The sequence below is a fragment of the Enhydra lutris genome, unplaced genomic scaffold (genome assembly GCF_002288905.1).
Source record: "Enhydra lutris kenyoni isolate GAN:26980312 unplaced genomic scaffold, ASM228890v2 scaffoldscaffold11, whole genome shotgun sequence".
Taxonomy (NCBI): domain Eukaryota; kingdom Metazoa; phylum Chordata; class Mammalia; order Carnivora; family Mustelidae; genus Enhydra; species Enhydra lutris.
Genome location: NW_019154095.1, coordinates 2,108,722 through 2,252,900, shown reverse-complemented (window position 1 = coordinate 2,252,900; position 144,179 = coordinate 2,108,722). Strand labels below are relative to the sequence as shown.

At 41.0% G+C, this 144,179-nt stretch overlaps 1 pseudogene; it reads left to right on the top strand.

The window, feature by feature from the left end:
* The first annotated feature begins 76,179 nt into the window (after positions 1 to 76,179).
* LOC111144396 lies at positions 76,180 to 118,317 on the top strand (annotated as a pseudogene).
* The last annotated feature ends 25,862 nt before the right edge of the window (positions 118,318 to 144,179 follow it).

The window sequence follows — 144,179 nt, the reverse complement described above, 5'->3', positions numbered from 1 at the left end:
CATTAATTGGTAAATACATTAAGCAGATAATAATAGAAAAGCATAAGTTAGGCTATAGAATACCCATAAGAAAAAAACACTGCTATCAAAATAAATCTAAAGCTGTTAGAACAAAATTGACTCTGTTTCTGTTACTATTATTGAGCTCAACCCGAGTTTTCTTTGCTATCAGATGAATTTAAAAATTTTTATGGGGGCGCCTGGGTGTCTCAGTGGGTTAAGCCTCTGCCTTCGGCTCAGGTCATGATCTCAGGGTCCCGGGATCAAGCCCGGCGTTGGGCCCTCTGCTCAGCAGGGAGCCTACTCCCCCCACCCCCACCTGTCTCTCCACCTATTTGTGATCTGTCAAATAAATAAATAAAATCTTAGAAAAAAAATAAATGAAATAAAATTGTTTATGATCAAATTGATGTGTTTGTTATCTACATTAGAGAGCATTAGTCAAATGTTTTCTGGTTTTGTTGGCCAATCTGATCATGATTTTAAATGCTTGAGCATTTACATATTAATAAAAATTGATGCTATGGAAAGCTACCGGTTGGCAACTGGTGGAACACACTGGTTTATTTATTTTTAATTGATACAACTACAGTGGTGAATGTAACATTGCTCTATGTGTCAAATTGTAGCCAAAGCCCTGTGTTCTCAAGGGATTTGGCTCTGTTGATTATATCTATTCACTAGTGGTTTTTAGCCTGCGATCTAATTGCCTCATGTTACTTAGGAACTGAGATAAGAGTAAAAATTAAAGACCTACTTATCAGGCTTGTGACAATAAAAAGAAAACCAATTCCCCAAACCATACTCAAGGTAATTAGATTTCAGGACTACTCCCTTTCATATTCTAAAGTTACTTCTCCTGTTTTTTACCTTTGTCTTTCTGACCACATAGTTGCTATTGTCACACCTCTCTTATAGAAGCCAAAAGCTCTTTTCTAAACTTGTGCTGAGAAGTGCTATTTTGGTTGAAAAGTCATGAGCAAAGGTTCGGTTAACCTAAGTTGCCTCCTGATGCTGCCACAAAAATCATGCTGACTTATTTGTACTAGTCGCTTAATCTCCATGGACCTTAGTCATCTTTACAGTGAAGAAATTGGGTCAGGTGAACTTGAAATATTGTTTGTTTGTTTGTTTGTTTGTTTGTTTTCTCTCTAAAGCTCTTGACTCCAAGGTGGGCTGAGCTCCTAATGCCTACATGACTCACTGTTCTTAGTTTCAACCTGCTCCTCAACTTACACAGTAAGACACATAAAATGATTCTTGAACTTCCAGCCCCAAGCTCAGCACGGAAGGAGCTTTGAGGTCGTCTTTCCCATCTTCACACTAAGAAAGCTGAACAAAGTGAAAAATCAACAACCTCTCTTAGATCCCTCAGGTCACTGAGGTCAGAGGGCGAACTGGAAAGACAGATAGACTGAAAGAGATCACCACACCTCATGGAAATGGAAGCCCAGGGGCTAGAACATGACACGGGAGGAGTACAGCTGACATAATTCCATACCTTGGATCTTATTTAAAAGAAGTTTCTGAGGAAATCCAAAGACAACTGGAGAGACAAAACAAGGACAACACAGGAAGCGTTAGCATTGGACAACAGCAGCTATAGCAAACAGTAAGCACAGGGCACCTTCTGCCACAAAACAAAACATAAATCTCATGCTAGTGGTATGTTTACTCAATTCCTTTACCCAGTACATCATGTCTGGCTTTCCATAAAAATTACGAGGCACACGAAAGGAAAACACAGTTTAAGAGACAAAGTAAACATCAGAAGCAGACTCTCATATGACAAGATTTGTTGGAATTGTCAGCCTAGAATATAGAACAATTGTGGTTACTATGGCAAGGGCTGTGAGGAAAGAGCAGACACCATGCAAACACAGACGGGTGATGCAAGCACAAACACAGGAACTCCAAGAATGTATGTAAAGGAAGTGCGAGACATTAAAAAAAATAAATAAATTTTAAAAACGATGATAGAAATGAAGAATGCCTCTGATGGCCTGTGGGAAGAATCAGTCCGCTTAGACTCATATCAGTAGAAATTTCTAAACTGATATGCAAGAAGAAAATAAAAATGGTGGAGCAGAATGTGTAAGATGGGACAGTTGCAAAATTTACACATACGTGTAAAGGGAACACCAAAAGGAGAAGAAAGAGAAAAGAGCACAAACAATAATGGCAGATAATTCCCCCAAATTAATGCTGGGCATGAGAGTACAAGAAAAGGGCCTGGGGAGGCATATCACACTCAGCAAATTTGGGAAATCTGAGCCTGTGTTCTCAAAACTTCCATGTAATGATGTCACAATGGAGTAGAGATGAAGATGGAGATCTTATAACAATTTTATCTTTTTGAATATCTTACTTGGCTTTTCATTATTAACATGATGTGAGAAGGCACATCCCCTTGAGAAGAAAACTAAGTATCATTATGTATAAAATGGAAGGAAGGTTGGTTAATAAATGTGACTGAGTTGAACAAAAACAGCAAATGAGGGCGCCTGGGTGGCTCAGTAGGTTAAAGCCTCTGCCTTCAGGTCAGGTCATGGTCCCAGAGTCCTGGGATCGAGACCCGCATCGGGCTCTCTGCTCAGCGGGGAGCCTGCTTCCTCCTCTCTCTCTGACTGCCTCTCTGCCTACTTGTGATCTATCTCTCTGTCAAATAAATAAATAAAATCTTAAAAAAAAAAACAGCAAAAGAGAAGGATAAACAATGCTGACACAAATCAAAAGAAAGCTGAGACATTTATACTAATTTCATTAAAATGTCCCTAACAGTGAAGAAGAAATTTAATTTTATGTCATTACCATACCAATAAAAGTAAACTTTGAGCAGGGAATCTGGTACCAATCATGTAAAAAATGGTTATTAGTAACCTCATTGGTAACCTCATTTAGGTGAGTATTTTCTGTCTCATCATTTAGATAAGAAGAAGGATGCTGGAGGGCTGCTTTGAATTCAGTCAAGGTTTTCTTCAACCTAACGCAGAGCTACTGGAATCAAGGATAGTGAGCTCATTTACTATTATCATTACTATCATTAGTCCACAACATTATTAGATAAGTATAAAAGGCACACCATTATTATTACTCTATCCTCCCTACTTAAGATGCCCTTGATTTTTCTTTCTATCCCCAGTAAAAGCATGTGCTTTGATTTTAAGGCTTAATATGACCTCGACCAAATCTGCCAGGTACAAAACACCAACTGATCCAATCTGATTGATTTCCTTACAGCTTTTTACATATGTTAACTTCTTCCTCTTTCAGTTCATTTCTTTAATTATTAACACAAAACAACTTAGTAATTCTCTCTCTCTTTTCTTTTTAGATTTTATTCATTTATTTGACAGAGAGAGGGAGAGCACAAACAAGGGGAGTGGCAGGCAGAGGGAGAGGGAAAAACATGAGCTCAGGGTAGATGCTTAACCTACTGAGCCACCCAGGTACCCCACAACTTAATAATTCTTAACAAAGGTCTTACATTTTTATATTCCCTATGATGAAATTCTACTGCTGTGAATTTAACATCAGGGAAAATTGAAGTTTCAACTGAAAAATTATTTTATCACCATATGCAATAATTATATTAAGAATTTATGTATGTATGTGTGTATGTATGTATGTATGTATGTATGTTGTATGTATTTAAAATATATGTCAGGTGCTGTTCTATTCCTATCTGGAAAAGTAGTGAAAAAAAAGACAAAGATATTGTTCTTGTTAACTTTATATTCTAGCAAGAGATCCAGGTTTTTTTAGAAATGTGTTATCAATTAAATATTTTAAGTACTCATAAAGTTAAATACTACCCAGTCAGTTAAATGATGATTGAGAGGAAGAATCTAAGAGAGTGGCAAGAGGTTGACTATTTTCTAATCTTGACTCTCCACAGAAAATCAGAAGTAAAAGCTAGGTAGCAAGCATAAAAACCCATGGACAATATTTCAGACTACCTGGATGACAACCTATCTCTATGAGAACCACAAAACACAAGTAGAAACAAACCAACAATTGCCACAAAACATGCACAAGCCAGCCTATATCTCTTAAAGGAATTGAATGAATTGTTAATGACCTTCTAAAACAGGAAACACCAGACACAGATGTATTCCCGGATTTGCTTGAAATTCTATCAAACATTTTGGGAACAAATTATACCAATTCTTTACAGTCTCTTTCAGAGGACAGAAACAGAGGGAATACATCTTAAATCATTTTATGAGGCCTTATTCTATGTGGCTCTACTACAAAGTCTAGACAAAGACATGACAAGAATAAAAAAGGAAAGAAAAATAGGCTAATATCTCTCATGAACCTAGATTCAAAACTCTTCAACAAAATACTAGCCAATTGAATAAAAAATAAAAAAAGAACAAAAAGAAATAAACACTATGACTATGTGAGATTTATCCCAGTTATGCAAGGCTGGTTCAATGTTTGAAAATTAATTAATGTAATTCATCACTTTGCAGACTAAAAAGAAAAATCTCATGATTATAATCAATAGATGGAAAAAAGCATTTGAAAAAATTCAATATTCTTTCATAATAAAAACTCTCAGTGAACAAGTAAAAGAACAGAACAATCTCAAATGGATTAAAGCTATCTGCAAAAACAAAAGCAAAAAACTACAACTCACATCATACTTATTGGCAAAAATTTCAAAGCTTCCACACTAAGATCAGGACCAAGGCAAAGATGTACCCTATCTCCCTTCCTTTTAACTCCATAATGGAAGCCCTTGATGATGAAGAAGTCAAGAAAATTGGATTAAAACATAAAGATTGGGGAAGAAGACCAAACTGTCTCTTTGGCAGATGCCATGATCATCTGTGTAGAAAATCTGAAAGGAACTGACCAGAAAACTTAAGCTGGAGTTAACAAGGCCTTGTAACAAGGTTTCAGGATACGTGATTAATACAAAAAATAGTTTTCATATATATTGACAAAAAACAACTGAAATTTGATTTTTAAAATATCATACCATTTGTATTAGCACCCGCAAAATGAAATACTTAGATATGAATCTAACAAACATGTGTAAAACAAATTATGTACAAGATCTATATGAGCAAAACTCTGATGAACAAATTCAAGGAACTAACTCAATGGAGGGATATTCTGTATGTGTGGTAGGAAGAGTCAGTGTTGCCAAGATGTCGGTTCTTCCAAACTTGATCTACAGGCTAAATGCGATTTCAGCCAAAATCCCCAGAAATTTCTTTGTGGATATTAACAAACTGATTTTACAATTTATATGAAAGGCAAAAGGCTGAGAATAATCCTCATGATGTGAAAGAAGAAAAACGTCAACATTATATTCAAGAGTAAAAACAAAGTTGAAGTATGCACTACGTACCTTCAATACCAACTATAAAGCCATAGTAATTGGGGTGCCTGGGTGGCTCAATCAGTTAAGGGTGGGACTCTTGTCCAGGTCAGGATCTCAGGGTCATGAGATCAGGCCCTTTCATAGGGCTGCATGTTGGGTGTGAAGCCTGCTTGGAATTCTCTCTCTCCCTCTCCCTCTGCTCCTCCCCGCCACTCATGTGCCCTCTTTCTGTCAAAAAATTAAATAAATAGGTAAAAATAAAGTTACAGTCATAAAGACTATGTGATATTTGTGCAACAATAGACAAATCAATGAAGAAAAATAGAAAGCCTGAAAATAGACCTCTGTACACAGAATCACTGATCTTTGACAAAGGAGCAAGGCAACACAATTGAGCAAAGATAGTCTCTTCAACACATGGTGCTGGAAAAATTAGACATCCCCATGAAGAAAAAATAATAATAATAATTTAGGCACAGACCTTAGAGCCTTCATAAGAATTAACTGAAAATGGATCACGGACCTAAATGTAAAAAAAAAAAAAAAAAAAAGATGTAAAACCTATAGGTAAAATATTGAACAAAATTTTTCGTTGCATGGAGAAATTCCTGCTTGTAAAGCGAAAGACATACGGAGAGAAGCAGATAGTTCCTCAAAAGTGGAAACTAGGTTGAGCAAATTTAGGAGGACTCAAGAATGCTTGTGTGGCTCCCAAGTTCTACTCTAATATGTGAGTTGTCATTTTTACTTACATATATTATACACATATTATATATGTGTTATGGATTGAAGTGTTTCTCCCCAGAAAATATATGTATGACACCTTAACCCTCAATATCTTGAAGAGACATATGCCTCTATCTACCTTAATTAACAAAGAGAGTTTTCTATCTCTACCTTCCGTTTTTGTTAGTAAGGAAATAGAACTTTACAGACACAATGAAGACATCACCATCTAGTACTGAATTCCCTTCCATACTACTTCTGTCAAGATGAATCACTGTCTTGATGTTGATGTGTACTTCTTGTCCATGCATATTTAATTCTTTTACCATGTCCATGGTACCTACAATGATACATGGAATTTCTCTTTGAAAAATTGCCAGGAATCATAACAAAATGAATCCAAGCTTGCATATCACATTCTTAATTGTTGATATGTGATACCTATCCTAATCATTTCATTTCTCTATATCTCAATTTAATTATCTAAGCCCTACCTGGAAAATTCTGAACATACAACATTTTTCAAAATTTTAACAAATATTCCTTTATATGTTCTTGTGTTTCTGTGTAATGGTGTCTTTGATCATGATATTCAAATCTAGAAGTGAAAGTTCTAGTCCATGTGACCTGTTGGATATTACCAAATATTACCAAAATTCCTCCCATAATTGTCTATGTTTATATTACCATCAGCAGAGGATGAAACTGGTTTTCTTTATGGTGTCAGAAACATTTAGTTTTATCAGTCTTGTTAGTTTAGTCAATCTGATAAGCACTATTCTACTATACACATGCTGAATTACTGATCTGATGGTGCATATGTTCATGTAATTATTGACTAGAAATATTGGCCTCTTCTGTGAGTTAGTCCTGTATTTGATTTGCAGGGTTTAAAAAATGTATTCTTCACATTAGTTCTTCATGTTTTCTTTGTATTTTAAGCTTATTTTTTCTGTGTTTTTGATTTAACTTCTTTTTTTTTTCATTTTTTCTGTTATATGTATTACATTTTAATGTGTCAAGACAAGCAATATTTCCACTTTTAATTGAGGATTTTCTGTCTCATATTTAGAAGTCATAAGGATATCATCTTACATTTCTTAAAATAGTTTTTTTTAATATTTCACTTTTTTACAATAAGATTTTGATCCTTCTCAATTTTTATAACATTTCAGATTGATGAAAAGTATGTAAGTGCAATGAAAGAAATATCACTTACATACCACATCAAATATATATTAGAAATCATTTTGTTTTGTTTTATACTGTGTATATCCTAATACTTTGCATTTTAGATTCATTTGTATTTGAAATATCTTCTCATCTATTTTCTTCATTCATTCTTTATAAGCAATAACACTTTTTATTCAGTTTTCTTTCTGTCTTTAACATTTTAAAAAATTCTAATATTAGTTTTATAAGTTCTTTTTCAATGTTTACACATTTAAGTTCCCCATTTATTTATAGACATGTTATTTGACTTTCTGCATCCACATCTGAAAATTCTGATGGGGGAGTTTAAGTCTCCTCAGCATTATTTCTGGTGATCCTGGTTTACGGTGACATTTGTCCTTATTTTCTAACTGTGTGTCTATGTGTGTGTATGTGTGTGTGAGTCAGGGAGGGAAAGAGAGAAAAAGAGTCAGGGAGAGACAGAGGCAGACAGACAGACACAGAATATCTTGAATTTCCTAACTATTGAGGGCATTTTCTTGCAGGGAGAATTTGTTTTCTTAGGATAAGAATAAATCTTACAGGTTATGTTATGCACCATATCCAATGGCCTTATAACATTCTTATATAAAATTTTTTTTTGTTATTCCCAGCACACGGTTTTACCTATTATTTATCCTTAAAGATTTCCCAAGACTACTGAGAATCTCCATTCTCCTTCCCCACCCTACTTACCAAGTTCAGGATGGTGACCCTTCTGCACCTGGCAGTTAGCCACGTTTCCAGGTGGCAAGCATTCCCACGATGCCCTTCAGACCACCAGCTCCTCATTGCTAGCTTCTGCTCAGGGCCATCTCCTCTTTGCTTTTTTTCTCCAAGACGTTCTTCAATTCTTTGTGACATTGTTTCTAAATCATAACAGAATTTTGGTGCAATTTCATCAAGTTTGGGGAATTTTTTACAATCAAAATTCTGAGGCTTGAATTAATAAAACTATTCAGCCTCATCTCTAGCTACCAAAAAGTAAAACTCATGCAAAAGGATGCATTTAGTAAAAATAGTTTCCTACAAAAAATGCATTTTAGAAAATGTTACGATATTCCCATTTGAAAAAAGTAAGACTTTAGGGATAGATCAAAATTGGGTATCCTCCAATGTATGATTTACAATCTCAGTGTAACCATTTCTGGTCACTCTAAGAGAACTTTTTTAGGGATGTAAAAACTCATGGAGTGATTATGTAACTATGTGCATAAATAGCCCCTCCCTCATAAACGCAGTTTATGTTAATTTCTAGGTCCTTAAGAAGCTACCAGCAAAGCTCACACTTAGCCTGTGGAGGAAGTTTCTGACTATGATTCCCAAAGGCAGAAATAGAGTTTGGCTTTTTTAGATCATTCTAGATAAATGTATTTCCCTTAATTATGTTTGAGATAATTTGCTAGAATAGAGCACTGGGACTCTGGCAGAAATACTCACAGGCTTTCCATGTGTTCATTGCATTTGCTGTCACAGGATCCTTTCATAGTCTCTTTTGAGCCTTTTGAACACCTGTCAGTGTTGACCACTTAAGTGCGGCTTATGAGCACCCTCTATCTCCAGCCACACAATGGCTCTCAACCTCCTAACGCCTGCACCAAGCCCACACCTGGGCCAGAAGTCTCATATTTAGTCCAAACCATTGACAGCTAGACTTCTTAACCCAGGTACCTGTGCTAGAGAATAAGCACGAGGACCTCTCTAAAGACTCGGTTGGTGGGAAAATGGTATTTCCAATAAATAACAAACACGAATGAATTATAGCAGAGACATCAAAGAAATTGGCTCTTGATTTGCATCTGTAGGTCCTTAAAGAATCAGAGTAACCAGTCTTACACTGTAGAGAGATTTTTTTTTTAAAGATTTTATCTATTTATTTGACAGACAGAGATCACAAGTAGGCAGAGAGGCAGGCAGAGAGAGAGGAAGAATCAGGCTCCCCGCTGAGCAGAGAGCCCGATGCGGGGCTCAATCCCAGGACCTTGAGTTCATGACCTGAGCTGAAGGCAGAGGCTTAACCCGCTGAGCCATCCAGGTGCCCTACTGTAGAGAGATTTTAAGGCAAAATTTTCAGAGGTATTTAACCTATGTTATCAAGTCGATTGTATTATTCTAGACTAAGAACTCCTGGAAATATTTTTATAATATAATGTTTATTAGATAAACCTCTATTATTCACTAATCTTAGAAGTTTGGATCCAATTTATAGTGTTAAACTCAGTGGCTTGAAAAGCAGCAAATAATTGTTGCTTTTCTAATTTTAATGCATCCGAAGATGATATGTACTATAAGAGATGCTGATTCATTCTCATTTAACATAGCTTTGCTTCATAAAAAATAAATGTTTACTTCTGATAAGTAGGATGGTTTTGAAATGTCAACATCAAAACTAAGTTTTGAAAACAACTTTGACTTATTAAGGTTAGGAACACATTAATTCTCAGCTCTTATTACAGACCACAGTGTTTCTCTTTATTAAAAGTTTAAGCTCAGAGTCTCAATTTTCCTATTGTTTGCTTCTTATCTGAGATAAAAAGGCATGTTTGATCTTTTTTTGTACATTCAGTTTCTCACTAGAATAAAAAGCTCTGGAAATCCAATACTTTTAAATACAGAAACTTTAGTTCAAAGTTGTCATCCTTTGAAATGTTTCTATTTCAAACCGCTGAGCCTAAATATATTTTTTAGGCCATGGATTTCACAGAAAAGAAGCCATATATATATATATATATATATATATATATATATATATATATATTTTTTTTTTTTTTTTACAAATTTCTTATACTTTGACTTTACTAGTCTTTTAGCCTTTCACTAAACAGGTGCATTTTTATATGCAGGATATTTCTTAATATATACAGGACACTTCTAGGCAAGCACACTAATAAGCAGAATACTGAGATACACAGCATATGCTGCGTGAATGATGCAAAGAGATCATTATTGACTGAGATCAATGGAGAAACCTCTAGAAGAGGTTTAGTCCCAGTCTCTTTCTGGAAAAACAAGCCATGTTTGTTAAGATGAAGATGGGAAATGCATGCAAACTAGAGAACATGCATAATAAAATAGATGAGAAGGTAAAAAGTGGAAAAATTGTGAGAATATGGAATTTTGCTTTTTCCTACAACCAGTACTAGTAGATAAAAGGGATAAGAAATTGGCTTGAAAGATGGAGATTATGGTGGTCTGTGATGCCCTAGGTAAAACTTTGCATATTTTCAGTTAAGAAATTGAAAACTGCACTTATTTGTGGAGCATAACAAATAACATGGAGGACAAGAGGAGATGGAGAGGAGAAGGGAGTTGAGGGAAATTGGAAGGGGAGGTGAACCGTGAGAGACTATGGACTCTGAAAAACAATCTAAGGGTTTTGAAGGGGCAGGGGGTGGGAGGTTGGGGGATCCAGGTGGTGGGTATTGGAGAGGGCACGGATTGCATGGAGCACTGGTGTGGTGCAAAAATAATGAATACTGTTACACTGAAAAAATAAAAAATTTTAAAAAAAATAAATAAATAAAAATTTAAAAAAATTAAAAAAAAGAAATTGAAAACTGTTATATTGTTATATAACTGTATGAAAAGACAAAACAGTAGCAGTATGAATTGAATGATAGTTTTTTCTCTATGTTTCAAAAACTGAATGATACATGAAGATATATCTCACCTTGGCAAAGAAAAAGAAATGTCAAATGGAATTTCTAAATTTACCTTTATCAAACAGACCATTTTGTGTTATTTCACTTAAAAATATGTAACAAGATATGCTACTATTAAAATATTGGTGTTGGGGTGGCTCCGTGGGTTAAGCGTGTGCCTTCTGCTCAGGTCAGTATCTCAGGATCCTGGGATTGAGTCCAGCTCAGCAGGGAGTCTGATTCTCCTTCACCCTCTGCCCCTCCCTCTGCTCATTCTCTCTCTCTCTCCCTCTCAAATAAATAAATAATTTTTAAAAGTAAAATATTGGCTTAAAACTTACTGTGTGTTATTTTATCACAAACATTTCTTTTGCTGTTTCTTTAAGGCTCACCTACCTCCTTTTACCGCCTCCACCCTATCCTTTACCTCTGACAACCACCAACGTGTTCTCCATTTCTATAATTTCGTCCCTTCAATAACTTCATGTAAATAGACTCATGGGCTATCTAAATTCTAGGGACTTTTTATCACACAGCGTGATCCTTAGAGATCCATCCAAGGTGTTGTGTATATCAGGGAAAACCTGTGCTTCTACAAAAACCTGTGCACAAACATTCATAGAAGCTTTATTTATAATAGTCCCAAACTGGAGACAATCCAGATGTCTTTCAGTGAGTGAATGGTTGAGCACACTGTGAGTACATTATATCATGGAATACTACTCAGCAATAAAAAGGAATTGTTTATTGATAAATTCTTTTGCTTTTAACTTATTTTTGTCTTTATACTGAAATGGGTTTGTTTTAGGCAGCAAGTAGTTGGGTCTTAGTTTTTGCAAACCGTGTGTTTGAATTGGAAAATGTATACTATTTAAATTTAGTGTAATTACTGGTATAGTTAGTTATGTTTACCTTGTTTTATTTATTATATTCTACCTATCTTTTATACAGCCCATTTGTTCTATGGTCCTCTGTTAAACTGTATTGAATTTCTTATATATATGTTTTTACAAGTACATTTTATGTCTTTTTGACCTATTAGATATAATGTACTACTTAATGTTTTAGTGGCTTCTTTAAAATCAATTGTATACATCATTGACTCATAACTGTCTAAGCCCAAGTGATATTATATCACTTTGCATATAAGTACAGGATGTTATAAGACTATCCTTCTTCTGATCTTTGAGCTGTTTTTTTTTCATATGTTTTATTTTTAATATGTTATCAACCTCACACCAATTATTTTATTTGAGCAATTATCTTTAAAACAAATTTAAATGATAAGAAATGACCTTACATGTTTACTCATGTAGTTTTCATTTCCTGAGCTTTTCATTTCTTTATGTATACCCACATTTCCTCTAATGTAATTTTCCTTCTACATGGAGGAATTCTTTTAATATTTCCAGCAGCGTGGGTCTGCTGATGATAAAATCATTCCACTCAATATGTCTGAAAAAGTCTTTATGTCACTCTGGCTTTACAATGATGATTGCTAAGTAGAGTTTGAAGTTGACAGAGTCTTCCATTCAGCATGTTAAAGACGTCCCTGCAATGTCTTCTGACTGCACTATGTTACTGTTTCAGTGGAGAAATCAGCTGCAATCCTTGTTTTCTGTTGCTCTGTATGAAATGTGTCTTTATCTCCTCTGACTGCTTCTAAGAATTTCCCTGTATTATCAATTTTGAGCAATTTTATTAAGATATGCCCTGATATTTTTTGTAACGTTTTGCTGCTTAATGTTTGCAGAGCTTCTTGAATTTGTAGACTTATAGTTTTCATCCAGTTTGGAAATTTTTTAGCAATCACTTCTTCAAATAATTTTCTGCCCTGAGTCCTCCTAAGGGATTCAAATTATGTGTAAATTTGCCTGGGTGATGTTATCCTACACTTCACTGGTTTCTCAATCTTTTATTTAAATAGTATTATTATTCTTACTTTTATTTTTATTATTGTGTTCAGTTAACCACTGTATAGTACATCATTAGTTTTTGATGTAATGTTCAATGATTCATTAGTTATGTATAACACTCAGTGCACATCACACACATGCTCTCTTTAATACCCCTCACCCTGTCATTATTATTATTTTTTAATCCGTGCTTCATATTTTGGATAATTTCTATTGATATGCCTTCAAGTTCACAGGTATTTTCTTCTCTTTTGTCTAAATGTCATTAATCTCATCCAGTGTGCTTTCTTTTTTAATCTTGTGCTCTGTATTTTTTTGTGTGTAGAAATTCAGGTTTTTAAAATATATTCATTGGGCTCCTGGGTGGCTCAGTTGGTTAAGCAACTGCCTTCAGCTAAGGTGATGATCCTGGAGTCCCGAGATCAAGTCCCGCATCAGGCTCCCTGCTCAGCGGGGAGTCTGCTTCTCCCTCTGACCCTCCCCTCTCATGCTGTCTCTCTCTTTCAAGTAAATAAATAAAATCTTTTAAAAAAAATAAAAAAAATATTCATTGTTTCTATTTTACTTTATAAAATGTATGTGGTAAAGTTATAACTGGTTTAGTGTATTTTTCTGCTATTTATAAAATCTGTGTCATTTCTGGATCCATTTTGATGGATTGATTTTGCTCCTTATCATGAATAATATTTTCTTGTTCTTATACATTCCTCAACATCTTCGACTGGATAGTAAACCTTATAAATTTTTACCTTTTTGGATTCTACATACTTTTGTATGACGATGATGATTATATTGCCATTTACTTCATCTAACATGTACTTTACACCTGCCATGAGATGTTTTTTTAAACTAAATGGTTATGCATGGACCTTTATTTTTGTTTTCTTATTTTTGTTTCATAATTTATTATGTTCTATTATACCTATTAGCATGTTTATTAAAGGTATGTTAAAATCTATGTTGCTTATTCTAATACTTTTGTTGCTCATAGGAATTTAATCATATATGTTGTTGCTTTGAAATGCCTGTGCTCTGCAACTTAACATTTATTTTGATCTCTGAGATCTGTTATCCTTCAGCTGTTCTGGGAGGTGATATATGTGAGGAAAACCAGTAAACTTCTGTGCTTAGAAAGATATGGTACAGAGTTCCGGGCACCAGAAAATACTCTGGTCAGGGATTCAAACTCCCTGCATAAGGAGAAGTGATAATAGAATGAGGCACAACTTAGAATTTAATGAATCAGCTAGGGAGACTGGAAGGAAAGTTTTGAGGAAGAAACTCCCTGCAAACAACCTGACTTTTCCTCCTCTCAGCTCATCATTTATGCAAGGCTTCTAAGCTACTCAGATACTGCTCCTGAGTCTTCTGCACTAGAGGTCCAAATCTCAGGCTTGCCCATACCAACATTGGCTGAAAGGAAGAAGTAGATCTCTCACATTTCTTTTCTTTCTTTTTTTAAAAATATTTTATTTATTTATTACAGAAAGAGAGAGAGAGAGTGAGAGAGAGCATAAGTGGGAAGGAGACAGAGAAGCAGGCTCCCTGTGAGCAGAGATCCCAACACAGGGCTCCATCCCAGGACCCTGGGATTATGATGTGAGCTGAAGACAGATGCTTAACTGACTGAGACACACAGATGTCCCTCTCATACTTATTTTTTTTTTATGAGTTTTCTCCAACAGTTGTGCCTGGCCAATTCCTTCCCAATGGCAAAGTCACCTTCCAGCCTAGACACATTGATGCAAAAATGGGTTCCTTTCACTGAAGGGACTTTCCACTGTTTTCTTGGCATTTTGTTGGCATTTACTCTGAGATTGTGAGGGAAAAAGCCAGCTGTCATGGTAGTTGAACCTCTTAAGCCATTCATTCACCTATTAATCAACCCTATCTGTTAACTATGCCAATAATATTGCTCCTAAACTCAGTGGCTTGAAGCAATGGTCATTTATTTTCGTGGCTCTCTGGGTTGGCTGACTGTCAGCTACTAGTGCACGTGTTTCTTCTCATCTCAGCTTGGTTAACTCATGAATCTGTGGCCAGTCAAGTGTTGGATGATATAGACTGGGTTCAGTGAGGGGTGGATTTGTTCTGTGATGCTTTCATCATCCCTTGGGATTATCCAACTAGTCCAAGCATGTTGTCCTGAGAATAACAGAGATGAAACAGAGAGTAACTCCAAGTCATCAAGTACCCTTTCAGACTCTGACTGTGTCACATCTGCTAACATTCCATAGCCTAAAATAAGCCACATGGTTAATCCTAAAAGTATTTGTATATCCCCTGGCCCACAGTGAGAGAACATTGATACGTTACATGGCAAATCATGTATATTCTGGCATGAGTGGACCAATAACTCAATACCTTACATCCACTAACTATTTCCTTAGAGTTTAGAGAGTGGAATCTGGGATTCTCAATATATTTCAGTTTTGTTGGATTATTGTTTCTCCACACATTGCAAGAGACTTCATCTTTATATAGTTTTTTCTCAGAGTCAGCTGGTTTTCTTCTTTCCTATCATCCTCAATAATTAAGTTTACAACGTTGGTCATTTTTTGAAAGGTCCAATTATGATTCCAGAGTGAAGAACTCAGATATTAGAGTGCTCTTTAAGATGCTACACTCTTCTATACTGATCACCTAAACTGATCTTTTTTTTTTCAGTTTTACTAGGATACTGACCTTGGAAAATGCTAGCATATTTCTAGAAAACTAGTTGCTTTAAGAACAAAAGAGAAGCAACATGAGGACAAATATCTAAGCTTCACCATAGAGGTTTTGGACAAGACACAGAAGTTTCATGGCCATTATGTAATTTATGTGCACAAGCTTGTTACCCACAGATTTACTTTCCTTTGATAGTAGGTAAAGAGTTTTTGTTTGTTTGTTTTTATTGTATTAACAACCTATATTTCTGGGCCTTCCTGGAAAAAGGAAATAGTTTAAAAATAAAACTAACAAACAAAAATCAGAATAGGACAGTCTATGCTCTGCATATAAAACTGACCAAAAATCCAAATTCTACATTAAATGCATCTATTCAATCAGAAGAAAATTAAAGTCTACCATATTCCTAGGAATAACCATCAATTAAGGTAAAGCCTATCCATCTCATAGATCTCTTACAGTAATCATAATCTTCTCTAAATAAGAATTCTTGCTTTTCACCATAAGGTGTGGTCCCAGAGTTTTAAGGCTCCTCTTATAAATTTTGATACACGTGGGAACCCAACCAAATCATAGTATATGGTGGAGATAAACATGTATATGCTGGAAAATATATTTACTTATTGGTTGTATTTTTCCAACCTTCACAAATATATGAAGAATGGGTAAAATGTTGCCAAAGTCAGAAGAATTTTTATGAAGAGCTTCTACTGAAATCCATCCTGTCTAACCTATTTGGGTGAGCTGAACTGGATAATCTCTAAGAAATGCTGCAGTTCCATTTTCCATCCCCTGAGTAGAGATGTCTGCTAGCTATTTTCTTTAGTGGCCCCTAGAGAGCCAAAGTCATGTGTTTCCTCAAGCAACAAATCAACAAACCAATCATCCAATTACAAAAATAAATATTTGGGTGAAATCCATACAACCCAGTCATCCATAGATCACCTTTTATTCCTGTAACTAAAGCAAGCAAAACTCACTTGTACCAGTTGTCTGCAGCTATGTAACAACCCACCTAAAACTTAGTGGCATAAAACAAAGCCACTCATGCATTTCTATGTTCTTGCATCACTGTGCAGTCTGACAGGTTGGCGAGGTCATTCTCACTTAGTTTCTCATGAGGTTGTGTTGAGGAAATGGCAGAGTTGAAGTCATCATGAAGTCTTTCCCCCTGGCTGGTAGCCGGGCCCTCAGCTGGAACCGTTGTCTGGAATACAATATCTCCATGGCCTCATCATGTGGTCTGGCCTTCCTGACACTGTGGTAACTGGTTCTAACAGCAAGTCCCAAGAGAGAGTGCAGAAGCTACATGGCCTCATCTAGCTTTGGGCATCACACAGATGCATATCTATTATATTACACTCTCCAAGGCAGTTAGAAAGTCCCTCCACATTCAAAGAGAAGGCATGAAAACTCCTCTTTATGGGAGAAATGTCAAAAGTTGTTTAAAACCCACGCATAATTATTTTCTGTTCTTAAATAGTAGGACTGGGGCACATAAGATTAAAAGACACTTGATTCCATTGCTCTTCTGTCCCAGCATACATAATTTTCTCTTGAAGTTTGCTTACATGTATTCCAGCATTTGTTCAGTGATTGGATACAAAAATGAATGAACGATACTGCCAGTTTTTATGTAACTGACATTATCCCATCTCCCATTAAGTGTCCTGGGTGATTAGCAGTGCCTACTTGTGGAGAATAATCGAACGGTGAAGGATGTGAGGCCCACATGCAGTAAAGGTATTTTGAGTTCCATATTAAACACAGCATCAGTAATCCTCATGTTATCACTCCATTGCTCCTGTGGTGAAATTATTAAGCAATTATTTCCCCCAAACAGCATTTTAATGATAAAGATGAAAATTATACAATTTGCTTTAGTCATTATTTTTTCCTCAAGGTTAATGCATTTGTCACATCATATTAAACACCCATATTAACCATTAGCACACTTCATAATATAAGCATAGATGTCTCTGCACAACTAATAAAAAGAACAAATTAGAACCATTGCCACTATTATTCTCATATTTGTGAATAATAATAGGATGTGGTGTTTGGTTTTTTTATTATTATTATTCATAGGAAAAATGAAGCTCTATTTCTATGATTCTCTGTATTTAGTCTTTTAGGGTTTAGTAGAAATTATGAGTGTGGCACTACCAGCAATGCTGTGCTCAAACCCTGGATTTTATACTGGAGCATTTAAACCAAAGATCATCCTGGTGAAACACAATAATTTCCTAGGAGAAAATAATTAATTCATTTTTAAATTGTGAGTTAGGGGGCACCTGGGTGGCTCAGTCAGTTAAGTGTCTGCCTTCGGCTCAGGTCATGATCTCAGGGTCCTAGATCGAGCCCCACATATAGGGCTCCCTGCTTGGCAGGAAGTCTGCTTGTCCTTTCTCTCCCTCTGGCCCTCCCCTTTCTCATGTTCTCTTTCTCTCACACACACAAATAAATAAATAAAACCTTAAAAAAATAAATTGTGAATTAGTTCCCAGGTCTGGAAACTGAGGTATTATTTGATAGCACCGTGCTTCAATAGGACATACTGTGTGAAACTTCCTTCAGTATTTGAGCCAGCAAGACTCTGTCAGTGACTTTTGGTCTACTAATTCCAGATCCCTGCTTTGGATAACCTCTTGGGTCCTTTCTTAGAGGAAAATTGATCTAGAACTTCAAGTTCAATACCTTATCCTAAGTCTCTATGATCAACAGTTTAAGTGGATATTTTAGGTGGTGGTAAACCCAAAAGAATTTCCACAACATACAAATTCCCTAGTTTGAGGATGTGGAGAAAGAGGAACCCTCTTACACTGTTGGTGGGAATGCAAGTTGGTGTAGCCACTTTGGAAACAGTGTGGAGATTGCTCAAGAAATTAAAAATAGAGCTTCCCTATGACCCTGCAATTGCACGACGGGGTATTTACCCCAAAGATACAGATGTGGTGAAAAGAAGGGCCATCTGTACCCCAATGTTTATAGCAGCAATGGCCATGGTCGCCAAACTGTGGAAAGAACCAAGATGCCCTTCAATGGATGAATGGATAAGGAAGATGAGGTCCATATACACTATGGAGTATTATGCCTCCATCAGAAAGGATGAATACCCAACTTTTGTAGCAGCATGGATGGGACTGGAAGAGATTATGCTGAATGAAATAAGTCAGCAGAGAGAGTCAATTATCATATGGTTTCACTTATTTGTGGAGCATAACAAATAACATGGAGGACATAGGGAGATGGAGAGGAGAAGGGAGTTGAGGGAAATTGGAAGGGGATTTGAACCATGAGAGACTATGGACTCTGAAAAACAACCTGAGGGTTTTGAAGGGACAGGGGGTGGGAGGTTGGAGGAGCCAGGTGGTGGTGGGTATTAAGGAGGGCACGGATTGCGTGGAGCACTGGCTGTGGTGCAAAAACAATGAATTCTGTTATGCTGAAAAGAAAAAATAATTCCCTAGTTTGACTATTCCTGCCCCCATAAAAAAATTTGTTTTTAAATTCTAGAAGCTTCTTTAATGATATTCATATTGCAATTCTTAATGCATAACTCAAAAATATTAAAATAATAAAACTGGTATAGATGCCAAATCTCTTAGACGTGTTCAGGTCTCATTAATTTTGGTAGAATACCATAATCATTTTAAGACTCTGTTTGATGTTTTAGCTATGAATTATTCTTTTTTTTTATATTATTTCTTTTTTTTAAATTTTATTTTTTATAAACATATAATATATTTTTATCCCCAGGGGTACAGGTCTGTGAATCGCCAGGTTTACACACTTCACAGCACTCACCATAGCACATACCCTCCCCAATGTCCATAATCCCACCCCCCCCCTCCCAAGCCCCCCCCCCCATTAACCCTCAGTTTGTTTTGTGAGATTAAGAGTCACTTATGGTTTGTCTCCCTCCCAATCCCATCTTGTTCAATATTTAAATTTGCATGGAGATTCCACCAGGACACTAACTGTAAAATATAGAAGCACAGGGGCACCTGGGTGGCTCAGTGGGTTAAAGCCTCTGCCTTCCGCTCAGGTCATGATCCCAGGGTCCTGGGATCGAGCCCCACATCGGGCTCTCTGCTCAGCGGGAGCCTGCTTCCTCCTCTTTCTCTCTCTGCCTGCCTCTCTGCCTACTTGTGATCTCTGTCTGTCAAATAAATAAAATCTTTAAAAAAAAAAAGAAGCACAAAAACTAAAAATCACTGAAATGGAGAAAAAAAACATTAACCCGTGCTGTCCACTCAGGGGAGCACCAATCTTCTCAGTTTGCTGGTTGAGGTTGCAGTAAAGTTGTGAGAGTTTTGTCACATATTTTCAAGGAATAACTCTTAGAGTTCAGAACTATATTTGAAATTGCTTCATAGCGAGATAGACACACACTGCTGTAATAGTGATCTCAAGATTATAGACAAAATCACAGACATTGGGCCTGCTTCAGACTGGTTCACATCCAATATGCCTCCTCTTCCCATTGGATCAAAGCCTTGCCCTTAAAACAAAATATATGTTTTGGAAGAGGTAACCTGGATATGAAACTCATTCCATGATTATCCTTAGATTCACTCAACTCTACCTGTCTGCTAAGCCCTTGGCTGCTGGTGCCATAGACGACTCTCAAATAGAGACAGCATAATTTCATCTCTGAAAACTGCTGGGTTTTTTGGATTCTATCGGGGTAAAGAGCCTGCAGAGCTTTCATTGGTCTGGTAGTGAAGAGCCTTTACTTTTGGTGACCAGTGCAGTCAGGAAGACCCATAAATGCTTCTACAAAAACCCCTAAATCCACACCCAACGGCATTAGAGATGTGGTATCTGCCTCCTCAGTGTGACCTGGGATCCAGGCAATGCACTCTGAAGAGTGATGGGGTTTAATGTCCCTTGGATTGAATTTTGACTTACTAGATATAGAAAACCAAAGAATCAGGCAAGACAATTTCTCTTCCTTTTTTCTCAAGATGGACACTTACGGGAATGATGTTCTTGCTGTGCCCTGAAAGAAGACATCCCAAATGCTAGCTTTCATTCTCTCCTGACTCCTCTTTTTCCCTAAGAATGAGTCCCTGGGAATTCCCTTAAAGTGTCCAAAGGCTTGATTTTCTAGAGATGCAGACCTAAATTAATTTGTCACAACAAAAGAATATAAAACTATGAGTTTATTTATATTCATCATTTATGAAGCATCCATTAATTTTCCCCCAAGATATCTATAGTCTATTTAGTCCAATGGTCTGCAAGATCTCTCATGGCTGGGTAGACCTTCCTGACTTGTTACCTCTGTAGTCGGACACCAACTGGGTCATGGCAAGTCTGATTTCTGGGCACCAGGCTCACTACGAATGAGGCTCTGGTCAGCCCACATACAGTGCTGTACTTTTGTAGGGTTTTTAAGTTTTCATTTTTTGCTGACTTTTCTAGAAAGGAAGATTCAACTAATATGTTGTGATGAGAAAGCTGTTTATGCTGTAGATACTGAAGCAAAGACCAGGGGAACTACTAATGACAAAGTAGTAGGGGAAACTCAAGGACAGTTGCTGAAAGGATTCCAAAATTAAGCACTCAGAAACTTGCATTATCATAACATGATGTGACACTATCCTACTCTAAGGACAGATTCTTGGCTTCCTTTCATTTCATTAGAAGCATTAACATTTGTTTATGGAGTCATGACACGAAGCATTTGAAAGATGATTGTTCAACTGATGGAAACCAACTCATAGCTAAAAGTTGACTTATTATACTATTAAATTCTGTTACTACTTGAAAAATTGAGTTTATTTTATAAAGCGTACCAAATTAAAATGTAACAGCTTACACAAACTTCAGTCCTGTACATGTTGATTTTTTGGGGGTGGCTGGGTTAGATAAATAAAAGTCCAGAGAGAATGATTCAGATTCAACGAGCTGACAATATGTGACACACTATGCTGAGAATGTCCACATTTTCCTTCTAACTGAATACTAAACATCACAGACAGTAGGCTTTCGGGAAATGACTTACGAGGAAGGAGTTCATCTAACTTACCCAGGGCCACCCAGCCATGGAGTAGCAGTGAACAGAGTAAGATCTTGATCCTCAGAATCCTATTCACAATCCCAGAGCGACTGCCTGCTTTACTAATTTTTGGTGTTTTTGTTTTGTTTTGTTTTTTGTTTTTTGTTTTGCTTTTTGTTTTTTTTCCAAGATGCGGAGATGAGTGCTTCAAGAAAGTGCATGGAAAGTACTATACAGACAGACTGATTTTGTAAATCTGCTTTCCGTAGGGGAGCCCTCCTGAATTATTTACCAGCACGAGGTTCTCTTCTATTCCAGCTTATGGGAAGATTGCACTTTTCTAACTTTACAAGGTAGGAAAGACCAAACTGTTCCAGCCAAGGAAATGCAAACACAAGCTGTATCTGTTGTTTCTTTATAGAAGGAAGCATTTCATTACCGTCACCTGACCTTCACCAACTCTGTTTGGGTTGACCTGGAAAGCACAGGTACTGAGCATCTCATTGAAGCAATCAGGAACCCTGAGCCAATGCACACTGGGGAGTTACCCTGCGCTCTGCAAGTCTGGTGTGAGTAAAAAACACATTTGTTATTCACTCTCCCACTATGATTGAGATGTGTTATGGAAATGTCACCTATGTGGTCCATTCTGAGTTGGGCATCATAAATTACAGATGCTTGTTGTGTTAGTCTTATTTGTAGTTTCCCTTCTTTATTTTATAAGGAAAGAACAAGCATGAAAGTTTATACTGACAACCTTTGAAAGCTACTAAAACTGTTTGGTGAGTGACAAAATAATCGTTTTTATCTCAGCAGTCAATTATTTAATTGATGCAGTTGTTTCACATTTTAAAGCATAATTTTACTGCTTTTATTTTTGGTTTAAGTATAGAAAAGATAGCCTTACCAATTTTTAAATTATACCTCTGACCTTATCATAGAAAAGTGTTTTAGGAAAATATAATTATATAAAATAGAGATATGAATTGGATGGCTGACAATGAAGATAATAAATCTATTGATTTCGGACATTGGAAAGTTCAAGTCTCTCTACATGATTTTCTGATATCCCTTTATGTTTCATGTATTTATTTTTTTTTTTAAAGAGTGTGCATATGCACATGGGTGGTGGGGAGGGGCAGAGGGAGAGAGAATCCCAAGCAGACTCCCCACTGAGTGCAGAGCCCCTAGGCTGGATCCCAGACCCTGAGATCATGACCTGAGCCAAAATCAAGAGTCTTAACCAACTGAGCCATCCAGGTGCCCCTCCCTCTATGTTTTTAATCAGCATTATTAATGTATAATTTTTGTACCACAAAATCCACTCATTGTAAGTTTACAGGTCAAAGATTTTTAGAAAATGTGGAACTTGTGCAGCCATAATAACACAGTTGGGGGACATTTCCATCACCCCACAAAACTCCTTCATGCCCTTTTGCAGTCCCAGTTCCATCCTAAGTTCCAGACATATACTGCTCTGCTTTCTATCTCTGTCATTGTGTTTTTCTAGATACATCCTGTAGAGTCATGCAATGTACAGTCTTTCTCTCTTATTTATCATTGTGTTTCTGTAGATATTCATCTACATTGTAACAGATGGTGGTGTTCATCTGTCTTATTGCCAAATAATGTTCCGTTGTATGGCTGTGTCACACTTTACCAATTTATCACTTGAGGAACTACTTGATGAACTATTTGATGATCACTTGATGCCTACTTGGAGTATTTCCAGTTATTGATTTCTATAATTAAAGCTTCTCAAAGCACTCTGGTGATGGTCTTTTAGTGAAAAAAAATATTTTTTGGACACAGATATAGGAATAAAATGCTAGGTCATATTGAAAACATATGGTTTACTATTTCGAATTCTCCAAAATGGCTTTGTTAATTTGCATTCTCATGACCTAAGAGGATTCCAGTTTTCTTACAGTCTTACGGACACTTGATATTATCGATCATTTGCATTAAAGCCATTCTAGTCAATGTCTAGTTGTAACTCATGATTTAAATTTGCATCTCATGAATGACTAATGATGTTGAGCTTCTTCTCATATGATTAGGGTAACCATTAGAATACCTTCTTTGGTGTAATACCTGTAAGAGACATACTTTAGATTTAAGACACATAAGTTAAAATAAAGTGATGGAGAAGGATACTTCATGCAAATGAGAGACAAAAGAGAGAAGAGCTAGCCATACTTCCACCAGACAAAAAGACATTAAATCAAAAACTGTCAAAATGACAAAGAACAACATCATATAATGATAAAAGGTCAATACACGAGTAAGTTATAATAATTATATAAATGTTTATGCAGCCAACACCACAACACCAAAATATATAAAACAAACATTAACAATAATGAGGAGAGACATACAAACGTAATAATAATAGGATATATCAATATTCCATTTTCAGCAGATTCACAGCAGAACACAGATTCTTCTCAAGCTTACATGGAATATTCTCCAGGATCAATCAATCACACATTCTACAAAACAAGTTCTAACAAATGTAATAAGATTGAAATTATACCAAATATCTTCCATAAAAACAATGGTATGAAACTAGAAATCAGAGCAAAAACAGAACAAAATTTTAAAAAATACCTGATTAAAAAATGGACAAAGAACTTGAACAGACATCCCTCCAAAGAAGACATACAATGGCCAAAAAGTATACAAAAAGATGCTCAACATCAATAATGAGCAGGGAAATGCAAATAAAGCCCATAATGAGATATCACTTCACACCTGTTAGGATAGCTATTACTGAAAACACAAAATAATACAAATGTTGGCAATGTTGTGGAGAAATTGGAACCATTGTGTACTGATGGTGGGGGAAAAACAGCATTGAGAGTCCACAGCAAAATTAAAAATAGAATTAGCATATGATCAAGCAATCCCAAATCTAAATATGTATCCATAACTATCAAGCTCAGAATCTCAAAGGGTATTTTCACTCCTGTGTTTACTGCAGCACTATTCCAATAGCCAAAAATTTGGGAACAATCCGAGCACCCAACAACCAATGAATTGATAAAGGAAATGTGGTGTGCACATAAATGGACTATTATTCAGCTTTTAAAAATAAGGAAACCCTGCCATTAACAACAGCATGGATGAACTTAGAGGAAATCATGTAGAGGGAAATAAGCCAATTGCACAAGGACAAGTACTGCATGATTTCACTTACTTGCTGTACCTAACATAGTCCTACTCATAGAAGCAGAGATTATAATAGTGGTTTCCAGGGACTAAGGAGTGTCAGCTATACTAGATGAAAAATTTCTAGAGATCTGCTACAGCAGCATAGTGCCTAGAGTTGAGAAGACAACATTGCACACTTCAGAGGACATTAAGAGGGTAGATATCATGATACATATTCTGAAAAGAAAAAAAAATGGGGAAGTACCAGGAAACTAAGAGATGTTGAATATGTCTAGGACCTGACTGTGCTGATGGAAGCAGAGGTATATGCCAAACTTATCAAATTGCACACATTGGGGTGTCTGGGTGGCTCAGTGGGTTAAAGCCTCTGCCCTCAGCTCAAGTCATGATCCCAGGGTCCTGGGATCAAACCCCACATGAGGCTCTCTGCTCGGTGGGGAGCCTGTTTCCTCCCTCTCTTTCTGCTTGCCTCTCTGCCTACTTGTGATCTCTGTCTGTCAAATAAATAAATTTTAAAAATCTTTTAAGAAAATCACACACGTTAACTATGTGCAGATTTTTGCCTACCAATTCACCTCACTAAGGTTGTTTAAAAAGAATGCTGTTGTGAATGATCCTGTTTGTTTGTTTTTTATATCTATATTTTTAATATTTTTTATAAACATAGAATGTATTATTAGCCCCAGGAGTACAGGTCTGTGAATCGTCAGGCTTACACACTTCACAGCACTCACCATAGCAAATACCCTCCCCAATATCTATAACTTCACCCCCCTCTCCCTACCCGCCTCCTCCCATCAACCCTCAGTTTGTTTTGTGAGATTAAGAGTCACTTATGGTTTGTCTCCCTCCTGATCCCATCTTGTTTCATTTATTCTTTTCCTACCCCCCAAGCCCCCCACATTGCATCTCCACTTCATCATATCAGGGAGATCATATGATAGTTGTCTTTCTCTGATTGACTTATTTCGCTAAGCATAATATGCTCTAGTTCCATCCACGTCAAGATTTCATTTCTTTTGATGGCTGCATAGTATTCCATTGTGTATATAAACCTCATCTTCTTTAACCATTCATCTGTTAATGGACATCTAGGTTCTTTCCATAGTTTGGCTATTGTACACATTGCTGCTATAAACATTTGGGTGCACGTTCCCCTTCAGATCACTATGTTTGTATCTTTAGGGTAAATACCCAGTAGTGCAATTGCTGGGTCGTAGGTAGCTCTAGTTTCAACTTTTTGAGGAACCTCCATGCTGTTTTCCAGAGTGATTGCACCAGTTTGCATTCCCACCAACAGTGTAGGAGGTTCCCCTTTCTTTGCATCCTCATCAGCATCTGTCATTTCCTGACTTGTTAATTTTAGCCTTTCTGACTGGTGTGAGGTGGTATCTCATTGAGGTTTTGACCTGTATTTCCCTGATGCTCAGTGATGTGGAGCACTTTTTCATGTGTCTGTTGGCCATCTGGATGTTTTCTTTGCAGAAATGTCTGTTCATGTCCTCTGCCCATTTCTTGATTGGATTACTTGTTCTTTGGGTGTTGAGTTTGTTAAGCTCTTTATATATCTTGGATACTATCCCTTTATCTGATATGTCCTGCGCAAATATCTTTTCCCATTCTGTCAGTTGTCTTTTGGGTTTGTTAACTGTTTCCTTTACTGTGCAAAAGCTTTTGATCTTGATGAAGTCATAATAGTTCATTTTTGCCCTTGCTTCCCTTGCCTTTGGTGATGTTCTGAGGAAGATGTTGCTGTGGCTGAGGTCGAAGAGGTTGCTGCCTGTGTTCTCCTCAAGGATTTTGATGGATTCCTTTCTCACATTGAGGTCCTTCATCCATTTTGAGTCTATTTTCATGTGTGATGTAAGGAAATGGTCCAGTTTCATTTTTCTGCATGTGGCTGTCCAATTTTCCCAACACCATATTTTGAAGAGGCTGTATTTTCTCCATTGGACATTCTTTCCTGCTTTGTCGAAGATTAGTTGACCATAGAGTTGAGGGTCTATTTCTGGACTCTCTATTCTGTTCCATCGATCTATGTGTCTGTTTTTGTGCCAGTACCATGCTGTCTTGATGATGACAGCTTTGCAATAGAGCTTGAAGTCTGGAATTGTGATGCCACCAACTTTGGCTTTCTTTTTCAATATTCCTCTGGCTACTGGAGGTCTTTTCCAGCTCCATATAAATTTTAGGATTATTTGTTTCATTTCTTTGAAAAAAATGCATGGGATTTTGATAGGAATTGCATTAAATGTGTAGATTGCTTTAGGTAGCATAGACATTTTCACAATATTTGTTCTTCCAATCCAGGAGCATGGAACATTTTTCCATTTCTTTGTGTCTTCCTCAATTTCTTTCATGAGTACTTTATAGTTTTCTGAGTACAGATTCTTTGCCTCTTTGTTTAGGTTTATTCCTAGATATCTTATGGTTTGGGGTGCAATTGTAAATGGATTGACTCCTTCATTTCTCTTTCTTCTGTCTTGTTGTTGGTGTATCAAAATGCAACTGATTTCTGTGCATTGACTTTATATCCTGACACTTTACTGAATTCCTGTACAAGTTCAAGCAGTTTTGGAGTGGAGTTTTTCGGGTTTTCCATATATAGTATCATATCATCAGCAAAGAGTGATAGTCTGACTTCTTCTTTGTCAATTTGGATGCCTTTAATTTCCTTTTGTTTCTGATTGCTGAGGCTAGGACTTCTAGTACTATGTTGAATAGCAGTGGTGATAATGGCCATCCCTGCCGTGTTCCTGACCTTAGCAGAAAAGCTCTCAGTTTTTCTCTATTAAGAATGGTATCTGCAGTGGGTTTTTCATAGATGGCTTTGATAATATTGAGGTATATGCCCTCTATCCCTACACTTTGAAGAGTTTTGATAGGAAGGGATGTTGTACTTTGTCAAATGCTTTTTCAGCAGAATGATCTTGTTTTATTTTAATTTTGTTTTCAGGATTTGAAGATATATTCAGTTGTCTTTTCTGTACTAATTCTATATCCTCCACCTTTCTAAACTCATTCTTAAGTATATTATTTGCAGACTATTTTCTAAATTCCATATGATTTTCTATAAACACAATATATCATCCATCAGATAAAGAGTTTTGCTTCTTCCTTTATAATACATACGCTTTAATTTTTCTGTTCATGCCTAATTACACTGGCTAGAATTTCCATTATAATGATAAATAGAAATGGTGAGAGTGGACATCTTTGCCTGGTATTCTTTCTTAGTGGAAAAGCATTCAATTCATCAATATTAAGCATAAATTTTCCTATAGATCAGAAGGTAGACCCTTTGGTGTTGACAGACATTTCCCTGTGTCTAGTTATACAATAAGAAAAGCCCTTGGGCTTCTGCTCAATGTAGTCTTCTGTTCTGGTGGGAGTCTCCCTCCAGACACACTACACTGAATGAAAGAAGGCCAGTTATGCTTTTGTGAAGAACTCAGTGGTCACTGAAAATGTCATTTGTTTCTTTCTTCCTTCATCACATTTAAATTCCTATTTGATTGCTGATTAAATAAAACAAATACACTTAAATTATGTCCCCCAAAAAGTGTTCCTGTTAATCCTCTGCACCAATCTTCATGTCTAGCTAATTCACAGGTCCTACCAAAATTCAGACCTACAACCAACAAAAAGAGAATAGAAACAGTCCTAAGTTTTCCTTCATTAAAAAAAAATCAGCTGTTAAACAATAGTCAAGACATTAAATGAAAATGTGCATGGTTTTATTATCTTTCAAATCTGCATTAATAAACTGACCCAACACCTAGTGTACAGGGAGCTAATGTTTCCAAATACTTATACAGAGTATTTAATTCTCTACTCTAGGATAAAAAGAACCCTTTCATATTCTGGTCAGACTCTTTGAAGGCACTGGCTCTCTCAGAGCCCTGTCAGAACATCCAGGTTATTCTGTGTTGTCATAGGTACAGCTGGTCCTGTAGTGTTCAGAATATCTTTAAGGGCATACTCTGTGCCTACTAGAGTTGAAGCATGGTGTTTCAAGTAACTGCCTTGTCTTTGTGGCTCTGAGATCACTCCCACTTGCTCCAACTTCATTTTTCTGACTTTCTGCCCTTTTCTTTTTCTGTCTTTCATTTTTCCAGTTTTATTCAGATATAATTGACCTATAACATTGTACAAGTTTAATGTGTACAGCATAATGATTTGATATCCAACTAAAAAGGTTCTGCATAGCAAACAAAACTATCAACAAAATGAAAAATCTACCTAGCGAATGAAAGAAAATATTTGCAAATAATTTATACAATCAAGAGATAATACCCAGAATATGTAAAACATTCAAAAAACTCAATAGCAAACACCACAAATAATTCAATTAAAAAGTAGGTGAATACCTAAGTAGGCATTTTTTTCAAAGAAGATTTTCAAATGGCCAAGAGGTACATGAAACAATGCTCAGCATCACTAATCACCAGGGAAATGAAAATCAAAACTGCATAAGATACCTCCTCACACCTGTTACAATGGCTCTCATAAAAAAGATAAGAGATAACAAGTGTTGGTGAGGATGTAGAGGAAAAGGGAACCCTTGTGTACTGTTAGTGAGAATATAAACTGGTGCAGACACTATGAAAAGAAGTATGGAGATTCCTCAAAAAGTTAAAAATAGAACTACCATATGATCCAGAAATCTCATTATGGGCATACATCCCACTCAAATAAAATCACTCTCCTGAGGAGATGTCTGTACCCACATGTACACTGCAGGATTAGTCCCAAGACCAACATATGGTAACACCCTGAGTGTCTATTGACAGATGAATGGATAAAGAAAATATGCCCTATTTTCAATATTTCCCATCAACCATCTGAGTCCTCTCCTCCCAGCAAAACCCCATAGAGTTTTGCCGTATTGCCAAAGCCAAAATGGGCTGCCTTAAATTTTTGTTCCTTTTCTCCACCGATTTCAAGAGAAATCTAAATGTGATATTTTTCTCTCTACTTAGCTATTTATAACTGATATGCATTTTTAAAAGCTAAAGCATAGTATTATTTTGAATATGTTTTAGATGCCAAGTAAATTTACCTGCATTTTCAATGAAGTCTTACGGTTAAATGAAGATTAGAATTTCACATGGGCCCATCACCATTTCATTATAATAGTCTAAGAAAATACTCCCAAATGGTAAATTGGCAGGGAGAAAGTATTGCAGTATCACGTCAATCATCTTGGCATAGTTCTGAGAAATGAATGTTCAACCTTCAGGTGTGAAAGTAAAATGGAGATGAATTGTAGAAAAATGAGAAAGACTGTGTCACATGTAGCCTGGACTTGGAAGATTTTTGACTAATGCAACACTGCTTTAAGAAAAAGATCATTCCACAAATACAGAGTAACCCACAAGAAACAGTTGAATTTTCATATGCCTCAATGGAAATAGACTAATTCATGTGGAAACCCAAGTTAGGTAAAGCATGCTATCTCTCCAGAGAGCTGAGAAGAAAGGAGTGACTTGTAAACTCTCGGACATAATTTATTTATTCCTTATAACCAGCCCTAAGCATGTTGCCTTGAATAAAAATGGGTGCTTTATAAAATGTGTCTTTCTTTGTTGTTGTAGACACATAATTAAAGGTGAAGCCATTCTTCTTCTTTTTTTTTCTCATTGTAAGGATTTTCAGTTTCTTATGAGGTCTCAGAATGTTCTACACTTGCAATGTGTTCTTGCGCTGAATCCCAGAAACTCAGGTGGCTCAGAAATAACAAAATTTTCCCTTGAGGATGCACTAGGAGGAAGAAAACTGTTTCACTTGCTGACTTTGATAGATGGCTTCCTCTTTGTAATATTCTTAGGCTATATTCTGCATACATAGAGGGATACCCTGATATTGTCTGAGCTATAAAAAAAAAAATAAAGTGTGGAGAGGGGTTAAAGAGTCAGAGGCAAATCAGAGGGAACTGCCACTCCACTAAAGTTTGTAAGAACCCTTCCATACACAGTCTGAAAGACTACATCTTCTCTGAACAGTTTCTGAGTAAATGGAGGCCTGCAGCAAATTACTTGAGTGGGGATTCCTGGGTTTGTCCGAGGAGTGAAGGTTCCTGATGCAGCCCTATAGAATGGAAACAAAGCAGGTGAGAGATGGAAGTACAGAACAGGAAAGCAGGTCAAACAAAATAAAAACCTATCAGGTTCATCAGGAAAGGATGATCAGGAGCAGCAAGTGTGTGTACAACACAGTAGGGTATAAAAATGGAGCCATTTCTTCACACTTTCTCATTGATTCCCTCACCTTTCTGCCAGTCTGTCTCTTCCTGTTGTTTTCACTCAGCTCATAGACCAAAAGTCCTAAAGATCAAAGAAAAATGTAGAGGAAATTAAATTCCCAAGAAGCTACCCAAATCTGGTTTGCTGTAAGTAATCCAACATGATGTGTTAGGAAAATCTGTGGAAATATTTCAAATTCCTCTTCGTCTTGGGGATGGGTAGGGATCATGATGTCAGGGAAGCAGATGTGCTGTTGAACCACAGAGACCAAGGTGTCTTTCAGATTATGGCCTCCAGCAGCTGTGTAGAATGTTTCCTCACATCATCGAATGTACGACTCTTTTATAAAGAACATAAAAACAACACCTCTGGCAGATTAGCTACAAGGATTGATATGGGAGTGTGTTTAGAGTGCACGCTGTCTAGTAGGTAACAGCTGGCAGAGTTCACCCCCATCTACCCACTTCCTGTTGAGTCTGGAGGGTACAGCACCATGGGAGGACTGTGTGAGACTGTGTGCCTTAAATAGATTTGTCCAGCTTCAGGAAATACATCAGACCTGATGTTTGACTTTTTTCAGGAACTAAACGCTCAGATAAATATGAAAGGAGTATTTTTATTATGTGGAGAGGTCTTCAAGCACCTTGTGACATGGAAGGTTCCTGTTACTGGGAGAATTTCAACAAACACCTGACACAGACTTTGGATCATACATTGAATCAGATGAATTCAAAATTCCATCTCATTGTCCATCCTACAGTCTCTTTATTTTTTGTTTGTTTGTCTGTTTTTGTTGTTGAGGTGGTGATGAAATAAATACACTAATACAAATACTGTAAGCATGGTATGGGCATGGATGGGAAGATGTGTACGCACAGGTATAGCCAGGTGCAATTATAGGCATGAGTACCTGTAATTTGTAAAAGGGTGTGTGTGTGCACGCATGTGTACCCATGTGTGTGAGCGTTTGTGTGAGGGGAGGATAGCTGTGGAAAGAGCTAAGATATGGAAGTAGACCTGTCTAAATATTACTGTGCTCGTGATTTACCTCAAATATATCATTTAACATCATCTGCTCCTTCTGTCAAGTGAGGAAAATAACATCTGTCCTGCTTTCATAATGAAGAAGACATCAAGGAAGAACTAAAAAACACTTTCACATCCATTATCTCTTTTAATCACAGCAGTTATGAGAATGTTGAAATGATAAACGTGAAAATTATATTTTATACTTTAAAGCAATATAAAAATATTGTTATAGCTAGAAATAACTATTTGGTTTTAATATTTAAGGTATGATTATGTGTTTATTATTTTCCTAAAATAGGAATGGCAGGTGAAAACAACTAAGTATGATGTCTTGTAACCAGTGAAGATTTTCTGCCTATTATTACATGTTTTAATTAACCATCATCCAGCTGTGCATCAGTGCTAGGGCTAACAAGCAAAAATCTGAAGTTCTAACTGGAAATATGTGTATGTGCACAAGTTTGCATGCTTGTGCATTCATTTAATTTACTCACATTGGTTTTGTACTCTTCCAATCCACACAAAATTATCTATTGTTATTCAGAACAAACCTGCCTTCTTGTTTGGCAAGATTGCCTCTCTCAATGTCAAACCTATTAATTTTATATTATATTTTCTGTCTTGTAGTATGGCATGTTGTCTCTAGGAATTGGCATTCTCTTCTCTGTTTTCATGAGACAAATTCTTCTCCTTCAAATATAGATTAACTCTTGTTATTGAAATTCCCTTCCCGAGAAAAACCACATTATAAAATTTCAAGTTCTATATGAAGTAAAACCTATCTCCATTTTTGCAAGTATTTTGTAATTATTCATATTCATTAATCTTATCAAATATCTCTAATATGTTGGCATAAACTCACTTTCATTGTAGAGAAGAGATTCCCAGCTCAACATTGGAATAATCTGGGAAACTTGACTTATTTAAGTTTTTATTTAAATTCCAGTTTTATTTCAACAAATTCTTTAAGTTTTTATTTAAAATGTATTTAAATTAATATACAGTGTAATATTAGTTTCAGTTGTACCATGTAGTGATTCATCACTTCCTTGCAACAGCTGGTGCTCATCACAAGTGCCCTCCTCCATCCCCACCACCTATTTAACCCATCCCCCACTCATCTCCCCTCTGGTGACCATCAGTTCATTCTCTGTAGTTAAGAGTAGTTAAGAGTCTGTTTCTTGGTTTGTTTCTCTCTCCTTCCCCTCCCATTTTTTTTTTATTTTGTTTCTTAAATTCCACATATGAGTGAAATCATTTGATATTTTCTTTCTCTGACTTATATCATTTAGCATAATACTCTCTAGATCCTGCCATGTCTTTGCAAGTAGCAAGAGTTCACTCTTTTTATGGATCAGTAATTTTCCATTATATTTATATATATATGTATATATCACATCTTCTTTATCCATTCATCATCTGAGGGACAATTGAGCTACTTCCATAATTTGGCTATTGTAGATAACACTGCTATAAGCATCAGGTGCATATATTTCTTTGAATCAGTATTTTTGTAGCCTTTGGGTAAATACCTAGAAGTGCAATTGCTGAATCATAGAGTAGTTCTATTTTTAAGTTTTTGAGGAACCTCCACACTGTTTTCCAAAGTGACTTCACCAGTTTGCATTCCCACCACATCCTCACCAACACCTGTTGTTTTCTATTTTGTTAATCTTAGTTCTTCAGGTGTGTGGTTGTATCTCATTGTACTTTTTACCTGTACTTCCCTGACAACCAGCTATACTGAGCATCTTTTTGTGTGTCTATTGACTATCTGTATGTCTTCTTTGGAAAATGTCTATCCATGTCTCCTCCCCACTTTATAATTGGATTATTAATTTTAGGGTGTTGAACTTTATAAGTTCTTTATGTATTTTGGATACTAATCCTTTACCAGTTATGTCATTTGGAAATCTCATCTCCTACTCCATAGGTTGCCTTTTAGTTTTGTTGATTGTTTCCTTCACTGTGCAGAATATTTTGGTTTTGATGTAGTCCCAATAGTTTATTTTTTCCTTTTGTTTCCTTTGCCTTGGGGGATGTATCTAGTGAAAACTTGCTATGGCTGAGGTCAAAGAGGTCACTGCCTTACTCTATCCTAGGGTCTGGGAAACTTTAAACAATTATTGCGACCTGAATCTCATCACAGATGAAAGAAATCAGGATCTCCAGATTATGGGAGGTGAGGACCTGTTACCAATATTTTCCGTAAGATCCACGAATGGATTCAGATGTTCAGCAAGACTGAAAATAGCTGGTCCAGAGTGATGTTAAGTTAGCACATTCATCACAACATCCGCAACAGAGTCAGCACTCAGTGAATATTGGCAAAGAAGATAAGTGACTGACATCACAGGCATATATCATTTACTGAACCCCATCTTTAAGTATTATTTGCTCTTCTGTCTACCATCCCTCTGGCTCATGCTTTATCATCATCAACCCTACTTCTTTTATTACACACAATTCAAGACTAAATATCCTCCACAATCCATGTCTTCTGCCTGGAGCAAGCCTTTCCCAGTGCTCCCCTCAAAGCTGTAACATGATCTAGATTCCAGGACATATTTGCATTTTCCTTAGCTGCTCTCAGGGGACAGTGCTGGGAGGTGGGAACTCAGATCCCATGGACGCTGCTCATTAACTAGTACATGCAGCTGGACTGTAGCTCTCCTTGTGAGCCTGTTGATTAGTTTTGAGTATCTTCCCCATGTTTATCACAGCTTCCTTCTTAATTCTTCTTATTAACTCAAACACTTTTTATTTTGGAACTAGGGGTCTTTGTTCAGTCCTTGCATCTCTTTCTTCCTCCTTGTGTCTGTTGGAAAAGTTCACCTTCTTTACTCCATAGTTTAACCAGGGCACAGATCAGAATCACCTCAGAAGCGACTGCACTTTCATATGCCTGATGTTATTTCTGGAGATTCCGATAAAGTCTCTGTGGATACAGCATAAATATAGATTAATACTCTTAGAAAGACACCTCAGTTTTGCATTCCCATCTAATATCATTTGCCCGAAGTATATGTCAAGAGTAGATATCCCAGGATCCAAAGCATGCATCTTTGAAGTTAAAGCCAGAAAAATCCATCTTCATATACATCACAGCGATAGATAAGACACATCCCAGTTTTACTAAAACAACTTATTGGATGTGATTCTAATTAAAAAAAAAGAATAACATAATTTATATGCCAATGAATATGTTGAAACTATGTATTGGAATCAAATAGGCAGCGATGACTTTTTTGTATCAAAGAATTGTCTAAAAAGCCTAAATTAAGCCTCCCAAGAATTTGGTGATTTAATAAATTATGGCTACATATGAAGCAAAAATACGAAGTTTTATAAATATCTTACAAAAGTTTCAGTATACTCTTCGTTTTTACAGCTTAGATTCCAAAGTAAATCATCATCCATCCCTAAAACCTAAGAGCTAAAAATCAGTGGTGGGTAGAGCTAGTACTTTTCATCACAGTTATTCACTGAATTACGAGTCAGCATTCACTGAACCATCATTACCTGAAAATGACAAATCACCCTGTCACAGTTGGACTGCTTGTATGGGATCTCCATTCTGTCTTTATGCTGAAGATATTTTTAAAGTCCCCCATTTTACAAAATAATTCAATGTCTTGATTAACTAATATTTGCTATTATTAAAATAATCACCATCATGTTTGCTATGATTCATTAAATTTGCATTGTGAACAAGAAAGCCAACGTAACATGGTAACTACTTCACCTTTTACAGAATGTTGTCGAAGATTAGAATCTCCAGTCTCTCCCTGCTGCCCCCATCTCCTCTCAAAAGTCTGGACAGAATCCTGTTTTCCTGTCTGATAGAGTCAACAAGACTGATCAAGTGTGTTGGGGATCCAGGTTCGGAGATTAGAAAACAGCACTCAGAGGGAGCACTGGAGAACGATAATCCTTTTAGACTGAAGGGAACAGATACATAATGCAGATGACTGATATAACCAGACATGCCAAGGGGAAAGAGAAGGACAGAGAGCTTGACTGCGTGAGATGAGATTTAGTTTGAGATTCCAAAGGAGACATGAAGGAAGTAGGCAAACAAGGATGCCATCTTGCATGAAGTCAGCTGCTCCAGACAGGAAACGCTCCTTGAGGGAATGCTTTACCTGGAGGTCACCCAGAGTTTTATGGAGATGCCCCAAACCCATGTCGAAAGCACAAGACCTGAGGCTTCTAGCAGATGCTAGGTGTCCAGGCCAACACGTTCGAGCTGGTGCGTCAGCCAGAGTATGCCAGATGACCCCAGGCAGCTTGAGCTGCTCATTCCCTCTAGCGTGATGTCCCCACAGCAGGCAAGGAAACTGCATTCCCAGCCATTTGCTGCATCCATGAACTCGGCAGTCCCCCCCTCTTCATTCCAGATCTGGACCGCAGCCATTTCCAAGTCTATCTTTAAGGACCTCCAACAGAATTGTGTAGTTTGACCACCCTGAATGGGCACAAAGCCCTCAAAATGATGTTAGAAACTGACTTAGCTTATCTGACCCTGGTGTCCTACAGAGCTGGACTGACATCTTCCTTCTGTTATGCATTATTCTCTCCAGACTCAGAATCTTCCTGTTGAAACAATGAAGTGATAACATCAGGGTTTCTGGCTTGCAGAAGGAATTTTTTATAGACATATGCACACTTGATAGTTCCAGGTGCATGCAAATACCTAATTTTTTAAGACTTTATTTATTTATTTATTTGACAGAGATCACAAGTAGGCAGAGAGACAGGCAGAGAGAGAGGGGGAAGCAGGTTCCCTGCTGAGCAGAGAGCCCGACTTGGGGCTTGATCCCAGACCCTGGGATCATGACCTGAGCCGAAGGCAGAGGCTTTAACCCACTGAGCCCCCAGGCACCCCCAAATACCTAAATATTTAATTAAACAAATGAAAAAGAGTAAAATAAATTATCATTAGCTTAGCTGTAATGCTTCTATTTTAGACACCTTACAAATAACATACATGAATAAAAAGGACAGAATGCTAATTCACATAGTGCACAATAACTATTCCCTGCCATCTTGCTTTTAGGTTACGGTCCACATGTTTCTAAAGCCCCTTTCCTGTGCAATATATGCCTTCACAAGCTTATCTTTACATGAGAAAATTACTCAGAATGTTGGTTAAAATATTGAAATATTAACTCATTCAATCAGTAATCAACATACAGAACTATGGAAATGACCATAAAAATACTCAGAAGAAAATGTTCATGTGGGAGCATCAACCATCAAGCTATCTTACTGATCAAAAGAGAGACAGGCAAAGCTACGATGGGGATTTGGCCAAGATTTGTTTTTGTTTTTTGGTTTTTTGGGTTTTTCCCCCCACCATTGAAATAAACAAAAAACAAAAACAAACAAACAAAAAACACTACCTGAGTCAGATAGATGTGCTTGCCTAGTCCATAGCTCTCTATCATATCTTTGATATGTGTTGGGTTGCATTACTTTTTAGTTGATTATTAATTAATGCAATAAGTCAGAAGAGTTCACTGCAGACTTGAATCATCATATGTAATAGCTGTTGTACTTCTAAAGTCAGTTATCAAATGTAGGGAAAGTTGTGGGTCCCTTTTGTTATTTGTGTGCTGATCACAAATGTTATATTGTTATATCATTCCAGTTTATATTGTTATATACTTGTGTGTGTGTGTCTGTGTGTCTGTGTCTGTGTCTGTGTACACCCACCCACATCCACCTATCTCTCTCCTGTGACTGCCAACATCCCTAACACATTGCATTACTTTGGGTGGTAGAACAGATACTGCTTAGACATAACAAGTGTGTTAGGAGTTGGGGTGTGCCCACCTGCTAAGCTCAAAGTGTCTTTAATTTCCATGAGTCTGCATTGCAGATCCAGGAAGAGGTTAATGTCTTGCATCAACACCAAGCACAACATTGAGCTCCAGGGTTTGGAGCTTTCTGGGTGACAAGGTGTGACAAGTTGAACAAGTTACATGCTTTTCATTCTGAATGTGGTGGTCCTTTTTTTGACTCTTTCTCTCTCTCTTAGCCATTATCCATTTCCTACTCTCTGCTCTTGTCTATGATAAAGGTTGCATAAGTGGAGCCCAGGGAACCCCAGTAGGTGCTGTGCCTCCCACCCACTGCAAGAAAGAAATAGGGAGCAGATGTGAGTGCAGGAGGAACACAGAGGAGAAGCCTGGTCGGCTCTGGAGACTAGGCTAGACCAGACACAGGCTTGCTCAGAGACCACAGGGTGATCAAACCAGCTCATCGATCTCATCCTTGACCAGAGCCTCCTCTTAATATCTGAGGTTTACTTTGCTGGCTCATAGACTAGGAAGGAAAAGGGATAACCTAAAACAGAACATGTCATTGTGGAACAAATTATGCACAACTCAGTGTACACCTGGTACCTCTGGTATTTACAGGCAGGACCCCCCCCCCCCCCCACCGCATTCCTGAAATCCTTGGCAAATGCGACTGGCAGACTGTCTCCAGATCCTCCTTTTTCTGATTGGCTTATTTAGTTCCTCACTCTGGACAAACGCAGGTGTCAAAACAGGCCGCACTTTCCACATTGTTCTGTGTCCGGGGTTGGAGTGCATTAAATTCACAAAGAAGCATGTGTAGACAAGGACATATTCCTAAATTCCTCAAGCCAGGGTCATACAGCATGAAGGGGAATTCAGACCCTCACTGGGTGGCCGCACAGAGGTCGGTTAAGCTCCTGAGCTACAGTGTAAGTGTTTGCAGGGTGAAGGAGTTGTCACCTATGTGCTCAGATTTTAACATTTGATTGTAGGGATTTGGACAGTCTTTAGTTTGGACAAGCAGTTTGAACAAACTATCTTATTTCAGGAATGTAAGCAACACATTTTTTTTAGTATTCATGTTAATGCTTTCTTAGCCCCACAAATATTTATTGTATTTTTTACAGAATTTTGAGTGGTAGGTTTTTGATAAATAACTTTTTATTTTCCATTATTCTCTTGGCATTTTCTCATTATTTCATAGCACAATGATTTGGGTTTTGATAGTGATATTAATTGGATGTTATGCTGATAATGTATTATTCATGCTGCTCTTTTGAAAAGGAAACTTGAATTTATAAGCATGCATTCACTTATTAAAAGGACACTGTACACAAAATCAAATAGAAAATATTTTTAAATAGAATTACTTGAAATCAAATATTGGCTTGATTTTCTAATTTCTTTCCTTTTGGGGAAAAGAATCTTGTCACCAAATGTTTTTCATAATCATTTCCTATTCTTAGTGAATGGTTTCTAACAGCAGAAGTTATAATATAACAGCAGAAGTAATAATATAATTACAATTGATACTATACAATGTTTTTCAATCTTTTTATCTTGATAGTTTAAATCAACTCAGTATAATTTGATATATTAGTCAATTAATGTTTGACCATTACAGCTCAACCACTGTTTCCACATTCTCACCATATTCAAAGTATGTATGGTTCACAACTTTGAAGTCAGAATTATGGATTTTAATTACAAGAAGCAGTTGGAACTTAAGGGAGGAAGCCCAGGAGAGAGCCATGCGATGAAGAGAGACTTAGAAATCAAAGCATACATATCTTCACAAAGAGTATACTTTTAAGAGCATGAGGCATGATAAAAGATTAGAAGAGAAAATGCCATGTTTTGAGGCAAAAGGAGCATCCCAAGAGGTAAGAGGAAAACCAGGAACGCTGGGTAGAGAAGCTCCCTGAAGAGTTCACTCTCAGAAGTGCAAAGGGAAAGCAATGGTCCGTCTTGGTGCTGTCAGACTGCCGTTATTTGGGACAATCATTAAGATAATGATTGAGGAAATCTATTATAGCCATGAATAAGAAAGTCCCTAATGACCTCACTGAGAAAAAAAAAGGGGGGGGGGAGAAGAAGAAGAAGGAGGAGGAGGAGGAGGAGGGAGAGAAGAAGAAGAAGAAGGAGAAGGAGAAGAAGGAGAAAGGAAACACTGCAGTGGAGCTTTGGGGCAGAAACCAGAGTGAGTGCTTGAGTTTGAGACATGGCAGGCCATGGAGCGGGTGCTGGAGACACGGCAGGTAAGGCTGGGAGCCAGGACTCCAAGTGTGTTAGCGATGGAAACCGTGTGCACAAAGCTTCTCAAAGTTCATCCTTGAAGACGGGGAGGAAGGAGAAAATCAAAAAAGAGGCTCTTTTAGTCAACTCAGGCTGCTGTGACACATTACCTCACACTTGGTAGCTTATAAACAGCAGAAATGTAATTCTTGCCAGTTCTGGATGCCCTGAAGTCCAAGATCAAGGTGCCAGCATGGTCTTGTTCTGGCGAGAACTGCCTTTCTGTGCCAGCGAGGGCTACGGGCCATGTCTATCTTTATGCCCCCTACATAGAAGAGTGTGTTAAGAAGGTGTGGATGGAGTATAAGAGACAAAAAAAGGAACAAAAAAATGCAGAAACAGACAGATGGACACCTTATGAGAGAAGGGAAAGTTTGGGAGGTGAAGGGGATGAAGAAGGACAGGCTTTCAGCCACAAAAATGTGTAACTAGGTACTGGGATGTAATGCGCAGCATGGAGAAAACACTCAATAATGTTGTGATAACTCTGTGTGGCTTCAGACGATAGCTGGACTCATCAGGGTGAGCACTTCCAACGTACAGAAATATCGAATCGCTACGATGCACGCTCAGTGTGATGTGTCATATCACATCACATGTCACATACGCTTCAACAGAAATAGAGGCTCTGGCAAGCCAGGCTCAGGCTTATTTGGAAACAGCACTACCGTTGATTCATTAAGCGATGGATTTGCTGGGCAAGGACAGACTGGGAGAAGTGGGTCATGGATATCGGTGAGGGACGATTATAATAGAGAGTGGGATAGGTGCTTGGCAGAGAAATCATGAATGTAAGTAAATTCAACCAGAGTCCCCAGGAAGGAACTGTGGAAGTCTTAGAATTGTAGACAATTTTGGTAAAACTAGTGGATCTTTTCTTTTCTTTCTTTCTCTTTTTTTCTTTTCCAATGGGGACAATTATGGAGGTAATGAGAATGTAGATGATTTCTATTTTGGAAATAGTCATTATTGCAAGAAGAAGAATCACTGCCCTGAGCCTTAGGTTTTAGAGGCAACTATGTGTAAGAACCCCTCCCCCACATACCCCAAAACACAAATATGTCACAGAACCCAGGATCACTCATTCTGTCACTCAGAATCATCTCTTGGTTCCATCCTGGTGCACGCAGGAACTTGAAAGATCCAGTCTCATGACTAACACTATTCAGACCCCATGAAATGCTTCTCCCCACCGTTTTTCCTGTGTCTGAAATGAAAGATGATAGTGTCCAGATGTTACACAGATCCGTGCATTGTCCTGAAATATTGTCAGAGATGGACAGTGGGTTGTGAGAGTGATCTGAGAGCCAGTGGCTTTTAAGGAAAAGAAAAGCCAATTTAATTAACCAGGTAAAGTGCTCCTTTCAGATAGCATGAATGTAACATATAATTAATAACAAAGAATCATTCTTGATCATTTTGCTGCGCATTTATTACCTTGTTGTATTTTGCAACAGATACTCCTTTTCTTGCCAACTGTCATCTGCGGGTCATTTCAGGTTCTTGAGGCCAATTCTTGACTTGAGGTCTTTCTTCTATGTTCAAATTAACAACATGGGGGAAATTCATTCTCCCACAACCTCCCCCTTCTTATTCTACCATCTTATCATTCTGACCCACTCTTTTCCTTCCTCTTTCCACTTTTAAAGACTCATCTGAACATACCAGACCCATCTAGATAATCCAGGACAATCTCTCCAACTCATGGGTCTTAACCCTAATCAGCAAAATTCCATTGCCTGGGAATTAGGGTACAGACATCTTCTGGGGACATTTATTCTACCTACCATGGATGGGAATCTGGAATTGGGTTTTTGATCTGATTATATTTGATGGGAATAGTGACTTCATTGTTAGTGGAAGCAGTAATCTATGGCATGCACATTGATATCAGATATTTAAATTGTTATTTGGTTTCCTGTGTTCAAAGAAACCTTTGGGCAACTAAGTGGCTATTGATGGGTAGTTTTTATCGCTAATATTAGCAGCGAGACAAGAAATGTAACGGGTAAGTACTGTGGGGTATACTGGATGCTGCGAATTCAGTTGCAAAAAGAAAATAAAAATAACTTTTTTATCTCACTCTGGCCTTGGATAAATAATGGGACAAGACACTTACATGACTGTGTTGAAATATTATCTTATTTTTTACAGTCAAATATGTAGCCAAGATCTCTGAATACAGAATTCTGAACCAGGCTCCAGAGGTAGAAACATCTGTGAGGTCCTGCCATCCAGACAGCCCCACCTGCCTGGTCAGCACCCTGGCCCTTCTGTCAGCATCTCATCAGCATGGGAGACACCAGTATTGGATGCAGACTTCTTAGATGGATCAATGTAATAAATGGACTTTTTTTTTTTAAATACACCTTTTGACAAGGAAAAAAAAAACAAAAGCAAGGCAGATTTACAATGAGACTTGGTCTCTTAATCTAGTGTATGAAACTTATTATTTAAAAAATGGGATCCTAAAGGTTAGAATGCTAAGATTTGGGCAAATTCCAATTCATACATTCAATATAATTTAATACCTTAAGTACTGCAGAACAGCTTTTGCTACTAGAAGCAATCTTCCCATTCAGAGAGGGTGAGACTTATCCTGGTCCTATGGCCCTGTGACAATCTCAACTAAAGTAGTTGCCTTGAAAAAGATGACTGTTGTCCTCAGGCCTGTTTGTACCACCTCCGACGTCTGTTTCCAGACCATAACCAGATTCAAATTCTGGCCAACTCTAAGAAAGGAAGCAAAATTATTTATCAGGAGAGGTAATTAACACCCAAATGAGTTACAATAAGTTTGCGGTTATCATGAATAAAAACAAAGACAATATATACGTAGGTGTGATTCATTAGGATACATATGGGGGTGGGGGAAGATTATCTGGAACTGAAGGAAATGTGTTGTATGGATACACTGGCAAGAGACCCTGAATTTGATGTGGTAGCTTGAACAGCTCATTGTGGCTTTAAAATTTATTTGGTGAGCATCTGAAACTTATACTCAATATGGTATACATTAACTTAAATTAATTAAATCAAACTAAATTAAATTAAATTCTTCCATGGTATGGTGCAGAGAAAACACTGAAAGGCTTAAAGAAGAAATACAAGGGTAGATCTGCTACATTACCTCTTCCATCCCACAGGGACACCCTGGGCTTTTCCAGAGGGTAAGGAGACACCAAGGGAAGCGCCAGCATTCCCAAGGACTGTTGTGGCTGCTCCCTGCCAGCCAGGGAACACGTGAGGGGTCCTGTCATTGATGTGACTTCTCAGTTCTGGGGAATGGTGGAGTCATACAGCAACACGGGCTCAGCTACAGAAACTGACTTCCAGTGACAATGTTAGCACAGCAGAGTCACAGCAGATGAAGGAATAACTTGACCCAGAAACATCGTTGTCAGTCATTAACTGATGACAGTGCCATTATAAATTATAGATCAAAACAGTATAAACTAACGTCCTGTCTTAATGAAGGTCATCAATGACTCAGAATCCGGGGAATAGAGACTGAACAAGCCATAGACCCTCACCCAGCCCCAGGCTGAGGGTACTTACAGACCAGAAGTCCTTAACGAAAAGGGGAGGCCAAGCCATTTTGAGGAAAATCTCAGGATTCTGTGATCACAAGTATGTATTGTAAATAGTCCCCCTAACATGCCCCATGGGAACATTAAACATCTCACAGGATGGGAGTGTATCAGGAAATGAAAAGTATCTCACAGTAACCACAAGGCAGAAACCCACAGTAGGTGCACAAAGGATGAAGGAGTACAGCCACTTTTTAGCTACAGTTGCAGAAGTGTTGTCTTTATTGGATCACATGAACACTGCCCCGGTCCCTGATACGCAGCTAATGGTTGGAAATTGATTTTCCCTTCTGCTTATTAACAAAGGACTTCCAGAAGCAGTTTGCTTTTATCTGGCATGGCTCAGCAGTACAGCTTCATGGTCCTGATTCAGGGCTAATTCCACTCTCCAGTCTACAGAGATATGGACCAACCTGCTGTTCTAAAAGGCATCACACTAGCTACCTACAAGATTAAGTAACACCAGCTGCATCTGCTACCCTAACATTTTCTCTGTTACATCTCTTTGGATTCTGGAGGTGATATGTGTGTGTGTGTGTGTGTGTGTGTGTGTGTGTGCGTGTGTGTATACACACACACATATACACACACACACACACACACATGCATTGGGTCAATGACATGTTGCCCTGCCCCAGGGACTGACTAACACACAAGTCAGACTGTTGGGAAGAAGCACTGAGCGTAGACACACAGGCATCTATGAGAGCTCCCGTCTGCTCCAAGTAACGGTGCTTTAGAGAGCCTGGGGCAAGTCCCAGGAGTAGAGTCACAGTGTAACACCTTGCGTTTAGAAGCAGTCTTGTGCAAAAATCTGTTCTCTTTTAGGAAAGTATTTCCTCGGTCCTCCCGTGGCCCTGGTAAGCTGCCCAGGATAACAAGTTACCATGTGAAACCACCCAAGACTCCCACCACAAACTAGAAATTATTTGAGCTGCAAGCCATATATTTGGGTATGCCCACTGGTACCCAATCTTTAAGTCAGAGGGATGCATGCACAGTCGGGATCAGACCATCCCTAAAGACACAGGAGAGCACAAAGAAGTAGATCAGATCAGTCTTACTCAACGTGGTTGATGGATAGAGGTCCTCAGTCTGGCTGTTGCTCTGTGAACCACTTTTACTGGTGTAATAAAATACAGCAATGGAAGGAGCGTGCACCAGAATGTAAATCGACAACATCGGTGTGCATACTGTTCAGTTTGGTTAACTGTTTGTTGGTTTGTTTGTCTGGTAGCAAGTCCTTCTCAGTAGAGGACACAGTGCTGTGATCTGTATTCTGTCATAAGCTCTTCTCTCATGGATGAGTGGGACTTGGAGCAACATTCATTTGGAACCTGGTAGCACCTACTTCTGCTGTATTGACGCCTCTCTCTCGATACTCACTCATAAAAAATTAAACCATTTTACTGAAGACAAAAAAAAGAAGACAAACATTGTTTACTTCTAAGTCCACTTGCTGTCTTACGACCAAACAAAGAAGGTTGCCCCCAAAATACAGGAAGGAAGGAAACACTTCTCTGTGGACAGTGTCTGCTGTTGCTAACACCCGGAAACGACGTCACTGTATTGTCAGGAACTGAAAAGCGTGGCGATGAGAAAAGGTTCAGCACAATGGTTTAGGCAGACAGTTTGATGTGTGGACATAAAAGTGTGGGGACATTTGTTCCCATGTACACAAATGATCACCAGATGGGTCCAAAGACTAAGGACACACTTAATAATCAAGGTGGCACCTCCTGTGTGTGTCTGTTGATGTCTTTCCCTGTCCAGAGACATCCGTGTTCCCTAGGCCCCAAATACAAGGGACCTGGTGTCAGTGATGGAGTTTATGAATGGCTCACCAAGCCAGACTACCCGTCACCATCGTCAGCTTGGGAGCTGCCATTGCTGTGTCTAACGAGCTGCAGGGGAGCCCTGACCCTGGCTCCAATGTACAACCTCTTCATCTTACTCTTCCTTATTTGGGGTTATACTCACATTTAGATCTCCTTTCCTGGCTCCATTTCCCAGGAGTTTCCCTTATCCTGCTATTGGGCTCCCGTCATTGGAATTCTTTGTTTTCTGGCAATCCCTTCCCCTCCCCTTCTTCTTTTACACTGTCTTCCACTAACATTTCTTAACCATGGGTCTCCGTCTCCAGCTCGTGGTTTTCTCAGCCCGGAAGGCACATTATCTCTTTGGGAGAACTCTACTTTCTAGGGTGTATATTCCACAATGTTCTTCTTTACCCTGAAGTCAGCTGTTCTTTACAGTTCATGGCTTTAACTTCTCTCTTTCTGGATATTTTAAAGAAGTAGCTTTATTTTCTTTCTCTGTGTTTTCATGGTTTTTATTTCATCTTTATTAAGAAAAACGAAGTAGAATTTACCTTGGCATTTTTACTTTGGACTCTTTTCAAATCTGTTTCCTTTTAATATATAAAATATTTTCATAGTAAGGGAAGATATTTAAGGATTGGCCAGGTGAACAGCATTAAGGGCGAGGATCCTATCCATCTATCTATCTATCTATCTATCTATCATCCTTCTATCTATCATCTATCATCTATCTATCATCCTTCTATCATCTATCATCTATCATCTATCATCCTTCTATCATCTATCATCTATTATCCTTCTATCATCTATCTATCAACTATCTATCATCCTTCTTTCTATCACCTATCGTCTATCATCTATCTATCTATCTATCATCCTTCTAACTATCATCTATCTAACATCTTTCATCGAGTTTCATGATAGAAAAGTGTGTGAATTCTATCTTATTAACAGCTTAGAGTAAAAAAAAAAAAAACACCAAACTTGAAGATTTTAGTTAATTCTTGTTAACCATGTTTTCTTCCTTCCAAAAGAACAAAGGTGACCTTAAGATGCAAATAGGGAGCTATAGTCACCTAAAAGTGAGAAAAATGCAAGCTTTATCCTGAGGCATAGATCAATTATATTACATATGGATTACTAGAGTTCTGAAGTCCTCACTGAATAAGAAAATACATAAAAAACAACGGAAAGGGGCACCTGGGTGGCTCAGTGGGTTAGGCCGCTGCCTTTGGCTCAGGTCATGATCTCAGGGTCCTGGGATCGAGGCCCGCGTCGGGCTCTCTGCTCAGCCGGGAGCCTGCTTCCTCCTCTCTCTGCCTGCCTCTCCGTCTACTTGTGATTTCTCTCTGTCAAATAAATAAATAAAATCTTTAAAAAAAAAAGGAAAGAATAAGCAATTTTAGTCTAGAAATAGAATATTAAGATACGGACACAATTTTCATCTTTACACGTGAGTACAAAATAAAAATGGAATGATATTTTGAGTCTATTTTCAAACAAACAAACAAACAAACAAAAAAACAGCCTCAAAAGGGAGGTGTTGTAAGTTACTGGAAGGCATATTTTATTTCGGCACAAGCAAACATTTCTTAAGCACTTAAGCTAAAAGAGAAGAGGTTGTGGGATTTTCAGGGAGAATGTACTCTGACACCTGAAGGACAAACAGGGATGCTCCATGTTCACGGATGCTGAAGGAGGAAGTTAAATATGAAATCTGCAAGACTCATTCGCAGAGCAACCAGGTTTTCTAAGCGACCTTGATTTCTTTTCAACATTTGACTTACATAACTTAAAGGCATATAAATAGAAACACCTACAAAGAAGAAAACATAAGACAATGTATGCTTTTAGTTCATCTTATCTACTGCGTCACTGGCAGTAGACAGTTACTATCTTCTATGAATGGGACATTCTGCTGGAAACCTCCAGTTCTTATAAGCATCTTGCAGGTCAGGCTTTACAAATCCTTCCTTTAGTAAGTTAGAACATCGAAAATTAGAAAAATAAGTCACCTGAGGTAAGACATCCAGTAGATGGTGGCGATAAGGTTTGACGCAGGGCTTCCTGACTCCAAACCCATGCTGTTCTCACCTTTGCCTGATGGCTGAGATTTGTTTCATGAACACCAAAGTCATTCACAACATACAGCAAGAAGGGTTACACTAAATGTCCCACTAAATGGAGGCAGGTATGGGTAAAAGAGCTGAGTGGTCTAACTAAAGTCAAAATTGACTTCAACCAGAAGTCAAATTATTTTACAGAGATATTTACTCTGGATTCAGAAATTAGAGGAACCTTTTTTCTCACAATAATAGAGTCTAACAAAGATTGTTTCTCCTTCACAGTTATCTGTCAGGATGCTAGCAAAGCCGTAGCTTCGTAAACAGGGAGACCTCTTTCACTGATTTGGTTTAGCTTTTTTAGACACAATTTTTAAAACCCTGTATGTCAGATTTTGACAACTGGTGTCAGATTAATTTAGCAAAACTTAATGTAAATGATTTCGTTTTCTCACTTAAACGCCAGGATATATTTAAAACTCCTTTCTCTGGAATATGGCTCTTGTAATCAGCAGACATCATCTCTTAATTCCAGAAGGACCCACTGTCCGTACTACTTGGTGAAAATTTTCTTGTCTCTTTGAAGCTCAGTTTTCTCAATTTAAAATGTGAAACTGTGAGTCACAGGAGGATAAAATATAATTAAATGTCTAAATAAATACTTATTCTATTGCTTGATGTTTGGTGGTTTTTTAATATTATATCATAAAAAAGATTACATCTTTTTAAGAAAACATATATTAATAATATATACATAAAAATTATGTTTTAAGATTATATAGATTTTAAGATTATATTAAATATATATCTAAATATATATTTAAGATTAGCTGCTCATCCAATCAACCCCAACTGTCAGTGGCTTCAAACAGTACCCATTGTATTTGGTCTTGATTCTGTGGGGCAAAAGTTCTGATGGCTGTGTCTGGCATCATTTATGTGGCTGAATAGTCAGTAGTTACACCAGGGCTGGGCTGTCTTGGGGGGCTCACTCACCTGCCCGTTTCACAGTGCTGGCTGTGGTCTGTGCCCGTCAGCCTGGATGTCCCCATGTGATGGGGGGCTGGGGGGGTGCTCTGAGCAGCCAGTGAGGCCACACCTCGCCTGCAGTTGCTCTAACCCCATTCGCACGGACCAAAGCAGGTCCTGTGGCCCAGCGTGGAGTCATTGTGGAAGAGGACAAGATTGCAGGGAGCTGTGAATCACCAGAAGTCATGACAGGGGCACCCATCAGTGTTCTTTACTCTTCCTGGGCACAATCTCACACTGACTGAGGAGTGCCGTTCTGACCTACTGTGTCCTTGTACCCTAGAAATAAATGCCTGTCAGGAGTCGTGTCTCTCATCTTTGCGGCTCCTGGGATTGTCATAGAGATTCAAGTCAGCAACAGGTGTAATGCACTTTATCAGCATCTGTGCAGAGTAATTTTGTGATGTAAGGTAGTATCAGCCATCCACCTTCTTTTTAATACACTTGGAATCTGTGTTTTTACACTATAACTACATCTCTTTCATAATTTCTCTAATATCAGATTAAGATTTTTTTTTTTCTAAAATCAGTATAGTTTCTCTTCTCAACTAGATGTTAAAAATTCTACTTCTGGGACACCTGGGTGGCTCAGTCTGATAATCCTCTGACTCTTGATTTCCACTCAGGTCATGATGTCAGGGTTGTGGGATCAAGTCCCACGTCTGGCTCTGTACTGAGCATGAAGCCTGCTTGGGATTCGCTCTCTCCTTCTTCCTCTATCCCTACCCCCTCCACTTGCTTTTCTTGCTGGCTGAAAATTAATTAATTAATTAATAAAATAAAGACACTCATCTGATTTTTTTTAAATTTAATTCTGAAAGACCAGGGCAAGTGACAAGGCAGAATAGTGAATAGAACATAAAATTTGTCAAGCATGCTGGTATAAACTTATTTATACAAATTTATTTATTTGTATAAATCTATATCTGTTTTGTGTAATTTTATTATATATAAATTATAAAATGTATAAATAATATTTATATAAATTTATTATATATTATGACACTAGTGTTTAGTTTTATGTAAAGTTATTTACATAAATCTGTATTACTTATATAAATTTACCCAACATTTAGTAGATATAAATGTCCTCAGACAAGACAGTATCAATGAGTCTCAGTTTTCTTATACACAACTTGCAGCAATAATATTGCCTCATCCAGTAGGTTATCATAAGATTCACATGAGAGAGGGGATTAGAAGGCATTTGATATACAATAAATTATCATGAAAATTTACATCTTCATCAAATAACAGTTCATTTGCTCTTCTTCCAAGAAGCTTTCCTTCAACATCTCCACTGAGCTAAAGACCCAGTTCATGAATCCCAACACAGTACTCATGCAGTTGTCAATGCCTTTGTGACATTATGTTGAAATTATGCATGTAGGTCTATCCTCTTCTGTTAAAGTAGAATTTCCTCCAGGCCAGAAAACCATGTGTATATCTTTATTTTTGCATCTGAAAATATACAGAAAATACACAGTGATAAGTACATATTAGATAGTGGGAAACTGTCATCAGAGTGAGTTACTGTTACAGAAGACGTTCAACTAGTCCCTGATGGGCCAAAGCCCATCCTCTAATATTTGATTCTTCGGCAAAGCAAACCTGTACTGAGATCGGCAGGATCTCAGTCACGACTGTAGGATTTAAATAGGGAGTAAAAATAACTCAGAGCCCATGGTTTTGAGGTCCGCAATTCCATCAGTGATGTAGACACATTCGTTAATAAAAAAGTGTAGGTAGAGGTTAATGTTATACAATGTATGATGGGGCACCCAGGTGGCTCAGTTTGTTGAGTGTCTGACTCTTGGTTTCGGCCCAGGTCATGATCTCAAGGACCAGGGTTCAAGACCCACATCAGTCTCTGTGCTCAGTGGGGAGTCTGCTAAGGATTCTGTCTCTCTCTGCCCCTCCCCCTGCTCACACGCGTGTGTGTGTGTGCACATGCACACGCATGAGCTCTCCCTCTCTCAGATAAATAAATCTTTAAAAAACCATAATAAATATGTATATTATTTATTGGCTTGGTTGAGTCTTCGGCACTTAATGTAAAAGCTCACGTAATCCTCATAACTATGTAAAGAGTATTATTTAAATCTTATAGATGCATTTATTGGTTCACCCATCCACCCATCAATGAATAATTATGAATTGCCAAACTTTGGGATAAATACTGTGTTCTGCTTTGAGACCTTAGTATTGAAAAGATAAGTATAAAGTCTCTAACAGATTTCAGCATAGCAAGAAAGAAAGATTTTAATAAGAAACATCACTAAAGAGAATTGTAGGGGTTTTATTGAAAGCCACCAATGTAACAGTGCTCTAAGACAGATAACATTACTATCTCCTTACACATTATGAAAGTGAGGGACAGAATATTTCCGTTATTTACCCCAAGGACACAAAGCAGGCCCAGGCAGGATTCTGATTTACGTAGTGTATTTCCTAAACCACAACTTACCAGAAATCTTATAACAAAAATATTTTATTTGAGTTAATTATGTGGATATAGAAAAACAGGCATCTCTCTCTCGAATAAGAAAAACATGGAGGAGGAAAAGCGACAGTAGCGTAAGGAATTCATGACATCCTGCATCCAGTTAGTGGCACGGTGGCTGCTAACTTCTGTCTGTGTGCGACTGTCCTGACCTCAGCTCCTACAACGTCCCAGACTTCAGGAGAGAGGCTACTGCCTCTTGTACTTCCTGTGGAGGAGAATCCTGATTGCATTGACTACAGTACCTGGAGCACAGCAATTACACACTAAATCGGGAACTTATGTGCGCCCAGATTGTGACCTTTCTGTGATATCAAAGACAGATATTTTTGTCTGGGGCTTCCTCTGATTTTATATACAGTTGGCAAATTTAAAAAGCAGTGATAGTAAATTCAAAATAGCATGCCTTCAAACCCCGTTAGGCTATCAGAGACATCAAGGAATTCACAGCAGTGGTGTTCACACCACGTTCTGCAAACTGTCTAATTCCAGGAGAAACTCCTCTAGGTCCTCAAAGGGGTGGGGACTCGGAAAGAGGGGGATGCATGAAGCTGGGTTTGCACTGGAGACGCAGTGGAAAGAGCAGAGGCCGGAGCCGCAGGCACTCTGATGCACCTGTGGCTTACTCAAATGGAATGAGCTACTGGAAGAAAAAAGGAAACATTGTTTCAAAACTAGTCAGCTGGCTCCCTAAGTTAATGAATGCAGTTGTCTGGAGCCTATTAGTTATTCCTTGCGAGAACTTCCAGCAGCCCACCAGGTGCTCTGAGAGCGGGCTGCTGGTTTTTTTGTTTTTTTAAAGATTTTATTTTATTTATTTGACAGAGAGAGAGAGAGAAAGAGAGATCACAAGTAGAGAGGCAGGTGGGGAGCCCGATGTAGGGCTCGACCCCAGGACCCTGAGACCATGACCTGAGCCAAAGGCAGAGGCTTAACCCTCTGAGCCACCCAGGCGCCCTGAGAGCTGCTGTTTTGGCTCATTGAGAACAGGTCCCACAGACCCTCAGGTACATGGGAAACAGAGGCGGCAAACCCATGAGTGGGACTCTACTTACTTCTACATGTAAAAAAACCGCATTGTGTGATAGGAGTTTTATACCATGTGCCAGTGACAGGAGTGCTGGACTCATCTATCATTACTTAAAAATGAAATAAAAATTCAGTCGTCTAATTAGAAAGTTTCCGATGAATTGCTGAAATCCACACCCTCACTGGGACACATTTAACCTTTCTGGTAACTTCATGATGAATGGCACCGGTGTGAGTTTTACTGGGGAAAGAACAATCATTATTCCCTTTAAGTTAATTACTCAGAAATAAGTGGTCTGCTAGGTAGTTAGAGGAAAGAGGAAATACTGTTTTAATTCTGCATCTAATTTATGAAAAGAGAGAAAGTGCAGCTCATGAATTCATTATATTTCTAAGTAATAAATACAATTTTTCAAACGCGATATTAAAAGTAAAACAGTTCACATATTCAATTTGCAATTGATGCAAAAAAGGAATGACTTCATTAATTATAACATCCATTTTATCTTCTCCTTTTTTTTTTTTCTTTTGATTTCAGGTGGGAAGGAAATTGAAGGAAAAAGGCAGCTAGAATAATAAAGGCAGAAACATTAAGATAAAAGAGGGCCATTTTTTAAAAAGCAACATATATAAATTGCTAATGGTACATTCTGATGTTCATATCACGATCTCATGAATAATTGTTAATGAAGAGAAATGCCTCATTTCAAGGGAAGTTGAAAAGTATGAATAAATGCTAACACTGAATTTTATCCTCTCGTTCTGGATAAAGAAAACTGATTTTAAATCTCTCATAGATTAATTACCCTCATTATCAAAAAATATGTAACATGTAATAATATTTTTAAAAATGTTATTATTTTGAACACAGTATACTGAGAAAATTAATAAAAATTTTAAGATACATACTGATAAATTCAACTTACACTGGAATCCCATTAACACGCTCGCACAGGCATTTCAATTGCCCTCGGAGTCACTATATAAAGGAACAATTTTAATTTTTATCTCTGTTGATCCAGAGCTGGAAAGAGACAAAAACGGAACAGTTATCTGTGGAAAACCTCGTCCTGAGAACTTAAACTACATTTTATTTTCACAAGGGCACACTTGTAGGAAAACGTGTGTCTGTTTCCGTTTTAAATCCAGCAACGTGGTTAAGCGCGTGTTCAGTCTCAACACAAAGTACCAGTATTCGCCATGTCGTTTACGGAGGACAGTCCGTATATCTCATTTTAGGAAGACTTTGTATGGGTGTCAGTAGGGTAGCCAATACCTGTCCTTCCTGCTCTCTCTACTTTTGTCGTTTTTCATCGTGAAATAACTCGTGTAATAGTATCCAGGCATACACACAGTTCACCGACGACTGTACAGCTACCACCGCTGTGCAGACCCAGAACCTCCCCACCCCAGCACGAAAAGTGACCCCGCACCTGGAAGGCGTCACTCGGTTATCCCTCTCTCCACCCTTGGCCGCACGCGTCTAGCTCCTGTCTCTACAGGCGGGTCTTTTCCGGGCATTTCATGTAAACGGAGTCATGCGACAAGTGACCGTCTGCGTCGGTCTTTCCCGCTCAGCGCACTGGGCTCAGGGTTCTCCAGGTTGGAGCAGGTGTCTGGGCTTCCTTCCCTGTCGCGGCTCAGTAATATGCCCTTGTGTGGAAATACCAGATTCTGCTTTTCCACTTACCGGTACACAGGCTTTGGGGTTTTCACTGCTCTTTGGCTGTTCTGAGTCGCGCTTCTGTGAATGTTCAGGTACAAGGTTTTTGTGTGAAGCATGCTTTCGGTTCTGTCGGATACGTAAGCGGGACGGGGGCTGCTGTGTCCTGTGGGAACCCTGCGCCTCCCGCTGTGAGGAGCTGCCAAATGCTGTCCCCGGCGACTGGACCACGTGAGGTCCCCCCAGCCGCTCGTGGCAGCCCCACAGCCCTGCCGGCACCTGGGATGTATTACCTGTCTCTGCCATTACGGCCATCCCGATGAATGTGAGTGGGTCTTACTGTGATTTTTCTAAAAGATTTACTTATTTATTTTAGAGAGAAGAGCGTGCAAGCAGAGAGGAGAGCAGAGGGAGGACGGGAGAGTCCTGGAGCGGACCCCCACTGAGCGTGCAGCCCGACAGAGCCCGGCTCTCCCCCAGCACCCCGCGATCCTGACCTGAGCCGAAACTCAGACTTGGTTGCTTAACTGAGCCAGACAAGCCCCCTTTTTTTTAGAATTTTTAATTTTTTCTTGTTGTGATTTTGATTTCCATTTCCCTAGTGACTACTGAGGTTGATAATGGTTTCATGTGCTTATTGGTTACTTTTACAACCTCCTTGGAAAAAATGTCTATTAAAATAATTTGTCTAGGTTTTTTTTTTAATTCTTTTTGTCTTTTTATTGCTGACTGGTAAGTGTTCCTTATTCCTTCTGAATTTTAGATGTTTATGAGATACGTGCGTTGTCGATATTCTGACCTACCCCACAGCCCGTGTGTCATGCAGCCCCTGGCCCGCCCACTGTCCACCTGCCCCCTGAGGGACATCCCCTCCATCTGAACCCTAGGAGGCAGAGATGCAGGCCAGTGGCCTTGTGTTGTTGCTGGAGGGATCTTGGGGGAGCAGACACCCACAGCGACAGCTCACCTTGCTCTGTCTCTTCTCTGTGAGAAGAAAGCCTGTTCCTTCCAGTCTGTGTGATGCGTTTTCCTTGGTGCCTCACACACCCAGGCAGTGGGCAAACTTCTCCAGCTTCTACCCCTCATAAGAGCCACCAGAGGCCAGTTGTTGGACAGAAAGGACACAATAGCACAAAGATTATTTATTTTTTGCTAAATATTTAAAATGCAATTCAATATTTAATTAGGATTACACTAATTAATAGCACTTTTTTTACCACTTTCATTTCTAAGAATGAACTGATATATTCTAGAAAAAATATACTATTCCTTCAGCCTTCTTAAGGAAAATATAAAAAGAACAACTGATTAGTACAAATAAAACAGAAACAAATATTATCCTCCAGGTTCAGAAACTACAGTCAAGGCCTTAGTGAGAAATTTAATGAAAACTGATTTTTGCTTCAGCAATACTCTCCAATAAAAACATACACCTCAGGACGCCTGGGTGGCTCAATTGGTTAAGCAGCTGCCTTCGGCTCAGGTCATGATCCCGGTGTCCTGGGATCGAGTCCCACATCGGGCTCCTTGCTCAGCAGGGAGCCTGCTTCTCCCTCTGCCTCTGCCTGCCATTCTTGCTCTGTCTGCCTGTGCTTGCTCTCTCTCCCTCTCTCTCTCTCTGACAAATAAATAAATAAAATCTTTAAAAACAAACAAACAAACAAACAAACAAAAAAAAACATACACCTCAACATCCTGGAGCTCCATACTCTCAATCAAAAAAGATCTAAATGGCTTGAAATTAATCTTGTTAGGAATTATTTATATGTGTATATATATGCCTCTATGTATATGTATGTGTGTATATATTTGTAAGCATGTGTTTATGTGTCTATGCATGTATGTGTGTATAAATGTGTGTCTCATATGTGTTTGTATGTATATGTGTATGCAATTTTCAGGTGAAACAAATCATTGCCTATTATAATTTTAATAGAAAATTCAATTTTCAAGAAAATTAAATTTTCAAGAAAATTCTCATGTATTTAGTTTTATTAAAATATACAAAAGTAGTCCCTTTGGGGGACAAATAAATAACATGGGTGTTTTTGCATGAAAACAAATTTATGAACAAAACTTTCTTAGTTTTTGGTCAGTATGTAAGCCAGTGAATTAATATGTATAACAAGGAAGATGATTCAAAATTCATTGCTCATGGAATTAAAAAAAAAAAACAAACCTTGAAAGTATGAAGGCCTTCAGCTATTAGAAGCGATCCCATAAAACTTCCTACTAAAGAAGTCATACCTTGTAGGGAGCATGGGTGGCTCAGTAAGTTAAGCATCTGCCTTCAGCTCAGGTCATGACCCTGGGGTCCTGGAATTGAGCCTTGAGTCTGGCTCCTTGCTCAGCACAGAGCCTGCTTCTCCCCCTAACCACTGCTCCCCCTGTTTGTGTTCTCTTCCAAATAAATGAACAAAATCTTTTAAAAAAAAAAAAAAAGGAGAAGGAAAAGGCATACCTTTGCTTTACCCTTACGGTAGAATTTATAAAAATTCACACAAATTTACATTTACCTACACTATTGCTAACTTACAGCCGCATTTATAAATGACAATTTGATATGTTCTGAACTTCCCAGAATGGTAGAGAATGCAGAAGTTCAAGCTTCCTAAGAATAAGAACAATAGATCGGTTATCATTGCATCCCCTCATTTCTTTAGTACATGGAAGAAAATTCATGTACAGTAATTTGATTCACATTAACAGCTTTGCCTTCTGGGACTTTAAACACTTATTTTTGTGGAAAACAGAATACAAATATAATAATTTCAAAAACAATAAGAGTTTATAAAGGCTAATAAGTTTTTAGAGTAGAAATAACTCCATGAGAACCAGAATAATCATAAAAGTCTGTCTGGGAAGGATACAACTGAATGTGTGGTTTGAGGAATATAATTTCAAAAGATCACTAGATTCTACCCTTGGAAAAAAAACATGAACAGAAAAAGGGGCAAGGATTAACATGTGCTAATAGAACAAGGAAGGAATTAACCCTCATCTAAGGAAAATCTTCTGAAAAGAGATTGGATGCAAAATTGTTTGCATAAGATTGGAAAGAATGTGGGAGATTAACTCCCAGGAGTGGAAAGTTTACCTTGGATCATGATTGAAAAGTAAGGCTCTAGAAAGAATTTGTCAGGGCAGTGAAATTATGAACTCTGTTTAAAGAAAAAGAATGTATGGTGGTCATCAGAGCTGAATTAACATGTCACCATCATAAATGTTGTTATTCCTCTAATTTTCAATGACTAAAGTTTTAGAAAGAATTTTGAGGGTAAGAAATGAGAGGTTGGATTAATACTTAAAATTTTAAAGAGAAAATTGTAAGATATATTGTGATTTTGTCCAAATCTGATACATGAAGTGAGGAGTGATGGAAATTTTGTGTCTGGATCAGCTGAGAGTATGTGTAGGTGCCACTGAATATGGGTTGAGAATTTTCAAGAAGTAGAATCATCAGGATTGTCACGAGTGAGATGAATCGTGAGGAAGTTGAGTCCTCTGTGGAAAAATAATACAGAGTGAATCAGAGTGTTAGAGAGTTTCTGTAGTTAAGAAGTTGGAGGTAGAAGAGAAATCATTTAATGGAAAAGAATTGAGGCAAGACAAAGGTTCTTGATAGTGTAGGACCCAGGGCCCCAAGAAAGAGGGTGAAGAAGATGCCCGGTCAGTAAGGTTAGCCATAAGTGTAACTGAAGGCAGCTGGGGGGAGACACAAGTTGAACAGACATTAAAAAAAAATCTCAATAAAGGGGTTACACATCATTTCCAGGAATCCAATTTTCAACATAACTGTGGTAAAATGAAAGTTTGGTTTGGTGGGAAAAAGAAAAAGTAAAGAAAACCCCCCGAAGACCATACAACAACTGTGCTAGGCAGACCATGGAAGGGTAGGCTGGTGTGGAGGCAATGACTGCTGTGAAGCAATGCTTGATTCTGGGAACAGAGGCTTCGTTTTACACCTATGACATTTTGGGCCATAAAAAGGTACAGAAATTAGAATCAAGATGCCAAAATAAAACCAAGCTATCAAAGGACTGTGCATTCCATGAGAGAACATTCTAGGGCAAGTCCACTCAACTATCAGAAATAATGAGAGATCATCCTTTCTTAGTCCATGCTTTAAATTGCACTGTATCATCCCATATTACATCATCACAGCCTTGTTCTCCAAGGTGACTGGGGACGCACGCCCTGGTTGGTTTGGGAATCCTGGGCCATCCTGAGCTCAAGGCGTCCAGGTTGGTAGCATCCTCAGACACCAAGCAGAGGCAAGAAAGCAAGTGCTGCTGGGACAGACAACACCCTCCAACAAAGATGGTCACAATGCACGTTTAGAAAATACACGAAGAGACAGGGTCCAGGCATGAAAGCAAGCAGGAAATCAGAAAGGCCTTCTCATATTGGATATTACAAAATTATTTAAATTACTGAAACAACTACAAAAGGGAGGTCATAACATAAAGAAGGAGATACGATCGACAGAGAATAAAAACACTTTACACAAATAAATATAAATTCCAGTGGAGTTCCTGAAGTTAAAACTCTCAATGGACAGCCTGCTTATGTAAGTAGAGAGCATACTTTGCTTCCTCTAAGAAGTCATTAATTTTCTCTCCAGCAAGAAAGCGGGAAATAGACAACTGTGTTGATATGGAAAAGAGACTGACTGTGGAGCTAAAAATAATCAGCCTCCCATTTCCTAATGGCAATCACTTATTCAGAAACTTCAGAAATGAGTTAAACTAAGACTATTATACTATTTAAGAAAGAAAAAAAGGGAATGAATCATAGGTGGGTTTTAATATTGATAGATGAAGAGAAAAAAATGCATCTTAAAGAAATAATCATCATTAAGGTTGACAGTAATTACATCTGTTTTCTCTGATAAAGGCTGTGAACTGCCTTGTTACTATTCCTAAGGTTTTGTTACATTTTTCAATGCCAAAACTAAATACTTTTGTTATAATATTTATTATTTTTCACAGAAATAAATATTGCCCTTGTGGGAACCATGCTCATAGGCAGCCAGCTCTAAATAGCAGTGCTCATACAGTTTTAGTGTAAAAGCCCTAGACTAACTTCAAGTTCACGATCACTTTCCAACACATTGAGAGTTGAAATCACAGTAGCGGCTTAAAATCTTTGGAGAGACTGTGTCCTCAAGGAGAAAGGAGATTCAGAGATACACTTGTCTGGGACAGAATTAGCCACATACTAGTAAGAATCATTCAGCCAGAATAGTTGACACAGTTGAACTGGTGAACACCCAGGGACCACGGAAATTGTGGAGTCTTAGACTTTTTTAAAGAAAAGTGATGTAAGACAGTTGTTAAAGATGGACATGAAGAACTTATGGACAAAAGGCTTTGCAGCAGAGGAGAGAGAAAGGGCTCAACTCTGAATTAGGGAGGAAGGGAGGGGTATACAGCCTAGGAGCAGGCGGCGGGGGGAGTCATGGATGCAAAGTTACTAAGATGAAATATCACGGGGAAGAGGTCCCAGTTAACACAACTTGACAGGACACATGTTGAAGACAAACCAGAGTGATTTGACGTGAGGATGGCAGACAAGCATTTGATCAGACATGGGGGTGGGGAAGTTTTATTAAGCTGACTCAGCAGGATTCTTGCTAAAACTGGACAAAGTGGGTCAAGGACATGGTCCAAGGCCAGGGACCAAGGTTGGGGGCTAGTCAACAAGAGGGATCCTGGGACCCTGACTAGGTTTGGTCAAGGAGACTCTTTGTCAACATTCCACAAGTTCTTCTTGCACAAGACTCAAGGAGTCTTTCAACAAAACAGCTGGAAGAGCCATCGGTGTTGTCCATTCGGGTTCAGGAACTGGGAAGAACTCTGTGGGAATCATCTCTATTTGCTGCAGAACAAAAGCATCAGTACCTGGGAGAAAGGGAGAAACCCTACTGGTTCTTAGGCGTACTCATTTCAGCAAGGGAAACAAAGGCAAGGCCCATGAAGCACGGAGGGACAAGAGAAAAGATAACCCCAGCCAAGAGCCAAGGTGTGGTGCAGATAGAAAGGGAGTCTAATCAAAATGGAGGCCACACCCACATCCCACAAGCACTGAACAAGCCCATGTGGAGAAATATACTGAAACACAAAGTCTTCCCCCAACCCAGAAAACCTCCACAAAAGTAAAATGGAAAAGAAACAGTAGCATTATCGAATAATTAGCAAACCAGAATGTGATGTGCATTATTGGCAACCACAGAGAGATCACAAAGACAGCTGGAAATTCCTCTCCTTCATAGCTAGACACAAGGCATCACAGGCATGTTGTGAGGATAAAAAAGAGCCAGTCCATGAGGGACAGGACCCATGGCACCATTCGTCCCAGTGAGTTCACACTCAGTTCACAAGGAACAGGTCACCAATGTGTTTGCTAAAGGGGTGTATTCAGAGGAAACAAAGTATTCATATCTTCTTGACAACAGGTAGTTTTGCAACTTGGAACAAGGTGACCCCCCTACGCAATTAGGCTCCTCCCCTCCTACAGGGAGAGACAGGAGCTTCCCCTGAAGTTTGCATGTCAAGGAGATGGCTCCCAGGCCCTTGATAGGGACATTCCTGGGTCACAGAACTGACAAATATTTCAAAGGAATATTTAAAAAGACTCACATGTATTTCAAAAAGAGGAGAAAGTGCTTACAGTTATAAGTTTTCTAAAACAAAGGATCTGATTAGAAAGGGGTGGAAATCTCTTATTTTCAACCTGGAGCATTAAGCCTCCTACATTTAATTTATGTCCTTCCTTCCGCAGATTTGAATGACAAGTGGTGACAATTACTACCCTTGGAGGGACAGGAAGGACTCAGAGCTTGCAAAGGTGTCCCTGTTGAGGACAAAGCAAAGCTCAGAATCAAGTAAGTCACCCCACAGCCACCCCAAAACAGGGGGTCTCTACAGGAATTTGGAAGTTTTGGGCATAGAGGATCACCATAACAACAACAGATCTCAGACACAGGCCAAACTACATCAGTACAAATCCCACACTTTGCCTCACAAAAGGGAGCAGTGCCATCTCCAGACAGGAAGATGGTCTGCCATAGTTACTGCTATCCACAATATGGAAGGCTCTGAACAAAAAATGGGTGAGGGGTATGGAAAAACAAGTGTAAACAATCCACTTCCAAGCAACAGAGAAATCCTCAGAAACAGCTCAGATATGACACACATTTTATAACTATCTGACATGGGAATCTTGAAAGGAGATGGAGGAAGAAAGAAATACTGCATTTAGAAGAAAAATGGATAAGGATTACGGCAGATTTCACATCAGAAACTGTATAAGCCAGAAGATAACCAAGCTACATGCTCAACGCACTATAAGAATAACAACCATCAACCCCAGATCTGTGCCAAGCATACTTTTTCAAAACTGATTGAGAAATAAAGTCTTTCTTGGGGAAAAAAAGAAAGGAAAGGAAAAAGAGAAAAAAAAAAAAGAAGGAAAGGAAAAAGAGAAAAGGAATTAATTTCCAGGAGACCTAGTCTCTAAGAATTGTTAAAGGAAACTCTGTAGTTGAAATAATGCATCATACAAAACTGGGATCTACACAAGGAAAAGAAGAACTCTGGAAATGGGAAAAATAAAAGTAAAATTTAATATATTACTTTTCTTACTGTGGGATGCTCTTAAAGATAACTCACTCGGGCCAAAAATAGTAGCAGAAGCCCATGTGTTTATAACATATGTAGAAGTATAATATGAGAAAATAGTTCAAGTAATGTGAGCAGAAATTCGAGCATAAATTGTTGTAAAGTCCTGCCAAAAAAAGGGAGAATCTGATTCATTGTTGATGCATATTTTAATCCCAAAGGGATCTACTGAAAAAGTAAATAAACAAAAGGGTTGTAACTAATAGGGAAGTCAAAGAGATAAAATGGATTTGAAACAAACACCTAATTAGAAGAAGACACAGAAAAGGAGCTCAGAATAAGCAGAGAAGAAATAGAACAGTACAAACAACAACAAAAACACTCTAAGAGATGATAGATTTTAATCCAAATACATGAGACTGGTATAAACAAGTCAATAATAAATAGAGTAAGTCAGATTGTGTAACAAAGAAAGACTTCATGCTGCTGATAGGAAACCAATTTTATTAATTTTTTTAAATTTAAATTCAATTAACCAACACAGAGTACATCATTAGTTTCAGATGTAGAGTTCAATAATTCATCAGTGGTATATAACACCCAGTGCTTATTACATCACGTACCCTCCTTAATGCCCATCACCCAGTTACCCCATCCCCCCCTCCCCCTCCCTTCCAGCAACCCTCAGCTTGTTTACCCAAGTAAAGTGTCTCTCATGGTTTGTCTCACTGTCTGATTTCTTCCTATTCAATTTTCCCTCCCTCCCCCCATGATCCTCTATGCTGTTTCTTATGTTCCACATATGAGTGAAACCATACAGTAACTGTCTGTCTCTGACTTATTTCACTTAGACTAATAATCTTAGACTTAGTTCACTTAGACTAACACTAATAGAGTTCCAAACACATCAGTGTAAATTGTAAATATTCATCCTTTCTGATGACTGAGTAATATTCCATTGTATATATGAACCACGTCTTCTTTATCCATTGTTTATTGAAGGAAATCTTGGCTCCTTCTACAGTTTGGCTATCATGGACATTGCTGCTGTGAACACTGGGGTGAAGGTGCCCTTTGGATCAATACACTTGTATCTTTGGAGTAGATACCCAGTAATGAAATTGCTGGGTCATAGGATAGCTCTATTTTGGACATCAAGAGGAACCTCCATACTGTTTTCCAGAATGGCTGTACCAGCTTTCATACCCACCAATAGCATAAGAGCGTTCCCCTTTATTCACATCCTCACCAAAATCTGTCACTGGCTGACTTGTTGATTTTAGCCATTCTGACCAGTGTGAGGTGGTCTTTCAATTTTCGAATTTCCCTGATGGCTAGTGATGTTGAACATTTTTCATGTGTCCATTGGCCATTTGGATATCTTCTTTGGAGAAGTGTCTGCTCATGTCTTCTGCCCACTTCACTGGATTATTTGTTTTTTGGATGTTGAGTTTGAGAAGTTCTTTATAGATCTTGGGTATCAGCCATTTATCTATAACATCATTTGCAAATATCTTCTCCCATTCTGTGGGTTACCTTTTAGTCTTGCTGAATGTTCCTTTGCTGCACAGAAGATTTTTATCTTGACAAAGCCCCAATAGTTCATTTTTTATTTTGTTTCCCTTGCCTCTGGAGATGGGTGTAGTAAGATGTTGCTTTGGCCATGGTCACAGAGGCCACAACCTATGTTCTTCTCTAGAATTTTGATGGATTTCTGTCTCACATTTAGGTCTTTCATTCATTTTGAGTTTATCTTTGTGTGTGGTGTAAGGAAATGGTCCCCTTTCATTTTTCTGCATGTGGCTGTCCAATTTTCCCAACACCATTTGTTGAAGAGACTGTCTTTTTTCCATTGGCTATTCTTTCCTGCTTTGTCAAAGATTAGTTGACCATAGAGTTGAGGGTCCATTTCGGGTCTCTCTATTCTGTTCCATTGATCTGTGTGTCTGGTTTTTGTCCCTGTACCATACTGTTTTGATGATGACTGCTTTGTAATAGAGCTTGAAGTCTGGAATTGTGATCACCAACTTTGGCTTTCTTTCCAACATTCCTCTGGCTATTCGGCGTCTTTTCTGGTTCCACATAAATTTTAAGATTATTTGTTCCAGCTCTGTGAAAAATGTTGATGGTATTTTAATGGGGATTGCATTGAATGTATAGATTGCTCTGGGTAGCGTAGCCATTTTAGCCATATTTATTCTTCCAATCCATGAGCATAGGATGTTTTTCCATCTCTTTGTGTCTTCCTCATAAGTGTTCTGTAGTTTCTAGAATGCAGGTACTTTACCTCTTTGGGTAAGTTTATTCCTTGGTATGTTATGATTTTGGGGGCAATTGTAAATGGGATTGACTCCTTAATTTCTCTTTCTCCTGCCTCATTGTTAGTGTATAGAAATGCACCTGATTTCTGTGCATTGATTTTATATCCTGCTATGCTGCTGAGGAGCCGTAAGAGTTCTAGAAATTTTGGGGTGGAATCTTTTGGGTTCTCCCCATAAAGAATCAATCATCTGCAAATAAGGAGAATTTGACCCCCTCTTTGCCAGTTTGAATGCTTTTTATTTCTTTTTTTTTTTTTTTTTTCTGATTGTTGATGCTAGAACTTCTACTACTATGTGGAACAACAGTGGTGAGAATGGACATCTTTGTCCTGTTCCTGACCTTAGGGGAAAAGATCAATTTTTTTTTCCTATTAGGAAATCAACTTTAAATATAAAGTGATGGGATACAAGTAAAAAGATGCAGCAGAATGTAGATGCATACTCCAGCCAAGAGGCTGGAGTCGTTTCATTATAATCAGGCAAAGCCAGTTAGTCAAAGCAAGAACACCCAACTTTGACATCAACATGGACGGGACTGGAGGAGATTATGCTGAATAAAATAAGTCAAGCAGAGAAAGGCCATTATATGGTTTAGCTTATTTGTGGAGCATAAGGAATAACATGGAGAACATTAGGGGAAGGAAAGGAAAAATGAAAGGGGGGGGATCAGAGGGGGAGAAGATCCATGAGAGACTGTGGAGTCTGGGGGAAAAAACTGAGGGTTTTAGAAAGGGTTGGGAGGATGGGTGAGCCCAGTAATGGGTACTAAGGAGGGCACATACTGCATGGAGCATGGGGTGTTATATGTAAACAATGAATCTTGAAACACTGCCTCAAAAACTAATGATGTACTGTATGGTGACTAACATAACTTAAAAAAAAATCCTGATTAAAAAAAAAATTAGGACTGCATTTTAGAAAGGGGTTAATTATCTAAAAGGACACTATAATCCTCAACTTGAATCTCCTAGCAACAGAGCTTCCAAACACCTGACACAGAAATGGAAAGAACGGAGAGGGGAAACAAACTCGCACTCAGTGTAGAGGGTTTCCACACTCCTCTGTTGTGATGGATAGAACAGCGAGCTGAGAAAACCGCAAGGATAGGAAGGATCTTCCCAGAGCCATCGGCCAGATGCCTTTGACTGCCACTGTGGAATGCCCAACTCAGCAACACTATGTGTACATTCCTTTCAAGAATATTTACATGAAGTATTTAAGAACATTGACTATATTGTGGGCCACAAAACAAACCTCATGAAATTTAAAACTATATATATATATATATAGAGAGAGAGAGAGAGAGAGAGAGAGCAAGCACATGTCCTCAAACCATAATGGAATTAAACTAAAAACCAATGACATAAACTATCTGAACCACCCTCAGATACTTGGGAAGTAAGTACACAACCTTAAAGAACTCATGGTGATAAGGGAGCAGAAGGCAACTTCAAGACAAAGCAGAAGCTGGCATGCGAGCGACGTTAATCAGGCACTCCTGTAAGAGCTGAAGCTAAGAGAAGAGAAAAACAAATAGTTAACTGATAAAGATCACAGTCCCTCTCGACAGGAGTCTCCAACAGTTTACCAATGTCTTCATGATTTACAAGCAGAAAGAATTCTTATCAATAGCCTGGCTCCCAGAGATGCTTAACTCAATTTTCTGGAGCTGTAACATCACCCTCCCCTCCACAGTGCTGTAGGAAACAGAGGCAGAAGGAAATAAACAAAGTTAGATTTCTTTATGATCTGTGTTCTATTGACAAGGACTTATGATAGGGAGAGTATAACATTCCTCAGAGAGCTCCCAACTGTCTTTTTTCTTTTTTAAAGATTTTATTTATGTACTTAAGAGAAAGAGAAAGTGGGAGAACACAAGCGGGTAGAGTCAGAGGGAGAGGAAGAAGCAGACTCCCCACTGAGCAGGAAACAGGACATGGGGCTCCAACCAGGGTCTCCGGGATCATGACACTTAACCGACAGAGCCACCCAGGCGCCCCCAGTTTCCAACTGTCTTAACTTTAATGCCTTACTAGAAGGAAAGCCACCTTAACTGGGCAATAGTCAGGACTCCAGCATCTGGAGGGTCTTCTGTTGCATATAAAAGCCCTTTCGGACACCACCCTCCTTTGTTACCTTCCCCAACTCCCAAGTATCTAGTCAGCCATCCTCCCAACCCTGAGGACAGCACCTCCTTCTGTTCACAGGTCCCGTCCCTGGGCTGTAACAAAGTCACATTTGTGCACAAAAGCCATCTCAAGAGTTCTTTCTTGGCTGTGAGATCCAGGCCTCACCAACACTCCAAGACTACATCATTGGGATAAAAAGAAGATCTCAAGAACAACAAAAATCACCTTTCATAGAATATAAATGAAAAGCCAACATGTCAAAATACGCAGGACACAGGTTAACCAGTGACTACTGGAGAATTTACAGCATTTAATGTCTTTGTTAGAAGAGAACAAAAATTCTCAAGTGAGTTATCTAAACATTCACTTGAAGAAAATGGAAAAAAGGAGGGTGAATAAACCCAGCAAACAGATGCCAGGAAACAAAGGTTAGAGCAAGAAACAGTGATACTCAGAAAAACTGGAAATACAGAAAAATCTATGAACACCTTGGTTATTTGAAAGACCAATAAAATTGATAAACCTTTAGCCACGCTAAGAAAAAAGAAAAAGACCAAATTATGATTTGTTATAATATGTAATAACTATGTCTATAAATTCCATGCCTTAGGTGAGACGGACTGGTTTCCTGATAGACAAACATTACCAACTTCACTGAAGGAAAACAGATAACCTGAATAGATCTATGTCCATTAAAATAATTGAATCTACTATAAAAAAATCTATTAAAAATAAAATTCCAGTCCTAATGATTATATTGAAGTCTAAAATAACTTTAAGGAGAAAATAGTACCAATTCTAGACAAACAAATGAAAACAATGCCATAAAATGAAGGAGGAGGAGACACTCCCAACCCCTCTTATGAGGCACCACTCGCCACCACCAAAACCAGACAAAAAAGTCATAGGAAAAGAAAAGCATAGATCAGTCTTCTGCCTGATCATTGACTCAGAATTCCTCAATGAAGTTTAATGTGGCAATATAATTAAATGATAGCAAGATGAGATTCATTCCAGATTGCAAGGCTGCCTCAGCATTAAAATTTCAAACAATGCAATCCACCATATTAACAGATTACCGATGAAAAATCAGATGACCACGTCAATAGCTACACAAATTGTAACGGACAAAACTGAAAATCCTTTCATGATAAGAAACTCAGCAGGTTAAAAACAGAAGGGAAACCCAATAGTATGATAAACAGCAACTTCAGGAAAACTAGACCTAATATGGTAATTAATGCTATAATGTGCTATAATGTTACATATTGCTTACGGATATCATTGATGGAGTACTTTCCAGCTAGGAGAAATCAATTTGTCTCCTGTTAAAGACAACTTAATTCTTTATATGGAACTTTTAAAAAAATCTGTAGAAGTACTCGTACTCTTAAGTCTAATAAATGAGCATAGAGAGATCACAGGATCACCTCTCTAAGGTTCCTATCTCCAAATACAACACATTCTGAGGTCCTAGGGTTCGGTCATCAATATATGAATTTTGAAGGGAACACCATTGAGCCCACAACTGCTTTTCTCCATGTTTGCCTTCGGCTCAGGTCATGATCCCAGGGTCCTGGGATGGAGCCCGGGGTCAGGCTCCCTGCTCAGCAGGAAGCCTGTTTCTCCTACTCCCACTCCCCCTGCTTGTGTTCCATCTCTTGCTATCTTTCTCTCTCTGTCAAATAAAATCTAAAGAAGAAGGAGGAGGAAGAGGAAGAAGAGGGGAAGGAAGAGGAGGAGGAGTTGTTTAAGGTTGTTCCTGGCCAATGCAGACTCAGCTTTTGGGGGACGCCTGTCATTAAGCCTCTTCCTTCAGCTCAGGTCATGGTCTCAGGGTCCTGGGATGGAGCCCCTGGCTCTCTGCCCAGCAGGGAGCCTGCCTCCCCCTCTCCTCTCCCACTCCCTCTGTGCGCTCTCTCTCTTTCTCTCTCTCTCTGTCTCTCTCAAATAAATAAATGAAAAAAAACTACTAAAAAAGAGAGAGAGAGAGAGAACATTAAGGAAAAGGAATTGTGCTTATGTTTTCAAGTAGAAAGAACAGTTATTTACAAAAGAGAAAAGTAATCAGACTCACACCCAACCTATGCAACACTAGAAGCTAAAAGATGGTAAAATAAAATCTACAGAGTAGTGACAGAAAACAGTTACAGTTCCTGAATTATGGACCCAGCCCAGATATCAGTGACATCATACCTTACATGACCCAGATGAGGAAATACTTGAAGAAAAAAAAATTTTTTTCAGTGAATCTGGGGACATGTTGAAAACACCCAGACACTAGCCTGAAGGGATTCCTTATGGCCACATATGGGAAAATATGAACATAGAATAAATAATAACAGTAAAAGATCATCCCTTTGGGTGAAATAGATACGAAGCTGAATAAAATACAAAACCTGTATCCCATACTAATATTAATTATCATCTAATAAATATGGAGGAGTGATGAATTTAGAAGACCATCAGTGAAGTCTGAACTGAGTTGGTGAAAATATGAAGAAAAACAAGATATTTACATCATCTCAAATTATCTTTCCACAAATCATGTGTTCATCAAGAGGGGAAAATTATTACTTTATATTTTTACCATGTCAGGAAAGATATCAAAGCTAATATCTCCAATCCTGGGATAAAAGGCGTCATGTTCCTCCCTGTGGGATACATTAAATATTCAACACCACCTTTGTGGTTTCTTGCCAAAGTTCGTCATCTCTCTCTGTACCTGAGGAAATTTCAGGCGAATCTAAATTGTGGCACATTCTGCAAAATAATGATCTATATTCCTCGAAAATATCGTCATCATCAAAGACAAAGACAAGGAAAGCTTAAGACAATTTCCTACATTAAAAGAGAGTTGGGTCCTGAGTCTAGAGGCTGGAGGTGAACGTTAGGGACACGACCACAAATGCCATTATTGAGACAATTGAATCAAGGGGAGCAGATAACTCTATTATATCAAACTTGTTTCCGAGACTGGCCCTTTGATCATGGAAAATAATGCCCTTGTTTTTAGGAAAAATGCACTAGACTTTCAGTGACAAAGCACATGATGTTCCCAATTTTTCTTAAGAGGTTCAGAAAATGTGTATATGTGCATACATGTGTGTGTGCTTATGTGTGCACACATGAGTGTGTGTGTGTGTGTCTGTGTGTGTGTGTCTGTCTGTCTGTCTGTGTGTAGAAAGGAGAGAAAAGGATGGAAAAGAAAAGGCAAATATGTGAATCTGAATCTGGTTAAGGGTATATGACTTTTTTTTTTTTTACTATCATTGCAGCTTTGATGCATTTAGAATTGTACCAGAGCAAAATTTATAAATACACATTGAAACTGAAAGGGAGACATCAGAAGGAGGACCTACACCTGGTCCATGTCTCCACACCTCCCAATTTCTAGCGACCTGATCGCCCCCAGACTACTGGGAGCACTGCACGAAAGTTATGCTTCTGGAGAATGGATCGGTGAAGGCGTGGATTGCCTACTGGCTATCTCAGTGATCAACAGTGGCTCTTACAGCAGACGCAATGATCATTGAACAACCGATATTCTATGTGAAACATTAAAAATGGTCAGTACCTAATGGGAAATCATATTCTATGAGTTTATCTATTAGATATGTTTTTAGAATATTTTCCGAGCTTTCCTTTGACATAAATTTGAATGAGTGCATTAACCTGTTCTTTTAATTAAGCTGTCATATGTATAAGCCTATTTTTGTGAAATTAAGCTGCCATACTTATAGGCCTCTCTCTTGAATCAACTAAGAGTTCTCTATCTTGGCCTTCTGTCCACATTAGTTGTTTATTCAGAAGCACTCAGCAATGTCTCATATGAGTGTTGATTTACACTGTATCTTTAACAGGCTAGCCTGTGTCCCTTTGCTCTCTGAGTTTTTTTCTACTTATGATACAAAGTAAGATAAAACCCATTAAGCCGTTTATTTACATGAAATCAGAGCATTTGTTCAGACCCAGCATGAGGTCTGCAGAGAACCGCAATTTCTTTATCCAGCCTAGGAAGGCTGTTGGAAACCAGGATGTTCGTAATTTAAAAGGAAATTTTTCTTTTAACTCTCTGTGACTGGTAAAGTTACCAAAGCTCAAACATTTCTACGCCATCTCGAATTCCAACTTCTATTAAAAGGCTATGGTGAGGCTCTGACATCTCAAAACTGTGGGCTTGACTCCTTTCTGCATTTGCACACGGAGATGGTACGTGTCCTGCTTCTTGACCTTTGGAGACCTCCCTACGCTAAGGGTCCAGTGTGTGCTTTTCAAACACCGAGGGTCCAGCGTAGGATGTGTAAGTTGGAAGTGAAAGGTTCCTGCCAAAATCACCACAGAAAGGAAAGAAAGTGCCTTAAGTAAGTATCTTGAAGATCAGACATATCTGAGTAGTTGGAAGAGTTAAAAAGTAAATTGAAATGACTAGTTTAAGATTGTTAAGAACTCTCTAATTTAATTTAAATCTTTTTCTGAATGCCAAATGAGGTGCATGAAAGAGTTTGAACAGAGGCCCATAGCTGGAGACGATTCACTTTTTGTAGAAATTATTCAAGTGTTATCCGGGGATCCAGCTGGGAGTTCACTCAGGTGACCTCTGGAACCAACGTTCTTTTTCTGAATTTCTGAGAAATGTCAATCTTTGTAAGTCTCTATAATCTAATTAGAAATAAAATAGATAAATTCAAGTCAAGAGACAGGGAAGCCCATACCCTCCACACCCTTTGTCTTAACTTGGTGCAAATGACAGAAAGGTAGGTTCTCAGGATTGAGATGCCCACGGATCTGCATGTTGAAATCAACCTCAGAATGTTCTAAGTGCTTTCTCTTGATGGGATCATGTCTTTAGATTTATCTTTTGTTTTAAACTTAAGTCTATTGACTGATTGAGGGTGTGGCTGATTTCACACGCATTCGTGACTTTCCAGGCATGGACACTGTAGGGTACAGATACACCGAGTCCCAGCCCCAGAATACCTTGTGTGGTTTGGAGGAATACGATTCAGAAATGGTTACAAGAGCATATGACACAGCTAATGACAGAAACTCCATTCAAGATTCTTTTGCTGGGTTAAAAAGCCATCTCCTGTAACGTAAAAAGAAGGCCCCTGTTAGATCGTGCCCCCAGAGAGAGACGACCAGCCATGTCTCCATTGTAAATGGATCCAACGACTCACTGACACATTCAGCTTCCTTTCTATGTGAACAAAATTTTTGTCTAATGGCAAAGCTCATTGTTTTGGTTGGTCAAGAGAAGTAACTTCCTAGTTTCTCCAAGTTAAACCCTATTCACCCCTCTCTGTTCATCCGATCACTTTCTCTCTTGGCTTTCTGGAGAATGCATCTTTCACGTTCTCTTGCACACACACTGTTTCCATTTGGGAGGCACCCTGCTGGGTTTTTCTTTCTCTGATCTCTTAATATTTGTATCCCTCAGGTCCCCCCCAGAGAGCCTCTGTCTTCTACTGATAGTCATGACCTCAGGGATCTTACCCTGTTGCATCAGGAACACCACCCAGTGCTGAGAACACGGAGCCCAGAACTCTGCAGGACTCCTTGTCCGAGCTCACAGACCCAACTGTCTGCACGAGAGTTTCAACTGCCAACGAACAGGTGAACGTCACCTCTGTTTCCCTCCTTTACCTAGCATGAGTGAGGCTATAAAAGCACACCTTCCCTTCACCGCCTTAACAGAACAACATCTGTCAAATCAGCCCCGTTCTAAACTCTTCATCCATTCACCAGCTTACGCTTCCCAAGAAAGTTTGCACTTGACACATGCCAACCTTCAAACAAGTGTGTTACACTGATGGTTGGATTTGGGTGTATGGCTGAGAGACGCTGGCATCTCTTTTCGGATCTTTCTTCAAGTCTCCTGTGGAAGTACCTGCCTTCTGTGGCTTCTAGAGGCCCGTAGACATGTTGGTCTGTTCCAACTACGCATTTCTACAGACTGGGACCATGGGTACCTTCAGGTTCTATAAAGGACTCTTGTTGGCTGCATCTTTTCTTCTCTCTTCATTCATCTCTCCCTCTCTCTCTCTCTCTCTCTCTCTCCTCCCCTCACAACCCCTCTCCTCTCCCTCTCTCTCTCTCCATCTCCCTCTCCCCTCTCTCACTCTCTCTCTCCATTCTCAGTTTTGCTCTCCACTTGCTGAGAGTTTCAGAAATGTAAAGAAAAAAATCACAGAAGTAACGAAAAGGCAGAAAGTTGAATGTTATGTAAACACCTTGTGTGAAAAAAAAAAAAGGTCTCTGGTTGACCCAGGCAGTGAATACAAGTTTTTGACTTTGTTAATCAGGAAACAATCATTACTTGGAAGAAAGAGCTTTAAAAAGAAATAAAAAAATCAAGCAAAAAATTCAAAGCCATTGTTCTTTTCTCATATATACTAAGAATTAAAATTAATTCCTTGGGAAACTAAATTCCTCTGGCATATTTTCTATCTCATATACTTTATTATAGCCATAAAACGTGCAGAAAGAGGGAAAAGGGTTTGAAATCAATTTTTAGTCAATACTCATTAGCTTTTCTTCTAAGATACCTGTTCTGGTGTTCCTTAAATACATCTATTTCAGGCAAGGTTAATGGTTTCAAATGGGGTTTTCACCTCAGTTGCTAGCTGTAGAGATTTTTATCAGGAACCGGGGATTTAATTCTGTGTAGGATTAAAGAGAAAGCACACAAGATTTGTAGATTGCCAACTCACATAAAAGGACAAAGAGATCCCCTTTAAATAAGAAGAATAAAAAAACACCTTTACGTTTTATCTTCTATGAAATGCGCACGCAGGACACCTTCCCGTTTCCTGACTGGTTGCATACAGGGCTCTGAAGGAGACACTGGCAAGCCTGGACTGGTGACTGTTTCAGAGAGTGCAAAACGTGTAGCCACACTGGAGAAGGCCTTGCTCCGTGGGCAGGCTGGGGAGAGGACTAGGCCTGCAGGCTGAGGGCTGCCATCAGCTACCCTTTGCGGTTCCTCTCCCACACCCCATGGCCCTCTCCAGAGCCCCGGGAGCAGCTGGTAAGAGCTGAGGGGTTGGTGAAGCCCCTTTTTACCAGAACATTGCCCCAACTCACCTGCTGCTATCACCCAACTTTCTCATTTGAGGTCAACGTTACCCACAGTAACGGGAATTAGTAAGCTATTACCATAATAACCACAGCACCATGAGGCTGTGGGTGGGTCCTTGTCACCGCAGTCCTGGTGTCAGTGGGCAGGAAGCCATGGTAAGGATCATGAAGATGTAAGCCGGGGTCATGACACTGAGCAGTGAAAGCAGAGACTGAGCAGCAGGAAATGCTGAAAGGGGAAGGGGAAAGGGAAGAAAAGCAGCAGAGCCAAGATTTCCTTCCCCGATTTTCCCCACAGCCTGCTGGGTCTGCAGAGAGAAACACAGTAACCTGTAGCATAGTCTACCGGGGGCCTGTCTGTCTGTGTCTGTGATTGTCTGCACTTGACCTAAGGAGTCTCTGCTCTACGTCCTGTCACTCACACCCCCTTGATCCTTCAGATTAATTAAACACAAGTCTCCACAAAGGCTCAGTCCATGTGCTCTGTTCCATTTCACAGGTCTCTGTTGCCACTGACACACACAGGCCACAGACAGCAGAATGGGTTGATCTGTGTTTAACATAGTTCTGTTTGTGTTTATACAGCACTCACGGCCCCTCTCCATGCAGATTAGGTCAGACCATGGCCGGGACAACACAAGCTGGGCTTGTCCAATGGGAAGATTCACGGACAAAGATGATTCTATGGTCCGGGTTTAGGGAAATCAGGAATTTGACTTTGGACAGATTAAATTTAAGACGCCCATTCTACGCTATAGTGGAGACAGTCCTGTGAACTCTCTTTTTTTTAATTTTAGTTACTTTTTAAATTTATTTATTTGAGAGAGAACGAAAGTAAAAAAGCAAGAGAACACAAGCAAGAAGAGTGACAGGCAGAGGGAGAGGGAGAAGCAAAGCCCCGGCTAAGCAAGAAGCCCAGGACCTGGAATCATGACGTGACCCAAAGGCAGACGCCTTACTGATGGAGCCACCCAGGCACCCCCCTGTGAGCATCCTTACAAGTTGGAAGCGAGCACCAGTGCTGGGACAGAGACTCGGGGATGCGAGCACGACTTTGGGGAATGTGAGGAAGCAGGTCTGTCTCATGGACAGACATCTGAGCAGAGAACCAATGGAATAAGAGCCATGTGGACACCCAGGAAGGGGAAAGGGGATTCTAGGTGGAAGGAAGAGCAGGTATCAGGTTCAGAGCTAAGAGCTGGCTTTGTTTGTGCAAACGGATGGCAGCATTGCTTGGTGGAAGAGGCAATCACGGCTGGAGTTGGAGAGGGACCTCTGTGTGCCAGCGACCTCCCTGGATGGGAGCATGGGTAGGGTTTTGCAAGCCCCAGAAAGGGTTGGAAAAGGGGCAAGTTTCAAAGGATAGCATCAAATCAAGAGTTAAATTTTCCATGTTAACATTGGGAAGTTGAATAGGGAAATGAGTTGGAGGTGAGTCTGGGTTTTGGAAGAGACAGAACGACTGAATCCAGGGAAGACGGCCAGACCCCGTAGGGCCATGGAGCTCTGACCCACACCCGCTGCAACAATCAGCCCGGAGGGGTCAAACCCAGTCTGTGACCATCAGCTTCCCTATGCTTCCGCCCCTGCTGACGACTCAGGACCACCCAGAGGACGCCAGACGCATTCCCAATCCAATGCAGAGGACACTGCCGTCCAGCATCCCTGGCCAGCAGATGGCAGGAAGAACATGCTTCCTACATTCTCCGTTTTCACCAGGAAGCGCCCCCATCCCCTGCCTGTCTTTGAGTCTCTGCTGAGCCAAAGTGATTCCCGCACTGTAGCATGTTCTGAAGAAATAGCCATGGTTTTTCTAGTCTGGGTGGTCTTTGTTTGTTTCTGTAGTTTTCCTGGAGGTTCCCTCGATGGCCTGTCCACACTGTACCTTATGCTTCCCGTCTCAGGAGCTGTGGGATCTGGGCTGATGAGGTATTGGCGCTGAGTGTCAACTCTGCTCCTTTCCTTCTCAGTTTGGGGCCAGGGTGCTGTCACGGCTTCCTGTCACTTGGGGCCCTTGAATTGGAGCAGACATGATGCGTGGATGAGTTGGAGGAGAGACCTGGGCAGAGCCAGCACCTGGGGGCCTGAACACTAGCACTTCCAGGTGGGGGGGCAGAAGATACCCAGCAGAGAGGTGGATATGGAGAAACCAATGAGGGCAGAGGAGACTGGTGGATCTGGCCTGGTTCAGGCTGGTAGGTAAACCCCATGGAGCCAGAAGGAGGAGTCTGGCCCCTCCCACATCCAACCGTGACCGTTCAGACCGGACTTCTGCCCTGCAGGCCCTCCCACACCTGACTCTGTGCAGGGCCAAGGCATCACAGTGTAAGTGGGGAAGGACGCTAATTCCCTGGGCCAGCCATGCTCAGAAGCATGGTCAGCATCCTCACGGACCCCTGAGCTCACCACAGGGGTTATAAAAGTGTCTTCCAAGAAGTTTTCGGAGTCTAGAAAGGATGCCACGCATGGAGGATTTCATGGAGACGAGGGAGTAGTCTCTTAATTACGATGTTGAGGGCTGTTATAGCCTGTGTTCATGTCGAGTGAGACGCTGCCATGGAGACAGAGAGATGATACAGCACACAGAGGAAAGGATGTAGGAGTCCAGGGGTGAGTCATGGTGGGGGAAAGGCAGGCTGCGAACGGACTTGGTCTTAGAACTCCCATCAGCCATCATCGCATCGGTGAGAAGGAAGACGCCATCTGCTCTAGTTGGGATGACCCACCTGGTGAAACTTGCTACCAGATGGGAAGAGACCGGAAGAGGAGGAGGAAGAGAGGACTCTGAGGTTCTGGGATGTGGAGTCCAGAGGCCCGTGGCTCTGAACGAGAGTGCCGGCCCCACAGGCTGCATCATGGAGATCGCTTGGGCTCTGTGTCTCCCGTTGTCCATTTATCAAGTGTGTCTCACTATAGGGCTCGGCAGGCAAACACAGCATGTAGTCCAGTGCTCAGAACATATCTCGAGCTCAAAATGTGCGAGCCCACAGCAGCGTCAGTGATGCAGCCTATCCCAAGCCCCAGCTCGGAGGAAGAAGAATTTGGTTGGGATCGAGGAACAGAGACGCGATTTGATGATCAACAGTGTCAAGGACTCACCTGTGCGGCATTCTGCGGGAGGCTAGCGGTTGTGTCAGAAAAAGCGAGGCCTGGGGCATCCATGCTGGTTGGCTCTGTGAATTTGGGGCTGGATTTCCTTTACTTTGTGTGCCTGAGTTTGCACTGAAGTAATCCGGGGGGATTGTTCCTTCATCAGTCAGGGATCTAACCATGGCCAACGTAGATACGCACCAGGACAGCGTAGTAGCCTATAACCGACTCCTCGTAAGTAAACACTCATGTAGCAGGAGGATATTTTCATGTGAGCATTAACAGCTATGAGTTCCATTGCTGGAACTTGCAGCAAATCTGTGCTCACAGGCTCCAGCTGCCTGCTGGGGGGCCGGTGTGAGGGAGGGGTTTCCAAGGACACGGTGATGGGCAGAGCCCAGCGGCTTCCCTGGCGTGGTTACCTGGCCTGTGTCTCTCAGTCCTATGGCCTCAGGACAACCAACACATCCGGCATGGGCTAGATACTCCATAATATTTTAGAATGAATGCGCAAATCCAGAGAAAAGTCTCGGACGCTGAGAAGGTCAGATTACAGGAGAGTTAAAAATCGCTTGTTCCAAGGGTATGGTCCTTTATGCTGGGAATCTTAACTATAAAAAAGAGTTAGATAATGCCAGCTGAAATGTCTTTCACACAATGTAGATTTCCTTATATTTGAAGAGACCCTCCACATTTTAATTTTTTAATCAAATTTCCTTATATCTCCTTCATTTTTTTTTCCATTCCCCTAAATGTGACTGGGTAAAAATCACTTGGGAGTGAGCCATTGTATTGTACCATTTTACTTAATTTTGTGTATGTCTTCAGATCCGCACATGGCCATACAGTCATACGAATTCAAGTAGGTCTTGCCACATTTCAGAGTGGTCCCTGTCACCCCACAAACCTTGTGAGTGAAATCATGCACGGTAGGTTGGAGGGAAAATTTTGCTGTTGGCAAGCATACTATAAAAAAAAATTGCACCTGAATCCAGTGTTTTAAAAAAAATAAAGATATAGAAGAAAATTTCTAGTTACTATAGCAACAAGGGTAGATTTTTCTCACTATTTAGAGATCATACATATTAGAATTGAGCAAACCTATTATATTTCCATCTTTGTGTATCCAAATTAATAACTGTTTCAAGCTAAAAATTTTCTCCTTCCCTGCTTCTATCAAGTGGGAGAAAATGAAACTGGTTTTAAAAAAATTAAAATTAAACAAGTCCTTAAATTATCAAAAAAAGAAGAAGAAGAAGAAAGAAAAGCAAACAGAAAATAGCGTTCAGGTATTGTTTTTCCTGGAAAACGTAGTTCATATTGTGCACCAACGTCCCTGCAGTCTTACCCCCCCACATACATTGTGGAAGACATCGACATTATGAGTCCTCTCCAGCCCAGGGCTCTCTCCAGCCAAATTCTCATTCCTCAGTTCCAAAGAAAGGGAAACCCATGAGGCCCAGTTTCCATGACCTACGGAAATGGGGTGCTGGGAGGTGATGCTGGTGTAGCAGTCTGGACCCTGTGAACGTTCTAGAGAGGGAATGTCCAGCAGCACAAGCAACTGCGGCTCAGAAATCCTCCTTTAAACTCCAGCTCCTGTCCTTGGGGATCCCTCCCTCAACCTCAAGATTAGATTAACAGCATTTGAACTCAAAAGATTGTACGGTGGCTTTAATCAGGCTAACATACACACTGCCTCAGCACCAGGCATGGGATGCAAGAAGGGTTCCCGAGATGTGACCAGCATGTCACTCCGTTTCTGTAAAAGCCATCAAGTTTCCCCAGGCCAAGTTAGTACCTTCATGCGAGGTCCTGCCTTTCCATATTAATAAAATAAACACCTCTATGTGGCTCATTTCTTCACAAGTCGAGGCAATATTGTGAACGACCCCCTGAGGTTGAGAAAATGCTCGGTGATGACCAAGTAGCAGAAGTGAAAGTTCCAGTTGTCCAGCTGGACTTTCGGGGAGGGCAGGAATCGGAATCCGAAGTTGGAAGCCCGCAGGGGGTCCACGGCCAGAGGGCTGCAAACTTGGCTTGGAGGCTAGGACTTGATGTGCTGCCTAAGAGCAGGTACAAGGACCCTTACCGACGTTCCACCCTCTGATAAACTGAGTCTGGAAAAACTCTCCGTAATGCCAATGTTACAATATGCCTACTGATTCTTATGCCTGTCTTTAAATTTTCTTGTACCTACACTTACCCTTTCCAGTTGTTCAGATTGAGAAGAAGAGTTCAAAGGGGGAGATGGTGAGACCGTGCTGTAAAGGTGCTCCATGCACTTTTACCTCCCACCACCGGGCGTATTTCCATGCCGCTTCGGATCATTCAGAGGAAGTTAGATGTCGTTTCACTGCAAGACACTGGCGTGAGCGCCCCTGTTCAAATCTGGTGTGTGGTCATCTGGAGTTCCAGGATGCACCCGGCAGTTACAATCCACACCAACTGAGATCTTTTCTTCACAGGTTTGCAAGACACCCAGATTTTGAGCCCAAAGTACACTGGTTAGAAAACAGGACTCGAAACAAAACACTGTCGTTCATGTTAGAGACGGGCCGCCTCTGGGTTGTTGCTTGGCTTTATCAAGGACCTGACCATTACTTTTTAAACACGTGAGATACTTTTATAAAAGACAGAACGAGAGTGTTGGAACTTCCATCAGAGCAGGACCGGGTAGCAGGCTCTGTGACTGACAAGCGTTGCCACCAGAGCTGAACCGATGTGCATGAATCACCCCAATTACACGGCGCCCGATCCCGAAGTATATAAAGGCAGAGTGAGAATGAGCTCTCCATTTTTTAGGAATATATGTTTTTTGATATATTTTATTTCTTTTTAAGATTTTATTTATTTATTTGACAGAGAGAGATCACAAGTGGGCAGAGAAGCAGGCAGAGAAAGAGGGGGAAGCAGGATCCCTGCTGAGCCAAGAGCCCAATGCGGGGCTCGATCCCAGGATCCTGAGGTCATGACCTGAGCCGAAGGCAGAGGCTTAACCCACTGAACCAGCCAGGTGCCCCTAATTTTTTTTTATATATTTTAAAGGGCATTTTCTTTTATCTGTAGTTTACTATAATTGGCCATTACCTTCCAATGCTCAAGAACTGCATAGGGCAGTCAGCATTTATGATCAGAAGAAACTGTAAGCTCTCAACGTCAGTTAAGATAATATCCCCAAAAGTAAGTCTCTCAAGAATGTGAATTTTACTGAATAAGAAAAATGTTGCTGCTCAGTCTTCACTTAGGGAAAAAGTAAAGACTGTATAAAATATCAACGTCATCTCCGGTATACGCACGATGTTTAAAAATAGATCCCATTCTGGATCCAGACAAGAGGGAGACAGGTAAGACTCTGCTTAGAAGGGCCTCTACTCTGAAGGCCCGTATGGGAGTTAGAATCAACCTGCGTCATTAGCTGTGGACAGCTACAGCACATCCCAAACCTCTCCGAGGATTTCGTGTGATTGATCTTTGATCTGAGACTGCAATGGACACTTCTAACCTAAAAGGAGCATTTTTCATAAAATAAGAATGGATGGCATCAAGTTAGATTATAACAAAAATACCCTCTTTATTAGAATTAATGAATAGAAACATATATACTTGTGATGGCCTCATATGCACGCACTTCACAATCACTCACTCTGATTTGCAAAAGGGCAGAAATGTGCCTGAGGTGGGGGCTCTGCGGCTTTCCCCATCGCTGAGAAAGCTGAGCTGGGCCGAGGAGGAGGAGGGGCAAGTGCTCCCTGCAGGCCTGTGACGGATGAAACCTAGTCTCAGCACTTGCTCCTTTTTGGTGCACATGAGAGGACGTGTGTCCTGGCAAGGCCTTGCACTAGCTAGAACACATCATGATTTTAGCACCTGCAGTGCAGAAAATCCTATCTGTCCGTTTTCCATATAAAATGATACTGTCCAATGCATTAGGCTGAAAGTCTCTGGAATTCTAATCTCCCTAAGAACTCATTGAATTTTCCTTGTTTGTACTTATTTTGGTAGATTCAAGATGGCTGGAAATGCTTTGCTACATCTTCCCCCGAGGAAGAGAAGTCTAATTTTCCTTTCTTCAGATTGGGTCTGGCCTTAGTGCTTCTTTTCCCCCAATCGATTATGGGAGACAGGAGATCCTGGCAGTCTCAAGGCTAGGTCCTAAGCAGTCCTACACCACCCCTGGCATCTGGGCGTGCTCGCTGAGTGAAGCGAGGCTCTGTGTACGTTCAGCTACCTGGGAGCCAGGAAAAAGCGCCAAGGACTCACATGCAGAGCCCAGGCACCGGATACATAAGTGAAAAAGTCCATTTTCTATGCAACTTTATGGAAGTACGACTGATTTACAAAAACCACACAAACTCACTGTATGCCATCCAATGAGACTGGGTTATGCAAAGACCCATGAAGCCGTCACAACAATCAAGGGAACAGACACAACCGTTACCTCTGAAAGCCTCCTTGTGCCTCTTTGTTTCTTGGATTTGTTTTGTTTTGTGTTGTGTTGTAAGAATGCTTAACATGAGATCTACCTTCACAAGATTTTAGCGCACAGCATTGTGTTGTTATAGGCACTGTGCTGTAGAAGGTGATCCTGAACCTGTTCATCTCGCAAAACTGAACTTTATACCTACGGAACAACAACTCTTCATTCCGCCCATCCCCTGCCTGCAAGCACGGTTCTCCTCTCTGCGTCGACGAGTTGGACGTTTTAGATTCCACACATAAGAGAGATCATGCAGCGTCCGTCCTTCTGTGCCTGGTTTACCTCAGCATAATCTGTGTTGTCACAAATGTCACGGTTTCCCCCTCTTTATAAGGCTGAATAAGACTCTGTTGTATGTCTGAGCCACATTGTCTTTCTCTGCACATCTGTCCATGGGCATTTGGGTTGTTTGCATAACTTAGCCATTGTGGTTAACGAATGCTCCAGTGAACACAGTGGACAGACACTTCTTTAAAGTCCAGATTTCACTGAGGTACCCAGGAGGCTCAGGGGGTTAAGCATCTGTCTTTGGCTCAGGACATGACCCCAGGGTCCTGGGATTGATTCCCGCAAGGGGCTCCCTGCTTAGTGGGGAGTCTGCTTCTCCCTCTGTCTGCTGCTCCCCCTGCTTGTGCTCTCTCTTGGCCTGGAAATCTTACAACAACAACAAAAAGATCCAGTTTCCATTTCCTGGGATATACAACCAGAAGTGGGACTGCTGGGTCAGATAATAGTTCTACTTTTAACTTTTTGAGGAACAGCCATACTGTTTGCATTGTAACAACACCATTTTTAAAATTCCCACCAGCAGTGCACTAACTAAGCACCAGGAAAAGCAAATCAGAATCACAACGAAAACAAACAAACAAAAGAAAACCGTAGAGACACCGTTTTTTTTAAGCATTCCAGCCTCAACAGAGGAGAGCTGGAAGGCATCTGGCCGAGCACCACCTCCCGCTGTCCGGACCAGGGGCAGCATTCATGCTGTGTCCTGCCTGCAACACTGACCCACAAGATTGGGATTGTCCTAAAAGAATTATGATTTCATGTTACTGTGTTTTAGGGTGTCTTCCAAAATAGATAAGCTGGACCCTGACCTTCACCCAGAGCCTTTCTTCAGTATCCCACAAGAGCGAAACCTGACGGAACTCCCTGTTCGCTGCAAGCCCCGTTTCTCAGCTGTGACTTTTTTCCTGTGTGTGCACTTTACTGGCCCCTGGTGTTCTGCTGTGAGGTGGTCCTCTCAGTGCAGACCACTAAAATATTCAGCGGAAATTACTACTATTTAACAACAGGGAAAAGTCGCAATTTCTCTTCAGGCCACACTGCAAACTGTCAGAAGTCTGAGAAAAGAGAAAACAGCGCAATACCCAAAATGGATTTCCCATCAGTCAATTAAAATGCATAAGTCTTCAGGCTGCCTGGTGATTTTCTCAATCATATTAATTTGTTTTTTAAGATCTTAATTCCCTTTGTCTTTTCTTGAATGCCTATATGCTACTTCCATGTAGGTAATCTCAACATATTAATTTTCTGTTTATGCTTGGTTACAAAATATTAATGCAGTAACAAAAACCGTGCCCTGAGCATAGGGAAAGAATGAAGCAGTCATGGCAAGCAGATCGTCATGCTGTTTCTGGTAATCACAGGGGTTTGTTTCAGGTGGAACTCTTACGTGTGGTGACTATTGGAGAGGATATTTTGAAAGAAAATGAGAAAAAGGTTTAATTAGTAAGAATTGAAACCCTGACTTATGTTGTCAGTGGAAAGCGTGTCATTCGTTTATACGAATGGGGATACTTTCTACAATATCTTAAAAATGAGAACTTTGATATAAATGCTCACATCTTTCAGAGGGAGGGGTCAGTTTTACCACAAACTAAGTATACCACCAATTTAAAGAGCTTTAAATATTTTGGAACAGAATGTCAGTGAAATTTCTAACAGAAAAAAAACAAACCTCATCATTTAGGTGTAGCAAGTTTGCCATCTACTGATCAGTGGGATAGCGTTTCCTTATTTTAGCATAACAGGGAATTCTGAATGTGGGTGGACCTGTTTGCATCTAAAATAATAGTATCAATATTTCAAAGCAAAACCATTTAATGAAAAGTTTTCAAAGCAAAACCACTGGAAGCAAAGCCTGGGGAGTAGACAGGGGGTGCGTGAGCCTGCACCAGCCTCCGGTCATTCCTGTCTGGTGGGGAGATGCAGACCCAAGTTCAAGGAAACAGGAGATAATCTTGTATCTCAAGAGAGGTAGAAGCAGGGGTGCTGTTTGGTTCTCCCAGTCTTCGGGGCACCTGGCAGGGACTGGCACCCTTTATCTCCACCGTCACTGTCTCGCTAAACCTACCTGCGTCCTCCAAGCTTCATCCAGAGCCACTTGCTCTCAGGAGGTTGCCAGGGATGTTTTAGGTTGCTGTCTAGGATTACTGTTTGGGAAGAAGAGCAAACCAGGTGCCTAGAGGAAGTCTCACATCCAAAAAGAAAGGCGCAGACAAAATTCCCGGATGAGTCCATGCATAGCAGTACTAGCTGCAGTGGTGATGAGTCCAGGTGCGCTTGGCTGCGAAGGCTGAGAGCAGACCCTCGAGCTTGCCTTGCCTCTGAGTACGTACTGATTTAAAGTCTAATGATTTAAAGTTTAATGATTTAAAGTCTAATTTCTTATTGTTTAATAAAAACCAAAATTTGGTCCCTTATTCATTTAATAAACCTTCCCCAGACATCCTAACACCTGATCGTTGTCCCTGCGAGATATCCATAGGCAGACATCACTGTCTCGGGTCCTGGTCATCCAAGTGGAGCAGATGAAGATTCACGTGACGGCCTGGGGTCAGGGGGGCCTCACGATGCCCTAGTCCAGCCAGAGCTTCTTTGTCTCCCACCCCTACAGGAGCCCCGTGTGCAGCCCCGCACACAACAGACTGTTCACTTGCCCTCCCTGTGCTGTGGCAGCTGGATTTATGGAACAACTTTAAAAAATTAGAGGCATGATGTCTGTCTCTCTGGAATTTATCACAGTATAAGAGATTACTGTATTAGGACATTAATTCACAAGGAGAGCTGGTTTCCAAAAATAAAAAGTGAAGCCACTTTGCACGCACAGGTCCTTCAGGTCCCTATTCTTGAGGGAAAAAGAAAGCATTTTATTTTACAATGAAGTTTCAAATTAACAGGCACCCGTGTAAAAAAACACATGTTAATTTTTCTTTGAGAGTGACTGGGTTTAATTTGCAAGTCTTACAATTATTCTAAAATCATTTTAATCCCATACAGAATTGTTTCTAAGAAAAGAACGGGTACTTGAAAACAATTCCTTGGTTCTAAGTGTTAGAAGACTTCTCCGAAATTATGATTTGTATAAAATGTCTGTTGGTATCTTTCTTTGGTTTGGTCCATATCCTCCCTCTCTTGTCCAGTAAACTGTTTTATTCAACATGTATTCATCATCCCAAAAGACGCCTACTCTGGGGCAGTAGGATGAAAGAACGGCGAGAGAAAGCAACCAGTCATCCCACCCAAGAGATTGGGGAGAATAAGCAAATAAGCCTACTCCGGTGGGGCAGGTAATGTCTTTCAGGGCTGGGACATTCTGTCAGTTCTGCGGTTGCCAACTTAGGCATGTCATATCTTGGGTATCAGACTTACTTTCACAAAGAGGAACAAATTTGATACATTGAAGTATGTGTTGCAGATTCTAGAATCAGAATGCCTCCTTTAGAAATCTGGTTCTGCCAAAAGCTAACTTTGTAACTTGAAGTAATGTATATACATGCTCTGCCCTCAATGTTTTCATCTGTAAAATGGGATGGCAGCTATGTCCACCCCATGTGGTTGGCAAAAGGCTTAGACGTGAATGTGAGAAGTGCCGGGGGCAGTGTCTGATTCATAAACCATGGGACTTGCTGTTTTATTACTATCATTATTAATCTAGGGCTTCTCTCAATTATCTTCTCACCTTTTGGAGCCTGAATTTCATAGGGTTGCAGTAATTGGATTATTCTAATTGATAGTTTCTTTTAGACTGGGTAAAATATAAAGCACTAGGCTGTATTTTCCATGTGATGCCTTAAGGGAATGATGTAGGTGGGTGACAATCAAGACAGAGTCGAGCCATCAGGCTGGGGTTCTTCCCATGCTGCCAGGAAGCCCTGCTTACTGAGTTCCCAAGAGGTGTGTGCTAGCACAGACGCACAACGTTGCGGTGCTTGTGTGACTTTTCCAACATCAACTTCTAAGCCATCAGCTTGTTTTTAAAGAAAAAAAAAATGTGGTTAATGGTGACTCAACACACTGGCACACGTCAGAATATTGCACCAAGAAAAGAAAACACAGACTGGTCTGAGCTCTGCCAGAGAAGAGACATGTGGTCATTGACATTCCAGCTACTCTTTCTGTTCCTTGGTTTATTTCTACAAAAATACAAGGAACGATTTGATGGTGTGGATTTATTCCCAAATATAAAGCAATCAATAGGGGGCACCTGGGTGGCTCAGTGGGTTAAAGCCTCTGCCTTCGGCTCAGGTCATGATCTCAGGGTTCTGGGATCAAGCCCCGCATCGGGCTCTCTGCTCAGCATGGAGCCTGCTTCCTCCTCTCTCTCTCTGCCTGACTCTCTGCCTACTTTATTTTTTTTTATTTTTTTTATTTCTTTTCAGCGTAACAGTATTCATTGTTTTTGCACCACACCCAGTGCTCCATGCAATCCGTGCCCTCTCTAATACCCACCAACTGGGTCCCCCAAACCCCCAGCTCCCGCCCCTTCAAAACCCTCAGATTGTTTTTCAGAGTCCATAGTCTCTCATGGTTCAACTCCCCTTCCAATTTCCCTCAACTCCCTTCTCCTCTCCATCTCCCCTTGTCCTCCATGCTATTTGTTATGCTCCACAAATAAGTGAAACCATATGATAAAAGACTCTCTCTGCTTGACTTATTTCACTCAGCATAATCTCTTCCAGTCCCGTCCATGTTGCTACAAAAGTTGGGTATTCATCCTTTCTGATGGAGGCATAATACTCCATAGAGTATATGGACCACATCTTCCTTATCCATTCGTCCACTGAAGGGCATCTTGGTTCTTTCCACAGTTTGGCAACCATGGCCATTGCTGCTATAAACATTGGGGTACAGATGGCCCTTCTTTTCACTACATCTGTATCTTTGGGGTAAATACCCAGTAGTGCAATTGCAGGGTCATAGGGAAGCTCTATTTTAAATTTCTTGAGGAATCTCCACACTGTTCTGCAAAGTGGCTGCACCAACTTGCATTCCCACCAACAGTGTAAGAGGGTTCCCCTTTCTCCACATCCCCTCCAACACACGTTGTTTCCTGTCTTGCCAACTTTGGCCATTCTAGCTGGTGTAAGGTGGTATCTCAATGAGGTTTTAATTTGAATCTCCCTAATGGCTAGCGATGATGAACATTTTTTCATGTGTCTGATAGCCATTTGTGCGTCTTAATTGGAGAAGTGTCTGTTCATATCTTCTGCCCATTTTTTGATATGATTGTTTTGTGTGTGTTGAGTTTGAGGAGTTCTTTATAGATCCTGGATATCAACCTTTTGTCTGTACTGTCATTTGCAAATATCTTCTCCCATTCCATGGGTTGCCTCTCTGTTTTCTTGATTGTTTCCTTTGCTGTGCAGAAGCTTTTGATCATGATGAAGTCCCAAAAGTTCATTTTCACTTTTGTTTCCTTTGCCTTTGGAGACATATCTTGAAAGAAGTTGCTGTGGCTGATATCGAAGAGGTTACTGCCTATGATCTCCTCTACGATTCTGATGGATTCCTGTCTCACGTTGAGGTCTTTTATCCATTTTGAGTTTATCTCTTTGAGTACGGTGTAAGAGAATGGTCGAGTTTCATTTTTCTACATATAGCTGTCCAATTTTCCCAGCACCATTTATTGAAGAGACTCTCTTTTTTCCACTGTATATTTTTTCCTGTTTTGTCGAAGATTAACTGACCATAGAGTTGAGGGTCCATATCTGGGCTCTCTACTCTGTTCCACTGGTCTGTGTGTCTGTTTTTATGCTAGTACCATGCTGTCTTGGTGATCACAGCTTTGTAGTAAAGCTTGAAATCAGGTAACGTGATGCCCCCAATTTTATTTTTGTTTTTCAACATTTCTTTAGCGATTCGGGGTCTCTTCTGATTCCATTCAAATTTTAGGATTATTTGCTCCAGCTCTTTGAAAAATACTGGTGGAATTTTGATCGGAATGGCATTAAAAGTATAGATTGCTCTAGGCAGTATAGACATTTTAACAATGTTTATTCTTCCGATCCAAGAGCATGGAATGATCTTCCATCTTTTTGTGTCTTCTTCAATTTCTTTCATGAGTGTTCTGTAGTTCCTCAAGTACAGATCCTTTACCTCTTTGATTAGGTTTATTCCCAGGTATCTTATGGTTCTTGCTATAGTAAATGGAATCGATTCTCTAATTTCCCTTTCTGTATTTTCATTGTTAGTGTAAAGAAAGCCACTGATTTCTGTACATTGACTTTGTATCCTGCCACGTTGCTGAATTGCTGTATGAGTTCTAGTAGTTTGGGGGTGGAGTCTTTTGGGTTTTCCATATAAAGAATCATGTCATCTGCGAAGAGAGAGAGTTTGACTTCTTCATTGCCAATTTGGATACCCTTTATTTCTCTTTGTTGTCTGATTGCTGTTGTTAGGACTTCTAATACTATGTTGAACAAGAGTGGTGAGAGTGGGCATCCTTGTCGTGTTCCTGATCTCAATGGGAAGGCTGCAAGCTTTTTCCCATTGAGGATGATATTTGCTGTGGGTCTTTCATAGATAGATTTGATGAAGTTTAGGAATGTTCTCTCTATCCCTATACTTTGAAGCGTTTTAATCAGGAACGGATGCTGGATTTTGTCAAATGCTTTTTCTGCATCAATTGAGAGGACCATGTGGTTCTTCTCTCTTCTCTTATTAATTTTTTCTATCCCAGTGATTGATTTGTGAATGTTGAACCATCCTTGTAACCCAGGAATGAATCCCACCTGGTCATGGTGGATAATCTTTTTAATGCACTATTGGATCCTGTTTGCTAGGATCTTATTGAGAATCTTAGCATCCATATTCATCAGTGATATTGGTCTGAAATTCTCCTTTTTGGTAGGGTCTTTGACTGATTTGGGGATCAGGGTAATGCTGGCTTCATAGAAAGAGTCTGGAAGTTTTCCTTCTGCTTCAATTTTTTGAAACAGCTTCAGGAGAATAGGTGTTATTTCTTCTTTGAAAGTTTGGTAGAAGAAAAATCCACTTTAAAACATGGATCCTATGCACACTGTCTCTTTCCCTCTCTTTTATCCATGTATGTATGCAGCCAAACCCCAGGTCCCTTCCTAGTCTGGGGTCCTGACCTCATATCCCCAATTTAGTAATTAATGAGCTGAACAAATAAATATTAGAAGCTTTTAGTCCTCACTGGAAAGATTCAACTCGTTTTAAGAAGTAGGCATTCTGTTTGATTTTGCTCTTTTCTTCAGAAGTTTGTTGTTTTTTTAAACACACTGTGTTCTCCAATGTTCCCAGAGAAAAAAGCATTAGCACTCACCAAAAAGTGCATTTATTTCCCAGGTAAATGATCGGGCTTCATAAATCTCTCTCTTTGCAAACACATAGCCCTCGGGATAGAATCATGGAACCCACCACACGTCAGTGTTTGTCTGCGTTCTGGGTTACGGTGATCACCTTCAGAAGATCACCACTGTTAGAGCCTAATCTTTTCTCATAATCCCACCATGGCTTTTATCTCGTGTGGAAATCACATTGTAAACTTCATCAGAAATAACGAGTCATAGGGGGAACTGGTTCACCATAAAAGTAAGGTCTCCCTCCCTCCCTCCCTCCCTGTCATCAGCTCCAGAGGTCAGAGCCATAAATCAAGGCTTTGATCCCCACAGATAAATGGTTCTGTTTACACACAAGGAGTCACTGGAAGACCCAATACTTCTGGCTTCTCCCAGGAAGTTATAGTCTGATGTGATTTCCTCCCCGGGCATGGCATGTGGAGGAGAACAGCCCGGCTTGGTCTTCTGCCCAATGGACAGGAGTGTTCATACGAACCCCAGGTGGAGAATGGTCCCTCATGTTGCCCGACAGTCGTGCTCCATCCACATCAACTCAGAGTCCAAATATACTGCTCAGGTATTCCGGAAAAGGTCCCCATGTGGTTATGTCTCTGAAGACACAGGACAGCCCTGAGTACCTGAGTACCACCCCCACCCCCCCACCAGGTGGAGGTCCCCTTCCGTGGGAATCCCCTTGGCTTCCCTGCCCGCCATCTAGGTGATGTGATCACGAGGACAGTAGGGATGACGGTGAGGGTAATGAGGATGTCTGACCTGTGGGAGGTCTTGGTTTATTCTGGATTTAAGCCCTGTTGGGGTTGTGTTTGCTGAAGTGTCTCCTGCACTGCCTTTATTTTTTTGTGCTTCTTGAATGCTGTCTTTCCATCAAGAGAAGTTACAAATTGTAATATTACCCACTCAGTCTTCTCCTTTAGGATCACACAGAATACTGACTAGTAATTGTCACTTGACATTGGTAGTTTCAGAATAAGACCATGGACTAAGGCTGCTTGAGAACGACTCTAGTCTGATTTCCCCTCAATGCCCTAGCAGAGAGAAGAGAGCTGAGAGCTGGCAGGTGCCGGGCAGGGGCCAGAGTCACTGGTCAGAGCCTGAGCCCAGAGGGTCAGCACAGTGCTCAGGCCTGGGCACAGGGGACAGGAAATTGGCCTTTGCTGCGCAGAATGCCCACCTGAAACCCGGCTCTGCCTGTCCCATAATCGCACACTAGGTGCGCCCCACCCTCCCCGGAGCCTCCCTTCCCAGAATAGGGAATACAGGGGGTGACGATGAGCAAAGTTGTTGATTTTTCCTCCCCGTCTTTCCCAGCACATGCTGCATCACCCCACCGTGCCCAGGGGGGATGGGCCAGCCTTGTGCAAACACCAAGTGGAGGTAGGAAACAAATCGTAAATATCAGAAAAGAACGTAAAGGAACATAATAGAGACTGAAATAAAATTAACAGATTATGGAAGGATAAGAATTACTCCCTTGAGGGAATGTGCTACGACAGTAGCATTTTCATCACGTAAGAGGTGTGCCAGTGCCTGTCATTAGAGCAAATCCACGGCAGGTCCTGGAGGACGGGTGGCAGCCCTCCTGACCAAGGCCCAGCCGAGATGCCGGCAGGCTGCTCCAGCGTGCAGACCCAGGGCGTGTTTGCTGACTTGGAATTCCATGCTGCTTCTAATGTTAGAAATAGAGACAGGAAATTGAAAATCCCCTATTTGACCTATTGCTTCCTAGGACCAGCTAGCCGTTGGGTAGCTGCTAGCTGATTAGTCAAGGCAAACACAACGCACTCTGATGGTAATGCCTTCAGTTTTGTGATGCAGTACAAACCATAAACCAGAGTCCAAACCCTTGCTGAGAGCTCACCTCTGCCTGTCCACGGCTGCCTCTCCACCTGCTTTTTCTCTTGCCAAATTCAGTTTTCATCATATATGGTCTAAGGTATTAAACCTTTGTATTTTTGCTCAAACTTCCTCCTGGAGGAATTGCCTCTTCTATCCACTCCCATTTAAGTGCATCCCTCCCTAATACCTCATTCAAAGTCTAGACCCCGCTTTGCACTTAGTGGCCTTCCCTCCATCTCTTCAGCACTTAACCTGACAACCAGTTCAGCTTCAGTCCTGTAGACAATTACGTAGCCTTTGGCTAAAGGTTGGAGTTTATGGAAATACAGACGAGGCAAAGTTTGTGGCATATGCTCTTGAAAGAGGGAATTTTTTATGGCATCATCCCCTTGAAGGAGGAAAAAGAGAGAGAGCTGGTTGGAGAAAGCCATGGTCATCCCAACCAGAGCTCTGCAGAGAACAATGCTGTCAGGTGTGCCAGGCAGGGACCCAGCTCTGCAGCGAGGAGTCCGACCAGAAGCCCACCTTATTACCTCCTTCCTCCAATCGTTGCTGGTGCACCCTGCCTCAGGTCTGTTCTCTGGAGTCAGACAGTAAGATGAGGGGTGAGGGCACATGAGCATCTCTCATGGGAGAGGCAGGAAGGAGATAGGACAGAGGGAGAAGGTGAACCTAAGCCAGATGTAGGCCGGCATCTCAGTGGGCATCTGTGGAGATGATCCTGCCACCACCTCACCCACCTGGACCAAGATGGAGGGGCCAGGATGCTCAGACCATGTCCAGTCCCATATGGTAGCTGCTCTGGAATAGCCAGACTTGGGACAAAACAAATCTTAAAGGTGAGCCCAACACTGAAGAGGCTGAGAGCTGGGTTCTTTCCACTGAACACAATCCTCCATCAGGGCCGCCAGTGTCGCTTTGGAAAGGGGATCTGGGCAGCCAATCTTCATGTACGAGGCATACTTAGATGGCGTTTCTCACACTTAAATGTGTCTTAGTTTAATTAAGTTCTTTGAGGAAAGCAAAAGACAAAAGACATCTGTCTTTCTGTCTCGAGACAACTTAATGCAATGGACAGCATGTAACAAAGTCTAGATGGTGTTGGTGTTTGCCGTGCGCATAGTATGTACTGGGAGGCTTTTATATCATGATCTCATTTAATCCTCATGCAATCCTAACTATAGGTGGTATTATCCCCCCAGTATCCCAGGTGAGGATCGGAATCCCCAAGGTTTTGCATGGCAAGGTCCTATGTCTTAATAATGAAGCCATGGGGTTCTGGGGTGGTTTTGAGTTGGAGTGAGTCCGACTTCAAAGTGCTTAACTGCTACGTTGCATGTGCCTCTTCCACATATAACTCTTGTTTTCATTGTATGAATGAGTGGAATATAGAAAAGATGAGGTTTTTATTCAAAATTGATGGTGATATAAGACTAAGGTGAATGTCCCGGAATTATAATCCTGTCACTATGGTCTAAGATTTTTCCACATCCCCATATGTATCTTCGAGTCTCTCCAAATTGAGCACATGTGGAAACATGTAGACAGAGTTCAGATTGAACGTATGATAATGACCTAAAACATGACATCTGGGACCTTGGGAGTGTGAAATATTGGAGTCAAATATAATGAGCCTTATGTTGAGAAGAAGCATATCTTTTCTGTATTAAAGATCTTCTAATGAGTACCCAGTGACAAATAACTCAGACTGAAAGATACTTCACTTTGAATTACGCCAACCACCTCAAGTAAATAAGGAAAAAGTTGACATACCTCCCTATAAATCCAGCAAGAGCGTATGCTTTCATTATATCTGGTGAAAATATGTGAAAGGAAACAGCAGATATATTTCCATACGAGTCAGTCACTCAGACAAAATATTTACCCAGCTTCTGCAGAGAAATTACTTAGCCAAGACAAAGTTGCTCACTTTCAGAAGCAGAAAGGACTTGTGAAAGTTGAGGCTTAATTATTGAAACCACTGAAACAATTACAAGTGAGATACGCTTTTATTTTTTAAGTAAGGCTGTATTACTTTGTTAGATTTTATTTAAAGTGCTTTTATAGAATTTTTTCTTACTAAAAAATTGAACATTCAAAAGTAGAGTTAATATATTGAATTCCATATGCCCATTATTTAGATTAAATAGTTATCAACATATGCCAAATTTTATTTCATTTGCAACTCTAGCCACTTTTGCCTCCCCCTCTCCCATAGATTACTCCCTGGAGTGAATTTCAAACATTACATAATTTCATCTACATGAAATTCACTAGGCATGTCTAAAATATAAAAATCATATTAAAGACAAACACAGAAATATAATTCCATTTAAATATAATTATATCTCCTTATTATCATTAAATATCCAATTGATTTTCCAATATCTCTATTGCATCATAATTTTCTAAGGGTGGACTTACTTCTGTCTAGGGCAAAATCAGATACATGCTTCATAACCATTGATATTTCCCTTTTAACGTATAGGTCAGTTACTTTCTTGGCACTTTAATTTCAGAAAATATCTTTTAGTCTAGACTTGTAGATTGGATTCCATTGGTGCTGTTGACTCTACTTCTCCATCCTCATTTCCTCTAAAATATTAGCTAAATCTGGAAGCCTGATGAATTCCATTATTTTGGCATGAATATTTCATAGGTGGTGGGACCTCAGAGTTCTCATGCTATCTGGTTGTCTTATTTTGAGTTTTATCAGTCGTTTATATTACCTAGATCCCTTATAGTGTTATAAAATATAAAATAGTAATATTCTAATTTATAATTTCTTTTAAAAAATTTCTCAGCTGAAATTTCTCTGGAGAAACTCCTTCCCATCTTTAGCAGGTTAAACCCTGTCCCCCGCCAAAATGTGAGCCCATGTCTTGACCCCTAGAAACTGTGAATTTCACCTTATTGGGGAAAAAAGGTCTTGAAAATGAGGTTGGGTTAAAGATCTTGAGATGACACCGTCTTGGATTATCTGAGTGAAACTTACATCCAATGACAAGTGACTTTGTAAGAGGCACACAGAGGAAACTCAGAGTGAGAAGTGGGGAAGGGCCATGGGAACACTGAGGCAGAGACTGAGTGATGTGGCCATTAGCTGAGGGCTGCCTATAGCCACCGGAGGGTCAAAGAGGCAAGGAAGGATCTTCTGCCTGTGTCTTCAGAGATAACACACCCAGCCAACAGACACCTTGGTTTTGAACTTCTTCACTTTGAACTATGAGACAATACATTTGTGTCATTTTAAGAAATCTAGTTTGTGACCCATTGTTACAGCAGCCCTGGGATACTAATCCCATCATTTGGTTAAACTGAGCCTCCCTATGTACCAGGAAATTATGATAAATATTTGGTGTTTTTCTATGTAATATTTAAGAAATAATAGATATGATAAAATAGGGCACCTGGGTGGCTAAGTCAGTTAAGCATCTGCCTTCATCTCAGGTCATGATTCCAGGGTCCTGGGATTGAGTCTCACATCCGGCTTCCTGCTCCACAGGGAGTCTGCTTCTCCCTCCGCCTTTGCCTCTCTCTCTCTCTTTCTCATGAATAAACAAATAAATCTTTAAAAGGAAGAAAAAAGGAAGAATAAATAAGATTCCTACTGTCATCCAGAGGAAATAAATCACGGTCTTCCTCCCTTTCTTTTTTTGGGAGAATGAACATAAGCCTATGATTTAAACATATTTAATGTGTGTCAGTATTTTGATGTTATGATCAATCCTTATTGGTTCTCCAATGCTCCCTTCTGTAATAACTGTGAGTCCCAGATAGTGTCTTCCTAAATCTTTTTGATAAGTCTGTGCTTTCTTTGATAGCTTCCTTCCCTCCTGATAAGATGTTCTAGACTCATCTTGTGCATTTCCTCCCCCAAATGTGAAATCAGCTTTCTCCCCCAATATGTCTGAATATGTCTGGATATTTAATGAATTATAAAATAACGTGGCATATCTTTTTGGGAGTCCGATAATAGTTTCATTAATGTCAACGTAGTGAGACTAAAACAATCTGTTAATTTTAAATGAAGTCATCTTTAACCAACTAATGTGCCCAAAATCTATGCATAGCCCCTCTTTATCCTCACCCTATTCTTGAATTCACCTCGTCCTTACCATGGGATAAGATGAAGTGCTCAGCTGATTCCACGTGCAAATTTGTGATAAAGATGAGCGTTGAGCATCATAGTAGATGGCAGTAGAGGGAGTGTAAGGACAATTGTGTTGACAAATCGGCACCATAAACAAAAGATAGGAGAAGACTGTCAGTCTTTGAAGCTGGACAAACTGAAATAAGACTGTATTAGAATGAAAGTAGTGGGAACGACAGGAGGCTATAAAAGAACAAAGGAAGTTGTGACTGTAACAACATGCGAATCATCGGACGTGCTCTGTCATAGACCCCATGGCCACACCAACACACGCCCATCTCTAAAGTGAACTAACCACGAGTAATGATTTTTTTTATTATTAACTAAATTACAGAGTTCCCCAAATTCTTCTTTTTCCATTAATGTCCTTTTCCACCCAGAACCATCTGGGATACCATGTTACATATTACATCCAGTCTTCATGCCTTCTTGATGTTCTCCAGAAGGAGATTCTTGGTTCCTCCTCTTGTATCACGCCCTTGAGAGTTTTAAGGAGTACTGACTGGTTGGGTGTTTTGTAGAATCCCTCAATTTTGGGTTTGTCTGATTTTTTTTTTTCATGATTAGACTGAAATTACAGGTTGTTTTTTTTATTTTTTGAAAGACTCCCATAGATGTGAAATGCCCTTGTCGTCCTGTCACATCTGGATGTGGGAGAGTCACATGGTAGTTCCTCTGACATTGACCTTTGCCGTTGGCCACATAGCGTCTGCCCGCTGCTCACTTATGACTGCTCCTGACAGGCTGCCCACCCTTGCGGACAGAGGCAGTATCCACACATCCTATTTTGAATTATTCAGTGAGGCAGATTTTACCTTTTCCTTTCCACGTATTGATATATTTTAATCATGTGAATTCATGTCTATTTAGTTTCTATCTTGGTCTTTAATAGGATATGATGTTACTGTTACTGTGCAAATGGCTCCATCCTTTGTCACCAGGAGGTCTCTCAGGTTGGCTCTAGGGTCCCTTTGACACATGTCCTCCATCCTTTTGTTTCTGGAGCACTCATGTCTGTTCTGATCCTGCAAGATGCTCTGTGTTTATCTTTCATTTTCCCCACACTAGTGCCTTTCTTCAAGAGGCCTGGCTCCCTCTCTGGAATCAGGGACCAGGATCCAGGTCATGGTCCTTCTTCCAGACCTGTCTTGCCTTAGGTCAGTCTATGTATCCAAAGCAGCATGCATTCCATCTCATGCATACACACATACCTACACTTATAGAGACGTACATAATTTGTTTTTTTTTTTAAAGATTTTATTTATCTGATAGCAAGAGAAGGAACACAAGCAGGGGGAGTGTGAGAGGGAGAAGCAGGTTTCCCACTGAGCAGGGAGCCGAACGTGGAGCTCGATCCCAAGATCCTGAGATCATGACCTGAGCCAAAGGCAGACCCTTAATGACCAAACCACCCAGGCCCCTACGTATGTAATTTGTGACACATAACATATATTCTCATGTATATATTCCCTGTGTATACACACACACACACACACACACACACACACACACACACCTGTAACTGTTTCTGCTTCCATCCAGCCAGCCGTGTGTGTCTGCCGAGCAGGACTTCAGACCGATGACTCTGACTCTGCTCTGGGACCTCAGGGTTGAGCTCTGCCTCCTTGCCACCTCTCTGTGACCTCCCTCTCTGGCAGTGGTGACAAACGTGGCTCCATCCTCCACGTTTTTGTTAAATCCCAGGAAATAGATAAAGAGGTAATAACTTTTAAAAAATTTGTGTGTGCTGATTACATTATATTTTATTTAATGATTATTAGTTTATTTCTATTTTATAGGAATCTTCTTGAATCAATCTGGATAATTATACTTCTCTAGAATACTGACTACCTTATGTATATTCTCACATTTATTTACAATCTGATATATTATATATCTATGTAAACAGAAATTGCAAAGGCAATCATCTATAAAATGTAATTATTTGGATTCAGTAACATATCTAATACCTAAATAAACTCATAATTCAATCACATATAAAGGGGGTTAAAGCCTCAAACACCCACATTCGCCTGTCACTGCCTGGAGTTTTATATTACCAAGAGCAAAATTATCGTAGAATTAGCAGCTAAAACAATGCCCGCTTATTAGCTCATAGCCTTCTAGCTCAGAAGCCTCAGGAGACTTCTGCGTGGAGAGTGCCACCAGCCCAGCTCAAGGTATGAGCCTGGCTGGGCCCTCACCTGGAAGATGTGGCAAAGGATGACTGTCCTTGCTCCTTCGGACTGAAGGAGAAACCAGTTCTTCTGCTTGTGGGTCTGAGGTCGCCATTCCTTGCTGGCTGCCAGCTGGGTCTCTCTGGGCTCCCAGGGGCAGCCCACCTTCCTTGTCACAGGCTCTCTCCATCATCAACCCAAAGGGCAAATTGAGTGTCCCACACACCTCAAGTCTTTCTCCCTTCACCTTCCTCCATTAGCTTGAGGAAATGCCCTGTTTATAAAGGGCTTCCTTGAATAGGTCGGGACCACCTGAGTAATCTCCATTCATTAGGGCCAACTGATTCAGGCCTCTGATTATGTCTGCAAAATCCCTTCACACGTGTTAGGATGAAGTCTGACTGATAACCAAAGGGCAGTATTCCTTGAAAAATGCAGAGTGACAGAAAACAAGAAGGACAGAGACAGAGTATTTTTATGGTGTTTTGTGAGGTTTCTGTTTCTTCTTTAAACAGGCTGGTTTTCCAAATAAAAAAATAAAATGGAAATCTTATCTAATCATTTTTGAGATAATTATAATCTTGATAGCAAAATTGGACACGCAAAAAAAAACAGTAAAGGAAATTATAGTCAATTTTGGTAAAGGATGTATGCTCGAATAGAGTATATGTGATGTGAATTCAGTAGTGATGTGAAAATACACTATGAACAAGCAGAGTTTATATCAAGGATGCAGGAATGATTCAGCATCAGAGGACCTGTCAACATAATTCACTACATAATTTATTGAGTGATAATAGCCATATGATCATTTCTCTAAAAGCAAAATAACATTCAGTAATAACCTGTAGGCGGTCATGACAAAAAAAAAAAAATCAGACTAAGAATGCAAATGAAACTTCTCAACCTGGTAGAGGAAATCAACAAAAATATTAAATTTAGGAAGGAACCAGGAGGTCACTGTCACCATACCGCCTCAGCATGGAATGAGAAGTCCTTATTAGTGCATTATAGGGAGTGGGGAAGGGCTTAAAGAGTAACAAGGAAAGGGCAATGTTACTATTATTTACAAAAAGATACAATTGCATATACAGTAAATATAAGAAAATCTCCGTATCAGAAGGTTTGTATTCCTGTTCTGCTGGTAGATGACAGCAGACCTGCAGATGTGCGTTTCCTGTAGATGTATATGCTTCTTGTTTTCTTTTACATGGTACATGTTCATCCAGTGTAACCTTTAACCAGGAGAAAGATACACTACCAGTTTTAGCTGGAAATCGTGTATCTGAGGAACTAAGTGTTGCTCATAGCTCTGAAAACTGAGGAGTACTTCCAAAAGCTGGAACCATAATTAGTGTCAATGGGCATGTGCAAGCACCACGTAGAGAAAGGAACCAGAGGGGCCCTACTGAAGAGAGCCACTTACCAGGGGCAAAGTCTTTATAAGATCCTACAAATTAAATCAAGATGAAAATACAGTGTCATGAACAGAAGAGTTATTTATGGAGGCATCATGCGACGAGGTTGGGGTGTCTGTGGGAGTCCCGGAAAGACTCAGACCTGAGCAAGTGGAGATGAGAAGTGTGCATGTCCATCTGACTGGGAACCAGAGGGTTCACAAAGCTGTCATTTCCACCGGGACCCACCCGATGGAGGTAGGACCTCCCCACTGTGAGAAGGTGAGAGTGGCATCTGGTACCTCGAAATGACTTCCTGGACAAGGTAGTGCCATCTCATTTGGGATGACAAAGGAAATGTCCTTCTGGAAGAGTTTACTTTGATGGTGGTAATTTGGTTCTTTGTCACAGACACTGCTTGCACTTTGTTTATTCAGTAAGAGTACATTAAGTGAAGACACAGCATTTCACACCAACGATAACAAAATTGAAAATACCACAGGAAAAAAGAAAGAGTCGATATTAGCAACACAGTAATAAAAGCTCAGAAATAAATCAGACGGTGCTAGGACCTTTATGGAGAAAATTCTAAAAATATATTCTAAAGATGTATAAATCAATATTAATAAATGAGAAGTTCAAAACCAGTATGATAGACTTTCTAACACAATTATTACATTAAATCAATCCAAATCCAATTTGTGATGGGAGAGTTATGGACTTGGAGGAGTTTTTTCTAAAATACATATAGAAGGGCACCTGGGTGGCTCAGTGGGTTAAGCATCTGCCTTTGGCTCAGGTCATGATCTCAGGGTCCTGTGATCGAGCCCCGAATCGGACTCTCTGCTCGATTCGGGGAGCCTGCTTCCCTTTCTCTCTCTCTGCCTGCTTCTCTGCCTACTTGTGATCTCTGTCTGTCAAATAAATAAATAAAATCTTTTTAAAAAATAAAATAAAATAAAATAAGATTAAATACATACAGAAATCTGAGGAACCAAATAGAGCGGTCGGTTTCATAGCAGCCGGCCACGTGCGGGAAGGTAGACTTACAAGGGGCCGAGAGTCATTATTTAACCATAAGCAACTGAAACAGAAGAGTGGACACAGCAGCTTGGGCTCACTCCTCCCTCTTCTACTTAACAGCCCTAGGACTGTTAGCTGTTGGGCCACAGTTGTCAACTGCCCGTGCCTCAGTTTCCCATCTACACCAGGGATTGGAGCTTGCTACAGCCTAGAGCACTGGAGCTAGAGTGGGGAGCACAGAGCTGGGGCTTGTCACTGGCTTCATTTCCTGTATATAGTTTGATAAAATCACTTAAGCTCCATAGGCCTCGGTTTCCTTTTCAAACTGAATAACAATGCCATCATTAATCTGTTTACTTTTCCCAGTTTTATTGAGAAATGATTGACCTCCATTCCTGTATATGGTTAAGATGGATAAAGCAAGAAGGTAGGTTTCTGTATGTTGTGAAATGATCACCACACGAACTTTAGCAGCGTCCATCAGCTCATAGAAATAAAAAGAAGAGGAAAAAAAATTTCTCCTTGGGATGAGAGCACTAAGGACATGCTCTCTCACTTCCTTTCCTACGTGCCCCCCACTGCCGTCTCGTCCTGCTTCGTCCCAGGACTCTGTCTTACAGCTGGACGTCTCTGTGTTTTGACCATCTTCCTGAATTTCCCTCTGATAACCACAAATCTCCTGTCTTTTTCTGTGAGTCTGTTGAGGTTTTTTCTTTCCTTTTTTTTAAAAAAATTTGATTCCATATACAAATGAGGATGTACAGTATTTGTTTTTGTCTGACTTATTTCACTCAGCATAATGTTTTTTAAATATTTTATTTATCTATTTAACGGAAGGAGAGAGAGAGAGAGAGCTCAAGCAGGGAGAGTAGGAGAGGGAAAGCAGGCTCCCCACTGAGCAAGGAGCCTGATGCGGGACCCGATCCCAGGACCCCGGCGATCATGACCAGAGCCAAAGGCAGACGCCTAATCTACTAAGCCATCCAAGCACCCTGACGCCTTCTTTTAAATGACAAAAATGAAAGGACTATACACACTCTGTGAAATTTAAATTCTCAAAAGGGGTTTTCTTTTTTTCCTCTTGTTTTTTCCCCCGTAAAATGATATTAAGAACCCAAGTACGTCAGGCTGGATGTGCCGTGAATTAGGAATACTGAGCTCTCATCTTCTCTTCCAGGATGTTCCCTGTTGCTGGCTGGTGCACCATGCTCAGCTCCCAGTTTTGATTATTCTCCAGGTGTCTCTCACAAGGGCCGTCCCATCACGCAGAAATACCCTGTTAGACTATTGACACTGTAACAAAAGCAGAAGAATGGCAGAAGTCTACCCCAGGTTTCAATAACAGTATAAGCTTCTGATAAAACATATGTGAATCTATGCGGAATCCTAGACAAAGTGAGGTACACACGGCCACCAAATTGGGCAACAAAATGGACTGTTTTGCCATCGTGCGTAGCACCAGTGCTATGCCGGGACGGGGCAATGGTTTCAGTACACAGACTGTGACCAACTTGACTGAGTAGACTGTGCCCTGGACGACTGGGGAGCACCATTTAGATTTGAAAATTGATTACAGTAACTTTCTGGCAGTTGCAGGAAGGTGTGTCGAGAAGTGGGGAGCACAAGCAGCATGTTATACTCACACATACAGACACAGGGAATATGCAGCACCTGTGAGACCCGGCCACACCCCTCCTGTGACCTCACATGATTACAAACTGCCGGGTTTCACCAGCTACAAGCTGAGCCCCTGGGCAGCGTCGTTTGGTTCGCGTTCAGAAATGCTTCCTTAGGCATTCAGAATTAGCACTTAGCGCCACAGTCACTTTCTGAGAGGAAGAACTGGTGAAAACAAGCTGAGGAAGTGTGGGTGGATGGCTTTCTCCCCAGTCCAGACCCCAAGGCTGACAAAGGCAGTACTGAGGATGGAGAGCAAGGAGATAGATGTGCAGAAAGCTACCCAGTCTTTGGATTGCCGGGTTTAAAGGTGTCCTGGTTCGAGATCTGTGTCTGACCAGGTTGTCACAGCAGTTACATGTCTCTAAGTGGAGTCTCCTTGTCCGTCTGTGTTCTGTGATGGGGACACGTTGGCAAAGACTTCACTTCCTTCCTTTGCTCCCCACGTCCTGCCCTCTCCACCTGCCCCACACCCTGCCTCTCAGCCTGGGGTCACTGGGAGGGATCTGTGTTTTGAAGCAAAGATGGTAGTTGGGGAACCAAGAGCAAGACCTGAGAGAAAGGGCGAATTCCACCTTACGAGTGACGGAGGGACTCAACTCCAACAGGTGCGAGGGACCAAAATGGAGGGAGGGGACATGAGAGGACAGGAGGATGCCAGCAGGAATCTATTTTCAGGGGAAACAGTGCAATCTGGAGAAGAGCTGTGATGGGAAGGACAGAGGTGAGGAGGAAGAGTCGGGAAGCTTCTCAGGCGTTCCTGCTGAACCAGCTCTTCACAGCCGTTTCCTCCCTTACACCAACAGAGCCTAAATCAGCACTTGGGTTCAGTGTCAACCCTCTTGGGCAGAGAAGGCAGAACAGAGGGAACCCAGGAGGGTGCTCCTCTGGGAAGAAGACTGTCAGCTGTGACCCAAGCCCCAGGGTGGTGGCCACTTCTGTGGGAAAACAGCTTCCCATCAGTGGGGCCTGTAGGTCTCTGATGAAGAGACCGTCTCGAGGGGCTCAAGGACTTTTCCAGTGTAACCTGTGCATGTTTAAGGAGTAGATGAAGCCGCAGAAAACAGACACGCGACCAATGCTCCTGGTGGTGGAGGGAGATCTGTGACCAAGGCGGGTTCAAGGCCAGGGCTGCAGGGGAGGAAGAGGTGGTGGGGGATGGGGAGGAAGGAGGGAGCAGGAGAGCCCAGGGAAGATCCCTCCTCCCAAGGCTTCAGCTGACCTCTGAGTTTCGACTATGTCAGCTGTTGGGAAACATAATCCTCATGCCAGAGAGGCCTAATTAGGATGGCCCGTTCTGCTCTCCTAATAACAAAACCTAACATCTAACAACAAAGCTTAACACTTACATAGTTCTTATGATTTCCTAAACATCCCCTTTCTGTGTTTTACATATTTTAACTCATAAATCTTTATATCCGTCTTTCTAAAATGCACTGCATTCGTTCATTTCACAAGCGGGAGTTGAAGCCACAAAGGGATAGAATCATGAGAGGCTAAAAACGTACAACTGATATGGGAAGAAAGACGGGAAGAGCTCATGAAGTAACATCTGCTTTAGCGACCACCATTATTGCTTTAAAAGGGGAAATTAATCTGGCGTTCACATGGGGCCATGCGTCCAGGCTTCAGAGAATCTGCATGAACATAGTTTCAGATGGAAACAAGCAGAGTTCCCCACATAGAAAATTGTGACTGACCAATCAGAGGATTATACTTCCACTGAAGCAGAAGATTAGGAAAGTTCTTACTGATTGGGGCCAGACGGGTCATTGGAGGAAGAAGTATTCAATCTCACGGCGTAATGGTTTGGTGCATTTGTCGTAGGTAAACCCTAGCTAGCGGGGAAATGCAAGACTGTGCAGAATGAGGTGACAGGTGACCAACGTACTCAAGATTCATGCTTTCAAACTGAACATGATGACCCATCATGGGTTTTGAAATTAATTTAGTGGCTTGTGACCCTCATTCTAAGGTATGACTTAGACTAGACTAGATCAGAATACATCAGAGTAGAGAGTACACCCTGTCCTTGCCATCACTGCCAGAGCCCGTGTGCCCCATCTCCTCTGTACCTGTCTCCCACTCCCAGCCCCATTTTCAGGTCAATGTGGGCAAGAGGATGCCTTCTGCTTTCCTGTTCTTCTCCAGATGCTTCCACATCAGCCTTCAAGTTCCACGTCCACATTTCCACTCTCCAAGTACGAGGCAACACAAGGAACACATCAGAAGAATGGGAACACAGGAGTCATCCATGAGCCATTCAGGATTGAACAGCATGGAGGGCTTTTCCTGCAGCTGGGGGAACAGTTTCTTTTTATATACATACGTCTCATGTCCTGTTGCATGAACTTAGTATATAATTTAACTCTGTCTCATACTAATAACATTGTTGCTTCTCTTTACAGTGGAATTAGATACATAAACATAGCATTTGGTGCATCTTCATCTTCGGTGAGCCAGAAGAGGATTATGCTGGGAAAGACACTGTCAGAATGAGCAGTCCAAAGACAGACGACAAACCTCGGTCTCGTCGTGGACATCTGGTCCTGTTGCTCCTTGGTCCTGAGAGATCTTTCTATCCGGTATTGACAAGGGATAAGGTATATATCCCAGGGGGTGTTTAACAGAGAAAAATCCCAGTGACTTCTCATGGTGCCTCTTCAGTTTCTTTGGCAAACACATATGGGCTGAGGAGCCTATGCTATCTATCAGGCTCTGCTCTAACTGTGGAGTTACATAAATTACCTTAATAGACTTCTCCAACAAGCCCGGGAGGTAGGCACGACCCTTACTCCCATTCTACAGGTGGGCCAAGTTGAGGGATTTGACCAAGGACACAGAGTGAGCAAGCATTGCAACTGGTCCCCTGGCTAGAGATTCCCCATGGGAGACACCAGACTCTGCCTTTCTCTCACAGCTTTGGGAAAAGAGCCACAGGAATGTGATATGTCAGCTTCTGTGGTCAGGGAGCCCATACTGCAGACTGAACCAGAGTCAGCAGGCCTTTTGCACACCGCGTTCTGCGTTAAATGCAGGATAAGCTAAAGGTGTGTCCTTTCCTCATAACAAGACAGAAGGTAATTAAGTGGCATGCTTTCAGGGTCCCTTTCCATGCTGCCCTGGGACACACTGACCTTAGTAAATTCCCTTGACGATGCTTTTCACCACAGGCCTCTACCTCGAGGTGGGGTGGTGCCCTCCCAACCCCTCAGGACTCAGAGTGGACCCAGCCCTCAGCAGCTCTCACTGTGACTGACACATCTATTCAGTAAGGCTGGAAGTTACTGGTTTTTTATACAATGTTATTTCCAAATAATACTTTTGAGAAAGTTGCAACGCAGTCTTTGTGCATTTTGGTCTTAGCTTCCCAATCATCCGACATTATCCTACAACAGATAGATTTGCCATGACAAGCTCATTAAAAAAAGTCACACCACTGTTTATACGTTAGGGAGTCTTGTCTCTTAAAATTTCACTGTCAGCCCACGCTGAGATGCTCAAAATGGCACGTATCTTAGTCACAGGGGATGTTATTTGTTAAAACTACATAAGTTTAGTTATACTTTCCATCCATTTAGGAAAAAAATGTGGAATGCAATTTGCCTACTTTTAAGCAAAACCATAGTTATGGGAGAGAGTTATTTACAGATTCCGTGGCATTATTCACTACTTTCCACAGAGTCGGAATTCTTTACTCTGCTCAAAGCCATCCCTTTAAAGTTTCAAGGCATAGTGCCTCGAGGACAGATTGCATTTTTGGTACCTGCATGTCTACTTTATATGCTGCTTGTGGTAACTGTAATAAGAAGAAATTAACTCAGAAAATCTTCTCTAATTCCACTGGAGAATGTGGGTTTTTCTGAAGTTTTTAACAAGCATCCAACATTTCTAATCTATAGCAAAGGCATTCGTGAAAGAGCTGCTTCCAGCTCCTCCTCGTTGTAGTTCTTGAGTTGGAATATCAGCAAAAGGCTTGTCTGCTAACTTTATTCAAATGAAATCAACCACGTGGTCCAGAGCTAGCCCGTGTGTGGTTCCTTGAGTCTGGAGAGCTGAGAGTATGTGTGGTAAGGGGCCCGTGACACAGATTTGACCAAATTTTCTTAGGGTCTGTGGTGATGGCAGCACAGCTATACTGTTAGGGTTGCTGCCCCCTGCACAGAACAAATCACTGAACTCTTCGGTTAGTGTGTGTCGCTATTGTGTTACAATGTAACAACTATGAGTTCCCGTATCTCTCCCAACTCTGGGTCAGTCGGCAGACACTAAATTTTGAACTTTAAACTGACTGGAGGGGTGAAATGAAAGATTCCTATGATGTGCTCTGGAATGTTAAAGTGTCTTTTAATTATCTACCATCTTCCACTAAGTTCAAGTGTAAAGTATTTTTTAAAAGCATGAATATTTGGCAAGTTGATGTGAGTGGAATATTTGAGCCTAATATGTCAAGAGAAAAAAAACAATTTTAGCCATGTTTAACATCTTTGGCAAGGAACGGATGGTAAAATCACAATTTCAGCCTTAAGTGGCAAATATGACATTTTGATTGTCAATTGTGATTTATATAAGGTGGATTAATTACAATTTTATATTTCAGTATTTTAGGTCATTAAACATGTATATTTTGCTAAATTGTACAGGTCCCTATACTCGATGTTAGGCACAGTTGTGTTTTTTTTTTCCATTTTATTTTATTTTATTTCTTTTCAGTGTACCAGAATTCATTGTTTATGCACCACACCCAGTGCTCCATGCAATACGTACCCTCCATTATACCCACCACCAGGCTCACCCAACCCCCCACCCCCTCTCTTCCAAAACTCTCAGTTTGTTTCTGAGTCCACAGTCTCTCATGGTTGATCTCCCGCTCCGATTTCCCCCAACTGCCTTCTCCTCTCCATCTCCCAGTGTCCTCCGTGTTATTCCTTATGCTCCACAAGTAAGTGAAACCATATGATAATTGACTCTCTCTGCTTGACTTATTTCACTCAGCATAATCTCCTCCAGTCCCGTCCATGTTGCTACAAAAGTTGGGTATTCATCCTTTCTGATGGAGGCATAATACTCCATAGTGTATATGGACCACATCTTCCTTATCCATTCATCCGTTGAAGGGCATCTCGGCTCCTTCCACAGTTTGGCGACTGTGGCCATTGCTGCTATAAACATTCATCTCTTGAAGGGCATTTTGGCTCTTTCCACATTTTGGCTATTATGGCCATTGCTGCTATGAACACTAGGGTAGAGATGGCCCTTCTTTTCACTTCATCTGTATCTTTGTGGTAAATACTCAGTAGTGCAATTGCAGGGTCATGGGGTAGCTCTATTTTTAATTTGTTAAAGAAGCTCCACACTGTTTTCCAAAGTGGCTGCACCAACTTGCATTCCCACCAACAGTGTAAGAGAGTTCCCCTTTCTCCACATCCTCTCCAACATTTGTTGTTTCCTGTCTTGTTCATTTCAGCCGTTCTAACTGGAGTAAGGTGGTATCTCGATGTGGTTTAATAAATCAAACTAAATAGGACAGATTCTTAAGTAACTCTGTATACCAGAGAGACTGAAGTCAACAAGGATCCAAAACCATGGATTTGCCAAGAACTTCCTTCCCAGAGAATTACCAGATCTGTAGGGCATACAAACAGCCAAGATGACAATTCCAATAACAACAGTCGTAGATACATCTCCACTCAACCCCCATGGTCCTTGCATACGAAATGTAAATGAGGAAATCAATAAAGATAGAAAACCCACTACTGTTGGCTTACAAGGACTAAGAGTTATTGAGCATTGTAAATGTCACTTATTTTGCTAAACATCAAATAGGAACATGAACAAATTGTTTTTTTATCGAAAAACAATACCTTGATATTAATTGACTACAGGTCATTCATCTATATACTCAGCCAACACAGTTTTTCTTTTGTGCTTCACAAGAGTTGGGTGCAGTGCTAGGGATAGGACAATAAATAAGCCATAAAGATTCTTACTTATTTTGTTCTTTGGGTATATTTGATTTATCACTGCAAATGTGAAGCCACACTAGTCTTCTTGGCAGGAAGGAAATGCAAGGTGCTGAGCTGAGCCAGCTCATGGCTTTGATGACACATGTCTTCTCTGTTGGTATCTTCTGTTTCTCTTCTCTTCCATGGGATCTCTGATGACACCATTACCCTTGTCACCTTCGTCAGACCCTCGGCTTCCTCCTTCATGAACATTGGTGAACATCAGTGCTGTGGTTCTCCCTTACTTTTCCTCTACTCTCTAAGCCGGATCCATTCATATAGGATAATAATTTTTCAACATTCCTATTCTAAGTATGTCTATATAATCTTCAGACTTGTCTATTTTAAAAAATTCAGGATTTTGTAACCAGAGGGTGCTTGGCCTTATCAGTCATTTTTGTATAAAGGCCCAGATAGTAAATAATTCAGGTGTTTTGGTTTGCATATTATTTCTTTAACATATCTTATCTCTTTAAATATGTGAAAGGAAGTTTCGCAGAAGGATCATACTATGATGATCTGCCAGTGAGATCTGGCCTGTAGGATAATATATGTCCAGCTCTGATCTAAATCAACATTGCAAAATCGATATGAAGTTTCCAAGATAATATTACAAACATAGATTTTCAGATTCTGAACCTTCATATACACTCCTTCCTAAGTGTATCCTGCCTGAGACCCACCGGAGACTGGATTTTCTCTACACCCATTCCATTTCCAGAGAGTTTCTTGCCACTGCTTTGGCTGACACAGTGCTAAATATTCTCCATGTGTTTTCTTCATCCTGGATGCACAGAAATTTCCAGCTTTCCTTATAGCTAGGTTGGGATCATGGAAGTAAGTGAATTCTGAGCAAAGAGATATAAGATAGATGCACTTTCTGGACTTGGGCTTTATAAAAACAGAAAACATGTTCTTTAGTTTCTCTCTTAAACTTTTTTGGAGACCTTAGAGGCAATGTATTTAAGACACTAGAGTGGCACATGGAAAGAGACTGCCTCTCATTAACCACGTAGACGGCGGTCATTCAGAAGTATATTACTGAAATAAAACTTGCTATGAGGTAACCTGTTATTTACATCACTGACGCTTAGATTTCAGGGCCGTTTGTGTTACAGCAGCATTGCCTAATGCATCATGCATAAACTGATTATAAACCCCGGCCCACGATAATGAAACACCTGTCCATCTTTCCTTGCAAAATTGCCTCATTTCCCACCTCAGTACAATTCATCATGTTACACATTCTGCTTGATGTGTCCAATCTAGTCCTCATGCCATGTTCCCGGCCACCCAATAATATAGCTGTCAACTTAACAGTCATTCCATTTATCGAGCTATCTAATTCTGATTGATGAATAATAGTACTTATCCGTCAAAGAAGACACGAACGCTCCAGGCATCCACATCTTTACCATCTTTTTTCCTTTTAATGAAAAATAAAACAGTTTCTATTTTCTAATTTCAGAAATATCTAGACTAAGAAATAAAGAGATTCTCCTACTTCAAGATCTAGAAATATGGTGGGAGGCAGGGAGCACACTAAAAAACAAAGGTATAACAAAAACAAAAGAGGAATTTCCTAGTGGCTTTTGTGGAGAGGGGACTTAAAACAAGAGCAGTAAATTTGCAAGGTGACTCCTAGGCCTCCTGGTAGGATGTTGACAGGGACAGGAGCCAGAAGCATCAGGGTCTCAAGATGCAAGGACACTTCAAGATAAACGAACCATAGAAAGCATGAATGAGAGACAGCATAAATGAAGTAATGATGACACAAACCACATTATGTTTCAAGCAAGAGAAATAAATTTAAAAAACATTCCAGACACATTAAAATTAAAAGACACATAAACCCAGGGGGGGAGGAGGGTGAAGAAGTTACAAGACAACCAGAGAAGAAGACAGAGTATCTAAATGAAGCTGATCTTGACTGGCAAAGGTTTCACATAAATAATAGAGGATTAGTAAGCCATTTAACAATTTAGCGCATCTGCAGTATACTAGGAGAATATAATTCCCAACCATGATCCAATATGTAATTATTCAAAATCCAAAATATTACAAATATTTTCAGACAAAATTAAGAAAGACAATTTATAGTTTTTAATTTATAACTTTTGAAAGAACAATTCAAGAATGAAGTTGCATGAGAACATGTTGCCTAGTAAGAAGAAAATGATTTTTAAATTAATAATTCATTAATTAAAATATTAAATTTTAGGAAATACAAATAATTATTCACTGTTTAAATAAACACAAATGTAAAGAAAATTATAATAAGAGTAAAAATGAGGAGACTTTTTTTTCAGATAGTGCGGTATAAACGTGCTTATATGGGGTGTAAAGATGGTAGGTATTTCTTTTTTTTTTTTTTAAGATTTTATTTATTTATTTGACACACAGAGAGAGAGAGATCACAAGTAGGCAGAGAGGCAGGCAGAGAGAGGGGGAAGCAGGCTTACTGCTGAGCAGAGAGCCCGATGCAGGGCTCGATCCCAGGACCCTGAGATCATGACCTGAGCTGAAGGCAGAGGCTTAACCCACTGAGCCACCCAGGCGTCCCAAGATGGTGGGTATTTCTAATGCCCAAGTACTATTCTGGAGGATCATAGAAATAAGGATCAAATTTAGACTGCTATTCAGGACCCAACTGACCATCTAATGGTACTTGGATGATTTCCCTACTGACAACAACTATGTTGGGGGATAAAAGAAGAAAGAAAGAAAGAAAGAAAGAAAGAAAGAAAGAAAGAAAGAAAGAAAGAAAGAAAGGAAGGAAGGAAGAAAGAAAAGAAAGAAAGAAAGAAAATCTATCTGAAACAAAACTGTGACATTTAGCATATTAGATAATAGAAAAATTGAAAGCTATAATGAATTGGTACATTTAAAATTATGAAAGATATAAAAGAAAACATGCAAGAAATATGTAAAGAAAGGGCATCTGGAAAGTACTTGACAGTGGAGAGCTGTGGAGTGATGTTCTGGAAGCCTAAAGAGATGAGTTCAGCATTTGGGGCTCTTTTATCCCTAAGAGATATCATTTCAGACATTTGCAACAGGGTAGCTGAGAGGATGTGCATAGTTTTTGACAGACTCATGGAACCTAACCAAAACTTGAGTCTGTAGTCTGCCAAGAAGCAGTTACTTGAGCTTCTTATTGGGCTTCCAGAGGGCGGTACCCCAGAGCAGGGTGCACTGGCCATCTGTCTTCCCAAGGATGAGGCCCAGATGGGAATAGTGTGATCCCTGGTTTGTTCATGGTGTTTGGATATAGTTTATAACCCAGATTTTTGACAGAAGAGAAGGTACATCTATTGTGGAGGCTATTGTATTTGTGGATTTCTGTATTTCATCAGATTAGGGAAAATTTTGGCTACTACTTCTTCCAAAGTCTTTTCCAATCCATTTTTTCTTCTGCCTGGTAATTCTATCTATATGTATATTTGACCACTTCATATAAGCTAACAGGTCCCCAGTGTTACATTTATATATATATTTAAATCTTTATTTTTCTTCCTATTGCTTACTTTTTTTTTTTTAAAGATTTTATTTATTTATTTGTCAGAGAGAGAGAGAGAGAGCACAAGCAGGCAGAGTGGCAGAGAGAGAAGCAGAGAGAAGCAGGCTCCCCACTGAGGAAGGAGCCCGATGCGGGACTCGATCCCAGGACCCTGGGATCATGACCTGAGCCGAAGGCAGCGGCTTAACCCGCTGAGCCACCCAGGCACCCCCTATTGCTTACTTTTGAAAATTTCTATCCACCTATTTGATCTGCTCTCAAGTTCATTTATTCTTTTCTCCGTCATCTCCCTTTTGCTGTTAAGTCCACCTCTTGTATGTTTTTCTAAAAAATTCAAATGCTACAAGTTTTCAGTTCTATTACTCTGCTGAGATTTCTTATATCTTCATTGAAAGCACATTCTGTTTTACTTCATTTAGTGTAACTATAATGACTTCTTTAATATCATTTTTTAATATCCTAGTTTCAATATCTGGGTTATTTTGTGCTGAGTTTTGGCACATTTTATTATCTATGGAAAATACACTATATTTTCTTATTTCTTTGTATGCCATACAATTTTAGATTCTATCTCAGACATTGTGAATGGTAAATCATGAGGATCCTGTCTTCTGCTATTTTTTCCCCTTATACACACTGTCTTTTGTTGTAACAAGTAATGACCCTGGCTTGACTTGGGCTGAAAAGCTGGGTGGCAGCTCCAGTCCCAATTTAGATCTGCCCTCAGTTGGCCTGCTTTTGTCTTTCACGCATGCATTTATCTGTGATCAGTGATATGGGCATCCTCACTCTGTATCTTTCACTTATAGGACTTCAGCAGTCCCTCCAGCACTCTTGGATTCTCCAGCATCAGTTCCCCAAGACCACTGTACATCTGACCACATACATACCACCTACTAGTTCTCTTGCCAACTTACAACAATGTCAACTTCACTTAGCTCAGTGATGCATGCCCTTTAAAAGGAACTTATCTTCACCTCTCTGTTCTAAATATGCACTAGTCATCCATCTCCTGATTCTATTCATTGTCCTATACTTTCAGGTGGCTACCCATAATCAGTCCAGATTTTGTCATTGATTTGTATGAACTATTCAGTCTGGATGGGTCTCACTCTATCACCTCTCATGGTCTAATTTTAAAATTGAAGTAATGAAAGTCAGAAAAGCTCAACAATATATTCAGCATCCCCAAGCTCTTCAACAGCAGACACATAATTAAAACCCCAATGCTCTCTAGACCATATTTTGCTTCTTTGGTCTCAAAATTAGTTATGTAAAACAATAGAGACTTGCCATGCTTTAATAATTTCTGTATAAATAATTTGGTATAAGAGGTATGTGTGCTTTTTAAGTAGCATTACCCCTCCTTCTACACAAGGTAGTTACAGAGGAGAAAGGGTAACTGCCCCTTTTTTAACTATAGTGTTGCTAAGTGTTCAGTGGCTTAATTCTTCACTTTTTATAATTTTTAAAAGTGTTTCTACAGTTGCTGTAATATAGTCATGAAAGTGGGAGTTAAGAGACTGAGAGAAGAGGCTAGAACAGCCATCATCACCCATGGAGAAACCCTACCTCTCGGTGAAGATTATGTCAGTCTCTGCTGATTAGTAGGTAGATGCAGAAGTTAATTCTTTACAGCTCTGGATTGAGATCCAGTTTCTCAAGGCTTTAAATTAAGTGCAAATTTGACAGCGCTGGATGGATGGTTTAACATCAGGAGAGTTGCCTCCTCCTTGGTTCGGGCCCTGACCAGAGTTCCAGATGCCAAAAACCCTTGGCATCTGCAGGAGGAAGAAGTGTTCAGGAGGCATGTGAGTGGCTATTCCCCCACATTGGTGACCACTTCCTGGATGACCTCCTGCCCCGAGAGGACATCCTTTACCTCCAATATATCGTCCCCTTGGCACAGAAGCTGTTGGCAACAATAAAAGCAGACTTATGGGAAGAAAGAGTTTCAGGTAGCGCCTGGCTTAGCACTTCCGAGCTAAACACGACATACCCTGGAGAAACTAGCCCAGAACACTGATATCAAACTAAGTTGTGAGTAGGTGACTATCACATTCTTGTGAGATACCTGGTGTGCTACCCATGAGACATTACAGGTGAGCTAGCCCTACACTCACACTGTGATGGCCAGCTGGAGCTGGTCCCTGAGGGCTTCATCTCTATGTCTCCAATGGAGCAGAGCACACCAGTGAAGGCTGAATCTAGGGCACATCTTCAACCACCTGCTGATCTGGATTCCCACCTGAGAAGCTGATTAATGCAGCACCTGGATGGCTCATGGTTCTTACTCGGTCTTAAACAGCATCTTCCAATGCTCTCTCATCTGGTGCTAGTGTGTTGGGGTGGTGTCAGTATGAGGACCAGAGCCTGGGGGAGACGGGTCCCCTGAAGATCGTCTACCAGCCCACACAACTTCTGAATGTCTATAGCCATTCTGGCCCTGTTTGTGTGTGGGCATGGTGAGAGGATAGGTGTTGTGCTTGGGGAGTAGTGGATATCCAAGTGGTTTGATGCCAAAGGCTGCTGCAGATGCATTGACCTGAACATGCCTCATAGCTTATGATGGCAGAGTGGTGGTTTCTGGGATTATGGGAAAGATGCTCCAATCACTGTGTTTGGATGTATACAAATAAGGCTAGTGGGTTAAACCTTAGTAGAGAGTAACACCATTATTGACCACGATTATTGTTTCCATTCCTGCACTGCGTTCAGAGTGTGTACGAGATCTTGAACGGCTTACAATAAGAAAATCACTTGAAGATCTGTGTAGAGCTGGTTTATTTGGGTGGGCAAACAGGGTTGTTTGGAATACATCACCTGTGTGGATACTTCCATCAGATTAGCTATGGCCAACCTGAGTGTTGATACAATCTTCAGGTAATCCTCTGAGTGGCTTCCTGGAGCCAGTGTGGGAGCACACGTCTACACCAGGCCAGGCTAACTATGGAGACAAAAGACCCAACGCAGCCTGTGGGCGGTTGTCCATATTGGTGGAAGTCAAGTTAGCATTCAAAAAACCCCAAACGGAGAAAGCATGGATTATTAGTGTGGATTAGTGAGGATTATATCCCCAGCACATACAGCAGACTTTCCTGACTTTATTAAATCTCCTTCAGTAAAAGATAAAACCACATTGTATTCCAGGTTAATGTACCAGCTAATGTTGATGGCACTCTAGAAGCTTGTTGGGGGATAAGGGCAATGTCTTAACTTGAATTATCAATTTCCACTTTTCAAAGCATTTTTAATTCTCTTTATCTTCATTTATTATTACTGTAACCCCAGAATGTAGACAGGCCAGTTTAATATATAAGAGTTTCCTAGCAGCTTGCCCAAAGTCATACACTCAGGGGACATGCGTAACAGGGACGGCAATGCCATTTAACCAATGTTGATCATTGTCTGCATGGCAAGCACTGTAGAATCCACTTTACCATCTCCCCATTCCCAGCTCTTCTCTTTTTCCATTAGACCAGACTGTGCTGGGAGTAAAAAGAAGTGTTTGTAGATTGATCACAAGCGAATAACCCACATGTAAATAATTAATGTAAATATATTATTATTAGTTAATTCTTAACTGTCAAAAATCCACTCAGGCATTTGTAAAATGTCTCTGAGAAGGGATATTCACAGCCGTTATAGGGGAGAATCAAGTTCATATTTCTTAAGGTAGAATTTGGAACAAGTGACCAATATAAGCAGACATTTCCTCCTGTGGTAGGAATATTTCCAATACCTACCCCCAAACCACAAATGATGCAGTGTGAGCTTCTGGCCAAAATAGGAGAATATACCTTCTTCTTCCATATTCATTTTCTACTTCTGCAAATAAAACCTCAGATAACCCCACATTTTTTTTTAAATAGTGGGAGTTGAGGCAATAATTTTAGTGTTGGGGTCCGCTAAAACATGCACCTACGGAAATAAAATAAAGCATCCACTATGTTTGCCATCTTACCTGGCATATGTCTGCACTAATTTCAGGCACTAAGACATTTATCAGGTGACATATGTGTTGTGCAGAACTCAATTATTGCTTCCCCACAGAATGTAGTGATTTAAGAAGCTTCCCTGTCAACAGGCTTTAGGTGGATAAATTGGAGAAGACAGCACCAAGTTTGAACAGTATGATCACTTAAGACTTCCCCTGGTTACCATTCAAAAAACAAACTCTCCTCCTGTATGTGGATACCAGGAGTACTCTCTTTAATGTGGTTGTACTCCTTCAGGGTTCCAGGAACTCTAAGAACATAGTCTTGACATGAGGTATCTCTGTCTCTCTTTTTAATGGTGAGTCAACTTTGAGGAACCTCTTACTATCATCTCAGACAATCATTGCTTTCATTTTTGATAATGTTTTAAAAATATTAATTAAATATTAAGGAACATAGATGTTTATTTATTAATTATGTCATTAAAAAACTCATCTTTCATTTCTCCTGAACATATGATCAAAATGAATTCTGGATTGTCATTTAGCATTTCCTTTTATTGGAAACCAACAGGCATTTAGAAGTTTGCCAAGGGAAAATTCTTGAAAAACAGTTGAAATTTTAAAACTGTTTGAAAACGACAGTATTTTAAATGTTATTAGCACTCTCGAAAGTTCGAGTACCATACCTAAAATGAGTTATCTGATGTTAAATTTGTGGTAAGCTTTTACCATAATATTTCAAATCAGTGTGGTTAAGGGATGAGGAATACATTAGAATATATTATAAAATATATATTAATATATTTTTTTATCAGAAACTGTCAAATCAGCTTCAGAGACATTCAATTCAGAAAGTACTTAATAACATCAAAATGATGAGCATCTGATGAAGGGTAAAATCATTTGAAAATAGTGATGATAGCACTTTCAGAATAGATGGAAAGTATCTGGCTCTTAGTTGCCATTATGTAAATGTCTTTCCTCTTCTCCCCACTAACTGCCCAACATATGCTCACATACACACCTGCCTTCCCAGGGATAGCCAGCGACTTCTTTGTGTGAGTGCATATCAATAGGGTATATCAGTCACTAAGAAACAAAACAAAACAGAAAAATACACTAACATTATTTTGAAAAAAGCATAAATAATAATTCTATAGGAGAGAAAAAATAAAATCATAGTAAAAAGATAGAAAAGGAAGAGAAAGAATTACAGATGAAAAAATAGAGAAAGCAAGAAAGAGGGCAGATTTGAACAGAAATATATCAGTAATCACATTAAATGTGAACTTTCCAAATGCTCCAGCTAAAAGACAGAGCCTAAGTGGATTGGATAGAAAGGACCAAACCAAACTGTCCACACTAATACAAAGACATAGGTGAATTTAAATAAATAGATAAAAGAAGATAAAACAGATAAAAAAAAAAAAAGCCAAAACAAAGTTTGACTAGCTGCATTAATAACAGACAAGAAAACTTATGAGGGAGGAAGATAATGGACAGAGGGGCCAGGTCAGTTCTCCAAGACAATAGCACAATCCTTAGTGTGTATGCACCTAACAACAGAGCTCTTCAACACATGTGGCAAAAAATAATATAAACGAATAGAGGAATTCTCCCACTCAGTAATTGACAGAATTAGTAGATAGACAATCAGCAAGGAGATTTAAGACTTTAAAGGAAATTTCCAAAAAGCCCTCAGAAATTAGATTCATGAAGATGACTGTACGAGAAGAACGAAGAAAGGGACCTCGAGATGTCTGGCGGACTCAGTCTGTGGAGAATGCAACTCTTGATCCTGGGTTTGTGAGTTTGAGGCCCACATTGGGAGAAGAGCCAAATTCCCTTAAAAAACAAAAAGAAATGAACTCCATAGAAAATATTAGTGACCCACTAGCCATATAAACTGAGGAGTTAAGATTACTGACACAAAAAGAGATGATGTATCTTAAATACTATGATACAGTAACTAACAGAAATAACAGTAGGCAATCTGCTATAGGGGAAAAAAATGTTTCCCTTCTTCCCTGCTAGCTTCTCTGGCTGGTCTAATAATTAAATTGACACAAGACAGATTAACAGGAGGGGAAAAAAGCAAACGTAATTGTATGTTGTATGTATGGGGGACGGCCAAAGTTCTGAGTCTCCCAGACAGTCAGGCGATTGGGGCATATATGCCCTCCTGAACTAAGGAGGAGGGGTTAGGGGTCTGAGCCTTCAGAGGGGAGGAAGACGATTCACAGGTAGAGGGAGGAGCAAATCTTGAGCAGGTACACATGTGGCATTATCAGAAAGCTCAGTCTTTCTGATATAAAATGATTTCTCTGCTAATAGCTGTCTTTCTGGTACAGGCTTCCTATTTATATCTTTAAAGATTTTAGGCAGTTAAGGGAGAAGTAAAACAAAAACAAAAAAATAAAAGAAGCAACCTCAGGGCTCCTGGGTGGCTCAGTGGGTTAAGCCTCTGCCTTTGGCTTAGGTCATGACCCCAGGGTCCTGAGATCGAGTCCTGCACTGGGCTCCCTGCTCAGTGGGGAGCCTGCTTCTCCCTCTCCCTCTGCCCTTCCCCTTGCTTGTGCTCTCTCTCCCACTGCTCGCTCTCTCTCTCTCTCTCCCCCTCTTTCTTTGTCAAATAAATAAACAAAATCTTAAAAAATAAAAAAGGGGGGGAGCAGCAACAAAAACAACCTCGTCATGAGTCTCTTGGGCCATGGAAAATTGCCTTTAGCTCAAAATAATCCACATGCCAAACTGGTACATTTTGAATCCATGTATTCTGTCCCATCTCACCAGGAAGTTAATTATGAAACAAACTATCCCTTACATCAACTGATCCAAGATAATGTCTCACTCTTTCTTTGAAGTTATACTGCCTAGCCCCCCCAACCAAAATCAATGATTCTAATACATAGAAAGGAAACATATTTTAGGAATAGAGAAAAACATCAGGATACTTGACTTTATAATCTGGATATTATACAGAGGTGTGTTTTGCTGTTGTTTTTCATGGTGATAAGGAGCGTTTTCTCAAAAACTCCCCTGCAACCAACAAAGGAAGAGAGAAGCAGGAGGAAGGGTTAGCACCCAGGCTCCAGAAAGAAAGGCAAAGAATGGACTTTCTGATGAAATGCAAACAGGGAGTTTTTCTGGGGATGACAGAGCAAGAGCAGTGTGGCCTTGAGGGACTGATGGGAAAGCTTATAGGCTTGCAGGCTAGCAGGAAAATGGAAATTGCGAACATCTCTAACAGAATAAGAGAGCCAGCGGGCAGCAGCTCGTTCTTCACTGAACGACGTGAACAAGCATTCTGTGGAGTCCACTGAGAACAGAGAAGAGCTCTTACAGATAGCAATAAAAGCAAAAACAAAAAAAAATAATAAAGAAAGAAAGAAAATGGGAAGAATGGTTTCTCACATGGACAGGTCAAACCCCAGTACAATACAAATCCTGGGGAGGAAAACCAGACTCAAGATGGAAGCTACGGCGTGGAGAGATGGGGAGCAATGGAAGTTTCCTGAAGGTGCACTACAGAATCCGTGCGGGATGATGGGAATTGGGGTTCTGAGACAGAGGAGCAGTGAAGAACACACCCCCACAGCAGTCAGCGGCAGGACACAATCCCCGGGCTCAGGAGAAGGGACGGGAGAAAAGAACATGATGAAGTGAGGTATTCGAACCCCAGGTCTGCTTTAGACACTGAGTGCAGGGAGGGAGTAGGACAAGCCAGCAGGTGATGTGGAGAGTCCCTGAGATCACAGCAGGATTGCTCCCCAAATCCTCCTTCTCCAAGGCCACGTTGTGGGTGAGAAACCCCAATGTCCACTTGTGACTTGGGGTTTATAGGTGAGAAGTGTGTGTTTGGGGGGAGCCGCAGGGAGGGCTGAGGACAGCAGGCAGAGGCTGCATGGCCAGCCCCCCACGCTGGGGACAGGTGGCGGGCTCAGCAGGATGGCCAGGGGCCAAGAAGCAACATCCCACCCTCAGGGCACAGACATGTTCCCTGGGAAGAACCAGGAGAAGCATTTCCACTCTCAAGAACAAGCTGTGTTCCCACCAGCTTCCAGGTACCCTCAGGAAACGCGCGGCATCTGAGATGAGAGCCCAAAGCTGGGGTGAGATTCAGTGTGTCCCAGAGAGGGGCCGGCCGCCCAGGGGGACCACATTCAGACTCCCCAGCCACAAGTGCACACTTCATTCTGCACCCTCCAAGTTACCTTATACAGATGAATTCAAAAAAACGGGTTGTGTTTATGCGTGACCAGTAAGACTCAGCTGTGTAATAAACTGCCAATGACGGCGGCTCAGTGAGCTTCGGGACAGGCTGGCATTTTGCACGTCGGACGCTAGTGGCCCGCTCATGCTGAGCCCTCAGCACGCCAGCTGTTTCTCATTGTGTTTTACAGTGCGGTAAATCGAACTATGTCGTCAAGGGTAAATGTTGACCCCGTTCTCCTTTCACATAGGTGTGCAAATAAGAACATCGCTGTGGCTTTTGGATGAGGCTGGGCATGTGCAACAGAGCGGGATGGCACTAGTACTAAGTCAGCACTGCGAGCCCACGCTGGGGGAAAAGCACCAGGAATCACTTCTGCGCCGTGCTGCTTGGAACTGACCTTCGTTCATCCTGACATTCATCCCTATGTGCGTATCAGATTGGTGTGTAGGTTGTGCGCGCGCGCACACACACACACACACACAGTTCACAGGGCAGTTATGCTGATTGCTCCTCCACAAAGAAGGAGGACAACAGAACTGAAAAAGATAATCAACAAGGAACATGAAGCCTGTGAACTGCTGTGGAACTTTGTTTTTCTGTTTATGTTGTCATGAGCACAACCACAAGCTTGGCGGGTGTACGCGGAGGGGAGCAAATTCTGAAACCAGGAGCAGCTTAATGCATTGCCCAACTGTTACCAAGAAGAATAAGCTGGGACCCCCTCACAAAAATTTCAGAAATGTTGGCTATGTGTAGATATATTATAAAGATTTTGCAGGGCGCCTGGAGGGCTCTGTCGGTTAAACATCTGCTTTCGGCTCAGGTCATGATCCCAGGGTCCCAGGGTTGAGCACAACATTGGGCTCCTTGCTCAGCGGGAACCTGCTTCTCCCTCTGCCTGCTGCTCCCCGTCTATGCTCTCTCCCTCTCCCTCTCTCTCCTGCTATCTCACGCAGGCTTTCTGTCAGATAAATAAATTTAAAAAAAAAAAAAGACTTTTTGTGCACCTGGGTGGCTCAGTGGGTTAAAACCTCTGCTTTTGGCTCAGGTCATGGTCTCAGGGTCCTGGGACTGAGCCCCGCATCAGGCTCTCTGCTCAGCAGGGAACCTGCTTCCTCCTTTCTGTCTGCCTCTCTGCCTACTTGTGATCTCTGTCTATCAAATAAATAAATACAATCTTAAAAAAAAAAGACTTTTTAATGAAAAGGACAGAATCAAGTATGCTGTCCACTGCAGATTTACGGAGAGAACCCTTGCTGAGAGGAAAGCATTGTAGTCCAAAAACAAATAAATACAGGAAAAAAGCAGTGAGTTAGCGCTCCGTAGACTGACACCAGCCGAGAAGAAAGAGGACAGACAGGTGTCAGACGGGAAGGAAGACATTCCCTGAAACTGGCACAAAACCAGGCACTGAGAGGGACAGAAGGAGGTGGTGACAGATGGCAGCTGGGGGTGGAGGAAAGACTAAAACCAGTTTGGATGTTACATTTCCAGGCAGACCTGAGCGAGATGCTTTGGGAAGAGCAGGGGTTGAGCAGGAAAGAAGTTCCCATTCACCTCTGGGTGGCAAGGGTAAGTAATACAGAAAGGACAACAAGTGAGGTCTGGGAGGTCTTCCCACAGAGGACCCCTTGGGGAAGCACCCTGTGTGCGCAGAGCTTTGGTGCAAAGGCCAGGAAGGAAAGGCTGGAATGCCCAGTGAGGCAAAATGAGAAATGACACTCAGTGAGAAGCAAGGCACTGGAAAAGGGGTCAGGCTTCGTGCCCTGGCAGAAACCTAGAATGCCAGTGCAGAAGAGAAAACACCTTCATGGGAGCTAAGTGCTCTGGGTGAGGGACCCCAGCACGTGGGGAGCACAGAAACAAGAGAAGAGTGCTGGGGGCAGAGGAGGCACCTCAGTCCTGTCCCAGCCCAGCAACAGAGAGGACCTTCCGGGTGAGAGAAAGCAAAGGGGCACCTGCCTCCCACGGAGCCCTGGACGAGGCCCAGTCTGGGGCAGGTCACCCTGTGGACACGCAGCAGGCCTGTGGACCAGACAGGGGCTGAGGGGAGGGGGGACATGAAGGGATGTTGGTCCGAGTGTTCAAAGCTGTAGTTACGTGGGACCACCCGGTCCGCGCTCTGAGGCTGTGCGTGAGGACTGCAGTTCCAAACCCAGCTGTCTGCTGGGAAGACGCTGAGAGCTGAGTGCGGGTGCTGTGCTCACACACGAGAACACGGGGACGTGGAAAGGGTCGTTAAAGAGCTGGACCTTGGTGATCACGCCACTATGCCCGTGGGCACCTGCTCCCCCATCATGGGCCGTAAAGACACACAACCCTGCAGCTCATCCTTCAGCAATAAAACATAAATAAGACATAGTTTTCTTAAAAGGAGAAAGTGAAAAGAAAGGAAGGCTATAAGCCCGACATTAGTAAACGCTGACCCAGAAGAGGTGAAAAGAAGGGATCGCCCTACAAAAAATGGCAGGAATTGTGAAATTCAAAATTAATTCTTGAAAAAGTAAAATAAAAATAAATTAGCTTGTTAAAAAGTTTAAAAAAGTTGAGAATTAGAAAATTCAAATTAGTTATGTTAGCGACATTTTCTAAAACCTGGCAGGAATGATTCAATCCTTTAAATCATTCTATGAAGCGCATCAGCTTAGAGAATTACATTAAGCAAGGTGACCGTTGTCTCGTGGGTGTCTCTACTGGACCCGTACATGGGGACCTCACGGCTGCAGCCTGACTCAGCAGCCCTCACCTGGGTGGTGGACCCCGAGCCAGAGTGGGGCCAGGGTCCCAGGTGCCTTCCAGCCTCACAGCGGGCTCCCCGTCCGCCCTTTCTCTACTCACTCAGCCTAAGTGTGATTAGGTACAAATGTTGATGTAAACTTGAAAATGACTCTGTTCAGGCTTTCGGTGGAGCTATGAATGTATCCTTCTCATCTTTCAGTAAAATGAATTCTAAAAGGGAAATACAGTCACGAGTGCTCTGAGAGAGATGGCTGGGGCGTCTCTTCCTTGTGATAAATGCGTGAGGGGCTATGCCCTGGTCTGGGGGGCTGCGGGAACAGAGTGTCAGACACTGGACAACAGACCTTTACTGGTCACAGCTGGACCAGTCTGGACGTCCCAGATCAAGGAGCCAGCAGGCCCGGGGTCTGGCAAGTTCTCCTCCTGTGTGCTTGATGGGGTCTTCTGGCTGGGTCCTCACGTGGAAGTGGGGCTCAGTGGGGTCTCTCTAATGAGGACACTGAGCCCACTCCGGAGGGCTCCATGTCACGACCCAGCCAGCACTCCCAGTGTGAGATTTCACACGTGAATCCTGGGGGCCACAGACGTCCAGCTGCTAGGACACCACAGAGCTCAGGTCGGAGGCGTCTGGGCAGAACAGCAGGACAGTCCGCCTGTGCAGAAGATGGCTGTGGATGCGTGCAGGTTCGGTGGGTATGACAAGCACCACACGAGGATTGGGAGTATCCAGGGGACCCACTGGAGGACAGTCCGCCTTCACTGTAAGCCATCCCTTCGTGACCTGTGATGGCTTTTGCCCAACATAAGGTGAGTAGGAGGAGTCAGGGTATCAAAGACAGAGGGCATCTCAAATTGTTTCTAGAGAGAGAATATTCATCCTGAGGACCAACAGCTTGCTCATCAAGATAGGACGGGGAGGACAGTGTGTCTCAGATTTTCCTGGAAATGACTTCCATCGCTACCACTGGTGGCCACGCCGCGGTTCCACTGGCTAACACGACTGTTCATGGTGGACCTAGATCAGGCGTGTGCGTGCCGCATTCCCAGGGCACCGCAGGCTCTGAGATTTGCTGGAAAAAGTTACGGGACCAAAGCACGGTGACACTCAGGGCCATGTTTTTCACAGCAAAGGACGTGACATAAAATCAGCAAAGGGAGAGGGCTCGTGGACCGCAGCTCAGCAGGCTTGGCTGGAGCGCCCAATGCTAGATGCAGCTCTCCTGCAGGACTGCCTGGGCACACCGTTTCCCCGCAATGGCAGGCGACACGTTTCAAGTGTTGCCAACGGGGATGCTCACGCTAGCCTGGGTGTCCTGGGGGCCCATCACGTAGGCCTGCAGCACGTCTGTGACTGGCCTCCGTTACTGGACTCCGCAGCCCTGGGAGGGCAGCAGGTATCCACCACCGATCTTACCCCAGCATCCACTGTCTCAACAGACCGGTCAATGTGGGTCTGGGCCTCGGCCTCACAGAAACGTCCCATCCAACAGAGCATCCCTGAAGCTCAGTGCCCAGATGCCGTCCGAGGGTTGGAGTGGAACCTGACGCAGGAATCTGCAGGACTTGCCCAGCCCAGGCCTGTGGAGTGAACACTTCTTCCTGCAACACACACGGCACCGTAAGGTAGAGACCCAGCCTGTGGCAAATGTGTCCCAGCTCCTGAGAATGATATAGCCAACACTCAACCTGAGCATGTAAGATCTGAAATGCCATGATGGACTGTGAGACTGTGGGGAGTAGGATCAAGAAATAGGCTTCCAAAACAAGGAACAGGGCATTTACGAGCTCTGAGGATAACAGAACGTCCCCACACGTTTGTATGAACTCAAAGAGACAGCAGCAACCAGCAGACACTGAAGAAGGAAAGGCGCCAGGCACACGCACCGCTGAGGGGAGAAAACGGGCGTACCGAGCAACCGGGTCAAAGGGAAGAAGCACAAGGAACCCCAGAATGCAGAAGTTACGAGCAAGGCAAGGGACGGAGCGTTTTCCTATTGAAATATCAGGCTACGACACACGCGAGAGATTTATGAGTGTGGGCGGGAAGGCCACGGCTGTGCGCACTAACCACGCAGTACGTAGGGCTGAGTCTAGACTGGTGAATTCAGAGGAACATTCAATCGCGTCTTCACAGCAGGTGGCCACCCACAGCCACAAAATGGAGATTCGTAACTAATAATGACTGCAACCCTCTTTGTATTTTTATAATAAGCTTGGGGTTTTCCCCCTATATCTTTTAGCAATGTGCTCCTTAATATAAAGACACGTGTATCCTATTGTCGGTCTTTTCTTGATCTCTTTCTATTTTTCTCGTAATAAATTCAAACAAATTAAATTTGATCCTAGAAACTCCCTGTGTAGAGTATGATCCCATGTTCATTAAAGTATGTTTACTTCTTTTTTTCTTTCCTTCTGTTTTTCTTTCTTTCTGTTTTTCTTTCTATTGCTCTAACCAGCGTGTCTGGAAAGATGCTGACATAGTTCTCTAAGTGGTGAGATTACTGGTAAGGTTTTGCTTTTATCTTTGTATTTTCCTACATGGCTTGAAAAAAAATATATATATATACATATATAAGTATACACACACACACACACACACACACACACATATTTAATGCTGATTATAAGGGATGTTCAAGGGATGAGTGTGGGAGGGAGATTTCTCTCACTTCTGACGCATCTGAAAAACTTGCCCATTCTCTCTTGTTCTGAGTTTTCCCATTGAACTATCAGGTTAAACAGCCCATCAGTCAACACCATTTTGCGGAGTGTGACTATCTGTCATCAGGATTTGTAGTGGGTCACAAAATGCTACTTTCATACAACCTTTTACATATTATATCTTTTTTATGATAAATGTGTCAAAATAATTTCATTTATTGTAGGCACAGAATCCAATTCCTTAGGTGAGTTGTGGTGCCCGACGAAATCCTTCGGAGTGCAGGGACGGCACGCCATTTCCATTCTCCCCGTGGAATGAGGAACATGAACAGCAACATAACAATTTAAATGCAATTTTGTTTTTTAATCACATTATTATTGAGCATATAATGAAAAATAAAGTATTCCAAGTGGAATAGCTTTATCGGTTCAAGTGCCTGCCTCAAGGCTAGATACGGCATTCCCTAATCAGCAAGCTGTATAATGAAATTCTAGACATCCGTGTTTGTAATCAGATTACCTCACCATCACTCTGGGTCGAGAAGATATTATTTCAGCGCTTCGTATACATTTGTATTTACTATCTTTTCATCACTCATTTTAGTCCCTTTTCTGAACACATAAAATTTCTATGCATATTCTCACTGTTTATGGGGTAAGATAATTAGTTAAAAATGTCCCGAGTCTTCACAGCAGTCTGTAAGCTGCCATCATTTTGCTCTATGTTAAATCACTTTATAAAGCCTTGATACAAAATATGAAATGTGGTTCAGCCGCAACTGAATGTAGCTTAACCCATAATGGAGCCCTCGATTTTGCTAATCCTGAGTAACACAGTCAGTCATTCACACTAATGGGGTCTGTCTGCTCCTGGCTTTTCTGTGTTGGTTCAGAATAAAGTACAGGGCATCAGGAGTGGCTCACAGGGTTTGCACTAGTCTTCGGGCACTGTCTGTCTCCGCAGCTAACTTCCTGTTTCCTGGCTCAGCTGAGTCACTGGTCCCGGTGCAGGGGGAGGGTTTGGAGCACCTCCAGAGATAGACTCCTTCTAATCTGGCCTCTGGAAGACAACAAAAGGGACTTTCCCGCAGTAATGGTTCTCAGGCATGATGCGACGAGGATGTGACCGACTTTTATTCTTGGCCCTTGGACCTCCAGCTCACCCACCCAGCGTCCGGGTCATCGCTGTAATGTACTGTGAAGACCCTATTATCTGGTAATTAGAAAACAGTACATTTACTGCTCCTTGGTGCTTTGTTTTAGTCAGTGACTCCTAGGTTTATCTCTTGTTCTCTTTCCAGAAAAACAAAACAAAACAAAACAAAACAAAACAAAACATCAGTCCAGGCTTGACCAGCCTGCATATGACACGACTAAAAACAGCTTTAGTTTCTTATTTTCCACGTTGCCATGAGATCAGACTTTAAATACATATCACAAGAGATGATGACACAACAGTTGGGACGAATGGTACTGGAGACATCGGGCCCTTCCGAGGATACAAAAAGAAACAGACGCCGTTCTTGTTGACCCCGGCTCTATAACACACTTGTGTCCCCTCGAAAGTTGAGGGTGAGCTCGTGCATTTGTTCCTTCTTACCACGCCAGCACGGACGCCACTGGCAGAGAGCAAGCCGGGTGTTCAGGAGCTCCTGAAGATGTCTGTCTGTCAGGCCAGCCTTGGACTCTGTGCACAGGAGCTCACAGCCCGCCAGCACAGTGCACCCATTCCCTTCCAGGGGCTGAGGTGGGCTTCAAGCCGCAGGCCTGCACGATCCTGGATCATCCCTCCCTCATCAGCCCTCAGACTTCCCACCTCTGTGGCTGCACCCACTCTCCATGCAGCATCCCAACGTCCCACAAGCTTCCACTAACTTAAGGACAGGCTGCGTGCAACATTGTGTAAGTTCCCTCAGCTTGTACAAGACATCCATTTGTGCAGAACCTCTCTTATATTTTGAAATATTTTAGGCATACAAAGAAGGCAAGTAGCATTATAATAAATGGCCATGGACCTACTTCTTATGTTTTGACATGATTATTCTGCCATCTACGCTCTAGATTTCTTTTAAAAAAATAAATCTAACAGCTGTGTCTCTGTATTTCTCCAGTATCCTCTTCTGTTTTCTTCCTATCTTGACCTTTCATGAATACTTTAAAATAATCTACTTATATACGCAACCATAATATATGCAGAACTGATTTTAGAGTATCCAGCCAGTGATATATTGGTGTGTCCTTGCTATGGACTGAGTGTCTGTGCCCCCTGAAATTCATAGATCGAGGCCCTAAACCCTAATGTGGTAATGTTTGGAGGTGGGGCATGTGGGAAATAACTAGGGTTAGATAAGGTCAGGAGGGTGGAGCTGCCCCTGTGATGGGGCTTGTGTCTTTATAAGAAGGGAACAGAGCCCTCTCTCCACCATGTGAGGACAGAAGGAGAAGAGGGCCATCTGCCGTCGAGGAAGAGCCCTCACCAGACACAGCATTGGTGCCTTGACTTTGGACTTCCAGCCTGAGAAGTAAATGCCTCTGGTTTAAGCCCCGGTCCATGGTGTTGTGGAGGTTGAATGGTGCTTCTGGGATCTGGGAACCTTCTGCAACTTGCTTTTCTTCCTCAACTTCTGCCTGATACTTAGTCACAGCAAATCGTCTACCTTAGGCTCATTTATGTGAACTATCGAGTACAATGTACCACTACTGATGCATTCTTCTGTCAATAACATTTAGTTAAATGTTTCTCACGGCATGAGTACCTTCATCTTTCCAGGAGCAACACTGAGAAGAGGATCTTCAAACAGAGCAGATACTTACGAACATTAATCCAAACTTCTGTGGGCAGGTCTGACTCACTGCAAATGGGCACATGATTTCCTCTTGCTAAAAACAATAGATATTTACAACTAACAAACCCTTTATTTTGATTTGCGATGCCTTGGCTGTTGCCTTGTATCTAACTTCCCTCTGAGATCGCTGTTAACTGCGTGTCAACCAGGTCAAGATGATTGTCATGTTGGGGGGAGTATAACTTACCTTTTTGAATGCCCTTTTCACATCCTTTGACATTCTTCTCCTATCACATTACTAGTCTTTTTTGTTTGTTTTTAGATCCATGTGAATTCTAGAATGGACCCTCAGTCATTGTCGGTAAAGTACAAGGAAATTGTCATCCTCCACAATGGGGATCATATTTTCACCGTGTCCTGCTGCTCGGACATTGAAAAATCCACAGGAAATAATTTTATCCTCTTTTTTTTTTTTGATTTGTCCATGTTATGTCATGTTTAAGAAATCCTTCTCTCCAGTTGACCAAGCTCCCCTACCACGTTATTTTCAGAACTGTGTTGGTATTATTGGTCTTTTTTTTTTTTCCCTATAAATTTGGGAATAGACTCAGATGTACCAAATCTTTCCATGGTTCTTGACTATGTCTGAATTTAGTCTATAAATCAGTTTCAGAAGGACCATCACTTCTGTGAAATGGAGCTTTCCTGGACGTGTCTGTCCTCTATGCCTTTATTAGCTCCACACTGACATTTCTCAATGACATGTTTATAACCCTATAAGAACCACTCATATTCCCCTTTATGTGTAATTGATATGTATCAGACTTTCCATCCTTTGTAAATGGTAGCTTTTTTTCTATTTACCCGACCATTTAGAATTAAAATTCTGTGGATGACATGTGGGCATCCCACTTATTTTTCATTTCAATTATGTATCAAAACATTGACTCTGCAACATTTTTCTGACTCACCTGTACAGTGCATTTAAGTGATTTAGGGAAACCATCTCGTACTAGTTTAAAAGTAGCATTTTGTTCTTTCTTTTCAATCCTCACAAATGATTACTGTATCACATCTGTGTCTATTTTCAAATTTGCATCTTGCCTGTTCCTATGTATCTTATTTACTGTTCCCTTCCCCATTGTATTACTCATCTGTTTCTGCATTAAAAATTAGTGGGTGAACTATATGATACTCTCAATAGATGCTGAAAAAGGATTTGACAAAGTACAGCATCCTTTCTTGATCAAAACTCTTCAAAGTGTAGGGATAGAGGGCACATACCTCAATATTATCAAAGCCATCTATGAAAAACCCACTGCAGATATCATTCTCAATGCAGAAAAACTGGAAGCTTTTCTGCTAAGGTCGGGAACACGGCAGGGATGTCCATTAGCACCACTGCTAATCAACATAGTTCTAGAAGTCCTAGCCTCAGCAATCAGACAACAAAAAGAAATTAAAGGCATCCAAATCAGCAAAGAAGAAGTCAAACTATCACTCTTCACAGACGATATGATACTATATGTGGAAAACCCAAAAGACTCCACTCCAAAACTGCTAAAACTTGTACAGGAATTCAGTAAAGTGTCAGGATATAAAGTCAATGCACAGAAATCAGTTGCATTTCTCTACACCAACAACAAGACAGAAGAAAGAGAAATTAAGGAGTCCATCCCATTTACAATTGCACCCAAAACCATAAGATACCCAGGAATAAACCTAACCAAAGAGGTTAAGAATCTATACTCAGAAAACTATAAAGTACTCATGAAAGAAATTGAGGAAGACACAAAGAAATGGAAAAATGTTCCATGCTCTTGGATTGGAAGAATAAATATTGTGAAAATGTCTATGCTACCTAAAGCAATCTACACATTTAATGCAATTCCTATCAAAATCCCATCCATTTTTTTCAAGGGAATGGAACAAATAATCCTAAAATTTTTATGGAACCAGAAAAGACCTCGAATAGCCAAAGGAATATTGAAAAAGAAAGCCAAAGTTGGTGGCATCAAAATTCCGGACTTCAAGCTCTATTACAAAGCTGTCATAGTCAAGACGGTATGGTACTGGCACAAAAACAGACACATAGATCAATGGAACAGAATAGAGAGCCCAGAAATAGACCCTCAACTCTATGGTCAACTAATCTTCGACAAAGTAGGAAAGAATGTCCAATGGAAAAAAGACAGCCTCTTCAATAAATGGTGTTGGGAAAATTGGACAGCCACATGCAGAAAAATGAAATTGGATCATTTCCTTACACCACACACGAAAATAGACTCAAAATGGATGAAGGACCTCAATGTGAGAAAGGAATCCATCAAAATCCTTGAGGAGAACACAGGCAGCAACTTCTTCGACCTCAGCCACAGCAACATCTTCCTAGGAACATCGCCAAAGGCAAGGGAAGCAAGGGCAAAAATGAACTATTGGGATTTCATCAAGATCAAGAGCTTTTGCACAGCAAAGGAAACAGTAAACAAAACCAAAAGACAACTGACAGAATGGGAGAAGATATTTGCAAACGACATATCAGATAAAGGGCTAGTGTCCAAAAATCTATAAAGAACTTAGCAAACTCAACACCCAAAGAACAAATAACCCAATCAAGAAACAGGCAGAGGACATGAACAGATATTTCTGCAAAGAAGACATCCAGATGGCCAACAGACACATGAAAAAGTGCTCCATATCACTCAGCATCAGGGAAATACAAATCAAAACCACAATGAGATACCACCTCACACCAGTCAGAATGGCTAAAATTAACAAGTCAGGAAATGACAGATGCTGGCGAGGATGTGGAGAAAGGGGAACCCTCCTACACTGTTGGTGGGAATGCAAGAGTGGTGCAACCACTCTGGAAAACAGCATGGAGGTTCCTCAAAATGTTGAAAATAGAACTACCCTATGACCCAGCAATTGCACTACTGCGTATTTACCCTAAAGATACAAATGTAGTGGTCCGAAGGGGCACGTGCACCCGAATGTTTATAGCAGCAATGTCTACAATAGCCAAACTATGGAAAGAACCTAGATGTCCATCAACAGATGAATGGATAAAGAAGATGTGGTACATATATACACAATGGAATACTACGCAGCCATCAAAAGAAATGAAATCTTGCCATTTGCGACAATGTGGATGGAACTAGAGGGTATTATGCTGAGCGAAATAAGTCAATCGGAGAAAGACAACTATCATATGATCTCCCTGATATGAGGAAGTGGAGATGCAACATGGGGGTTTAAGGGGGTAGGAGAAGAATAAATGAAACAAGATGGGATTGGGAGGGAGACAAACCATAAGTGACTCTTAATCTCACAAAACAAACTGAGGGTTGCTGGGGGGAGGGGGGTTGGGAGAAGGGGGTGGGGTTATGGATATTGGTTAGGGTATGTGCTATGGTGAGTGCTGTGAAGTGTGTAAACCAGTGATTCACAGACCTGTACCCCTGGGGATAAAAATATATTATATGTTTATAAAAATTTTTTTTAAAAATTTAAAAAAGAAACACCTTAATTTTTTTTAAATTAAACTGCTATGATTGTAAACTATCAGAAAAAAAAAATAGTGGGTGGAAGCCACTTCCATTTCTCATCTCAGTGTCCTGGGCCTGAATCCAGAAATGACTTAGTTGGGTGGTTCTGGCCCAGGATCTCTCAGGCATCTGAGACGCAGATCCAGCCCCCGAGGGGTTGGGGGTGTATCCCACATGCATTTATCGACTAGCTGAATGAACAATTCAGCAGTCCTCTGTATACAGATGGTGCATACTACAATCCTTGTTTTTGAAAAGAAGTACGTCGACTGACAGTGATGTGAAATATCCCATCTCCAGTTTTTAAACCTCTGGTCGGATGTACCTCCTGGTTTGCAGTCAATTTACGCTCTACTCCTTAGAAACAGGAGGTGTGAGGTTAAGGAACTACACAAACAGTCACCCTCTTTTCTTAGTAACACCCTTGGGGTACTGCAAATTCTCGATTCAAGTTGCTCCTGTTCTGGTCCCTGCCAGGAAGGATTCCCAGCAGAAGGATGAGAGTGAAGGTATGGGGAAATGCAGGAATTTGGGAGCATAAAGCTTGGGGAAAAGAGAAGCAAAGACAGAATCCTGAGGGGATGGGTTTCCAAGGGACATCAGAGGATGGAGACACCAGCTAGTGGTCATGGCCAAAGATGTGCTCCACTGCTGGTCCTCGGTGCCTGGGAACTGCCCAGTACCTGCCAGCCACATCCGAGTGTCGCACAGACCTGAGCCCCCTTTCCCTATAGCGGCATCAACTTATCCTAGTGATCCCACATATTTGGGATATCAAGTCAATCAAGGATTCCACCAACTGATCGTTTCCATGCACATGAAAACTAGGGAATTCCTTCTTCGGATTGTTTCGCCTTTGCAATATTGGTTAGTAATCGCGAGTAAAAGTTTTCAATGCCATGTTTTATTCACGTGCTTGCTTGTCTCTTTAAATCACAACGGATAGAAAATCCAAGCAATGCTTTGTGAAATGCTCATTTTGCTGTTTCAGCTTCTAACCTCTATCCATAAAACGAATATACCTGGCAGCATGTGCCCTTACCATCTGGCGCAGGTACATTTTATTTAAAGAAAATTTGTGGTTGACAATTATTTTCTTAGAAAAAAATTGTAGTGGAGGGAAGGGGGACATGAATATTTAGGAAGTGAAAAGAGCAGAGAACCAGTAGTGCAGTCTTTCTTTTGCTTAGTGAAATCAATTCAACATAGAACATTATTTCCCCCAAATGTCAAAGATACATATGTCCAGGACACTAACTACCTCGATTTACTTATAATATACATTTTCCAACTGAAACACTAGAAAATAAATTTTGTTCTGGCTAGACACACATTGTTAAAACCTCTTTATATATAAGTAAGCAATCTGATTTACTTTTTCAATGCCATTCCTTTGAGATAACTGTCAATATAAAATGGTAAATTTGGCCAAAGTCTGTTCTAAAGAAGTTTATTTTGGGGGCACCTGGGTGGGTCAGTGGGTTAAGCCTCTGCCTTCGGCTCAGGTCATGATCCCAATGTCCTGGGATCGAGCCCCGCATCGGGCTCTCTGTTCAGCGGGGAGCCTGCTTCCATTCCTCTCTCTCTGTCTGCCTCTCTGCCTAATTTTGATCTCTCTGTCAAATAAATAAATAAAATATTTTTAAAAAATAAAAATAAAAAAAGAATTTTATTTTTCAGTGACACCATGGCTTACTAAGCCTTTTACACGTATGACAGCACTCCTGGATTACTACAATTATGAAAATTCCAGTTTTTGGTTATATCTGTCCCAGACAAATGAGGCACAGTGATTTAGCAATTTGAGCAGATTCTGTTAAACAGCAAGACATTAAGCAAAGGACAAGCCTCCAGTGATCGATAATTTTCCTTCTTTATCTGATTGCCCCTCATTGGTGCTTTGTTCATTCTACAGCTGATAGTGCAAAAGTGTCTTTGCACAGGGTTCATTGGTCACATGAAGAATGGGAGAAACCAGCCATGGAATGCAGAACCATTTCTCTGCAAAGTTACGCTACTCTTCTAACTCAGCAGATGGTGTTCCCTAATTCCGAAATATATTTAACAGCTTCTGGAATAATAAGATGAGACAATTTGCATTAGTTTATCAGTTTTATCTAAATACAAGCTTACTCAATGCTTGAGTTTCTTTGAAAGCTGTATTACTTCTAAGCCAAGAGATTTCTCTGTATAAATCTACCACATGGATGTTATAGTAATATTAGCTTCTGGCAGGAGGAGATGAAGGGGTTATGAAAATGGAAAACCTCGATCTTTCTGAATAAATGATGCCCATTCCATGTAAACAGAATCTCTCTCTCTCTCTCTCCCTCTCTCATTTCTATCACCTCCTCATCTCTGGCCTCTTTAAGCACAGTTTAGCTTTTGAGGTGGTTTAATATTCTTATTAAAGTAGTAATTCCTCTACTGGAAATGTAAGTTAAACTCAGCTAAAAAAAACTCCAGCCCTTGGATGTGCTGAATAACATTCCAGGAGCTAAAACGAAGAGGTTACCCATATTTACAAGTATTCCGTGGGGTGTCAACAAAGATGGGTATGTACACAGTCCGTCCTGACCCAGATAACTTGTGTTCTTCCAGAGTCCAGACAGTGTGGAGGACAGAGGAAGGGCTGGGGACCGGGAGACTTGCTAAAGCTTAATTTGTGGAAGAAGTTCCTTGTTCTAAATAAAATACGCAAAGTTTGTGTAAGAGACAATGCAGTGACTCAGTAACAGTGTGGCTTCTGGGACATCCCTGTGATTCTCAGTCCCCGGGTCTGTGAGGGGGAGCTAGGAAAGCCGGCCTGGGGTCCTCAGAGGGAAGGAGCTTGATGAAGTCATACAGGATTTAATGGGTTAGACTGTGACTAGTGTTATTAACAACTGCTTACAAATTTTTGTATTTTAATGACAAAAGCATGTCACGTTGTATCACAAAATTTACTTCATAATCGTCTCAATTGAGAATATAAATAAAAATTTGGCCAACAAAGTCCACTGAAGCTTCTCCAAGCAATGGCTTGCTTCTCTGTGTTAGGAGATGTGTAATTTCAGATGTTACGGCGATTCAAAATTTTGAACCTCTAGAAACTCACTAATGGTCACTTGAACAACGACTATTAGATAATAATGTAATATTCAGAGTAACAGAAAGAATCCTCTCAGGGTAGGAACATTGCCACGGGGAAGAGACTGTAAGCCTTTATTTCCTTGAGGCATTTGTAATTAATATTTAGTATCAGTGACCCTGTTGGTTTCAAGCTATCTGAGTTGAAAATGTCTCAATTTCCCAGGCCTCATAATCAGTCCCCACAAATAAAACATGCGTGGGAGGTTGTGGAGAGAACGGAAGACAGAAAGTCACTGGTCTTGGCATGATGGACGGATCTTGCCTTGTGTGTGGTTTCGTCTGTTGTTGGTCCCTACTGAGGCACGACTGTTACAGCGGTCCTACGAAGCATCAGACAGACCGACATAGACCAGGTACCGGGACTGAGACTAAGAACCTGTGAAAGGTGCTTATCCCATCTGCAGGATCCCAGAAGGGCTCCCATCCAACAGAACTGATGTCCCAAGGGTCCAAACTTGAAAGCCCAGAAACTTAATATCGGTGCTACTCTGCCCTTTATTAAGTATCAGGGATTTAAAGGAGAGTCTTTCTCTCTTTTTTAAACATTTTATTCATTCATTTGACAGAGAGAGAGAGAGAGAGAGAGAAAGCACAAGCAGGGGGAGCAGCAGAGGGAGAGGGAGACGCGGACTCTCCACTGAGCAGGGAGCCCGATGCAGGACTCGAACCCAGGACGCCAGGATCCTGACCTGAGCCAAAGGCAGATGTTTATCCCACTGAGCCACCCGGGCATCCAAAGAGGAGTCTTTCGAATGAGACCCAAGAATCGTGAATGACGATCTGAGACAAGGCCAACTTACCAGCTACCTGCAGGACTCAGCCGCAGGAAATCAGTGTATTTCTGATTAAGAGAAGTTCACATCCTCACGGCACAAATGCAGTGCGAGCTCTTTCCTATCTACCTACCTGTATTTGTAACTCATTCCCTGGCTTTGATTTGGAGGTCAAGAAAAGATCTCAGTCACAATTCAAGAGAATTCATTATTCCATGGTAATAGATTCAGCTGGGGTAAATCAATTTCTGCATATGCAAAATCCAAGCTGGTTTTTCTCATAAAGATGCAAGAATTATAACATCTGTAGTACAGACAATTTCTCCAAATAACATTATTAGGTGTGCTACAATTGGAGTTGTCAGCATTTTTCTGCCGTGATTAACTGCATAACTCTTCCTCACATCACCTAAATTACTGTTAAATGTTCCCTCCACACTATCACTCTGGAAAACATTGCGACTTGAATCCATGCGAATGGCAATGTTATTACTCAGACGAATGCTACCTGCAAACGAATGTAGGAAGTCGCTGTTACACAACATAAAGCCTCCGGAGTTTTCAGATATTCTGGACAATCTGGGAATTTCTATTAACCTCTCACGATTTCCAGCTGAACGAACACCAGAGACGATGACTGGTTTCCGAGTACTGCCTCTTCGGTTGACATAGATAGCTGGGTGTGATCTACCAGAAGTTACGGTATAGAGAAATGTGACTTTTTGTGTGAAATTATTTCAGAGGTGGGCTCTGCTTCCTACTTTAACCAGACCTCAAATACTCAGATTTCATTCAGTTCAGTGTATAGTGTGTCGTGGTGTGTGTTGAATTTCTCCAAATGTACAGCCACGTCCGGCAACAAGTATGCCCTTGCTTTGCATGCACAGTACCCTCTGGGGACAAGACATTCAGAGTAGCAGAGCGAACGCTGTTGAGTGCCTCTATCCGGGTAGAGGAGGAGTGGAGAGACTGGGTTTTTCTTTCAACGCAGGGTGTGCTAGGAAAAAGAAGGAAGAAAGGTCATAGAACAAGCTCAGAAATGATAGAACACTTTTTATCAGGGTTCGCTGGCTACCTAAGTGGGATCTACTGAATCCCGTGACAGAGACAAATGTCCCATCCCTACAGCACTGCTCCCACCAAGCAGTGCCATCAACAGGGTGGGAACGCGCACATTCTTGCTCTTGGGAATTCACAAAAGCAAGCAAAAAACATCAAGTAGGTGTGGAAGAAAATGAGGAAAATCAGGAGCTTGAGGAAGTGTACCTGAGTATTTATTACCGGGTTTCTATACTGCCGTTTCAAAACATCTTAAAAATTATCTTTTCCAAGCAATTTTTAATGCAAAAGTAATGATATATTCACAGGAAGTTACAAAGAAATGTTCAGAGCCGTCCTGTGCACCCTTTGCCCAGACCCTGCATCATGACGGTGTGGATGTCGATGGTGAATTGTGCATAATGGCGGTTCAAGACCAAGACCAGGAAATTACACGCAGCCTGTACAGAAAGTGTTGGGGGAGGACGTTGTCGCCTTGTTCTTCACTGTAGAGGGAAAGAATTCAGGCTCTCCCAGTCAGATATGCTGTCAGCCCTCACTTACTACAGATTATCGTTGTCAAGCTGAGAAAGTCCCTCTGTCTTCTCTGTCTCCAGAGTTGGTGTTGAAAGCGCAGAACTCTGTCAAGCACGCATTCTGGTCTGAATGATAAAATCATAGGACTTTTCTTTTTTGGATGTCGATATGATGAATTATATAGATGGACTTTCAAATACTGAAGCTGGCCGTCCACCCGGAGCACATCGCCCAGGAGACTCAATCCGGGACAATCTGGTTGGGTTTGTTGGGCTTTATTGTGTCCAGCGTCAGGACAGCTGCCGGTCTGTAGGACTGCCTTGTTTGTTTAGTTCTGAAGGGTCTGTACTGTTAGCCTCAGGGGAATACTGGCCTTTGACGTGATCACGGGAACTATCCCTCCATCCAACAGTTTCCGGAAGACATTGGGTAAGTCCCTGCTCGTTTTCCCGGTTGCAGGGTCTGGTAACGGCATGCAGCCAGAGCGTCTGAGCTTGGACAGTGGCCTCAGGACGTGTGCCTTCTTGGTCCATTGCACAACCATACATACTCAAGTGCCACTTTGAACATAAACGTAGTGAAATATTGGAATTTATTTTTTAAAATCCCCAAGAATATTTCTTTTTTTAAAGATGGTAGTGTAGGTTTGCATTCCATCCCCTACAATTAACCTTCACTAAGGGCATACAAAGCCCAGGGAAAGGACAGCCATGATGTTGTTAGACTCCTGCGCACAGAGGCTTGAATAACAAGGGGAGCAACAACTGTGAGAAAGAGAAAGAATCCACGGAATCTTAGCATTCCCAAGGGACCAGCCGGGACTCTGGCAACACTGCAAAGTGTGAAACATTCCTTTAGAGCCGAAGCAAAGGGCCCTGATGACAGAAATTAGCTTCATTAAGAAAGCTTGATGAAGAAACTTACTCTTTTCTCCTTCTCTGCGAATCTTTTCATGTTTTCATTTTAATAGCATGGATATCACTTGAGCAGACGAAATCTGTGTTTTATCTGGCAGGGCTTCATTCCTTAGTTATGAACTTTTGAAATATGCGAAAAGGATTTATTTAGCCTAAAAATGCCTCCCAATTGTATTTTATATATATTGTTGTATTATATGCATTTATGTTTACCATATAAATATGTAACTTACAGTTTTTTATAGACGATAACTACACATACGACATTTACCTCCATTGCATACGCAAGGGCCGGGGGTCTTCTAAACTCTGCGCCCTCCCCACCCTTCCAACTCTGCTGGGGTGTGGCTGGGCGCTGCTGAGTCTGGACCATGTACAGAAAAGCAGCAGCAGCAGGTCACAAGAGGCTGCAGTTTGGAATTCTCTCGGAGATTCCCATGTCGTGTTCTTTTACTTGTCGTTGCGAGGGGTTGTGAGAGCTACGAGCACAGGCTCCCTTGGGCACTTTTCCCTAATGTGTCAGTTAAACCTGTTCCATTTTAATTAATAGTGGCTGCTGTGGCAAAAAGTTGATGAGAGATTTAGACTCCGTTTCCAAGCCTTGGAGGAACTCGAGAGGTAACTTATCCCAACCTTCTCTTCATTCTCATTTGCATGTAATTCACAACTACTATCCTTCCATCTGCAAAATGTTGTTTTTCTCCTCTGCTCTTTGTCTTGATGGTATTTCCCAGAACATAAAGAATGTCTTCCCAGTGCCTGGTTCGCATCTCTCTGTGACTGGACCACCTTCCGGCGGTCCATGGGGTGTGCGAGCAAGGCCCCCTTGGGTGCTATCGGGTCTTATTTGAGGGCTGGGCCATTTAGGAAAAGGAATCTGGAACAAAATAGAGAAACTTAGAAGAAGAAAAAGCAATGGTGATAAGCATTTTAACATTAATTTTGTGGAGGCACGAAGGGTTTCTGAGCAGATCACAGGTCTCTGCAATCTAGTCTATATAGGATGGGATTTTTCCACACTTTCTTTGCAGTGAACTATTACACTGCGAACCTAAGAGGCTTTGGAGGGTCAGAAGCTTTCATGAGATTCAGCCACAAGACATCGTCTGTGCTATGAAGACTGAAGAAATAAAGGTCGACAGGAATAAATAAGATTATACTAGTTTCTGGGCGAGTGGCATATTCTGAATTTCAGGAGATAAGGTGTTCTAGCATGTAATGCTTTCTTATCTCAGTATTAATTATGGTTTCCTATTGAAATCTCTATATTATGCTGAAGTTGGATTTTTATATATAGATTTTAGGATGCATTATCTGACAACTATACCTTTCATGTTTCTATATTTTCCATATTGCAGGTGGTACATTCTAATATTTATTGAGCTATGAGTTGGACCCTGGATACAGCGCTCCCCATAGAAGTACTATACACCAGAACTCTGGCACTGAAAGCCAACACGTAGGACACTGAACTCATTTCCGCCATCAAAAGAGGTATCCACGGGCGTTTCTACAAATGGATGTTGGGTGACCCAGCGCTCCCTCGGCCTCTTTGGAGGCTGCTCCGAGTCACCAGTCACAGAGCCCATCCCTGCTCCCCCGCCCCAGAAAGGACATAGAGTAGTCTCTGTGCAATATTTCATCACTTCTGTCCTCAGCACCATGAAATACCGCTTTGTTGTTCATTCTCTGAAAAATGTAGCAGAAGCCCAGTCAGCAGCCAGCCGCCCTGCTAAAGCAGCCTTTGTATCTGCCGGATGACGATTCGCAGGACCAGTTTCTCTTCTCTCGCAACACAGTGTGCTGGAAGAAAAGGAGCTGCGGGAGTTCCACCTGCCGTCAGGAGGACAAGGACGCCGTCCTCCCACGGCACCTCTACCTGGAGCATGGCCCGCTGGAGCGTGCGCAGCCACACAGCAGGATGTGCACACACGCACGCTCAGCCGTCCCTTGGATGTGGGATGAGTGTGCGATCCTGGTGCCCCGGCCCTTAGCAGAGCCCTAGTTTGCCAACACCGCCGGACGTGTGCAGTGTGAGGGTCACCTGTGGGGGTCACGTGGGCACAGCAGTTGTCACAGAGACTGAAGAGGACCCAGAGAACTTTGCTCGTTTCTCTCAGAACTTTGTACATTTGTGGTTGTTGTGGTTGTGAAGGACAGAGGGTTGTGGGCACCTGGGTGGCTCAGTTGGTTAAGTGCTAACTTGGGCTCAGGTCATGATCTCTGTCAGGGACCTGGGATGGAGCCCTGGGATGGGCGCCACGTGGGATGCAGAGTCAGCTCCAGATTCTCTCTCTCCCTCTCCCTCTGCCCCTCCCCCTGCTTGTGCTCTCTCTCTCTCTCAAATAAATAAATAATCTTTTAAAAAAGATACAGGTTTTAATGATCTTTTTCATGCCATGCTTTATCTCAGAAAATGTGACCTCATAGAATCAGATTTATTTCAGGAGTTGAATATAAATCCAGTGTGAGATGTGTCGGGGATGTGTGCCCTGTTGAGAGAAGAGTAGGATAACACACTGTGTGACCAGGAAAAGCAGCGGCGGTGATACGCCTGCTATTTAATTCAATCAGCAATTATTAAGTATCATGTACTGTAAACAACTCTCCTGGGACGTCTTGAAGGTGATATGTCTCTATTCCAATAGTGTGTCACTAATTTCTATCTCTTCCAATTCATGGGGATAACCTCAGAAGAATTTCATAACGTGTTTTAAAAAATGCATATATGTTATGTGCATAGGCTTTCTTTTAGCTGAATATAGGTTCTTTAAAAATAATACAAGTTATCTGCAGAACTTCTTTCACTTCTGATTTTGGATGAAAGACTCATGACCCCTGACTTAGATCCTGGCACTCGTTTCCTCCTTGGGGATCCCTGCTTTGCAATTTCTGTTAACAACACCTCTGGCCCAGACACAAAATAATTCTCACAAAATGGGGAACAGGAGTCGCAGAATTGGCCCTGGTGTTGGTCAGAACTTAGCCTGAGAGTCCGAAGGAGCTTAAGTCTGTGACAACAGGGAACAGAAGAATCTGTGGCTTCTGATGTCCTACTCTCAATGTGGGACAAGGTGCAGGTTTTGTAGAAAGGGAACTGCTCAGAGGGGAGCTTGGTGTCTGTTGGAAACGGGCCAGATTCCGTGCGTCGAGGCTACAGTATCCTTCTCGTTCTAGCAAAACACCACAGATTTTCTCAGGGAGCCAAACGTTGCATAATGGCATTTTCCTATTTCCGAGCATCACTGAGGATGTCCGATTTCTTGCCAAAAAATATGCAAAAAATGTGAATCAGTTAAGCTTTGATGAGACAACATCATGTTATCTATATAGACCACACGTGGACAGGAAGATCTGTGTAGGTACAACCCTCACCACAATGGCTCAGAAACTGACCGCTGGACTCCTGCCTCTGCACAGAGCTCCTGCTGGCCATGTCCCTTTTCGTGTTGTTCAAATAAAACTTAAAACACGCACGAGAGAAGAGAGACAGTTTGACTTCTTCATTGCCAATTTGGAGACCTTTTATTTCTCTTTGTTGTCTGATTGCTGTTGCTAGGACTTCTAATACTATGTTGAACAAGAGTGGTGAGAGTGGGCATCCTTGTCATGTTCCTGATCTCAACGGGAAGGCTGCAAGCTTTTTCCCATTGAGGATGATATTTGCTGTGGGTTTTTCATAGATAGATTTGATGAAGTTCAGGAATGTTCCCTCTATCCCTATACTTGGAAGCATTTTAATCAGGAATGGATGCTGGATTTTGTCAAATGCTTTTTCTGCATCAATTGAGAGGACCATGTGGTTCTTCTCTCTTCTCTTGTTGATTTGTTTATCCCAGTGATTGATTTGTGAATGTTGAACCATCCTTGTAGCCCAGGGATGCATCCCACCTGGTCATGGTGGATAATCTTTTTAATGTGCTGTTGGATCCTGATTGCTAGGATCTTGTTGAGAATCTTAGCATCCATATTCATCAGTGATATTGGTCTGAAATTCTCCTTTTTGGTAGTGTCTTTGCCTGGTTTGGGAATCAGGGTAATGCTGGCTTCATAAAAAGAGTCTGGAAGTTTTCCTTCCGCTTCAATTTTTTGAAACAGCTTCAGGAGAATAGGTGTTATTTCTTCTCTGAAAGTTTGGTAGAATTCCCCCAGGAATCCGTCAGGTCCTGAGCTCTTGTTTTTTGAGAGGGTTTTGATCACTGCTTCAATCTCGTTACTAGATATCGGCCTATTCAGGTTGTCAATTTCTTCCTGGTTCAATTTTGGCAGTTTATAGTTTTCCAGGAATGCATCCATTTCATCTAGGTTGCTTAGCTTATTGGAATATAACTGTTGATAATAACTTCTGATGATTATTTCTACTTCCTTGGTGTTAGTTGTGATCAAGAAATTAAAAATAGAGCTTCCCTATGACCCTGCAATTGCACTACTGGGTATTTACCCCAAAGATACAGACGTAGTGAAAAGAAGGGCCATCTGTACCCCAATGTTTATAGCAGCAATGGCCACGGTCACCAAACTGTGGAAAGAACCAAGATGCCCTTCAACGGACGAATGGATAAGGAAGATGTGGTCCATATACACTATGGAGTATTATGCCTCCATCAGAAAGGATGAATATCCAACTTTTGTAGCAACATGGACAGGACTGGAGGAGATGATGCTGAGTGAAATAAGTCAAGCAGAGAGAGTCAATTATCATATGGTTTCACTTATTTGTGGAGCATAACAAATAACATGGAGGACATGGGGAGATGGAGAGGAGAAGGGAGTTGAGGGAAATTGGAAGGGGAGGTGAACCATGAGAGACTATGGACTCTGAAACACAATCTGAGGGGTGGGGGGTGGGAGGTTGGGGGAGCCAGGTGGTGGGTATTAGAGAGGGCACGTATTGCATGGAGCACTGGGTGTGGTGCAAAAACAATGAATACTGTTACACTGAAAAGAAATTTAAAAAAAAATTATTTCTTCAAACAAAAAACACGCACAAGCAATTTCTTTTTTTTAATTGTTTTTTTTATTTTTTATTTATTTTTGTATTATTTGTTCTGTTTTACTTTTTACTTTAATTTCTTTTTGGTGTTCCAGAATTCGTTGTTCATGCAGCACACCATGCGCGGGCAAGTTCTTGAGTCACCAGGATTGATCTCACTGCTCAGGAAGAACACATTCCAGTCAAGTCCAAGTTCAGCTCCTACAACTTCTTGCTGTTCGGGTGTGTTCACGGAGTCTGGGATTCCTGCGGCTCCCACACAGAATCGGGCTGTCCCCTTCTCCGGTTCCCATCTGTATTTGCTCCGTGCTGCCCGCCCCCCAGCTTCCTGCCTTCCCCTTTCTGCTTTCCCAGGGTCTGCACCCAAATCTTTCATCATTGCGCATATGGTCCCTGGCCAGACCAACAAAAAGTATCCATCCATTGCTCTCCTTGTTTGTAATTAAATTTCATTTTGCACACACAACTTGTTTGTTGTCAGTTGTCAGTGTTGCTCTAGAGTGTAAGTTCTGTTAGGACTGGAGCCCCTCGTTTTGTTTCTTGCTCCACCACTGCCACTGGGAATGGGCGGGGACAGCGTCCACGCTTGACCCGCAGGAGCAAGAGTTCCGTGAGAGTTTGCTTGGAAGAAACAAGTGCAGGAAAGCAGACCTAAGCTGCCCTAGCCAGTAAAAGCAGCAACAAGAGAAAAATATCCTTCCTGAGCAGCTGGCAGTGTGTCTACATTCAACATTTTGAGGTTCTACTGCAATCACTGAATCTTGAAATCTTGGAAGTTGTCAGAAATTTTGTTTTTAATTAGACTTTCCTCCCTCTTTCATAGGTGAACTGTCACCTCATGGACACCTCCTTCTTCATGACTTAGGCTGAGGTCTTTTCCAGATTCTTGGAAAGCCACAGACGACGAAATAGTGGTTGCCTTTCAGCAGACCTTCATTCCAAACGCACATACAGGAGCCATGTCTGGTGCCCCAAGGTAGTGGGGTGCCCTTCTGACACCAGGGTCTTTCTGCGTGCCCCATCTTGTCCTTCCCTTTCATTCTGGGGGTTTAGCTGGACTGTAGCCTTCTTTGTCCTCCATCTACCGCTTAGGTCTTCAGTAAATTCTGTGAGATATCCTTGTATGACCAGGTTTTAATGAATGTGTTAGCTGAGTGTTAATATTTAATACATTTCCACAGTCACGTATGGTCAAGAACTATCAAACGGCATATAGAGATCATATATAGAAGAGGCACAAACTTCTCATTACAAAATAAGTCAGTCACAGGGATGAGAAGTAGAGCAGAGAGGATGTAATCGACAAACGATAAGGTCACGTGCTTCCTACGTGGTGAGCGTGTCGAAATATACGAAATTGGTCAATCTCTGTGTTTACACCCAAAACTAATACAACACTGCATGTCAACTATACTTCAATTAAAAAGAGAACTATAATACACTTACATATACCCTGTCCACTCACGGACTGGTTTCCACGACAGGTTGTCCTTATCTCAAATATCCGATAGGATCCAAACGTGGTTCAATTATTCACACACATTTCATACAATCAGTTTTTATTTTAATTGACAATCTTTTCATATACCTTTGTTTCAGGATATGATTCTAATCGGGTTAAACTTCAAAGTGCAGAATGATATGATTAATTACTCCAAGCTTCACTTAAGAGTCTGTACTTACTCTAGCTACTGGCCATGCACCTGATCACAATAATTGTACAATGGAGGAACCTGCAGGTGGGGAGTCCTGCATATTTAAATTGATTAATTTGTTTAAGTTAATTAGGGAAAGCCTTTTGGGGTGGGAGGGAAATCTCATATGGACTGACTGTGCTCATGTGCTCACATGACCGGTAGAGACAGACATGAGAGCTACTGCGTCCTCTGCCCTCCTCACAGCCTGAACTTTGGGCTACCACCATCCTGCATGGCCCAGACCCTCTAGTACAAAAGGCCAAATGGAAGGCAGAACAGTGTCCTGTTTCAGCAAACAGGAACTCTGAGGTGTGCTCAACCCTCCTGCATGTCTTTCTCCCTCTGGAAGACAGAAAGAACACACGGGTAAGCTGTTTTGGATTTTGCGAGCATGTACAATCCACACCGCGCTCCGTGTTCAGAACTAAGAAGGAAGGGTGTCCGCTGGGCTTTCCTAAGTCCACTCTGAAATACGGTCCTGTAACATGTCCCTCAGAACTTCAGCTCCATGTCCGAGAATCAGGAGTGAGTCTGCACGGGTGGGCGGGCACATGTGCAAGGTGGGATGCTGCGAGTGGGTGTATCTACCTCCCTCCCAATTTTGCTCTGAACTTCTCTAAGAAAATCCTTTTTTTTATTTAAGTAAGATTGAGTTGATCTAAGTTTCCAAAATTAAAACAGCAGAAGGCAATAAGGAGTGACCGTCTTGTGCACATGTGGGACGTACCAGTTTTATTGAAAAAACATGCACCACAGTGTTAGTAGGGACAGCTGGTCACTGAGCAGCAGTGCATGAAAACCGGCCACTCACCTAGAAAGAACATCAGACTGCTTGCTGGTGTTCACCACACACACACACACACACACACACACACATGCACATACACACACACATGCACGCATACACAGGGACCACACACACACATGCACACACACACATGCAACGCACACCACATGCGTGCGCACGTGCACACAGACACTGCACACATATACCACACACACACACGCACCACACACACAAACACACACACACACACACACACACACACACACTTCTCCAGGTACACTCAATCCTTAGACGCGGGAAAGAATCTCAGTCTTTAAAGTATTTATATGATAAAGTTCCTAATTTTAAAATAAATGAAAAATCAAATGACAAAGAAAAATCAAGCCACAAACAGGGAGAAGACAGTTGAAGACACACAGCCTACGGTGATTGATGACCTCAATACAGAAAAACTTATTGTCAAGGGAGGCCATGAACAATCCATGAGTGGGAAGCAGATGTGAACAGATGTGTTCCTGGGGATTAATTACCTTTGATC